Genomic DNA, 142,454 nt, shown 5'->3' with positions numbered 1-142,454 from the left:
GGTCCATCAGAACTCAGTAACTTTAATTTAGGGTTCTCAGCTGAACAATTCAATCCGTTAAGTACAGAATTCAATGCATCAAACAGAAAGACTGTGTCAAGTGAAGAAATCAGTTTGCCAAAGGCCACTCTTAACAAGACAAATATGGACGAATGTGTGTCCAACCCATCCGAAGCTTTCGTGCAACCCTCATGACAGCAACGTTGCAAAACCTTCGTCTGTACTTGTCCTCGTGGAAAAAAGCCTTCATGGACGACTTAAGTGCTTCTTTTAAACACTTTCAGTGCATCGAGTAGAGAACATTGTATTAATTGAAGAAATAACGATGTCAGAAGATAAATCTGCTTTTCCACTGCTGTCCATTTTGCTGTGCAACAAAGCAGCCTTGCAGCGCGGATGTGCTGCGTCTTGTGACACAGCACCTTTATGCAAAAATGTGGGAGTCCTTTTTCCAGAGCAGGACGTGAAATAATTGGGCAACATAACGAATTAACACATCACACTTTTTAAGTATAAAATAGCAACAGCCTTTTCTTTGGTTTTGTTGTTATTTTTATTTGTTTTGTTTTGCATTTTGTTTTCATTGTTGTTATGTTTATTTCTTTTTATATGTTTGCTTTGCTCTGATTTTTATGTGATTGTTTTTCTTTGCTTTTATTATTTTTGGATTTTTTTAACATCTTCATTGTTCTTGTAGCAGTCTGGAGCATTCATTGAGGATATTCTTTTCACCTTGGAGTTGCCGTTTATGGTGAGGACTACGGTAGAGAGCACGTGCGGCGCGCAGGTAACCCTGTCCAGTGAAATGAAAGACGTAGTTGCGATAAAGCTGGCCTCTGGCTGCTTTGTTCGCTGAAATACAAGACACTGTTGGCAATTGTGGCTGGGTTTTTTTACGAGTCCTTTCGCCCTTTAACTTACTTCTAGATCTTCGTCAAGTTTTTTTTAATTATAAACGAAGGACGGGTACAAATGACGTCAAGGTGGAAAGATGGCTTCTGATAAGAAAGTTTGAGTTTAACGGCAACGCGTCAAAGGCTTATTGGAGGTCGTTTTGGGTGATATCAAAAGTTCAGTGAAGTTCTGTCTCAAAAAGCCATCTGCGCATGTCGGAGATAACTGCCTCCAGTGGCTGAGAAGGACTCGATGTCCATTAGCGATGTAGAAACCACGTTGTCTGAAACAGAAAAGGGCGTAGAGAAGTCTTTTCCTCTCAGAATGCCACTCGAAACAGGATTTAATCCGCCTTTAGGCAACATTGGTTATCTCCGTTTTGCGATCCCCTTCTCTCTTCCCTCCTTCCTTCCTTTTCCATTCTTTCTTTCTCTCAGAGCAAGGGGACCCTATTTTAACTTCAGGACCAAAAATCGCTGCCTTTGTTAATCTGATGATTCCACGAATTATTATTAGTATTATTAGCTGTGTACACTTTTTCCCCATTTCTTCTCTTTGTGCTTTATACTTTTTTATTATTGTCTAGCAATCTAATAGCTAAAAATATTTCTGCCTCTTTGGAGCAAGAGGAAGCGCACTATTTTCTTTGTCGTATTACCTGTCTGTTGGTGTCCGTCCATCTGCTCGTCATCTCTTTCATTCTCTTTGTCCCTCATCTCTCATAAAACAAGAAACAAGTACGAACAGACAAGTCACTTTCTTTCCTCAAATCGCTTACAGTTCGTCAATGTTCATTGCAAAAAAATAATAGGAAAAGTTGTTTCTGCTCAAACTATCAGAGGCCAGAACATTATTTTAAAAAATTGTTTTCTTAATTTATTGTGATTGTGAGTCATTATTTAAATACTATTTATGTTTATTTATTTACATTTTTATTGACATATTGAACCTTTTTTTCAATATATTTAATATTCTCCAACCAGTAAAAATCAGTGACTTGCTTAAGCTATTGAACCACTGACGAATCTTGTCAACAGCTACCTACTTACTTATAACCTGTACACAGCTTGGTTACGACAGTCATCACTCAGTGTGAGTGGTCTTTGATGTCAGCCATGTTTTCCTGATACTGTTTTTCCAGAGTTCCAGAAAATTCTCCGCGTTCGTCATGGTAAGCGAGCGACTGGACCCCAGGTGAGGTGGAGAAACGCGTTTAGAGAAACCTACTTAGAATAGACATGTTATTTCTTGTTGGAGGAGGTGTGGGGAAGTTTCTAATCTACAGTTTGTTTCAGCTGTGTTTTTGCATTACAGATTAAGACATCTGAGAACTCTGGACCGCTTTTTTTTTTCTTCTTGCTTGAACTTTACAAGGCAGCTGTTTCTTTCATCAAAATTTATCGCGTTTTGTCGGTATTTGTAAAGCTGCAAAATGGATGCAAAGCACCGTTGCATCTTGCCAAAGCTTAATTACCTCCTGCACGTGCACAACTACAGTAATTAAACTCTGTACCGACTAAGCAGGTGTGTCTTCTTGCCTGAGTGGAATAGGCATGAAGATGGCCATTTTTAGGGAGATTGGGTGGGGTGGTGGGGGGCCGCCACGTCTTGTGCTCAGACGAGGCCACCAGTCGGGAGTTTGATTGTGATCTGGACACAGGCCACCAGGTGGTTTGCCTGCAGGTGGCACGAGCAGCAGACATCCACATCTGACGTCACACCTTCGGGCATTCTGACCATTTCCAAGAACAAAACCGTCAAGAAGAGGCTCACTGAAAAATCGCTGACATGTCCGTGACACAGAGGTGTTATTGGAATCACGGTCAGGCTCAGTTTTTCCATCTAAAGACAATATCTTTTAGCCCTTTATGGAAAGGACATAAGAATCCTGCGCTTAGATATGAGGAGGATACCGACCTGGTCATGACCAAGACCCTCAGCCTGACTCCTGGAAGCGCAGCCCGAGCCGTGAACCAGGTCGGAACTTGAGTCTCCTACTGAGGTAGAATAAAAAAGAAAGATCAGCACAGACCTGCCAATCTGAAGTAATTCTAGACTGGAGGCAGATAAACCAGACACTCCCGCATCCTTACAAAGCCCAGATAAACCAAACGATTGGACAAAGTGCAGGACTACAAAAACCACATCCATAAGGAGGCGAACCAGAGAAATCAGACGACAGAAGTAAGTATAGAGTTAAAAAAAAAACAACAGCAGCAAAGCCGATAACACCATGGAAAGTAGTGGTACAGTAGGATTTACTTCATCCATATGTAGGGAAAGCGTGGCCATTTCATTTCATCTATTTATTAGCATAGAGAAAAGATAATTATAGCAAAAAACGTTGGCGTAATATTTCGACAGATGGGAAAATGTCAGGAGGAAAGTTCTAGCATTATTGGCCTCATGATCCTACATATATGAAAACCTCTGACAGTATTAAACACATCGAAAGCTCGGATATATTTAATAGAGACGTATATACTACTCTCTGCAAGATATTCAAACCAAGGAAGCCCGGGACATGATACGAAACAAAGGAAAGTCTGTGACATGAGTTCGAACACGTAGGAGACAGTTCTTACATGATGCTAACATATGTAAATCCCTGAAAAGATATTTAACGAAGATAAAGCGCCGACACGATATTTAGCATAAGCCCTTGGTGGAGGGAGGGTGAAAGGTCAGATGTGACACTGAATGCAGGCGTTGTTTTGGAGAACTGTGACAGGACACTTAGCATAGGGAGGGCACTGTGGAGAAAAACTGTGGAGTTCTTAGCACATGAAACACTCGGAACAAGAAGCAGGCTACGATCTTCTGGCGGCTAGTCTGGAAGATTGCTGACCACTTCCTGTCCGACGAATGAACTGTGGTGAGAAGATGACAGGCCACCAGGTGAGATCGACGCAAGGTGACCAAAACGAGGCCCAGGTGAGGAGGAACCGGGAAAGCCGTTAAGTGCATGTACACCCGCTGTCCCCGGGGATCACAGAGCAGAGCTGAACTTAATATCAGCCTTTGGAAGCAATAAAATAAAGACCTCTACTTGAGAATGAACTCTAATCTCTTAATTTCATTAAAACCTCGGTAGTTTAAGTTGACACAGGCGAACCTTTGATCAATGGACAATATCTATTTCCTTCAAACCTACGCATGCGATCAGCTTCAGAAAAAAAAAATCTCTAGTCATTTTAGTTGACAGCCTTTAAACAGAGATTTTCCCCAACACATTAAACACAAAATACAAATAACAATTAATATTATGGAGAGTTATCTGCCTCGGCGAGTAATTTGTCGCGTTTACTGCTTTCTCCTTAAGTCTGGAGCTCAAAAGTGATTTAAGCAGGGACAGCAGCAGAGCATGAGCCGTTACTCAGACCGGATTTCTCATCTTTTTGTGCTGTTTCCAGCAGTTGAAAAGTCTTAACACATCAGGCAGGTAAAAGCGATTATTTGGTAGCTTGTCTAAGCCAACAGCCGCTTTCCTAGGTGTTATCGTCGCTGGTACCTCTTTGACAACGCGTCGTAAAACTGTGAGCGGTAGTCAGGCACAGCGGATTGCAATTTGATAGGGCCTCTTTAATTTTCTTAAATGAGCATAAAGGTCTCTGGAAAACTGTGTAAAAGTATTACACGCCCGTTCGGAAAAAAGTTAGTTTGGAAAATTGCAAGTAGCAGGGACAGGCAGCGGTGAAAAGGCGCAACCGGTGTCAAATTTTGTAATCAGCAAGCAGGTTCCAGCTTGGAATGAAAGACCCTGCCCTTCAGTTTTGCATAACGATTTTGCAGTCTCAGTTTTTAACTGCGCAATGAAACCTTTTCACAAAGGTAATTAAAGTGCGAACAAGTGTGTGTTGTTGCTTCTGCCGGTGAGCTGTACTTTATTTATTTATTTATTTTTCTGTTGTTTTGTTTTGTTTTGTGTCTGTCGCGCGATTCAAACTTATCAGCGTTGCATATCACGAGTATTAATCCTCCGAGCGAGCTGCTTTCCCTCTTGCACTGTGTAGCAGGGGGACGTCAGCAAACTAGAAAGTTTTGTTTGTGTTGATCTTTTGTCTTCGTCGATATTTCCTCTCAAAATGGCGTGGAGAGAGACCGTTTACCCTCATCACAAAAGCGCTCCCATCGGGGTTCTTTTTAATATTAAAATACAACATGTTACACGACATGTATTTTTGCGCACGCGATCCCCCTAGAACCTTCTCTAAAATGAAATGATCCCCTGGAAAAATTAAAATTCTGAATATGAATGAGCTTTCTTTTGTCTAAAAAATTGAGGTTTTTTTTCCCCTTGTCGACTTTCTTTTAAAATTTCGTTTTGAAGGGAGGTTTAAATGAAACGGCGGCAGTTAAGACGACCATTATTCATGCTTTTATGGTTTTGAAAATAGATGCATGAAGGCATAATATGGCAGCTTGTTTGTGACACCTGTGGGTCAGAGGACACTCCAGCCTCCAGCCGCTGAGGACAGAAGGTCACTGTAGTGAGGAGCAGCTGTCCTCCAGCATCAGTAGGTGCCAGTCGCTGATTGACTTCCCAGCTCCCCTCGTACTCATATTCTAGGATGCCATGAAGCGAATCATTTGTTCATAGCGAGGCTAATATTCAAAGGAGGGATATTTTGTAACTGCCTTTCTTTTTTTTTCTTTCCTTTCTTTATTTGTTTCCTCCATTCTCTTTGTCTTTCACAAGAAGCATCTGCTTGTATGTCTGTCTGTCCGTCTCATGGACCCTAAGTTTTCTTTCTGTACATGAGTATATTAAGGAAGAAATAAAGTAACAGGTTTGATAAACAAAACCTAACTGTACTTTGAGTGCCTGTGTGCTTACTATACGTAAAACAAGTGAAGAATTAATGATATATTTCTATGTAATGACTTCTAATTTCTCCCGTCGTTGACTCGTTGCATAGCTTTATTTAATCTCAAGCTGTACAGGTAAACAATTAGTGGTGAAAATAAAGTAACACCTTGCGACTGTTAACTTCAAAGGAGCAATGCAAGTCAAAATACACAAATACAAGTCTAGAGAAATAATGAAAGCTTGTGGGGGTAGGAGGGGACTCCTCGAAGTACTCGCATGACAACAGGCATTCTAATAAAGGACAAAATGTCCACTCGACCAACATTTCAATCATACATGTCTTTGTCGGCTGTTTGCAGGTAAAAAAAAAAAAAAAATGCCTGCTATAGTCACTCCTGAGGCCAATGGCGCGCAAGGTTGCATGAATCAGCAAGGGAAATAATGTGAAAAAATCTTATGAAGTCACCTGATAAAAAGTTGTAAGGACCTTGATCCTTACACATAAAGATAATTCAGGAAAAACAAGAAGGATTAATATAGTAATTCTATAATGCTAATAATTATAGTAGCTCTAATATGAACAGTGTTATCTCCCCTTTGCTTTTTTTTCAGACTTGACTATATGACATAACCATAAAAGATGTAGCACAAACTCAAATGTTGTTGTCAGACAAACTAAAAGAGTAGGTGAAAACATGTCAAACAAGTTTAAATAAAAATACATTTCTAGTCTGTTGATTTCCTCAATGTTAATATTTTCTACTTGTGTTTGCTTTGCCCGCTGACGAATTCTCTGAGTTTGGCAACATCTGAAAGTATTTACTGAAGTTATCGCTGCATTTATAATTTCTTTCTTGTCTGTTAAAGCGCTACTGCGACTTGTATAACTGGCGTCAGATTGTTGTTCGCCACCCCTTCCCCTCACCCATTCGAAGAATTAGAGGCCCCATCAGGGTGGAGAAACATGTTGCTGGCTTTTGACCCGGATCAGCTGTCGCCGATATTTTACCCCTTCACCTGACCTAGCCATGGTAACAGCTTTCCAAATGCCGAGCATCTCCAACTGTAGATAAAACAAGCATCCATAGGCACAAAGACCCATAATTTGCGATTTTCTTCAGCTTGAACCAGCGCAGGTCGCGGGCGTCGATGGTGGTTACATCAGGACAATCGTGTGCGGAGATCGTTGCATGTGCAAACTAGTCTCGACTGAAACGCTTGAGACTATGTTTCGAACAAAAAAACAACAAAGAGGGGAGATAAGTTGAAGAAAAATATATTATTGTCTGAAAATGGAAATTTCTCAGACCCAGAGACGAGCTCGGGAGGCCAAGAGATTTCTGAAAGTCGCGTGATGAAGTGGACGAAGTCGTGGAAGGAATTGCAGGAGAGCTGCAATCCGGGGAGAAATTCCAATAAAGTGGACACACGCCGGCAGTTCCCAGACAGTCAGAAAGCAAAGGGCTTTATGAAGAAGGGAGTTCTCAGCGCTGAAGCTCGGGCGAGAATTAATTTTCCATCAGAAAACCTTCAGCATCGATTCTCGGGAGCAACACGAGGGAAAGAATCGGTCAACGCCTCACCCCGCGCTGCCAAAACGTCCTTAATTTGAAGAAACAGTGCCAGAGGAAATGAGAAAATCTGCATCTGTAACGCACCGAGTGCTGCAGAGGGCTCGACATTCGGTGACGGGCCTGTCTTGTCTTTAGTCGAGCAAAGGTTCGTCTTTCGCACTCTTTTCCCACGGACTTGGCTGAATGAGAGACGACCTTCTGAGCGGCTGTGCTTCTTTGCTGTCAGACTGCCCTTTCAATGTAAGGATAGCTTCGTATTGTTTTATCCGATTAACCACTGGGATGGTTGGCACTGTGACTAGATTGAAAATGGAAATAGAGCGGTATTGTTGATGTCTAGTTTTGTATTCGACTGCTGGATTGCAAGGCTTGTATTCGAAGGAGCAGTGTTTCTTCTTTTCTTCTCGAATCGTTAGCACGTTTTATTGGAATGAGAGGAAAGACTAGTCAAAATTCAGGAAAGTGAAAATTTTAAAAAGATAGGATTTTTATGACCTCGTAGTAAGTCATAGTTACTGATCCATCTTATTATTAATCGTGAGGTTTGACAAAGACAATGAAGGCGGAATAGTACCTTGACGCGTGTGTTCCTCTCCCCCTATACGACTGTTTCGTGCTATGGACTCATATAATACTCAGCCACCCACTAGTTGTTTTAAATCTCTGCTCATGCCTTCGCTTTCCGAGTTGTCGGCTTCTTCCGAGTCGTCGGACTACCCCTACTTCTACCCAAATGTGTACCCCAGTGTTGGAACCTACCCCTCCGCGGCAGTTCCTGCTATGGCGGATGTGGCAGGTGGGCCCCTCGTCAGGGGGTGCTCGAGTGTATGGCGAAAGAGGGGCTCTGTACGCCCCTCTCCAGCCTTCGTGTGTGTGGCTGGATGCACCTAACGCCTATCACCAGCAGCAGTACCATCCACAGCTACCCGGTCAGCTCCAACAGCAGCAACATCCACATCATGGACACTACGAAGGCTTGGGAGGTCCCGTCTTCGCCAGCGGCGGTCGCAGCTGCGATGATGTAGACCATGTGGACCGCCCTTATGTCGTGGAATCCTTGGACAGGTCCTCCCGGTTGGAGTCAAAGTCGAGGAAGCGTCGAGCCCCGACGGTGGCCCAGCGCCGAGCGGCCAACATCCGTGAACGCCGCCGCATGTTCAGCCTCAACGAAGCCTTCGACCTGCTACGTCGTCGGATTCCGACCTTCGCCTACGAGAAACGTCTTTCTCGCATCGAGACTCTTCGTCTGGCCATCTCCTACATCGGCTTCATGTCGGACATCGTGAACGGAGTGGATCCTTCCAAGGTCCGCTTCAGCGCCTGCCGCCCGGCCTCCAACCGAACAGGAAGTGTCAATCCGGCGTCCTTCGAGTTCCTTGCACGGTCCTCGACAGCTCGGGCGAGTTCGAGCAGATGGGCCCCAGCTCGACGACGACGTTCACGTTGTGGGCCTCTTCCGCGAGCCTGATGACGTCCTCGACCGCGAGCACAGGGGCGACGCAGATGAAGAGTTGCTGAAAGAAAATGAGGAAGAGGAGGACGACGAAGACAATAAAAATAGAGCTGAGGACAGTAGTGAGGAAGAGGAGGATGAGGAGGACTCGATGGCTGGGGCCGCGGACGCAAGATGCACGGAAAGTTCTGAGATCTAGTAACAGTGCTTGGTGGGACGGGACTAGTGTGCTGTCAATACATTTTATTGTTCGATTGCTGTGCGTACTATATGCAGCACGAAACAGCCAATAATGAGAACCCTAGACCCTCGGCTGGTCAGTATTGTCAGGTATTGAACAGAAGGAATAATCGTGACAGAATTTATGGCGATGATTTGCGAGATTCTTTTTTCTGGTTATCATCGCCAGAAAGGTTGTCTTGCACTTTCTCGGTTTGCGGAACATGGAATTATCTTCACTTCATCGCCGATTCCAACCATCGACTCCGACAGAGATTTGATGCTTCTCGTCTGTAGAGGACAGGTCTATGGATGTGGACGTTAAGTTGCAGTTCCACTTTCTCTCCTAAAGGAACTGATGAGCTGGCTACACTTTCTTCGTGTAACACTCGTATCATACTCTTTGTATCACCACAATTAGTAAGTGTATTTCGTGGGGTATTGAGGTAAGGGTGTCGTCACACACAAAGGAGACAATTCGTCGGTTTACCTGGTTTTTTATTTTGTGGTTTGATGCGGTTTTTTTTCTCTCTTGGATACCTACAAAGATTCGTGGCAAAGGGGTAAATATTCTCCATATCTATTCCTTCTTTTTCTCTTTGCTTTATCTTTGGATAAAAAAAATCATAATTTTTTTTTCTTTTGCTAACGAGAAATTCGCTCAAAGTTGTGTTTACATAAAAGCGCGTAATCACTCGTTACCAGAGAGGATAATTTTGTTTATGTGTGTACAGTTGTTAATGATTAGGGAATTTCATTTAAAAATAATTATGATTTTTTTTTGAAAGCTCAGAACCTTCTGATGCACACGGCATGTCATAAAAAAGCTATTTTGTGAAAAAAAAAGTGTATGGCGATTAAATCCAGGAGAGGGCTTTAGTGTACAGAATTATTGTATTTACACCTTGTACTAATGCTTTGTATAACTGTCCTCCATTACCGTGGAGAGTGTAATACCTCATCCTGACACTGTGATACGTGTAGTCAAAAGCGATAAACACAAGCACAGTTCAGTCAAATCAAATTTGTGGGGATCAGTCAAGAAAGCCCCCAGCAATCTAAACAGTGATGGCATTTGTTTGCTCTGTTGTAAATATGCTTCACCGGATCCGAAACAAAATTTAAGCGAGTGTCAAGTGAATGATTCTTCGTCTTTTGCTCCATCACTTCCACGTCATCACTTACATGTGCATGAGTGCGTGCGTGCGCTTGAAGACACATTTTCAAATGTGCTGCTGACATTGTACTAGCGATATTAGTAACAATGTTTGCTATAAATGTTATTCAACATCTTCTCGGTCTTGTTGTTTTTTGGTTTTTTTTTTTTTGTTTTGTGTGTTTTTTGTTTTTTTTTTTTTGTTTTTTAATTTTTTTGTTTGGTTGGTTTTTGTTTTGTTTTTTGTTTGGCTTTTTTTTTTAATTTTTTTTTTGGTAGGCACCCATCCCGAAACTTCCACGGAAGATTGAACTTATGACTGATTAACTCAACAGGAACAAAAGCAAAAAAAAACAACAATAAATTGGACAGATATAGTGGTATAGAACTAATAAGTGTTCTTTTTGTATGAATTCACAATCCGAGAGTAGCATTAAAAAACGAAGCTGAATGTTGCAATGGGACACAGTGAGCTTATTTCTTTTGTTCTACTCGTCATCTTCTTCTCAAAAAATAAAATAAAAATCGCGTACAATGGGCACTGGCTTTTCGTCAGTCAGTTCAGTAATTTTATTTACTCGGCGGCTCACCAAACAACGGTTAGTAACCAGGTCGGGTTAACTTAATCACCTCGTCTCTACACTATCCAAGTTAAGGCAATTTCCCTCATTAGTATTTTGCCGATGTACATCAGTGGGGCTCAGGACAACAGGACATGAGATGGAAGGCGAAGTCCCCTATCTAGTGATGCTTTGATGTATTTATGGCGATGTTGTGCTTACATCAAGTGCTTTTCACGTTTCGTGCTTTACGGACAATGTGATAGGTAATATATTCTTGATTAATCAATCTCCACACACACACAGCCCTATGAGCCTGAGTACACGTGGCATCCCATGACCTCATGTGTGTAGCTTTTATTTCGATGGTGGAAAGCAAACCCAACAGACACTGAGCTTGCTAGATATTAATTCAAACAGAAAACCCTTGTTTCTCTCAGTTTCCCATAATAACATGGAGCGGTGAAATCGTGTTCGGTTCGGTTAATATGATTTCGTTTTTAATGATTGACACTGAGATGTATTGAAAAACACACACACACAAACACGTGCGCATGAGATATGATGCTCTGTTATTCAAGCGCTTAGAGCTCACTGCCAGACGAAGAAACGAACTTTTTCAGACTTTAATTTTTATTTCAACACACGCGCGCACGCACACAAACACACCACGCAGAAAGAGTTCTTCTATGACTAAAACATTTTGTTTGTCCTCTCCTGTCTCGTTCACCTCATGATTTGTGTTCTCTAACTGCAACTGCGACTACACAGCCTCCCTCCAGCCTGTTATTGTGCTTACGTGGACACACCTAGACCGCGGCCTGGCTAGCCTTAATGACCGGCCCAGCTGTGCATGATTAATCCACCAAATTAAACATCTATTCACTCCAGTCTTTCAGGGCGCACACACCGATTATTGATTGTTGGAAACATGTTGAGATGATGTATATAGGCCTGAATCATTCCCTCCTCCTCCTCTCCGACCCCAGCCTTCTCCCCCACCACCGTGTGTCACATCTGGACAGTTAGAAGACAACACTAAACTTGGCGCTTGCCTTCGACATTTGGTTCTGTGTGCTTTTTTTTTTTTTTAATAATCGACATTTTCATCGTGGATGAAGCAGCTTTTTGCGGCAAGCTGTTGTTTGTACCGGTGGTGACCAATCATAATCTTTCTTTCTTTCTAGATTTCGCGAATCTTGTTTTTTCACCTTTGATTTTTCTTCTCATCTTTCCTTTGCCTCTGCTTCTGTCGTGTCTTCCGTACCCCGGTGTCTGACCAAGCGTTTAACTAGACGCATGTTGCACTTGGTTAAACCTTCTTTCCACTTCGGGCTTCCTCTTCTTTGTTTAAGGCAGTGGTTATTTTCCTGTGGGAGGAATGGTTAATTAGTGAATATTTGCATTCATTGAGTTCACGGCGCATGTTGTGAATGCCGCTTGTGCTTCGCACTCGTGAAAATCTGTTGCCCGAGTGCAAATCAACGGATCAGTGTATGATCACAGATACAATTCACCCATGAAGACTAGTAGAACCTAAACTATGAGCGATTTAAGTTCTTGTACGAGATGATTGAAGTAATGTCTGATAATAATTCACTTAATTTATTGAAAATGGACAATGGATTTTTTGTTGTTGTGATGTCAGGTTTTAACAAAAACTGTTAACCTGCCGACACCGAACCATTTTCTTTTGGTGTAGTCATCTTTTGTTTTGGCCTTTTCCTATCTCTTTCTGTCTTTCACACACACACACACACACATTTTCTTAATGTCATGTTTTTAATTATTGGTTGTTTTGTCTCTTTCTCGCTTTTGTTATTTTTGTTCCGTGTCCACAGCCTGCTTGTCTCCTCTCGTCTCGTTCTGTTCTCCACTAACAACCTCACCAGGTCCTTGATAAGATTATGATCTACATTAATCAATTCATGTTTTCTGTCGATCTGAATTGTAACCTCAGTTGCAAGACATAACAAAAAAAATATCACGGAATAAAATGTTTGCTTTTTCGCCCACAGCTTTATTTGTTTGGTTTTTACTTTGTCTGCTCGTAAAATGCATTCTCTTTGTGTGTGACAGAGGGGCTGGGGTTCAGGGCGCTAGTTTATCTGCGTGGGTGCACGTTAACTGTGTGTGGGTGTGCGTGCTTGCATGTGTGCCAGGAGAGAGATTGAGAGGGTCATGTGATGAGAAAGGACTGCAGAATTGAGCAAACAAAAGGACTAGAAAATGTACTCTTGACACTAGCTTAATTGCCTGTTGTTTTTTTTTTTTTTTTTTTTTTTTTTTTTTTTTTTTTTTGTTTGTTTGTTTTCTATGATTACTTGTTTTTTATTATTATTTTAAAAATTCGTTATTAGTATTTCATGTGGATTTTTTCGTTTGATTTTGTTCTACCAAGAAAATATATTTTCATTGAAACAGAATAAAGGTGAAATAATGTGCTGGTCATAAAGCCCAGGACTCTTGCATTTTGGGGGACAATTTTTTTTAAGTGACAGAAATTAGAGAATGTGTAGCTGTCAAAAACGTGTAAATAAATGGTGTGCTATCTTGACAAAGGCAATGTTTTCTCTGAAGTAGGAAGAGGTGACTGCAGAACATCAGACTTCATACAGGACATTAGAGATGCAGCTCTGCCCACCCAGTAGACGATGCAAATCTCTCTCTTTCTTCATCTCTCTTCTCTTGCTCGCTCGCTCACGCGCTCCCGGTCACCTTGTTTCACCTTTTCCGTTCCTCGTCAGACCTGTCTATTTTTCCCTCCGGCCCTTTTTCTCAACCTGTGATTTTGCTAGACAAGGCGTGCTGCGGACAGGCGGCCGCCATTATGACAGCACGTGGCCAGTTGCGCGTGCGCCCTAGCGTGCGGTTGCAGCGCCCCCTGGCTTCCGTTGTTATGTAGATAGGAAGTCGCGGGCCGCATCGCGCATCCAGCCACCAGTCACTTCCTTTCAACTCAACAGTTGTCACGTGACAGCCGTTAGCTTTCAAGCGGCACAACTCGTGTTCCAATAAAGTATTCGTTCGTTTCGCTCTTCGCGAATTTCCTTTTCAAATACGTATGTCGGGTGGTTGTCACCTGGCCCTTGTCGTCAGTTTATTTATTTATTTCTCTCTTTCTCTCACTTTCTCTCACTCTCTCTCTCTTCTTAGTCTATCTCTGTCTCTCTTGATCACTCGGTGGTAATCAGGTCTTAAAGGAAGAATCCTTGAAACTTTGAAAATAAATCAACAAGAATGCGAAAGTTTTGCGAAGTTCCACTTTAACAAGTTACATTACTTAGAAATTGTTCTAAAAATGTTGTGTTAAAATTTTCTAAAAAGTTGTTGTGTCCGGACTAACGAATGTTTTGTAAGCAAGCTTAGACAGCTGAATGCCTGTAGACAAGAGTTACAACTGTTTTAAATGCAAAACTGATTTACTCATGTGAGCACAAGCGAATGATTGAAAATAAATTTTAAAAAGTATACATCTATCTTGCAGTCTATCTTTCTATTTACTTATCATCTACTTGCAAGCCGATCATTATACATTTATCATTTATCTATCTGGCTGAATGGTTATTTGTCTGCCTGTATGTGTGAATGTATTGTTTCCTTTTTCTTTCTTTTGTCTGTCCTATCAAAGTAAGCGGTCGTGTACTCGCCCGTGTGTGTGTGCATGTTCTGTCTTAAAGTACACGAGCATATAACAAAATAATGGCAACTGAATCGAATTAGATTTTGTGTCCATGGGAGACAATTCATCTTTCCTTGCCCTTTTGTCTTTTGTTTTCTCTTTTTCTTCAAGGTGGAGAGGTCAGGGGTTGACGTGCTAACCCTACAGTTCTTCTTCCACCGGCACCTTCCCCTCCTAGCCCCCCAGAAGTCTCCTGTCTGGCGGCTCTTTGTTCCAGCCACTCATTCTCTTTTTAAAAATGGTCAAACTCATTTAAAGTTCTGCATTTAATCTGTCAGCCTCCGCAGAGACGAAGGAAATTTAGTAGTGGTTATGTTTGATTAAAGTATTTTGGTCTCTCTCTGCACTCGAGCATTATTTTCCTGCACATGGGTGGCAGCAAGGTCGTTTGGAAGCGTTAACGAGTGGAAACGGGGTACAGGAGCAAGTCCCACTGCCTGCTGCCAGTGCACCCCGACCTTGCGGAGCGCGACAGTCAAGGCTAGCTGCTGCAAGTGCGCCAGACGATAAGGCTACAGCACCCAGACTCTCCCTCCGTGCCTGCTCCAAGAACACACTACAAAGTTGGAGCTGGGGGAGAGAGATTATTACTTTGTAAAGATTTTAAATATTTCTTTTTTTCCCCCACTCCATTTAACATAATTTTTCTGCTCCACCTGTCCTGCTGCCTCTGTTCGCATCCTTCACCTAGAGGAAATATATCTCCCCCCGTCTCTCTCTATCACAAACACACACATTCACACCCACCCACACACACACACACATACACACGCACACACACATCTTCACACCTTCACACGCACGTCCGCACAAACTTACGTAAGCACACGACTGCACGTGCACGTGCGCGCACTCCTCCACACATTTCCTTTGTCTTTCTGCTGACCCTGTGTTGGGCAAATGCAGGGTGCGTGCATGTTGCGTGTGTTTGTGCACTCTCGTGGGTATGAGAGTAAACAAGAACATGTTGTGCGAGGATTGCGTGTTGGGACAGGGAGGGAGGGGGAGGTTTACGAGGAGAGGCTCGTGCAGGAAGGGAACACAGGGGAAAGAATTGATGATTCTGATTTGAGCAACTGCTCTGCAGTTCTCTCCCTTCTGTCGTACACGTCCATCCCATGTCGCACAGTTTTACATTCATACATTTACATTTTTTATTCTGACCCTATGAACATCTACAGTTTTTGAATTAAATGTTTTTGATGTCAATTAAATACCTGGTGGCAAAATGATTATTTTGAGTCTAGTTAAGCTTTATTCAAAGGACAAGTAAGGTGCCAGTGACAAATTACTTTTAGTCTGTGGAATGTCATTAAGCCATGGCGCCGTCTTTACGATGACTTTACAAAAGTCGATGATTTTCAAAGTTTGTTAACCTGTCAAGTCATGTAAGAACTCGACGGTCTTAGAGTGATGGCTGTGGAGAGCAGTGTATAGACAGAGAGAAAGAGCTGAGGATGGACAACGCCAAAGAAATATCACGACACATCAGTCGAAGGTCGGATTATCAACAACCACACAGATTCCAACGTTCTTCAAAGAAAGTATTTTAGGATCAGAAAATTTTTAAACGTCCCAGTACTATGTGATGAGGTGGAAAAAAAACAATTGTGTTTACCACAAAAATTTACAGACACCCTGTTGCGTACGACTGTTAGTAATCATTCGGGGCTTATTCTTTGGTGTCAGTGCAATATAGTCTCGCAATATGCGTTATCAACAGACATCATCATCATTATCTACTACTTCTACTTATTGATAATGCAGGTGTTATTTAATAAGCCAATACCGTTAGTTTTGTTAGTTTACCTCAATGGTATGTTTTGCAAAGAACAATAAACAATTTTTTTTAAATCACCCAGTTTTGTTCTGAAGCAGACGTATAACTTTATTCCACGTGTTGTCTCAACTTGTAAGCATTCATGTACCGTTGGCGTCCAAACGACACGCACGTGAACGCTTTCATTTACACATTTGACTAAATTATACAGCAAGCACTCGACAAAGAAGTGTAGGTTAACATGCCTTCCCGGTTTCCAAAAGCTAATTTCCAGATTTGCCGACTATTAATTAAAAGGCCTGGCGCCCTGGCCCTTAGAGACTTAAAAGAAAAGACGACCTGTCTAGTTGCAGCCACGTTTTTCTGTGTTTTGTTGCTCGTCGCACCCCTGCAAGAGAAATTATCGCGAACTTGTGAGTTGTCCGCACTGGCCCACCAGGCTATCAGGCTACAGTAGGTGCTTCCCTCCTCTGCCAGGCGGGGAAGGAGAGAGAGAGGGTGAACAAAAGGACCTAACTGTTCCTCCCCAAGTTTGCACTAGACGTATAATTAGTTGTTGAGAGAGAGAGAGGACGGCCACACTGTTGCCTAATACTTGCAACATCTTTTCTCTCTCGTCTGCCTTTTGTAGCAGGGCTAAACAAATTGCTTCTCCACCCCTCCAACGTTCATGGCAACGAAAAAGACAAAAGATAACATGAAATGAAAGGAGAACCTTGCTGGGAATAATGAGGTGATAATTAAACAATCAGTTTGGGAGGCGGGCTGGTTTATAATTTTCTTCGATGTTTTCTTTTCTGTTCACCTCGGTGCAGCAAATTTTCATGTTCTGTTGACACATTAACAGGTTGGACGCTTTCAAGGCTATCTTTTTTTATTCTGATGAATAAGCCACTTCTGCTCATGAGTTACAAGTTGACAAACATACCAACAGACAAACGATCCTCACTATGCATACGAAGGTCAGGAGACTAAACAATATTTACTTTTTAAGCACTTTGGAAGACCTTCTTCTGTCTCTCCTTATTTATTATACTTCTCTGTCGGTCTGCCTAATTGCTATCTACTTATCTATCCATACCTGTCTAGCTATCTACTTGTCTATCCCTATCTGTTTGTCTATTCACGTGTGTCTATCTCTCGCTGCCACTGCCAGTCGTTGTCGTCGTTCCGTTATCGCTGTGTAAAAGCTGTTTGCTCTCTCTCTGCCTGGTGGCCGGCCGGCCGCGCGGCTGGCCTTATCTCGACCTCATCGTTTGCACGTGGGTCAGCGACAATTCCCGCGGCGGCAGGCCCATCCCCTGCCCGTTGAAAGTGTCGCGTGCGTTGGCTACAGCAAGATCAAAGTGCCGCCAAACACCTGGAGACCGAGACACACGGGCAGACAAGAGGTCCCTGCTACACCGTCATCGCCAGTATTATCGTCACAACCGGCAGTTGATTATCAACTGAAGATAAGGTTTTTGTGGATCCAGTTCTGTTCTTCCTCACCTTTCGGTTTCCCTCCTCTACTTTCTTCTTCCTGTTTGTTGTCATGGATTCTATCATCGTTGTCATTATCGTCTGCCTTCGTCGTGGTTTTCTTGTTGGCATCGCTGACCTGCAACAATAGATCCAACAGTAATTTTTGTATGGAAACACCTGTAGCGCTTGTAATGGCTTGTGTCCTGTACTTTTCACGAGCTTATGACACCGTCACGTGACTTTGCATAATCTTGATTTTTCATTTTCTTTATTTTTTCAGAGAGTTTGTAGAATAGTCCATTCTGAGCATTAATTGGGATTTAGAATAAAGAAAATAATCGGGTTTGTGAGAAATTAAAACCTACGTTGATTCTCCAACAATGGGAGGAGAATTTCTTGCAGGGATAAAGAATCTCGTTCTCTTTCTTTCCTTCATCGATTATTTCTCTTTTTTTTTCTTTACTCCTTTTTTTCTTTCTTCTTCATTCCTTCCTCTCTCTCTCTCCCTTTCTTTTGTCAGACCGTACGCGAGTCTGCTAGCTCCCTTCTGCGATTATTGAAAATTAAATGGCAGGTACTCGTGTGCCTGCAATCCACCCGCGCCCTGGTCTTGCTCGTCAGCTCCGGCACCCGTCATCCCCTCCTGCAGGCCCTTGCACAGCCACCAGTCCCCGTCCCCTCCCTACCACCTCAGGATCCAACCTCCACTCCTAACATCCTCCCTCTCCTCCTCCTCCTCCTCCTCCAGCTCGCCTTGCACTGTGCGCATGCGTGGGCTTCTAATCTGGCAGCACTCATGCGCAGCACGTGCAGGGCGGGACCGGGTGGGGGAAGCGGGTGTCACAATATTTGTGACTGCCGTGAAGCAGCAATCAGCCATCAATTTAACTTCGCTAGTGAGGCTGGGTCAGTGGTGGTAGGGGCCTTCCTTCCTCTCTCTCTCTGCATCTGTAATATGTGATGGAAGGGACCAAGGGGATAAGCCGGCTTGACATCAGCCATCGCCAGTGCTGTGTCCTGGGGACAATGCTTTATTTCCATAAGTATCCTAATCTGCTCTTTGTTGTCAGATTACCCACGCAGGCCCTTCTTTCTGGGGCGGTGTGTCCTCCTGGCCAAGTCTTTGGTGAGTGCGAGTGTGGATGCACGTGTGTGTGAGTGTGTGGATGCACGTGTGTGTGTGATGCATGTGTGTGTGTGTGTGTGTGCTTGTGTTTGTCAGTGCGTGTGGCATTGAGACTGGGCGTTTGCGAGTTCGCGAGTTGTACTTATTAAAGATTAACCGGAGCGCTCAGCGAAAATTGCTGGAAATAGAACTTAAAGTATCACAAAACATTTTCCATCAGTATTCTATAATGAAGAAGCTCGGCATATATTATATTCATGTTTATCTCTTAAACACACCTGAATTTGTCAAGAAAATAGGAAGTGATGAAATGGCAGCATTTGTATCGTATCATCTGCATGAGCTGAATTAGAAAAGGAAAGATACAAAAAAAAAAAAAGCAAAAATCAGACCAGGACACAATGTTGTTGTTCTCCTCGACACGCAGGTGGCCTTAGTTTGTTACTTTTTGTCATTTCCTAATGATACTGGCTTCAAACGCCAGTGGATTAATAATTAATCTGTTCATATAGATATATGCACTGTAATTTTCAGCACTCAGTCATAACTATAAAATAAAATGGAAGTTAACCATCTATCAAAAACAAATTACAGCAGTTTATCTTACACAAACGCACATTTGAAATGTTTATATTTTATTAATAATAATACACAGGCATGCAAGCAACAAATCCCAAAGTCGGAACCACCAGGGTAGGATTTGCATCATTCATAAAATGCCATAAATATCCCAGGGTGGGCACTTTTGTGTCAGTGAAAATAGACCAGTTGAGGCTTGAAGAACTTCGAGACAGACTCTGGTATTAACTCCGGCAGCAATGTCTTCGTGGGTTTTTTTTACCAAACAAGAAAATAGAAGTGAGAAAAATACTTGTTTACAAGGTCTTACCAGCAATAGCTTTACCTAGGAATGAACCCGGAGATAACTGTAGTCTATGACCCCTCACGGAAGGTTAGGAAAAATAAAAGCAGTGAAGCAGAGGGGCTGAGCAACTCCTCAAAGACCAAACAGACCTTTTTAATTGCGCGGATTCATTCAAAATTTAAAATTAAATTCGGTTGAAGGATTTGCATTTATTTTCTTCTTCAATGCAGATGTTGCAGGTTGCGTTTATTTATTCATACACTTCTATGAAACAAACCCTCCGATGAACCTTGGGGCGGAGCCAGCAAAGACAGCCTACAACATATGAAAGGGAAGGATTGTGAGCGCTTCCCCTGATTACATGTATTTCTGTCGAATAATACTTGCTTTAAACACTCATACAACCAGTGAGCATTGAGCCGAGAGGCATCCCGGGAAATCAAACCTTCCAAGCAGGCAGCCAGTTGGTCGAATGGAAGAACGCAGGTGGTGAAAACTACTCAGCCACGAAACTGTTGCATCCTTCTGACCGCCATCACGGACTGGACGCTGGGAGAGAAAATCTTTCTATATTATTAAACTCGCATCCATGCTGGCAATTTTATTATTATTATTTTTATTTGTATTTTTTTTTCAGTAAAATTACTCCTTCCATCGAATCCCCTTCTACTTACCCTTCTCCCTTTCGATCCTTAGGCATTTCATTTTCCGATGGTTATTTTATTTTCTGAGATGCGTGCCGCGCACATACGCACGCAAACAAACAAATAATACAATCACACATAACGGAATGATATACATTTTTCTTACTTCTTTTCTCTCTCTCTCTCACTTACACACACGTGCGCCTCCCCGTCACCTGTTGCACGGTACCAGCGCGGAGCGATACGCCAGCACGCAGCGGTGAGGCGGCCTACAGCGGACGTCGCCCGACTCATCATGCAGCACGTGCGCTGCCGCAAGCAGCGGTGGAGAGGCTGCAGTCTGCGTGCGGCGGTGCCTGCAGCCACACTGCGCGCCCATTGCTGCACTCACTTATGGAAGCTGTCGTCGCCACGTGTGGACATAAATCATCGGAACTAATCGTCTCTTGTGTCGCTGACGTCGGCACAAAGACAACTAAATAAGCAAACGCTCGCCTTGTTTTTGTTTAATTATTTTTTCTCTCCTTCTTCTTTCCCAACACCATCCGTCTCTTACCTCACCTGCTACACGCACACACATGCGCGCGCACGCACACACATTCTGGTATTCTCTGAACAAAATTGTTAAAATACGTGCAAACTACGTGCAGAGGAAGACATTGTTTGCCTTTTTTTTTCCTTCTCTCCCCTAACCCCCCCTTGCCTTAAACACAACTTTAAAAAATGGCGGAGAGCGAGAGAGGAGGAGGGGGGGAGTGTTACGGAAGTCACGTGACCTCCTCAGTGCCAAGCCTTCTTCAGATGTTCTCGTCTTTTTTTTACGTCTGGACCAGCCGCCGCACGCCCGATTGAAGCTGGTGGTTGTCTCGCATGTTAACATCTCTCATGCAAATGGCGACGGCGACTGCGCATAGCAGGTCACGTGCTCTGCATCAGCCGGGCACTTTAGGTAGCCCGAGTGGCGCAGCGGGTGGAGAGGAGCGTGTGACGTCGAAGAATTTTTTTTTTTTTTTGTGGTGTGTGTGTGGTGGTGGTGGTGGTGGTGGTGGTGGTGGGGTGGGGTGGTGGCTTTCTTAAGTCTGCGATCGGTCTTTTGCAGCGCTCGAGTGGTTTCCCGTCTGCAGTGCAGACCGTGTGCGGTTAGAGCCGTTCAAATTACCTTCAACCACTCATTGTGGCGCAGTGAGCGTCTGTGCACATTATGTGAGGTCCGCAAAAGACAGAGGTTACACGCAAGAGCTGGAAACATTGTTCCTCGCCTCTTCCCAACCTCTTCCCTCGCCCTCACCCTTTCCCTCTCCCCCACAAAAAAAAAGTTACAGACTTTACACTTAACAAAAGACACGATTGACATCTCCTAGGCTTAACTAATAGGCATCCCGCAGGCAACCCAATGAGCCGGCAAAATCAAAGACTTCTGTCTATTAGACCTTTTGTACGACTGGACTTCTGGTGTGGACAGGAACATTTCACGTTGGGTCACAGTTTTTCAAATGATTTGCGCAACGTGTAGCAGCTTCTTAGTATGTGTTCATCTAAAGTGGCTTATATAGATAACAATTTTATGTTGAGTCAGTGTATGTCTGTCTATGTGTGTCTTCTTTATGATTATTGATATATAAAATCAAACGATACAATCACATAATTTTTTTTCTTTTTTCTTTCTTTTTTTTTTTTTTTTTTTTGTCAGAAGAGAAATGTGTTGCCGTTGTCATAGGGTAGAAAAAAAACATAAAGCACATCGACACAACAATGAGAGATGAACCTACTTTAAAATCCGCGCACACACACCTACTGTATTGTGTTCAGTATTCGCTGATCTCAGCAGAAGCGCTCACGTGCTGGCCACGTAAGCACGTGTACACGAACACTTGGATACGCCGACAATCAGCAGTTATTAACTCCCACCCAGGACGAACGATTCCACCCGTTGCCCACCCGACCTCCGTGAAGCTGCGTGGTTAGGGCGCTGGTGTAGAGACGACGGCACGGTGACGTAAGTCTGACAACCGCCGCCGGCCATTGCTGGATGGTGCAGATGACCCCGCCGTGGGGCATCCTCCTCCTCCTCCTCCTCCGCTGCTTCATCGCGTGCGCGCCTCGATGACCGATACGTCTTGCAGCAAGCAACCGCACGACACGTGTACATTTACACCACAGCGCACGCGCCGTAGGTCGAGTTCGATGGCAAACGTTGAGTTGGAAAACTGAGTTGAAAAAAAAAATAGATCGGGGTGAGGATGGGGTGTCGAGTGGTTGGCATTTACACGCCGTCTAACGGACCAAAACCTCAACAAGATATGCACCACTGATTGCTTGATTGGGCTTCCAAAAACTTGACACAGACTAAGAAAAAAAAAAACCAGAAACTAAACTGTCTTAAAGAAAGAAAGTTTTTAAAAATAAAAATGGCCACGCTCAACGGTACGGCACGTGATGCAAACAGACTAGGTTTTGTCCTACCCCCTCACCCCCCCGACTTACGCACCTCCTTCCCCCTCCCCTTGCCCCTCCCTCTCCCCCCGGCGGCCGCAGCAAGCTCTGCGCGCGCACATCTGATTAACTGCGTGCGCATCCGACCAGCGCTGCGGCATGCGTGTGCGGTGGAGGGTGTCCTTTGTAGCGGGGCGCGCGCCTTACGAGTTCGCTTTACATGTCAGCAACAATGACAGCCCCAGCTCGGGTTTCCCCTCTATCGCCACATCGCGCACCCTGGGCCGCACGCGGGTAGCCAGCGGAGAGTGGTCGCCGCGACTCCGCCGTTTGTCGGAGGAAAGGAGGATGGGAGGGAAGTGGACGGGGTGGGGGTGGGGGGGTTGGATGGATGGCGGGGAGGAGGGTAGCGGCTTTCAAGGCGGCGACAAAGGAAGGTGTGACTTCTGCAGGGCTCCCCGCCTTCTTGAACTCATTAGACATGGAGTAGTTTATGGTAAGGAAAGCGATCTCTGTCTACTCCCCACCCTCTTTATTCTAGTTCCTCCGTTTCTCCTCCTTGTACCGCGAAAACCCCTACTCCCTGCCTCTGTCTCTCTCACAATCACATTGACCACTTTTAAATCCTCACTGCTGGCCATCAGGACTAAAGCTTGCCCCGCTTACTCCATCATCAGACTTTACCTGCCACACTTCCACTCGACAATGCCCTCTGACTGTTGACCACGATGTACGAAACCTCGTGAATTCTCGTGGTGACGTAAGCTCTCTCCGCCCCCGCCGCCCCCACACACATTACCCAAGATTTATGGCTCTTGTGATTCAGGATAAGGTTCTCTAGGGAAAGAGAATACAAAAAAATCTGGCTGCAATCTGTTAAACCTAAATATCTGCCGAGGGTTTTTTTTTTTTTAATTATTATTATTTCTTTTAATGATAAGGGTAAACCTCGGAGCACTAGACTATTTCCCAGAAAGAAGTCGAAATCGTCATTTAACGTTTGAACACAGAAAAGACTAATTAACATTTGTTCTCAGCTAAGAGTTTGATAACTTGAACCAATCCATGAACTGACCTCATGCTTGAGTTATTGACCTTGACCTATGTATCTCGAGAACAAAAAGGGGAAGGAGGTATTCATTTAAATTTTGGGAAATAGCATTTAGCGCTGAACTTTATCTCTTCATTAGATAACATTATCACCCCACTAGAGCTTTCATCATCAGGCAGACCACTGATTTCACTCTCTCCATTCTTCCCTTTCTCCCTCACTTCTTCCATCTCCCATACTCACTACCTAATCTACAAACCCTTCAGGACTTTTCGTGAAGCGAGCTGCTTTTTCGATAATAAGGGAAAAGTTGTTTGGTTAACAAGAAGCAAGGGATGGTTGCAAAGTACGGTAGCTTGCGAACATCTGTCTGATGCCAGCTCTCCTTCCTCTGGGGACTGAGATATAACTAGGCGCTGAGAAATGCTGATCTGCGAACTGCATTTTTAATTTTAATATAAAGGGGATATATATATATTATAAATGCAACTAATATAATTGACGTCGACAGAAAAAGACACATTCATTGAAAATATATGACATGTTTAACAGACAAAGTGCAGTAACTAATACAGGTTTCGGAAGCTTTACAAAGCTTGAAATGAAGGATTGGTGGGTAGGGGCATGGGACTGTCGACTTCATGGTTTGTTTACTGGTCTGTTTGTTTCTTTGAGAAACCTCAAGTTAAAAGCTGCATGACCCCACGGCGTGAAGTGTCTTTATTCCTACGAGAACGAAGCAAAGTTTTGATTCACCTGAACTTCGAAAACCACACAAAAATAGAGGAAGGAAATGTTGCATGGTCTTCAATGGTCTTCACAGAAATGCCAAAAAAAAACAAAAAAAACAAAAAACCACACACAAAAAAAAAAACTCATGCCCCTTCTTCCTCCCTTTGAACCCTCCACTCCTAATATTTTGAACTCACAATTTCGTTTGCTTTGTTGTGGAGACGTTTGTTGAATTTTTAAAAATATACTACATAATGGAACTCATTAACAGCCACAAAAGAGCACACACACACACTCACACGTGTCTTTCTGCGTTAAAATGTAGTTAGCATGTGAGAATCTCAGCATGAAAAATGGGGAAAAAACTACAAAGTACCGCCAACCAAGATTGTAAAAAATTTAATAGATGAAAGCGTCTTTCGTTCAAATATTCGCAAAATAGAATTCGTTTCACAAATCACGTTGTGTGCTTACAAACTTTCCAGCCAATTCTTAATAAAACCAAAAAAAATAATATTTTTCTGTGTCCATTAAATTTTTTTTTAGAAATAACATTAGCACCTAACTGGCTTATATCGTTTCTTAGTGACTTTGTGGTCGCTCATTCACTGGACACACTGTAGTAGACCTTCTTTCAAAAATTTGTCCTACCACCCATCCACTACCCCACTTCTTCCCATTTCCATACTCTTTTTCTTTTTTTTAATTTATTTATTTCTCTTCTTTCTCTCTTTCTTCTCGTCTCTCTTTGCCCTTTTTAAAAATTACACTTTATTCTTTACTCATCACACTGTTACACATTACGCATTAATCTTTTAAATATTGTATCAGGAAAGGGCTTTGCCTAAGTGCAAAGTTTCCTAGATGCTAAAAGTATTTAATCCCTTTCTTGCTAACCTAGCCTAAGGTCCTTGAACTACAGCCTTGGTAGTAACACAAAGCACAGCGACCTTATGTTTTGCGCCAATGTCTGTTTATGGTTCTCCCCTCCCTCCTACCCCTAGACCCTGTAGAAAAAAACTTGGTCATAGGTTTCAGCCTAGATAAAGGAACCCACGGAGCTTGGTCACAATAATCTCTGGCAGTGGATCTCAACAGGACACGGTAAGGCGGATTTTGCTTCTCTTTTTTTCTGTTTAGCTGTTTATAAACGGCTTACATATTGTTATGTGTATGTAGAGGCGACAAGACATAATGGATGTTGCGCAAATATGTAGAAAATTTAATGCAGGGTAAAAGCATTCATGTTGTTATTCCATCATTGGCGAAGTTGACGGTTGCTCAGCCATCGTCTTGAGCGATCTTGAAACGCTCGCTTTGCCTGCTAGGTGAGTCCTGCTATGCGGTCTTCAAACGGCAACCTTCTGTGTTAGGTAACTCTTTCTGCGATTGTCATAATGGTCCGGCGTTTCTAGTCAAATGCGAACCACTGGGCTCAGCGTTTGCAGGTGACAGTTGTGATGTAACTCTTTCTGTCGATCTCGAAGAAAAGTTCCTTAGCGTTCAAGAAGCTGAAGACGTGGTGACTGTTGACCAAGTTCTTCGTTTGCCGAGAACTGCCCGAGAAAGTTTTGCTCATTTACTTAACACAGTTCCGCCGGTCAGGTGAGATGTTTTCTGTCTGTCCAGACACAACAGTCGCACCAGAACCCTGCCCTGGACGACGTCCTTACCACGTGACAGTGATCTGTACGTGCGAACTTTGCGTATTAGATAACTCTCAGCATTCTATCTTTGCCCTCCAATCCTGGCTATTATATAACTCTCACTCAGTAATGTTTTACGATGGTGAATACCTTTTATAACAACACATTTGTCCCTGTGCTGGCTAAGATTTATCTCCTGAATATCACAAGCAACCAGATATGTATATGTTCGCATTTTGTTTCAACTGTTAGCAATACCTCCTTTAGTTGTTTACATTCAGTATCTGACCCTTTGTCCCTTATTTTTGCCTTTCTGCTCGCCGATGTCACGACCTGAGTTTGTACTCGAGACGGCTTGAAAATTCCCACAATGAGCAGGCGCAGGGGTCAACAGGTCATGTGTATTTGCGTGTGCAAACAACAAATTTCTGCCATGGACTTGCACCTTATACAGACAATGAAGTAATAACAAATGTACATTGGTGCAGTGTGTTACCCACAACACTAGGGTCAGGATCACTAAGTCCCACATAATAGCAAGATGACCTGATGACCCCTGTGCACTGTGAGAATGTTTTCTCGAGGACAAACTCAGATCGTGACATCGTTACTTCATCTCCTGATGACTCGGCAATACACAGAAACTTTATTATGTGGCATATGGCAACATGCTCGCTAGACTAGAAACATCTGTTTAACAACTCTTGACACGGTGACAGTCAGGTCTTTTGTATGCTTTGTATGCTCCCCTCCCACACACACATCCGTATGTTTTGTCTAGCCAGATCTTTCAAATAAAATAAATTAGTTTGAAATTGGCATAAAAATTGAAGGTAGTGATATCTTATCCCTATGACACATTTGCCAGAAATGTTGAAGAAAATCACAAGAAACATATTTGCTGTTGTTGTTGGCAGAGTCATTTTCATGACAAATTCGAGACATAATTTGCAAGACTTCTTAGTTATACAGGAGTGACTGATTGTACAGGAGTAACACTTCTTTAGGTGTGCTGTAACATCACTGAGTCACTTCATATGAAAAGCATGTGAAAGTGAAGAGACTAACCGTCTCCCAAAATTGTCTGTAACCTCGCCAGCAAATCGATGATCTAAGGACTTCTGCACGTGATGTTTGTCTCAGTGTCGATGGAGTCGGAGAAACCAGAAGGCAAACGACTCGGAATGAAGGGTCAAGGACACAGAGACACAGAGTCTGACCCCTCAGACGACCTTCACTTTAAAGTGAACGAGACGCCGCCTCCACTTCTGTGCCTGCTTCTGGCCCTGCAGGTCAGTGAGAACTTAATGTCAGTAGATGGCCAACAAATAAATTTCCATTTATAAGTCGCAGGTCAATTAAACCATCGTTTGAAAGAAAGATTATTAGCTGAGGAGATCGGTCTCAATCTTTCTTTTCATCATAAGACAGAAAAACTCTGGCATTTTTTTTATTGGAGAAAGCCCTAGATCCTTCAAAATTCGCTTTTTTAACCCTTGCAAGTATTATCATTGTCGTCGTCGTCGCCGTCGTCGTCATCATCATCATCACTTGAGTCTTTAAGTAGTATCAATTCCGTTCAACCTGTGTTTCCGAAAGAGACTCTTACCTCTTTGATGATGTGTAAACCCGTTTCAGCAAGTGATCATGACTATACCGGGCTCGCTGTCCATTCCCATGCTTCTGGCGGAGCTGCTGTGTGCAGACGACAAGGCTCTGGTGAGAGCTCACCTGATGGGCATCACCTTCTTTATGTGTGGACTGGCCACCCTCATGCAGACTGTCCTGGGCATCAGGTGAGGGAATGCTCTTTAGATGATACTTTCCCTTTCTTCCTGCTCCTCCTCTCCGTCTAACTGTCGTGCACTCATCGTGCCAGGACTCACCTGTCTGAACCCTGTAACCTCGCTGTTACAGCACGTGTGTACTTCAAAAATACTGAATGATTGCTTTTGTTTGTCGAGTCAGTGTGTGTGCGTGTGTGGTTCTTCTATACAGTGTTAACTCCTGTATCCAGATTACCCATCATTCAAGGCGGCTCCCACACTTTCATTCCGCCAGTGATCGCCATGATGGCTCTTGAGAGATGGCAGTGTCCTACAGGTAATGTTTGTGTGTGCTTGTGTGTGTGCCTGTGTGTACACGTGTATGTGTGTGTGTGTGTGTGTGTGTGTGTGTGTGTGTTGTGTGCACGTGTATGCGTATGTGTGTCTGTTCATAAAGTTTTCAATAGGCTTCGTTCTTTTCTCAAATCTTTATCTTCTGGAAAAGAAGATTCAAGTAATTTGAGACCATCCGTTAGCAAAAGACTAATACATGACTAGGTGTCCCTGGATCTCACTCATCAATCGAACTCTGATTATCTTCAATGAACACTCAAAGGAAAGAAATGGAGAATGGGGGAAAAGAAAGGAAAAAATAAATAAATAATAATTTACAAATTGCAATATAAGTCCCTGTCATATCTCTCCACTTAATCACTGAAATAATATGGTGTTGTTACAGATCCTGCGGAATATTCAGAGCATCTGTGGAAAACCCGCATGAGAGAGGTATGACCGCCAGATGCCAGATAATGGCGGTGTTTACGTTTCTAGAACACTCTAAACAACGTGGGCAGAGATGATAAATAGTTGGGGAGGAGGGGTCCGAATAACACAACGAAGGCTGAATATTTTCAGTGTTTAAATTGCGTTTAAAGGACTAGTGGGATGCCAACTCTCTAGGCCCAGTTCAAGATGCCAGAGGTCAACAGCACAAATGTCAAGACATGTCATCGATACATTTAATCACGTTAATCTCTTTATTACTGTATCAATAGCATCATTACTAAAATTTCACTAATGACACCTCGGAAGGAAACCTTAAAAATTAATTTAAAAGAAGAATTTTATAAATCGTTTTGGTTTGCCTTGGAAGTAAATATCTTTCCATCTTGCATATATAACTTCAGTAAATAGCTTTCTATTAATTGTGATTCAATTCTTCAAAAATATTCCTGGTAGTTGTCATCATTGCTGCTGTCTGTTGATCTATGGTTTATTCTTCATTCGTGTGATTATTACATCTGCTGTGTCTCTGCATCCTGCCGACAGATCCAAGGCAACCTGATGCTGGCCTCGCTGGTTCAGGTCTTGCTGGGGTGCACGGGGCTCATGGGGCTACTGCTGCGCTTCATCGGCCCCCTCACCATCGCCCCTACCATCGCTCTCATCGGCCTCTCCCTCACTAACGTCTTCGTCTTCTTTGCCAAAGTGCAGTGGGGCATCGCCTCCTTGTAAGTCGGACACGCCTGACTGGCCACAAATATGGGGCATTGTTGTTGTTGTTGTTGTTGTTGTTGTTGTTGTTGTTGTTGTTGATGACGATGACGAGGATGATGATGATGATGTGGAACTAGAATGCATAAATCTAGGGTATTTTTAAATAAGAGAATATCAAGTGTTACAAATATAACGACATAATTATTAGCCTAACTGTTAATGTAAGGAGCGGGTACATTCACACCACAGACACCTGAAACATAATCTTTGACTCATTTCTCTATCAGGACCGTGGTTCTGGTGCTGGTCTTCTCCCTACTGCTGGGGCGGTATCATCAACCATGCCTGTCCTGGTCACGTGACCGAGGATTCCACGTCGGTCGGTTCCCAGTCGTGCAGCTTCTCTCGGTTGGTATCTGCTGATGTCTGTTGACAAACGTGCCATAGATGTCCATGTATGTGAACCCCACAATTCTCAAGTAGGGTCATCATTCGTGTTCACCATCATAGCTCAAAATTCGATCATTTTAATTTTGGATTCCTTTTTAGTATCTTGTACTTTGCTACGTATCATTGTATATGTTAAATGAACGTATTAAATAATGATTTCTATTCAATGTGTATGTGGGCGGGGAGAGGGGAGGGGAATGGGTGTTTTACGCCGAGTCAGCAACTAAGACTACATGGCGGCAAGACAGCCAGCCCTGTAAACAAATGCCACATGCAGTCGACTGGAGGTAGCTGTAAGATATACAAGATGAAGCATTGCCCTGTGTAATTATAAACAATTACGGAGGCTGACAAACCCACTGTATTCTAGGCCAGGACCTTGTTGCAAGTTCATTTGCCGACCTCCCGTTGCGCTGCAAGCACTTGTTGCAGGACACAGTGGAAGCAGGGTGCACGTGCAGTTTAACGCCCTGCTGCACCCTGGCCCACCCTGGCCCACTGCCCTTTGTTCGTGGCAGTCCATGGACGGAGCTTGTCTTACCACCGACACGGCACTCAGCTTTGTCGGGTGGCAGCTGGTTGCAGGGTGCGTGATGGGCCTACTATTATGTCCGATGTCGCCAGCCAGACACAGCGATAAACAGATAAACAGCTGCCCAAACATAACCATACATACATATGAATGATAGATACCCCAATAAGATTATAGATGAGGAGCAGAGTTACAAACACAACTACAAACAGATAAAAGAGCTAAATGATTGATTACTAAATTCTTCGATTCATTAGACAGAAATGAAAGATGTCCAAAAATAGAGACATAGATTCTTAAAAACAAAACAGTAAAATGATAAACGACAGGAGCCCTAACACACACGAAATAAATTCTTGTAGAGGTGGTAATGTCATTCTATTCATAAGTATGAGTATGTAGGACATGAATGAAAATAAAGAAAACCTTGTTCTGTCTTTATAATCTTAAAAAAAAAAAGCAAAGGATTTTTCTGGAAGCTGGGAAGTGAAGTGCCAGACCTCGCTTTTCTCGGGTGCAGCTTTTATGTGAAGGTGGTGCCCATCTCTCCCTCTATGGAGTTCAGAACTCACTGCAGACAGCTGGATCCAATCTAAGAAGATAACATAAAGTTCCTGCGTTACACGGTTATCGAAGCAGCGCGCTTCTCATTTTGTTTTAACACAAGCCTGATAACCTAAGGCCAAAGCGATCACAAGTATGCCTCATTCTCATTCTCATTCTCATCGTCCTTTTCATTGGCGACTCACTGTGATCTCTCATCAGCCTCTGCTGGCGATGGTCGTTTCGTGGCTGACGTCACACATACTGACGGTGACGGAGGTTTTCCCGAACAACGTCAACAGCTCCTACTACATGGCGCGCACTGACGTCAGACTGCACGTGCTGCGGGAGGCCCCCTGGATAAGCTTTCCTTACCCGTGTAGGTAACTGACTTCGTGAACAGAGTCACCTAGGATTTAAATAAAAATTAAACAACTTAATTAATGTACGCTTCTCAATGTGTCGTGTCACAGTGCTGTGACAAAGCTCCTGGAAAATATATTTTGAATGTTGGTAACAAATCATCTGTAACAAATTTAAAAAAAAAAACACTAAAATAATGGGGAACAAAAGTGAAACTGAGATGACAGTACATTGTATTACTTCAGTTACCTACCCCTATGACCACAACGATGTGCTAGCTAGTTTTCAGCTTCAAACAGTGAACTAGAAGTAGGCATGAAAATGGATACATTTGTTTACGGGCAAATGCATTATTAGACTCAAAGAACGAATACTACCTCATGGCCTTAATAACATCATCCTTCGTTTTCCAGTGTCTGGCGTCACAATTCACAAAAAATTCTAAGGAAATAGGGGTTTAATACAAAAAAAGGAGAAAATCCAAATGAATTCAGCTTTAAAATAATACAGTGTATGATGGTATCCGTTGTCTTTCCTGTTGACAGTTCAGTTTGGACTCCCCACGGTCAGTGCTGCAGGATTTTGGGGGATGCTGGTGGCCACTATGTCATCAGTGGTGGAATCCATTGGTGACTACTATGCCTCGGCCAGAATTTGCCGGGTCCCGTTCCCCCCGCCCAGTGCCATGAACCGCGCCGTGGCCATGGAGGGTCTGGCCAGCGTCTTCAGCGGCATGTTAGGTGCGGGCCATGCGACAACATCCTACAGCAACAACACAGGAGCCGTTGGCATCACCAAAGTGAGTTGCAGATATCGTCTGAACTTGTACAATTCACTCGCAATTCAGCTTCATCTGGCCTCTGTCCATGTTCTACACCTTCATCTGTAATGTCCAGTTCCCTTCAATCGTCTTCTTTCTTTATGTATTTTACTTTGGAGAGTATTTTTTATCGTTAGTATTTTTTATCTGTATATTTCATTCACTTTCTAACTCAAAGGAGGGTGTTAGGGAGAGAAGCTTGGCTGATATTTGTTTTCAAAAGCACTTCTAAGCCAACAATTACTTATCTTCGTATAATTTTAATTACATAAACTGGATAGCTGACTTTCGGCTCTTTCCGTTAAATTCGAAGTCACAGATGAACCAACCGTTCGGGAGAAGGAAAATGCCCGTTGCTTGACGTTTACGCATGCGCGGCGGCACATATGCCATATGTCGATGGCACTGTATAGTTACATCAGCAAAATGAACTTTACTAACGCGCGGATCTCGCGACTTTCCAAAACAAAACTTCGTGGGCCTCATGGTTACGAGGAAGAATGCCCGACAGATCCCCCCACAACCCTCAGTTGGGTCCAGGTGGTTCCGTAGTCCTTTGCCTCGCTTTCTGCTGTTCTTTTCCAATTCTGCTTGGGTCTCCCACATTTTTTTTTTTTACGTGAGTGGGTTGTTAGCCCAAAGCAAAACCCCCAACCTGGAGGGTCAGGAAAAAACATTTTCGTCTGGCCTCTCCCCTGACAGACCTGTTGGGCTTGGTTAGACCTGCCAGGAGCACAAGGCTCCTGCCGACATCGCTCTGTAGATCGACAAGGCGCTCAAGTCACAACACCACTACAAGGTAAGTGGCGCCAACTGGTGGTAGGTAAATGTGGGAACGTGGATTGAATTTTAAATACAAAATGACGGAGGTTTTATTAGATAGATCATTCCTCGTATATTTTGGTAGCCGCTACACCGGTCCATGAGGCCTCGTTCTGGTTTCTAGATAGTGGTTGCGTGAATAAGGTCCATACACTCCCGTTTCAACAATTACACTTTATCTCAGAATTCAATCGATCTTCAGCAGAGTGCGCATGCATAAACGGATATAACCTTTCAGTCGCCACGTGCACGGGCTATTTGCGTCCTTCTATCAATGCGCATCGGATACATCCGTAATTTTTATTGGTCCCGTTAATGTTTTCGATTGTAAAACAACGGCAGTAGTTTGTCAGGACTGCGGCCTCGCAGAACACAGAACACAGGTCACAGGTCATCCATCGTCTGATAGGATTGTATTTCTGACCTTGTCCTTGTCGTGCAGGTGGCCAGTCTGCGCGTGTTCCAGCTGGCCGGAGTCCTCCTCATCGTGTGCGGCATGTCCGGCAAAGTAGGCGCCGTGCTGACGCTGGTGCCAGACCCGGTGGTTGGAGGCGTTCTTGGCGTTATCCTCGGTCTCGTCGCCTCCGTCGGCTTGTCCATCGCCTTCTACGCCGACATGAAAAGTTTGCGCAATATGACTGTGCTCGGCGTCTCCCTGTTTTTTGGGCTGGCTCTGCCGCAGTGGGTCTCCGACTATCCGGACGCCATAGAAACAGGTTTTATTCATCATCGTCGTCGTCGTCATAGTCGTCACCATTATCATCTGCAGCTGTCTTGTTATTGTTGTTGTTGTTGTTGTTGTTGTTGTTTTCTACAGCCCCTGATTTGCTCATCAGTTTGTAACTATTCATCCTTGCTTTAATGATATACTAGCCTTGTTGAAGAATAGGATAACCGAGAGTTAGAGCATTGGGGTCCAGAAGTGCGGTTCGATACCCGTGTGGGGCAACAAAATTTCCCCTGTCGAGGCAGCTGTCGGGAATGGGTAGCTGACAAAATAGAGTACATAAAGAAGTAGGAATACATTTCCATATTTTCTAACTAGTAATGTGAAGAGAACCTCTAGAATGTGAAGAAAAATATGAAGGCATTATGTGTAATGAGTCAGGACTTCAAGGCATTCGTTTGATTTGCAGGTTCCAGCGACTTGAACCAAATTCTTAAGGTCGTGCTGGGTACGCCCATGTCCATTGGCGGCATCATTGGTTGCATCCTTGACAACATCCTCCCAGGTTAGATGTCCCTAGAAATATTAGATTGATGGCACGGATATCGTTCGGTCATTCTATTTTTAGTGGTGTAAGTAATAAAGATAAGTCCAGTGCAGATTAAGCAGAGAAAGATCGGTTGAAACACGGTTCAGGCTGAAATGTTAACACAGTATTTAACTGATACATAAGTATTTATTTTCGTTGGTGCTCTTTTGTTTGTCAACAGGCACTCTGGAAGAACGTGGACTTGTCAAATGGCTTCAAATGCAATCAGGTCCCAAAGATTCCTGCTCAACCCGGATCTACGACATCCCATACATCACAGGCTTCCTCAGAAAAATAAAAGTCTGCTCCTACCTGCCTGTGTCACCCACCTATTCTGGTTTTGGCTGCACGCGCAGCCGCTTGAGATCACGTGACGAAAACGGCGCTGACTCAAACGCAGTGATCAAGAACGGAAATGCCGCGTCTGCGACGAAGACGTTTGACAACCATGATGTATGACGTCAGATAAAGCAGTTATGCTCTGCACATTGGAACAACCTTTCTTCTGAAGAGCTCATCACGGCATGAGATGCACCCTGAAACAGAAAAACTCCCTAATCCTAACCCTCGTTCAAACTCTAACCCACATTCTAAGCTTGTACTTATAATCTCTAACCATAGAGGTTTGTTAATCGTCATGGTGTCAAGAGTTATCCTAAAGTAATCCTTATTCTAACTCAAGCCCTAGATTAACTTTGAACTTTGAACCTTAACTTTGAACCTAATCCTAATTCTAGCCCATTTTCTAGATTATTGTAGGTGTTGTGAGCTGTCCTAAAGTAATTCTAGCCTTTACCGAGCTCCAGCCCTAAATTAAACCCCAACCCTAACCTAACAGAGTCAAACCCCAGTCCCAGGCTATTTTTACAGCTTATTATAAAAGTGTCATGGCGTAGTGATCCCTCCCAAAGTCAAGCTAAGCCAGCGCCCTTATGTTGAAAACAATTTACGACAATTTACATTTGTATGATTTTTTTTTTTTTGATTTTTTTTTTTTTTTTTGTCGTTTCTCTTGTTAATATCGATATACACACTTATATCTTTATATAGAAGTCCTATCTTCACATCGATTTTTGTATGTATAAACTTCTCTCTTACACGCGCTCGTGAACATACACACACAGAGAGAGAGCTTTATCTATGATCCCAGAATCTGGCAAGTGGAAATGTCAACACATGATGTCAAGTATAGTGACTGTGGACGGCCATTTTATCCAGGGGAGGCTACTGTAATCACAGTCTGGGAGGGACGCGGCAGGTACCTCCCTTGGAATTAAACACCTCAGTAATTTTTAAACCCCTTTCAATGACACTACATTTTATTATATTTTTGAGACTGAAAGCATTTTACTGGTTTCTCTATGTAATCACCACGAAATTATTGTTTAAAAAGGCAATAAATTTTTAATGATCTTTCTCGTTGTTTTGCTTGAGTACATCCATATGTTTATATCGACACCAGAAAATTCACTTTTATCGCGTAAGAACCCCTCAAAACTGCCGCATTTTTTGCGGGAGACACTAAAATGAGAAATAAAATAAACAACAAAATAACGAAAAAACTTGAGCAATATTTTCTACATTTTTATCAATCGTGTTTGTACCAACAGTGAGCAATTCCTTAAAAATCGTTTTGTGAATTTGTTGTGTGGGCGAACAGTCAATATAAGTTTGATGACAATCCAGTTTGGTCTTGTGAGCGTTCACTACAGCAGCCAAGCAATGTAGGTAACTGAACCCACAAAAAATGGTGCAATTGGCTCAGTTAAATTTGAAGATATTACAGGACTAATTCCAGCAATTATGATTCCTACTATAAATAAAAGATTGATACATGGGGCAATGAGAATTATTTAGAGTTGAATGTCCTGACAACAAAATAAAAATCGACGTTAGGCTTGCAGGATTGTTTTTGATTAAATAGTTATTAAGGGAGTAGTTGTAGGAAAAGTGAATAGTTACAGATATTTAGGTATTATTAGCGATGATAAACTTACTCTGAAAGTCCATGTACATAATGTAACATTAAGAAGTACTGTCTGAGAAAACTGAATTAGCTTGCACTTAGGGGAGTTTGTAACCGTCATCAGCATCTGCGTTCAAATCGCTGCAGGGTCATGGGGTCAAACTCTATCTCTCCTTCCTCTTTGCGAAGCCTGAATGCAATTGATGACAAAACTCAGTTACTGATTGAAGGATTCATCTCTCTGCCTTACCCTAACTTCTCAGTCTCCTTACAAAATGTCCGGATGGTTCAGATACACATGCTTTCCATTTATTTCTCACGTCCTAGTTTTTCACCGAGGCCACACAACTGCTGAACTACTTTTTTCTCTCATTAATATTGAAAGTGGTACAATGTTACGTAAATAAATTACACAGAAGTCGTTGTGCCTTAGTGTAAACAGATGGATTTTTATCTTGCCCTCTCCTGAACTCTGAGCAGGTTTGTAGCCGTATGTTGTATCCAGTAAACTGTATTCCCCATCCTGAGGTCACATGTCACCCACTCGCTCAGTTGTTGCCAATCACAGCACTTTATAATATTTCCCGTCTTAAAATCCTGGTCTGATTCAGGATAGGTAAGTGCAGTTTCTTGTATCCATTAAATAGATGTAATTTAGGGGCTCATTTAAAACTAACAGTGTAGGCCATAAAACTGGTTAATTACAGTGATCCCTTGTGTGACAATTAGAACTTATTAACATTGAGTAACTTCATCACTAAGTAACTGAACATAGAGGTTCATCATGTAGTACAGGAATTTTTAAAATTAGAGAAAGAAACAGGGGCTCATCATGCAATGAATTCTGTGATAGACTACTGGATAAAATGATGATCTCTCCTTGTCTATAGTATAAGAAAAATATTCTATTTACACGACGAGTCTACAGCGATTTGACGAGTATTTGCATCCTCATCATTTTACAAAGCTGCTCATAATTTACTGTAGTTCTGTAGCCGTGCGGACTGCACGTACATGTGCTGAGCTCCAAGAAACCGTCGCAAGCACTGATGGACGATCTCAGCACGCATGATCACAATGAGAAGGTTGTTCACGGTCAACATCAAGATCCCCTCTCCACCTCCTCCCAAAGCATCTTCCTACACCACTGACTTCGTCGATGAGCTAGAATTAAAAATCCGTCAGCTTGGAAGTTATTAAAAGTCCTGTTTGTGTCAGCGAAGCAGGTGGCAAAGGAGCAGGACTGCAGACGACACAAAATGCATGGTCAACGCCAGAGACACAGCTCAGGTGAGTCTGACCTCTCGGTCTCTGACGATCTTCACTACAAGGTGGACAAGACGCCGCCGCCATTTCTGTGCCTGCTTCTGGCCCTGCAGGTGAGTGAGAACTTGTAGTCACCAAAACATCAGATGGCTTCCTACAGGCCAGTCTGACATTAACAGAATAGGTGACAGGGGGCAGTCTTTGAAATTAAAATAGTGGCTGGAAATGAAATGTAGATATACCATAACCCAATGGGTAAACAGGAACTAAAACCTGAATTGTCGGTATGAAAGCTTTTTTTATGACTGATAGTAAAGCAACAACCGTTCTGTAAACCTTTTTCGAAAAGTGATTGGGATGTACATGTGCTCTGTAAATCTGTTTCCGCAAAGGGATTCCTTAAACCTGTGTTTCCGCAAGTGACCTGACATATATGTTGTGTAAACCTGTTTCAGCAAGTGATCATGACCATCCCGGGCTCGCTGTCCATTCCCATGCTTCTGGCGGAGCTGCTGTGTGCAGACGACAAGGCTCTGGTGAGAGCTCACCTGATAGGCATCACCTTCTTTATGTGTGGACTGGCCACCCTCATCCAGACTGTCCTGGGCATCAGGTGATAGCGAACTCTCTTATTTTCACTCTCGATTGCTTTTTCCTCAATTTACTCTTTCGTATGAGATTCTGCTAAGACTTGTGTGTCTATATAGCATAGTATTCAAATGTTTTGATTGCCTTTCTTTATTCAGATTGCCCATCATTCAAGGTGGCTCTTTCACCATTATTCCTCCAGTGATCGCCCTAATGTCACTTGACAAGTGGAAATGTCCTGCTGGTAATTTCACTTTAATCATTTCTTAATCGAGTTGTGGCTTCTTATTTATAGCATAAATGTAGAAGTGGGTACGTGTGTTCTTTGCATGCCCGTGTGTGTGTGTGTGTGTGTCGTTCGCGCTTGCTATCGAAAGACCTAAGGACGAACTCTCACAAACCGCGCGCACACATTATTTGTGAAATTGCTGAAATGTTACCACAGATCCTGCTAATTATTCTCAGCACCTGTGGAAGGACCGCATGAAAGAGGTAGGTCACAAATTAATGCTGATTTTACTTGTAAATTGCATCGCTGACCCTTACAAAGTCTAACAAAATGCAAATGTAATCCATAAGCAGGAGCAGCTTAGAAGGAAGAAAATATACTTTTGTTAATCAAACCCATACAAAGATACAATTAAGTAGCGAAATCTAACAGTCTTTAATTTTCTATATTTTCTTGTTTTATTTTCTATTATCTGTTATTTTGAAAAAATAGCAATCCTTGTATTCTGCTGACAGATCCAAGGCAACCTGATGCTGGCCTCGCTGGTTCAGGTCTTTCTGGGGTGCACTGGGCTCATGGGGCTACTGCTGCGCTACATCGGCCCCCTTTCTGTCGCCCCCACCATCGCTCTCATCGGCCTCTCCCTCACTCACGTCGTCGTCTTCTTTGCCAAAGTGCAGTGGGGCATCGCCTCCTTGTACGTCGGACATGCCTGACTGGCCACAAACTCGATATAGACATCAAAGAAAAGATTTTGTCAATGTCACACCTTTTTATCAAAGACAACAAATACAACTTTTAATGTCGTGCTTCTACATCGCAGGCAACAAATAATGTCATACCTCTACTATGTAGAAACCTGACCCTCTGTCACTACTGTGGTGATTTCAGGACTGTGGTTCTGGTGTTGGTCTTCTCTCTACTGTTGGGGCGACATCGCCAACCTTGCCTGTCCTGGTCACGTGACCGAGGATTCCACGTTACTCGCCTTCCTCTCGTCCAGCTTCTGTCGGTTGGTGTCTGTTGATGTCAAGTGAGAGACCGACCCTGTACATTACATTTTGTATAAAATTATTTAGATGAATTCCTATTGGAAGTAAAATATCGCTGTAACTAATCGTTGCCAGTTGCACCTACCCCAACCGCCCAAACTTCTTTTTTCTTACGTTCTGATCCAAGAAAACAAAGAAAGATATGAGAATTAAGTTTTGATAGGTTTGTTTTCCGCATGTTACCAAAACAATAGACTAGGGTTTATCTGTTTATCTGTATTACAATTCATATTATACCAATTTGTATAATTTCCATGTGTATATATATAATGTTTTATATGTTATCAGCATCTTTATTCTCTTTATACACTTTATCTAAATCTCAAAATGAAGAGTAAGGGACATAAAGAAGAACTAGAGAACAGTTATCTTCCCCATGGATGTTCTGTACCCCACTTTGTATGAGCATCGCCACGACCAAGATGCTTTGACAATCAGTCATCATTCTCCTGTCATCAATCGTGTCATCAGTGACTATATATGTGTCTCTGCCTTCATTTTTCAGGTTCTCATGGCGATGGTCGTTTCATGGCTGACGTCACACATACTGACGGTGACGGAGGTTTTCCCAAACAACGTCAACAGCTCCTACTACATGGCGCGCACTGACGTCAGACTGCACGTGTTGCGGGAGGCCCCCTGGATTACCTTTCCTTACCCGTGTAAGCAGTCGACCTCTTATGCACACACCTCGTTGACTACAACATTAAAATCTTAAAGAGAGGGGAAACGACATCACTAACAGCAAAGCAACATCAAAATTAAACATATTCATGTTCCGTTATATATTAGTTTTAAAAAATTATGTAAGACCATTTATTGATGGTATGGGAAGAACTTTTGTTTTAAGACCAACAACGCGAACAATGAACATTTAGTCTCTGTAAAAATTGGGCAAAGGATGAGGGGGATGGGGTGTGTACATCAATTTTTCAGGAATGCCTGTCTTGTACGCAAATGAGGTAAATGGAAAAGTTTAATAATTCCATGTTTTTAAAAAACAAAAACAGTTGAGTTCGGGCTGCCGACAGTGAGTGCTGCAGGATTCCTGGGTATGTTGGCAGCCACCCTGTCATCAGTGGTGGAGTCCATCGGCGACTACTACGCAGCGGCGAGAATTTGCCACGCCCCTATCCCCCCGCCCAGTGCCATGAATCGCGCCATAGCCATAGAGGGCGTGGCTAGCGTCTTCAGCGGCATGATGGGAGCTGGACATGCTACTACGTCCTACACACACAACACCGGAGCCATTGGCATCACCAAAGTGAGTGGCTGCTCTACCTCGCGATACCACACAGCTCCAAACATCACACGTACAGCGTTGCAACATTTGAGGATGTGCGGGTCTTCTGTGCTTTTCTCTCATTCCATGCCTAAACTGACCAAAGATGCTTTTAATGAAATTGTGTAATTCCTAACTGGATCACTTCTCTCAGTTTAGTATAAAAGTGACGGTACACAATCGTCTGAAGCATGTTTTTTGTTTGTTTGTTTGTTTGTTTGTTTGTTTGTTTGTTTGTTTGTGTTTTGTTTTTAAGAGACGAGCTGATCTTGTTCTTGGCTGTCGTGCAGGTGGCCAGTCTGCGCGTGTTCCAGCTGGCCGGAGTCCTCCTCATCGTGTGCAGCATGTCCAGCAAAGTAGGCGCAGTGCTGACGCTGGTGCCGGACCCGGTGGTTGGAGGCGTTCTTGGCGTTATCCTCGGTCTCGTCGCCTCCGTCGGCTTGTCCATCGCCTTCTACGCCGACATGAAAAGCTCGCGCAATATGACTGTGCTCGGCGTCTCCCTGTTTTTTGGGCTGACTCTGCCGCAATGGGTCTCCGAACTATCCCGACGCCATAGCCACAGGTTTAGTTTCATATACTTTGTTAAAAGATAACCTGAACACTTTAGAGAAGTAATAAAACGAAAGGATGGTTTCTTTCACAGAGAATTTGCATGATATTCTTTCAGCTAATTTCTCCCGCCTGGCTTCCAAGCTTTTCTGATTGATAAGGCACTGAAAGTACGTCAAATGGCGCAGTCGGGAAGGAATAAACAGTCTTGAAACCAATGTTTATTTGTTAATACTATGTAAAACAATCTCACTGTTTTCGTTAAGGCTATACTATGATTGATTTAAACACGCCACAAAATGGCGATCGTTGTCTGCAGGATCCAGCGACTTGGACCAGATCCTGAAGGTCGTGCTGGGCACGCCCATGACTGTGGGCGGCATTATGGGTTGTATCCTTGACAACGTCATTCCAGGTTAGTAGCTCAGTGCTTCGTGGACTCTCTTCTGCACATTGTCACAACATGCACATTGTATTCCTTCTGTTAGCTCTTCTTCTGGCTCTCGTTTTGTTCATCCTTCAGAAGGCTGAATAGTAGGACGGTAGGGAGCGTAGATGGATGGTTTGTTGTGCTGGCTGGCCATTCGGGTGTCTGGCTGGTAAATACATAGATGAACAGTTTGGTGGATGGATAGGCAGATGTAATCAATCATTTGGTCAGTCGTGTATCACTGAAAGTAAGCATACCATCCTCTAGGCACTCCAGAAGAGCGTGGACTTGTCAAATGGCGTCAAATGCAGTCAGCTCCCAACGATTCCTGTTCCTCGCAGATCTACGACATCCCATACATCACCGACTTCCTCAGAAAAATAAAAGTCTGCTCCTACCTGCCCGTGTCACCTACCTATGCCGGTCATGGCTGCACGTGCTGGCCCTGCAGAAGGTCACGTGACGAAAACGGCGCTGACTCGAACGCAGTGACCAAGAACGGAAATGTTGTGTGTGAACTGAAGACAATTGACAACCACGTTGTTTGACGTTAAGAAAAAGAATTGTGGTGCATGTTATATTGGAACATTATGAATCCCTGCATCCAATTCATATTTTTTAATTCATTTGCTTCTTGCGCTTATATATATATATATGTTTTATATAAATGCCTTATATTTGTAGACTATTTTATATGCATAAAAATTACTTGTATATTTACGTGGACATCTTATAGATTAGGTAGACCATTACAAGAGAAGGCATGTCTAAATTATACAAATATGCATATATATCATAAAAAATCTCAGAAGTTGAACTGTAATCACCGAGTGTGTATATTGTGTACTCTGACCTTTCTTAAGCACATTTCATACTGTCATAAGCATATGGTAACATAAGCATTTGGTTACAATAGTAACATATTTAGCTGACCAATTTCAAGAGGTAAAATTGCAATCTGTCAATTTGGAAGATAATAAACACACTAAGTAGTTTAGTTGCGCAAATTACGGAATCGGAGACACTGGACAACAGACGATACGAAATGAAAGATCAAGTATACAGACGAGCCTACGCCGTCCCACCCCTCTGTCCACCAGCACTTCAAAGTGGATCAGACACCACCGCCATTTTCTTTCACTGCAGGTCGGTGAGACATGTTTCCACCGCAGAGGCTCAACAGAATTCAGCAGTCAAAGGGTCAACACACACTGTGGGTGGCACCAACGGCTGTATCCTTGACAACGTCCTCTCAGTTTAGGTGCCTATTGCACTTTATGTGCTCTTTACTTCCCGTCATAGCGTTTCCTGTAGTTTTAGTTGACTGATGCTAAACAATTATCTGGCTAGTTGGATAGATTGATAAACAGAAAGTTTGATGCATGAACCATCAGTATGGTGCCGAGTAAAATGTCAGCACAGTGTTTAGTCGGTTACAATAAAAAGTAACCAGTTTCGTTGGTGACTTTGTATAAACCATGGTACCCACCCTGGAACAGTGTGGGCTTGTCAAATGGCGTCAGATACAATCTTCACGGAATCCTCTTCCTCGGGGATGTCATCCTATGCATCATCAGCTTTCTCGTAAAAATAAAAATCTACTCATGCCTGTCCGTATCGACCACCTAGAGTGGTCCTAGCTGCACGCGCTGTCCTTTGAAAAGGTTAGACGATGAAGATGACGCAGAATCGAAAGCAAATAACGGCAATAGTGCATCCGATCTAACACCATTGCCTGTCATGTATTATGTCGTCTAGTAAAACAGTTGTTATACGGAGAAAATAGACATTGTGTTCCATGTCTGAAAAAAATTTAGCTATTTTTCTCTGAAGGATTTATCGATCATTGGTTATCACATACCATATTTATTTCTTTCTCTGAAGAATTGATTGGTCATTTATTATTAAGTAGAAACCTGAAAATTCTTCCATTCTCTGAAGGATTATGTATTATCAAGTAGACCCCTAATCTCTGTGTCCTAAGTGATTTAGCAATCATTAATTGTACTATCGATTAAAATCGTCTAGCTCCATTTCTAAAAGTTTTACGAGTCAATTGTTTGTTGTTAAGTGGACACCTTTAATTATAATTTCTTAGATTACTCATTTTCTTCCCCCACATATCGGTTCAGCTTGATAAATGTTGTGCAGCTTTCGATAACAGGGCCGTTCTTTCACGAAAATACCGAATGCCAACAACTTTTTTAATATTACGAAGAAGAAACAGCTAATAGAGTTCGGGAAAATAGAGCTATAAGCTGCTTGGAACAAAACATTAGAAAAAGAGCCAAAACAAACCAAACCAAACAGAGCATAAAATAAAAGTAACACACACAAAAAAACCCTCTTAAAGGGAGGCTATTGCTGGAAAGTCGTAACGTCTAATGGTGGTTAGTTCCCATTGTATAAAAATACACTTGCTGCTTTTTATGATAGGACGTTTTAATTTCTGTGTTAATCTTCGAACATGGGCATGTGTTGTTTCCACGAGTTTCTTTGTAAGCTCATTTTGTTCTTGTAAAAAGAAAGCAATATTCACAGGGAAGAGGTTGAAGGGAACAAAATGTTTCCACCAGAAAAGACTTAATAATAATAACGGTTAATTTTAAAATACTCTTATAGATCAAATACAAGGTTAAAGAGAAAACAGGAAGCCTGAAAGTAATTTAATATTAAAGAAGTTTGTATTCCAAGTGTTTTAATAAGCCTTTTATTTACACGAAAATGTTTTAAAAGACAACACTGCGGCCTTCTCCTGCCCCCAAACGCTTTCGCAAAGATTCGTTGCACGTTCAGGTGTGTTAAAAAAAAAAAATAGGATAACAAATGGCACATCTAGAAAGAAAGATAAGTAAATGTTGTTGTTGCGATTTATGCAAAGTGGCGAAATGGTTTATACCTGGCAGTACACGCGGGCTGTAACATCGCAGAGCATAATCTGTAGCGATTGTTATTTACAATAGAAATTTTATGGAAAAGATCGAAAGATCTGCACCTACATGCTTCGCTGGCGTGTAGAAACACTAAATTCCAACTAGAAAATACAATTAAGTCTTGCTCAGTTCACACAGGTTTCGTTTGTTTGTTTTTTCTTAATTCCATGCGTGCATCAGAACTTAATTGCTGTACTAGCCATATAGTCATCGGGTTCTCCACACTTAAAATATAAACAGGATCTCTTGTATTGGTAAAAATTGTTTAGCAAATTATCTTAATTATTAAGTGATGATGGAGGCATCATATCATTATTTCGTTTACCGAATAGCTCTACTTTCTCCAACAATTTTTGCTTCGCAACCCAAGCTACCCCACAAGGAAGAAAAGAACTCGACCTACACACAATTGCAAAATACATAAAATTCAGCTTCACAAATATTATGACATAAAGGCACACATAACTGTATAGATAATACACTTTAAAGTTGCTATTATAGGCATATATTATTTACTTTAAACTCCATTTTTGCTTACAGGTATATTATTAATTGCAGATTATATACGTATATCTATATATATATAGGCAAGTCACACAGAAAGATACACTGTTAAGATTATTATTGGATTCAGATGCCAGTTGTACATTCAATGCGTTCAATCCAAAGAGTCCCACAACAATTAACTTCTTATCACGTGGTCACAAAGTTTCAGCCACAAAACTAAAAAATGGTGGAGAAAATGAGATGAGGCCGTTGACAAACATGCGACTACACTTCATATTCCATTGAGTTACAGCATTTATACGGTTTTACGCATCGACGCGTCCAGCACACCTGTGTCATACCTACTGCGCTATACCTAAGCGAAAGCAAGCACAGCGCAGTGCGATATGACCCTTGACACACCTGCCCGGAATCGAAAACGAGGCAGGTAAAACTGAATGAACGAGGTCACTTCGAAACGAGGGGATCTCCACCTCAGCTGGAAAACATCTGCTCCCAGTGCCTAAAATTCTGATGGATTACTGTTATATGCGGATATATTTGAGTCCTGTCACAAGAAATTGTTTGTATATTGTTTATCTGGAGTAAAAGCAAGTGACTTGTACACACGGTTACTGCCGGGTCCCGAGGAGTTCTCCGTCTCGATAGTACATCCGACTGACAGAGCGATAACTTCCAGACTTGTATGAGGAAGTGGAAGTAGACTGTCGAAGTGGACAGTCTAAGATGGAAAAAACGCATCCGCAGTAATGGTCTTCGATCGAACTGTTGAGGATGCTTTGAGTGCTCAGCTAGCGGCTGCGCGCCTGCACTGGTCAGGGACGCTCCCCGCTGGAATGGCCAGGCAGCGGGTAGGAACAGCGCGTCTTCGCCCGTCATTATTTTGATTTTGTTGGCACGAATTATGATATTTTTTGCAACGAAGAAAGTCTCAACACCTCTGGGTTTATTGTTTGATGTCCCTAAAGAGCTTAGTGCCTATCTGTGTGCCAGTTTTTTGTCCAGTTCAGAGGAAATTCATTGCCAATGAAGGTTATAGTGTGTTTTGATAGTGTTCGGGTCATCGTTCCATGTGGGAATGGAGATATACTGGTGCGAGAGCTGATCAACAAGGCCGTCCATCGCTACAAAAAGGCAACAGGAAAGGTAAGCTGCTTAAGAAGTCGCATTCTTTAGGTGCTATAATAGGTGTATTGGGGCAACAGGTCTGTAGATACCAGCCGTAAACGTGGGGTAAATATAGTGTGTGAAATGTGCCGCCATGATACTTGCCTCGTCCTGAGGAATTTCACGACACTTGACAGGTGGGTTGCGGAAAGGCATCTTAGTTCTTATGCTCGTGATTCTTTTTCACTTCACCATGTCCAGTAACCATATTTTTTCACTAGATAGGACAGTTAAACTGCGTTTTTTTGGTGAATCCTGCTCGATTTCTCCCCTACCCCCGCGATCGGCAATAAGTTTAGTCACAGTGTACTCCTCTCAGTCGCCTGTGACTCACTCAAAACATTCATGGAAGAGCAGAGGGGTGGGATTTGAGAGAAAAAAAAGCAAGAGTGCCTGTCTGGATTATTTTTAGGTGTAACACGTGCAACACCTTTTCACAAGCATTGGTATGCGCTGAGCTCCTGTGCACAGCGACACAAATGAGAAAACAGAACGTTGGCCAACTCATCTGGCACTAGGAAGAGAAAGCTAGGGTGCAGCAGCAGCAGCAGCAACCTAACCAGTCGATATTACCCTCACTTCACGGTCAGCATAAGTCAAGCAGCAACATTTATGCCTACTGCAGTACTGAACACAGCTATGTGGTTTTTCACAGATTGCTTGGAACTTGTTGCATACATCATGCTTTAGAAAAAAAATTGCATGGTGTGTCATTTGCACAAAGCAAAGAAATTATGCACTTTTACTTCTAATTTCTGAACCAGACCCTTTATTTACAAGTCAAATATTGTGGTTGCAGAACATTGTGATTCCAATCTAGCTACCTATGCACTTATGAATTAGCTAATGATTTTTAAATTAATTAAGTACTGGAGTGTTACATAAATCTTGCATCACTACTGTAGATATTTTTTCTTTAAGTACTCTTTCAACTTTTTTTGTTTGGTATGTGTTCAGGGTGATTTTTTAAGCTACAGGTTCTGCAGCTTGTGAAGTTGTCCATTATTTTCATTGTTTCAGTAATTTAATTTGCAGTCACACATGAAACAAAATTTTAACTTTTAAATTTAATGAGATTTTCAAACATTTTTTCTTGATTTCATTATTAGTACTAGAAGTTAACAAACCAGAATGTTCTTCTATGGATTGATGAACGTAATACTATGTTCAGGAAAAAATACAAGAGCAAAACTTTTTACATATCAGCATACTTGGGTATGTAGGTCACAAGAAAACACTCATCCTGTAAACATTCCTTCTCAAAAGCCCAGTCAGACAACTATTTTTGTGGGCTTAGTTACTGTCATATGATAGTGGTGTTTACTTCAGTGATGGGAGAACAAGGTAAGTTATCACTAGAAAGTTTGTAATAGAACACTGAAATCCTGATCAAAATTGCAGTCATGACACTGCTTATTGAATTGTATGTCTGTAGCGTAGTAAAAAGCATTTAAGTTGAATTTTTTAAAAGGAAATACAATAAAGTGTTGTTTTAACTGCAGTGCAGTCACAAGTTACCCTACTAATAAGAGGGTTGTAGCAGTGGAAAAGTCCCCTCCCTAACTCTGTAGTGTGGTACAATTTCACAGCAATGTTGTCATGGTGACAAATGCTTTTATACAGCTTTTATTGGTAAATTTTAGTGGTTAGAGTTTATATATATATATGTGTGAGAGAGAAAAGAGTACATTCCAACATTTATAACTTTTATTCATAAGAATACTTTGGCTATGTCACAGACCTGTGGTTGCAAATTCTGTTATGTGGATGATTTCATCTGTTGTACAAGGGCATCTTCCTTTTCTTAATAATTTCTTCTGTCATATAAGAAACTAAGTAAATAATTTTATAGTGTTGTATTGACAATTTCTTCTTGTACTGCAAAAAAAATAGCACAAACTCATAAATCTGAGTCATTGGTAGTTTTAACTTACAAAAGTTGACTGGAAAAGTTATCACTTTTTGATTTCTTAGTCATTTGTATTCAGTACCTTGAATTCAATTATCATTAACATTAATAGTGTTAAAGTGTTAATAACACACTTGAGATGCTTGCTATGTTTTGTTGAAGCTTGTTTTTTCTTTGGATCTTAAAAGATTTATTAATTTCATGTTATATTTTGATAGATTTTTTGTAATTTTTTTTAACAAAACAAATAGACAAAACCCGCTGGTTTGTCCCAGAAATTAATTACACCTGCCATGTATGCTTCCTCTTCCAACAAAATGCATAGTCAACAGTTTACCATTCAGCCCAAAACAGCTAAATTAGAACGAATGTAGCTTGTATATCCAACAATTGCAACTTGTATTATTAAACAAGTTTCACCAACAACAACTATGAAGAGCCATAGGGAAAGAGAAGGTATATAACAGTTTGATGACTACTTATCGCCTTTGACCTAGATTAACAAATGAGTACACACAGCAGCACACTTGAATGTGAATTCTCATTGATAATAATTATAGCTAAATTAATTACTGAAAGTAACAGTGATATATATGGAACAAAAAAAGTTTGTGTACAAACTGAGCCTCTGGCAAAACTTCAAAATTCAGACATCCATCTGAGACTATAAGTGGGAGCAAGAAAAATTCTGTCACAACCTAAAGACCAATGTTTAAAGTGGGCTAAGAGAAAGGGTAGAGAACACAGTGAGAGCTGGACTGAAATCCAGTTAGCCAGTTGTTACCTGATTATTTCTGACAGTATGACTGTTTAGTCTTGTACGATCCCTATATCAGGGACTCATCCTCAAAATACTGTCGGATAATCTCCAGCAAGCCAAACACCATAGTGGACAGGCTGCCTGGCCTGATTATGTTTGTTGTCTTAAGTTAACAAGACACTTCACTGGAACAAAGCAAGAGGTCTTGCCTTGGGAAAGTTTGCTGACCTCAAGGCTTTGTTCCCAGTTTTCCAGTCTGTTTGATTTGTAGTCTTCCTTATCTGTTTGACCACTCACCATAGCCCATTAATAGAAGGCACAGTTTTGTCACTGTGGTCATCTTGTACAGAAGATTGTATACTGCAGATGTTTTAAACTCGAAGTTGATATTGGCATAACAGAGTGAAACAATATGTATCACAGCTTTATGACATGAGCATTGTTAAAGTTGCACTAATAATCATCCAGTGCATACATTGATGCTAGTGTATGAGAAAGAGGAATTTCATAATTATAGTTATTGTTTGAACACTTCCCCCATACTTGGGCTCAGCGCGTTTACCAAATTATGCCTTTTTGTTTTAAAGTAAAAAGAATGAAATGGCAGTGGACTGTATGTGTTGAAAAGTTTCTCAGAAGACAGCCTCCCTGGATGCTCTTCCCTGTTGTGCCTTCTTATCTTAGAGGCCAATAAGATGGTCTGTCTGGGCACTCCAGATGGCAATTTGGTTGGAAACCATGACAACAGCACTTGTGCACTCAGAAGGCTGATAAAGGTGGCCCTAATTTAGGTGATAAATGCAGCAATCATCCTCTCAGACAGCTTTCACCCTGGTCATAGTTCAGTGCCTTCCCTGGGAAAGATGTCTGAATAGATATTCATAATTTAGAGACATGATAACAGAGCAAAGGAGTGTCTTAAGAGATAGACATAATGATTAATAATTCTACATAAATTACATTTAACGCCTTTATGTTTAAATAGCGCTCACCTGTTCTTGACACAAAGAAATAATTTTTGTCTTACGGAACAGTTTCCATATGCTTTTTTTCTAATCCACCATGCTGATCATAATCTGAGATACTTCTAACAGAAAATGATTCCATGTAATATGCTATTTTGGAATGTTGTCAGTCTCATAAAAGTCAGAAACCAAATCTGCCTCATGCTTTGGTTTTGGACTAAGTGGATAGAGATATTTGACTTTATATGCTCACTTGAAAAGGGTGAGATAAGAAGAGAAAATGGTTTAGAAGACAAGTTTATAAAGGTTGCATTCATGATGCATGCTCTTCAATTGTGTGTATAGGCATCTGCATTCCCAAAGCGTTACCGTCGCCACAACCCAAGGCCGCGCTGTGTTTATCGAAGCAGTAAACTGAGAATGCAAATGGCTCTTGTCTTGGGGCTGGGGAGTTGATAAGGTCGCCACCACAAGCTTTTTTCCTCAGTGCGCTGTCAAGAGTTGTACCCTTCCCCTCAGCCCCTTCCCCTAAAAAATAGGCTTGTGCGGTCAGAAATACATACAGTCACAACATAATTTGCAATTATCAGAGTAGCATGTGGAATTGTAAGCTGGTCGACATTTTGAGGAAGTACACCTCGCTGTTATCCAGAGGGTGACACTGACTGTGGGTGGGCCAGTATCTTGGTGATAGTCATAAGAAGAGATATGTTGTATGCTGTTTCAAGAACAGATATGAGCTCTGACTTGTTACGTAGCTGGACGTTTTATTCATCGTTGACGGGCGTGAAGTTAACAGTGGGGTCGGTGCTGGGAGCACCTCACTTAAAGGGCCATCTCGTTGCCATCGAGTATACTTCCGTTGTACGTCAACTTTATTCACTCCTCCACCTTTTCGTCGTATTCTTCCACGTTCCTTATCTTCCCCAACCGTGTCTGCTTCCGAGATGAATAAGGTTGGGGTCTTGGCGAGGTCGATAGGGAGAGCGGTGGGGGAGGGGAGGGGGTCAAGGAACACCTTGAGGGGTGCGGCGAAGAAGGGTAGGGTTTTACCGTCCACTCCAGATACACTGATACACTCCATCACCCAGCAAAGGGGAGGGGGTGTGCCGGACGGGACTGAAACAAATAAAACTAATGACTAGGTCATGGTCAGGGTCTAACAGTACGTCTGACCAAAGATTTATAGTCTCTGGTCTGACTTCTTAGTCCATTGTGATGGGTGTTGGGGAGTAGGTGCCGCGACGGTCCTACCAGCGTCTGACTTGCTGGCATCGTTATGTCTGACAACGCTTAGTACGCATTCGAGGGCTTCAACATTCGCTTTTTCATCGCCGTTGTTCTCTTCACTTTCTCTCTGTCCTGTGCACTGCACTAACTGCAGCCTATTTTCGGCTAATCTGTCTGCCCCGCCGGCACACCTATCAGCTGCGCTTTTGTGATGCCGTGCGCAACAGTGACATCGTCAGCTGACATTTCGTTACATGCGGAAAGGGGGAGGCGGATAGCCCAGCTGGGTTAGAGTGGTTAGGACACCGCTCTCCCAAGATGAAGGCACACTGAGTGCGCAGTGTACTTCCCATTTTACCCAATTGATCCGGCGTTTTGTTCCGCTATCACAATGGTTTGGGAAAGGAAGGGCACCGAGAAGAGATGGGCACTGCCCTCACATGCACGCGCGCACACACACATAACAAGAGGTAGTCTTAGAATAAGCGCTATGTCCACTTATTTAAACGCAATAACCAAAAAGTCATGAAATTATTTGTATTCCTGCTTTCTTTTACAATGGACTGATAAATTTAAAAGAATGGCCAATGAAGGACAATTTTTTTTCTAGTGATTGGGCAGTTTGGGTTACATCATCTGTAATAACATAATACACAGACCCCCACTGTGGATACTGGGCTCAAATAATGTAATTGAACAGAAAGGGAAAGCATGTACATTTAGCATATCACTTCAATGTTTCTGGTTAATGATCAGAAATGAATTTGTTGGATCATACCATGTTGCAAAAGATGTGATGAAATGATTTGGCAGTTCCAGATTGTTTTCAATTTTTTTATAGTTTATTTTTGTCTTTATAAGTCGCCTAGAAATTATAATTCACATCATTATTATTTTAAATATTCAGTTATTTTGCTTTAGCAGACTGCAATTTTTTCAGCAGTTCTTATCATTTACGCCTTAATGCAGTAGCTACACAAGTAGTGTAGGGCCAGTTTATTTTTATAGGCTTGTCATTAAATCTGCAGATATTGTGTGTTGCATCAGCTTGAAGTATAATTGTCTACATTTCACACTTAGAATATGAAACATTTGTAAGACTTGCTGCATGCATTCAAATTAAAGTATTATTTAGACTCGCTTTTTCAAAGGCAAACAGCCCTTTATGGAGTCACTTGAAAAGCCACATTCACTTTATAGGATCAAGAGCATGGGATGTTAAAACAAGGATTTTATTAAGTGCATGCCACATGCTTCACTTTTTGAACATTACTCATTCTGGTGTGATTAGAACAGCATTAATGCAAAAAGATAACCATTTTATAAGACAGTCTTGGTGGTTGTTTTCTTTGACCTCTAACTACAGCTCATTAAACGATATTTGCTCAAATTGCTTCTGTGTAATTTATGAATTAAGAGATTTAGTGTCATTTTATTCAGTGTTTATTCAACATGTTAAAGTTTCTGAGATGCCTTGTGTGGGTTTTAAAAAAAAGCTTTTTGAAGTGTGGCACTGCCCACAGCCTGAAAACATAATCTTCTAAAAGTAGTAATGTATGGGGTGTGGTTGGAAACAAAATAAAGCTTGCAGTTTAAGATTTTGTGTTCATAACTAAAGGCATCTTCTCCCCCCCCCTTTTTCGAATTCAGAAAACACAGAATCTAAAATACTAAAGCAGTCCTAACATAGGATCACTTTTCTCTAAAAGCATATCACATTCCTGATATTTTGCAGCTGGAGAAAAAAAAAAAAAGAATAAAGTTTAATGTTCCCTTCAACCATAATACTACAGAGTACAGTTAACAAATGATAATAAAATGTGACTCTTCAGTCTTCATCCACTCTCTCCATACTTTAGAAAAACTCCATATACACCTGTTTCCAGCTGGTCTAAACCTATTTTGACTTCAATGAAAGCTGACAGGAAAGTGCCTAACAATAAAGTGAGATGTTTTAATTTGAAACGATGCAAGTACATGTAGAGATAAAAGTAGCATTAATTTCTACGGGTCAGTTTTTATGGTGTTTGGGCATAGTATTTTCATCTTAACTAAAGCTGAACATTGTTGCCTTTTCCTTTGAAATGCAAATGTAAAAATGCGTGCACGCTTTCATATCACTGTCGTAACTCGGGAATTTCATGTAAGTGAAAAAGAGATCAAGCGTTTAGATTTGCGTTTCAAAGGTACTCAACGATTTTCAACAGTTTTATGTGACCACATTAAAAAATATTAAAATCACGGAGAATGTATTTTCAGCCAACCACACATTTTTGTTGGCAGTCGGGTGTCACACAGTCTCGCTATGCATTAAATTGCTGTCTTTTCGTCTGCTTGCTATTTTCACTGTGTGGCGGCCATCACTGAGTCACGTGACGTAGAATGAGACTTCACCAAAGTAGGCAGAGTTTCAAGAAAGAGTGCCATTTATTTTTTCCCCATTAAAAACAAAATCTTCAATGAACTTTGAGGTTTCCTATATCGCAATAAACACTTGTAAACTCTGAAATGATTTAACTGTCTGCAAAATACCGAACAACTTGAATTTGAAGTTACAGCCCCTTTAACAGATGGTTATCCCCCCTTGACGGAGACCTTCGCAGTAAATGTATCCTGACATCTGTGGTGTTGAATGTTTTTGTATGCATAACAATCAATATGCACGTCACTAAGTCATGTAACTGATATGTAAAATATGCAGCCATGTTTTACACGACAGTCTAAACATTTAAACAACTTGCCAAACAAGGGCAATTATCCGGTTTTAAGAAGGGCCTTTAGGGATTGACAGAACACGTCAAGTTGTCAGACACCATGATGTCTGTCTGGGCTAAGAACTCTCAGTCAGCAGCTTTTAATTCGGTAATCAGAAAGCAACCACCCTCTCCCTCTGTCACACTTTAGGAATTGATGCATACTTGTAATCAGGCGTACGCGATTCTATACATGCTGTAGGAATTCTTTGCTAGGTCCACGCACTTCACCTTCTCTCGTTTGTAGGATACGCATCGAATTCCTTGAGAACCCCACCCACATACCCACACACACGTACACGTTAGAGTACATTGTAGCCATGCTATCCCATTACCCACCTATATCTACTTACATCTCATTTGGAAGGAACATGCTATTGATTGCGTGGAGTGAGGAGTGGATCGTGTTTTCGTTTGCGTGCGAGCGGCTCAGAGGATCAGCTGACAATGAAGGGAGCGCTGGGTTATTAGAGCAATTTCATTCCAAGGTGCCGGTATTTTTCATCTATGCTTTCTCTGAAGAACGGTCATCGCCCCGGACATTCTCTCGGTGTCAGCAGTCCGAAACTTTCAAAATGCAGAGTAACCCCTGATGTAAAACCAAAATCTTTGGTAAAGGTTCTGAGCAAGAAACTAGTTTGCAGCCCCTCTGTGGCCTACCTTTTTTTTTTTCAGGAACTGATGAGAGAATGGGCGGTTGTTGGATGATGGTTTACCGCCTGTTGGGTGCTTGATGTCTGGCTTCGATCGGTTGGAGTGCTGGTGACGAGTCATTACCACCTGTTGTTTTAGGCGGCTTTCGAGTGGTGTGTGTGTGTTGCCTTTTGTCCCCAGCCCATCCTAACTGCCATCAAGCTCAACTGAAGAAAGAAACCGCGAGAGAATTTTTTTGGTCGGTGGTTGCGGGGAGGAGGATGGTTGATATGTAGAGTGTTTAAGTAAAGTAAAAGAATTGAAAATAACTGCTAAAAGACTTGTTATGTAGATTGGTGACTGCAGATTGATGTGTCCAAGACGAGCACAGAACAGATGGAGTAACGGTTTTGCTTGATCTTTAAATGTGTTCGTTCATTTGCTCGTACAACGTACGAGGCGAGTGAGAAATGTTATGAACCGTTTTGTTATCTGCTCGAGTGGTGCACCCGGACATAAAATCTGTGAACTCGAAGTTTACACTGTAAATTTCGTTGAAATATGATCTTTTTAAACTCTACAGCAGTGCTGAATATGGTTAAGCGGTGATGAAGGAACAGGAGCAAAAGGTTGTGGGGATGGGGAGGAATTCTTCTGTAGGAGCATATTTCTTGTGGTGCTGTAGACGTGGATGAGTTGTAGGGTAAATTTCTGGCGATCGAAGCTAGTCAGTATCTGTGTTGAACCTTGAGGCCACGGTGCTGCCACAAGAGGCTTGTTCTCTGTTCCACTGGTCTAGCTCTCAGCGCCGCTGGCAGACCTCGGCAAGGTCGTATTTTTTACCGCGGACGCCACGTGAGCTAGCCGGCAGACGATTCGATAAATCAATAAGCCTCCAAAAAAGGGGGAAAAAAGGGAAAGTGGCGAAAAGCGTGCGCGCGTGTGTGTGTGTGTGTGCGTGCGCGCGTGCTGGTGTGCGGCGGGTATAGACAGACTGCACACTTCGTCTCGCATCCGTCTCCGACCTTGAACTGTTCATGCGACATTTCCTCTTATGGAGTTCCGCAGACGCGGAAAAGGAATAATCAATACAGTCCAGAGTTAAGGAGGAAGCACAGGTTCTAAATAACACTAGTACGATCCAGCACACAACACAGCACCAAGTATTTGCAGGAAAACGCCAAGACAATGCTTGGTCTTGAGCCCCCAGGGAACCCGCCATTTCACACGAGGCATGGGGTGGAGGGGACTGCAGGGAGGAGCGAGCCTGGCGACGTCGTGGAATTAAGCTGGACAGCGCTGGGAGGGCTGGTTGTACTGTACAAAGTTTCTGTGAAGCAATGAGGATAATTTATTTCCCAAGTTTGTTCAAAGATGTTTCTTGTTGTGATAAACATGTACACACACGCGGCTACACAAATACATCTTACACGCGCGTGCGCGCGCACACACACATTGGATCGTTTAGTGCCAAGTCCCATTCCTCAGTTGAAGGAAAGAAGCTGGAAAAGGAAGAAACTGGAGCAGAACCTTTTGGTCTCCTCGTCAGTGGCCTGTAGCATTTACTTGAGGACAGAAATTCAATGGGTGGATTTTCTGGGTCAGAAGAGGTCTGAGCCTTCGGTTTGATGTGTACAGAGAACAGGAAATGGACTGAAAATCGCAGTCAGCAATCCTGGTGGTTATAAACCACCGTGTTGGGGCTGGTTTCTCGTAAGCAATTAAACCTTGATTAAAAAAAAAAAAAAAACTTCCAATCGGTGTTTGACAGAAGCATACCATTTAATTCACGGTGTTAGCTCATTACCAGCACGCCAACCACCCAGGCAATGAACTTCCAGATTTTCTATCAGGAAAAAAAAATCCCGTTGAGATAGCTTAGAGCTTTTAATGCTATGTACGTAAACTGTTTGAATAGTAAGGATTTTCATAAATACAGGCGTGATGAAGTGATGAAGTGGTTGCTGAGAACTATTAACTCGGATTTTGTGAAAAATACTGTCTTTTACAAAACAAGGCTAATGGAGGAAAAGTATACATGTACTTTTATTCATGTGAACATTTATATCGAATTAAAGTGGTGGTGGAGTACAAGTTTTTGATCACCTACAACAGAAAGTTCACGAAAATTCCATTGAGAGATTTCTCTCGCAGCTTAGATATGTGAGTTGGAGCGAAATCGTGCGTCTGCGTAAAAGCGTGAAGTTCAGTCACATGATCAACACGTTGCAGCGCCGGCGCGAGAGGTCACGCATGTCTGGTTTAATCGTGGGCTGTCCGTCTGCCAAATGTTGATCAAATTCTATGTGTAAATACATTTTTTCAACTTATCTGTATTGATTTCTAGTGCAATGCAAACATTCGCTATCTACTAGACAGATTTACTACTGCGCATGGACACATCTATTGATGGCATCACGCCATTGACCTTAGGACCTGAATATAACGGGAATAGGAGGCAGCCAGCCAGCCAGCCATGAGCGTCCCTGCGCAGATTCCATTAAAATTGAAATGAGCTGACCTGTTTTTGGTTTGACGGCTAGACTTGTTCTTTTCTGGACGTTTCGATCGATTTAGTCAAGCCGTCTGAGAAGGCTTAATCAAATTTGCCTCCAGCAGTCAAGGATGAGGTAAAAAAATAATCTTGAGGATCATTTTTCCCTTAAGGGGCGTGTTTGCCGAAAATAGCTTCTCTAATTTTTCGGCGACAAATTAGAACTAATACGGTCCCGTTAGTTCAGCCTAGCTGTCAAACATAACTTTGTCATTAGTCCGTCAGTCCAAAGTCTACACATTTTCTCCAAGACATGTTAAAAACGAACATTCCAAAGCATAGTCCAAAGGCTGTCCAAACTGTTGCGTAGGTCATGAGCCACCGAAGCTGGAAAGGAAAAGAGATTCGGGATTCTTTACATATGCAGGCTTTTGGTCATTTATTTGGTGGGAGAGGGGGGGGGGCAAAGATATAAAAGATAACAAGGTTAAACATGAATGGATATACAATTTAAATATCTTTATTTCTTGTCCAACTACAACAATTCATCTATAATCATTTGTCATAACCACGAAGCTGTATTACTGGACTGCTGACAGACGATTTTTTTTTCCAGTTAACTACTAAAACGAGGCAGGTGTGTACAAAGCTTCCGGTTTAGTCACATTGATTGTTTAGGTTCGCCGAGACTAGCAGCAGAGAACTTCGCAAGAGGCTAAGCGTTAGTCTCGGCAGACCGACAGCAGTTCACCCATTTAACCCTATACACTCCGTGGTTAAAAGGACGATGAGGAAAAAAAATCGATCCCCGGCCGTGGCCATGGTGTGTAGTTCACACGTTCTGCTCATGTCTTCATGGGTTTTTCTCAGGGTACTCGGGTTTCTTTCCGTGTGCGTTGAGTCTTTCTTTAGAAGTATTGTGACTTTTGTGTGTATGTGTGTGGCCAGAAATATACCGTGGGAACTTAACTCTTCTTTCTATGTATATCAATAAGCATATTCTGAAATAGATTTTATTATCTATCGTTTCACTTAAAGTCAGAGTTTCCAAGAATTCATCGACGACATCACTATTCAAGTCCACTAGGAGATGGAGGAGTGATTTTATACAGGTCCTGCCTATCCCGATGCGTCGTGGCAAGATGATGATGATGAGGGCAGTGTAGCTTATTATATATTGTCTAAATGGAAGGGACGATTTAATATCACCTGTTGTGAGTAAGACTTTTAAATATTCACAAAATACGAATATGTTCCAAGAAGTTTAAAATCTTGGAAATGCAAGTTTAGTAAAGAGGTTTTGGGGAAAAGAGGAATCTTATGGGGGGTTTATTGTAAGATTGATGAAAGGTCATGTATTTATGTTAGAGCAACTTGGGGGCAATATTAAATTTCCGCTATTTAAAGGACAGAAAGAGGATATAAAAATGGAGTTTGAGGCGCAGAAATATGTGAACGTGGATCAACCATTAGCAAGATGGTTTTGAAAATGATGCCAAAAATAGCGACAGCATGTGAATTCCTTAATAGTGAGTGATGATCTGTACGAAAGAAGTCAAGTTTTCCCAGGAGAATCTTCGGGATGTTATCTTCTGATATTAACGTCTAGGGTTGGAGTTACCGAGGAGTTGGTGAGGGGAGATAACCTTATTGGCATTTTAGGCTATTTCTCCTACCCACCCACCCTCCTACCTTTAAAAAATGGATAAATTGGTTGCCGAGGGGAGTATAGAAAAGCATGGGTTCTGTCTATTTGGTATTTCAGTATGCATTTTAATGCGACTTACAAAACTCGAGTTTTCGAGCAAGTATTACATGAAATTTTCATTTTCTGTTATTCGTATTTTGAAATCAGCGAGCATGGTATTTAATGAACAGTTCTGTACCGTTATATATTTCTCCAGCTTCTTTTGTGAAGACCGCCCTCCAAAAAAACAAAAACAAAAACAACAACAACAGCGAAATGTTCACTTTGGCTAAGCTAAATCGTGATCACCGCTATATTTATCCCAGCAAGGAGAGAGTTATCGGAAAGGGCACCTCCGATAAAATGTCAACTGGTTAACGACTTGAGTCCATAAATGCGGAGTTTGAGCCGCCGTCTGGTTAACCGATCTACCAGCTAGAGTAGAGCAATAAGCATGGTAAACATGCTTCATTAATATGAGTGTTAAGTGGATTACCTACTTTGCGCTCTACGTGAAGTTCAGAAACGAGGCAGACTGATCTCCTTCACTCTCCTTTTTTCTTTTCTCTCTCTCTCTCTTTTTATATATATATTTTTTTAATAGCAGCTCTAGTTCGTCAGTAGTTTAGTGTGTGTGTGTGTGGTCAATCGAGAGATCCGTGCCCGGTGTTTCCGTGTCAGCTTGAATGACAACAGTGGCTGCAGCACGTACACGATGACCACACGTATCAGTGTCGTCGTCGGGATTTGCTTTTGATTGCGAGGTCTTTAAAGGACTTGAACACCTGCTGCGATGTACATGACCATCAGCAAGCATTTGAAGACAGGTTGTGAGGTGCTTGGCGGTCTCCAGGCTTCGCACTAAGCATGGGCTTGGTAAGGTGTGAGGGATAAAACTTGTTCTTCTACTGCAGTGTTACTTGCTTGGCCCGTTCTGAGTGAGGGACAGTTTTTCCCGACCCGTTGATCAAATGTCGCATTGTGTGGTTATTGAACTGTGGAAGACGGTATGTAGTGAGCCGTGTGATTTGTTATTGTTTAAATATTATTGTTTAAGGGCTTCTTTGCGTAGAAAATGTTGCATGACAGCTTAATTGCTGAACTAGACTGTGGCAATTGCCAGTTTCGCCCTTTTAGGAGGTTTTCGGTGTCCCTTTTGGATTGTGTATTTGTCGGCTCGCGATAGCCGTGGTTTGTCTGTTTTCTAGGTTATAATAGGACACTGTACTATGCATGGACAGTTAAAACTTTTAAGATTGGTCTCAGAACTTTAAGTGTTCGCTGATACTATCAGATAATATTTTAACTGCAAAAGGCCAGGCGACGCATGACGTAGTTTACAGAGAGATTTTGTGTTGTTGATTTTGTGTTTGTTGTTGATTGTGTGTAGGCCGAACAGCGGCAGCTGACAAGGCTAGAGAGAACCTGATCGAGATCGAGTGTGTATGTAGCTGTATGCTAGTTCTATTTACCTATCACCACAATTTTAGCATTCAGACGTTCCATTTTAATGTGGACATTGATCCAACCTGCAGTTAGAGAACCAAAAAAAACCAGTAACCCCTGATCAAGTTAAATTGGATGACCCTTGATACGCGATGCTTCTGCCCTAGACGGTCTAAATAATTGAAACAGCGTCTGTTCCTGGGACGCACCAGTTCAACTCTCAGGTGGAGGCAGGCGGTCGTCGGAAGCCGCTGCATAGTTTTTGCGGCCCAGTGGACATCCTGTAACGCTGTTGCTGCTTTAATGATGTTATTTTTTTTTGTGGAGGCTGTAGACGTGGTCGTTCGCTGTATGAAGTGAACCTTTGCAGGCACAGGGTTGCATCCGTGCCTGTTGATGTAAGGAGTAGGGGGTCGGTATCAATGTCTTTTTCTCCTGTTCATTTCTGTGGATATGCGTGAACATTGATGTAGATGGTTTGGATACTAGGGGCGAATGTCTGGTTTCAAACCGTACAAATCATTATTCTTCATTCTCCCTGTCCCTAAGAACATGCTTGAAGGGCACAGTTGCCATTTTAGAAAATGAAGATAGATTGCAAACTTTGGAGAGAGAAAATTCAGCTCCCATCTTTTAAACTTTTTTTTTTCCTTTTTTTTTTTTAGTCGGTCTTTCGCTTTGGTAAAAACACATGCAAGCATACGCACGCATGCACGCAGACAGAAAGGCAGAGCTGTAGACACTGCAAAACGTGGGGTCAGGTGGGCGGCTCAGAACTGATTTATTAGGAACTTCTCAAACATTATTTGTGAAGTTACCGCCTCAAAAGCATGGCTGTTATTCTAGCGTTTTGTAGTCCTCTAGGACATAAATCAGACCTTAAGACCGCTGTATAAAAGCTGTCTTCCCCTAAGCGGATGGGAGCCATTTCCTTTAAAATGCATCTACCACCAGTCTATGTGGTCTTAAGTATAGTTGGCATGCACACCAGTCTATGTGTTTTAAAGTATAGTGAGCATGTACTCCAGTGTGTGTTCTACATTGAGCAAGCACACCAGTCTGTGTTCTAAAGTACAGTGGGCATGTACACCAGTCTGTACGTTCTAAAGCAAAGTGAACTTCCATCAGCTCCACCCGCGCCCTCTCCTCCCAGCCTTACCCCCCCCCCCCCTCTCCAACACCTTCCCCCCTATTTCAGTGGCAGCCTTGTACTTTTGATAAAAAGTTGGGGGTGGGGACGCCTCTTGTCAAAAGCTTCCCTCCTGTTCAGAGAGGATCTGCAGCCAGGTTCATCAGCCACCTGATGAGCAGCTCCTCCACTTTCTCCCACAGAATTAAAACCTAATGTGAGGAAATAGGACATGGCATGGCTGTGGCGCAACCTGTTTTCATTCTCTCTCCCACTACATAAACTTTTTTATTATTATTTGCTTCAATGGCCACTTCTGATTTTAGATGGAGACTTTACATTAGTAAACAGCCTTCTGTAAACATATGTCATAATCCTCCTAAGATGTTATGTCTTGTGGGGATGCTGGAAAACAATAACTAGATTGTTCAGAGTGTATTTTTCACATGTCATCATTGCAATTGTTAGTTTATAGCTAATAATAACCATGGGAGAAATATTGCTTTCATGAAACACTGAGTGCTTTTTATTTGTCACAAGCCAAAACCCTAACCCTCTCTTCCAGGCAGGAAATCATTGGGTGGACGTGCACAACCTAAAAACAATCAGTGGTGGTGGAATCTTGGACCCAGATGACCAGCTTCAGGATGTTGTTGATGATAGAGAACAGGTCAGTTATAGTGTTCATGACTAGCAAAAGTAATAAGGTAGCTAGATAAAAGTAACAGAGACCTATGCTGATTGTATGTTAAAAATAATAAATTTACTCCAGGACTTGCCTGCCATCACCAACTGTCTGATGTACATGGTTGCTTGAAATTATTTATAAGAAATAGACTGTGGTATTCAGTATACATAGTTACAGTTGACTATTGACAATTGTGCATATCAAAGTACTCTCAGTATTTTATTGAAAATGCAAGATTTTACCATACAGAACTTTTTATTACGTGCACAAAACAAAATTCTCAGACTTAAACCTCTGTTTCACATTAGTTTCTTTTTTATTAAAGTAGATAACCAAATGTATTTTTGCGAGCATTGTTGTTCATTTTTAAACACTAATGTTGAATTGGGTGTTAAAGAAACATAAAGAGGACAACAAATATTTCTAAAAAAAAAAAAAAAGAAAGGCTTCCAGGTAGTGTGTGGATGGAAAGATTTCAAGAGCTATAAGGGAGGATAATTTGACTAAACATCAGTAATGAACATCTTTCTCTCTTTTGTAGCTGATAGCAGACTTTGATGAAGAAGGTAGAATAGCTTTACTCCACAATGGCGGAGACGGGGCCAGCGCTAGTTCCACCGGCACCACCAGCCCAGACATCTTCCAGCTGGAGGAGGGAGGAAGTGGCAGTGCCAATGGGGCCATGCAGGAGAGCAGCGAGAGTGGGGCAGGGGGTTCTGAAGGGCAGGAAGGACCTGGACCCCCCTCCCCTAACCCTGCAGGTGTCACCACATCCCCAACCTTCCCTATGCTGTCCCCTCGAAAAGAAAAGGGAGCCACAGATGTCATTGTGACCAACAGGGACCTGTCAATAGGTGAGAGTTGCATACCCAGAGTGTTCTGTGCCGGAAATAGCACTTTTATGATAGTAACCTGGGTAGGAGCTATATAAAATCCAGTTTCACTTGGGTGCCAGTGTAATTTAATCTTGGTAGTGGGTTGAGGGTTCAACTCAAACATTCCAAGGTTATAGCATGGTAAGCAGATAGTGCACTTTTGATTCTCCCACTGGGTGCTCCATCATGGATAGACACATGAATTGTGTAGTGCATACTCCTACTATTAAGGAGCATGCTCTTAGCACTTAAGAACAAGACACGGACAAAATATAAGGGGCAGAAAAACAAACAACCAACATATAAATGATGAAAAGATAAATAACACAATAATTATCACAATGATGAATAAAAGACTTACAGAAAATGCAAAGTGGAATCAAGCAACAAGGACTGAGACTAACCTGATTTTGCAAAGGAAGATGAGTAGGGAAGTAGCAATAGGCAGAAAAGGGGGAAAAGGGTGTGAAACAGGACTAGCATTGTGTGGACTGTTGTTAGGATTAATGTTTACCAAAGAAGTGTGTTTTCAGTGCACATTTAAAGAACTCACTTGTGGGTAGGTGGCAGATATGGGAAAGTGTCCATCCGATATTAATTTGTTCTGTTTTGTCTGATTTTGCCAGCACCCACACTGAGGGTAAGGCGAGGGAGTGAGCCAACACTCAGCACATTGGGCGAAGATGCAATCCAGAAGCCACTCATCCCCATCAACAATGGAATTATCTCAATTCACAGACGGGAATCTGTCAGGGTGAGCAGTTTATTTGTTGCCAGGCTAAAGCAGGACACAGCATTATCATAGTGATAATTATACTAGGGAACAATTTTCTGTTGTTACAAGATAAGTGTTTGGATACTGACATGATTATCTGCATGAAAATGAAAATTTTGCAGAATGCAACAAAATATATCACAATTGATTTTAAGCAGACGTCAATCAATTTCTTATGAGTGTTACTAAAATTATTCACCTGTAGTACGATGATCCTTTAAAATGTTCACTGCACACCTGATTTTGAGCCAGCAGAAAATAAGTGTTATTGTTTTATCAGTCAAAAAGTTTATTACTGTGAGATATTTTAACAATTATCATTGTGAGCTATTTTAGCAATAAAGATATTTTTGGGATGAATGACAATTTTTTTCTGCTGTGACTAATAAGGCCAAAATTATATGTTATCGTGTAGGAAAGCGATGAACCTCGCTCCGAGTCATCAGAAGAGGAGGAGGGCTTGAGCACTTTGGAGAAAAAGAAAAGATCGTTTCTGAAAAGATTTTCACGTGATACCTTTCGCACGTCGCTCAGTAATCGCCCAGAAATGTTTGCATGGGTGGAGGCGCAAGAGAAGCAAGAAGAAAAATTCAAACAGGTGTGTGACTAGTCCTGGCTAGTTGTCACATTTGACAAAGAAAATCATAGAAACACATCAGGAACATTTCCACGGTAGTTCTTTGTCATCACTATTATCACTGTGCTTCTCTGTTCATTTTTTAATCCCATCACTTTTTTTATGCTTTTCAGATCCAAGAAAGGAAGGGTCCTGTTGGTGCTAGTATTCCAGAAAATGGGGGCAAACAGGAGAGCAAAAGGTATGTGGTGGACTACGTTTATTTTATGCACATACCCCATTAACTAAAACAAAAACTGATGTATTTGGGTAGGTTTTTTTTTTGTTTGTTTGTTTACATCTGATTAATTTAGTGTGCTGTAAATATTTTATATAAAATTAGGTGCACATTGAGTAAGACATCCTATAGGACATAACATTGGTAGTAAAGCAATTCAGCTTGCGTAAAAAATGAGAAAACAGTAGCTTTTCTTTTTTGGCTGAAGTAATGCACTGCAGAAGAAGATGCAAGGAAAGCATTTCACAGAGGACTTCTTTAAGACTTAACATGGAAGAGAAATTCATGTTGGGTTTATGTTTCAGTTCTGACTGTTTGGTCATTACCTTGAAGAATGATGGTGGTCCACTTGGAATCCATGTTGTGCCTGCATCTGACAGCAATGGAAAGTGAGTGCTTGATGTGATAATTTAAAGACAGAAGTGTTCTTTGTTTCACCTGCGTCTTTAGCAGAGACCTAAATTAAAAAATTGAGAATTTACAGTTAATGCATAATTCTCTTATTCTAAAAATTCCTGATGGAGAAGTGAATCAATTTAGGCATTTGATTTGTTCAGCCTTTTTAATCTTCCTTTTCTTCCCCCACTCTCTCTCTCTCCACCTCTGTCTTTACTTTTCATCTCTGTTTCTCCCCTTCATCGCTCTGCTCTTTCACTAATCTTTGTCTCTTTCTTTCTGTTCTTATTTATATTTCTCACCTTCTGTCTACTAGTTTGTGTGTGTGTGCACATGTGTGCCTGTCTCTGTGTGTATATGTGCACACAAACACTGACCATCTTTCTTCATAATGATCTTTGTCTTTTCTTTTCTGTTCTCTTATATCTCTCACATTCTGTCTACTCTACTCTTCTCTCTATCCTTTATGCTGTATATATGTGTGTAGTTGGGAAGATTTAGAGACTAGGGGTTAGTCTCAGGATGTCAAATGCATCAGTGAGGACAAACAACTTGTCACAGTCTGTACATTGCATACTAGTTTTGCAGTGCCTTTTCTTAAATCTGTGTAGTCTCCCTCATTGTTGGTGTAGATGTAATTTTATTTACCTGTTTCATAAATTATTTATAGAGAAAATAAGTCGATAGGATGATAAAAAAGTTTTCACTTTGCCATCCTTTTTGTTGCGTTTGACTGCAGGGACATGGGACTTAAGATTCAGAGTGTTGAGGCAGGGGGCCGTATTCACCAGGATGGACGTCTGAGTGCAGAGGACAGAATCGTGGAGATAAATGGCGCTGACTTGGCTAATGTGACGTTTACTAAGTTAGTTGCCATTCCTTGTGCACGTAGCATATCATTTTGCAATTGACTTGATGAGTAATTTCAGGAAGATGTCCGATATATACATGCATGTTCATGAACACCTTCACAGTTCTCTCCATGATTTTGATTTTTAAACAATGAAGGCACCTTGAAATACAACTTTCAATAAGTGGCTTGATGGGAAAAACATGAATTGTACATTTTTATGCAGATTTATTTTCTTTGGTGGCCAATATCATGTCTGAGTGGATCATCTTCATTGTTGTAAGATCATTCATCAGAGCATATGATGTTGTTTTGTTTGTTCTTCCTGGAAGGATGTGTATTGTATTCCTGACAACATAATTGGTTTATTTTCTGTTTTTGCAGGGCCCAAGAAATTTTTCGAAGTGCAATGAAAACAGATGAAATCTGTCTAAAAGTAGTTAAGCGGAAGGCTCCTAAACCTGCAGCACGTCAGCCACCAACAATCATGCCAAAACCTCGGCATGCACCTGCCAAACCTTCCCCTTTGACATTACCACAGAAAACTCCAGATGGTTCCACCACCCCACCTACCAGCCCAGACAAGACTAGCACACCATCTGAAAAAGATCTCTCTTCTTCAACCTCCACAAGCAATGGAGAGTCCACCCTGAAGGCATTTTACATCAGTAGCACACCAAAGAGTGGAGCAGGTACCAACGGGCATCTTTCCACGGCCAACACTTCACCCATCAGCAAAAAATCTGTGCCTCCTGTCAAACCTGGCCCTCCCCTCAGTGCATCATCACCAACCAAAAAGACTCCACCTGCTGTTCCAGTTCGTCACCCAACCACCTCGCTAACATCACAAAGTAAAGAACGACCACTGAACACTTTGACCAACACACGTAAGATTGGGAAAAAGATTAAAATTGACTTGAAAAAGGGTCCGTTAGGGCTTGGCTTCAGTGTAACGTCACGTGACAATACCACAGGTGGAGATGTCCCTATTTACATAAAGAACATTCTTCCGAAAGGAGCAGCTATTCAAGATGGTCGACTAAAGCCTGGTGATCGGCTTCTTGAGGTAAGTGATATAGGCACCAACAGTCTTTTAGCCAGAGATGTGCAAGAACTGATGCTTAGGTCCTGTTCCCAGAGAGGAAAACATGGAAAAAGTGTTTTGCTAGTTTGTTACATCCATTTTCAGAAGACTTCTCTTTCCTCCACAAAGTAATTTGAAAGCCGCCTTGAGTGAAAGATTTAGAAATAACAGTTTTCAAATTCTGTTTTTCTGAATAATTAAGCATGGATTGACATATTCTGCAGGTAAACAGTTTGTCCATGCAAGGAAAGACACAGGCAGAGGTGGTGGGAATGCTTCGAAACACACCTCAGGGAAGTTTGGTTAGTTTGCTGGTGTCTCGTCAGGAGGAAGTGGATGAGAGATTTCAAGTACCACGTGAGCTTGTGAGTATATGATGTACATTCCAGATATGCTAGAGGATTATTGTTTGTATTCTTTCAATGCCGCATTCATCCACAATCATCTGAAAGTTAAGGCCAGTATTTCAGTTTGGCACATTGTTCAATGACACTTAAGAGCTTATTACAGGCTTTTGTCTTATGTCTCCTACGTTTGTCACCTAAAAGTTGCTGATGAACTTAAAACATTTTTAAGCAATGGGAGCAGCTGCGAGTTTTGTTGGGGTAAGATAACAGTTACAACTCAGGAGATAAAAATGAACCAATGTGCTTGAAGTGCTTTGAGTTGGTTGTTGTGTGAAGTGAAAGTGTTTTATGGCAGTAAAGATAAAAACATTTCTCTTCAGTCATCATTATACTTCAAATGATGGTAAAAGAAACAATTTGCATTTAAGTACTGTTTTGTTCATTTGTTATTCATTTGTTTTTTGTTTTTTTTAAATTCAAAGGTAACACAGATTAATTTTTATCAGTTTCAGCTAGCATGTCTTTTCAAAATCGATTTATATATTTAAAAATCTCATTTTCATAAAATATTGGGTTTAGGCCAAGATTATTAATGGTTCACTTATTATTCAGAAGATGATGAATAAGGTTAAAAAAAATATTAGATGTTACATTCTTGTGGAGAATTCTCACTTCCCAGTTTTTTAATTATTATTTGAAGGGTATAGTAATAAAATCAAGTTGTTAATCAAACTGCATGACATTGCTAGGAAGAGGCAAACATGCTGTAGACTTGTTAAATATTGAAATTTTTTAATTGTTATTTTGGTTTTGTTTCTGTTAGTCTAAAATATTCTTTTGTATTAATAAATTTTCTGTTCTAAGAAAGAATTTATGTGCTTAAGTTTTAAAAATATTTAGCATAGTTTTGCTGATATTAATTTGCCATAATACCTGTGCTTATTTTAACCCACTTGGTGCAGCACAATTTTTGCAATGACAGTTTAGTTTTGTTTTTGTTTGGTTTTGGCCCCATCACTAGAAAGCTGTAAATAGAAAATATAGTTAACTAGAAAGCATTGAGCTTGGAGTCCAGATGCTGTGTTTACAGGTGTGTTTACTAGGTGCACAATGTGTTGATTGCAATGGCTAAATGGTTAATGCACAGCAGTCCTCAAAACTGCTGAATGCTTCATTCAAAGAATTCAGCTGCCATCATGTAACATGTTGTGCCCCTAGTACCTGCCTGGTTTCTTCTGAAGTGTTTCTGTCTTCCTTAGAACGAGTGGTTTCAGCATGCTGAAGTGTGCAGACTGATTTTTTAAAATACTTTTTTCCTGACTTTAATACCTCAGTATAAAGGACTTTGGAAAACATGGGGAAAAAATATCAGAGGAATGAGAGATTTATAACCAAGTGATTGATTTTAACATGATTGTTTAGCTTAAATAAAAGTAGACATTGTTTGCCATATTTTTATGGGTATAAGTAACATTTCTCATGTGTCTTGAAAACATCAGCTGGGTGAGTGATGAATAGAGACTGGTGTAAAAAAAATTAACAACTAATGGAACAACTTTTTAAATTGGAAAAGCATGCAAAGACAAACATTCAGTAAAAGTCACTTATATAATGAACCACCTGGACACTTGGACAGAATTAATATTGGCAGTGCATGTAAAGAAGAATATTTCTTTATTATGTCAGGCTGGACTTTTTATTCCTTCTTTGTTTGAGGGATACTTATTTTTTCTGCTTTTAGTTTGTGTGCACTTGATTTTTATTTTCAATCCTGCAGCTGCTGTTTTGCTTGCTAGTGGCAAATATTGAGACTGGTTTATGAGTCTGTGTCTGCCAGCTCTAATCCAATAGTTCTGTTTTACGGAAACTTCTTATTGTGTTGTTTATGCATAGCTATGTAGAGACTTGATTAAGGGAATGGTGGACATAGACTACCTGTGCTCATGTGGACATTTTTTTTATAACTTTGATATAATTTTAAAAGATAAAGCCTGTAATGCAGTGAAATATCTGTGCTAACATATGAGAGCCTTAATTAACTAAACCGGCATGGGTAACTATTAAAAGAAAACATGTTATAAATGTTGTGCCTAATTTGCTTGTGTGGTAGTTGTGTGTCTGCATGCTTTCTGGACTCCATACTCTTCGCTTTCAGAGTGAGGACACCACTGATAGCAAAAGTGACAGCAAACAGAGCAAGGAAAACGAGGGGGAGAATGATAAGAAAGCTAAGAGAGATGAAGACAGTATGCCTTTACAGCCTGCAGAGCGAGCTGGTGAGGATGGAACTTCAACTGTTGAGAAAGTCCCAGTTGAAATAGTGAGCCTGCAGATCCCTGTGAACGACTCTGGATCTGCAGGCCTTGGTGTTAGTGTGAAAGGCAAGACCATTTCTACAGAAAATGGCCCTAAGGATCTTGGAATTTTTGTCAAGGCAGTTATGCATGGAGGAGCTGCTTCTAAGGTAAAATTCCAGAAAAGAAAGTATGTGATTCTTATATACAGATATACCATCAATAAGAAAAATGAATCTTTATTATTATGAACATTTCATTAGTTTATTTTCATTAGCAGCAAAAACCTTTGCTTGACCAACCTTACATGTCTGCGTTTATAAAGTTGAATAAAAAACCTGCTACTATAGAAATTAAGTGGATGCTTTCTTTAAGGTTTCTTAACAGTATAACTTCTTATGAGAAATTTAATGGTGTAAAGTTGCCTTGATTATCATAATCACAATTTGATTAGAGTGCCTTGAGATGTCAAAGAATAAGCTAGCTTATTTGTGGTACCTAGAAGCCTTAAACTAATAAGAGTTGATTGCTGAATGATTTCACAAAGTTTGGCTTAAATATCTTTCAATCATTTGCTTAGGATGGCCGACTGATGCTGAATGATCAACTTCTTGAAGTTAATGGAATTAATCTTCAGAGACTTCCCAATGTGGCAGCTATGGAAGCATTGCGTAAAGCAATGACAGCCGAAGGCCAGTCTGGGGGCCACATTCAACTGACAGTTGCTCGAAGAATAGGCGGTCCCTTCCATTTTGTCTCTAGTGACACGTCAGCAGAACCAAGCCAGGGGGAAAAAGCCATGCGTCATTTTCGAACTTGCAGTGACCTCAGTCAGCAGTCAGAGGATTTTGACATACCGTCACATTCAAGACAGAGTAGTTCTTCAAAAACATCTGATCCGGAACTAGAAGGATTAGAAAGGACTAAACGGGTAAAACCTTTAATAGAAAGGTTCAGCAATGATAAGAAGATCATCTCTTTGCGCAATGAGTCCTATGTGAGGGCCACCAATGACAGTCTGAATGACACGTCTGCTTTCTCTGAAGCTAAGCCATCGCCTGGTTCAAGTAAAAGTTACAATGCAGGGTACAGCAATATGCCTACTGCTCCCTCATTGAACTCTAGTCCAGAGGATGAAGTCATTGTTGAGGAGGATACATATGCTCAGCCTATTGTAAGTTGATGAGTAGTGATTATATCTTGTGCATAATAAAATACACTAATCGTGAGATTTGTTTTCAAGAATGTTAAGAAATCAGAATTTTTTTTTCTTTTTTGGGAACAGCTCATTTGCCCCTGTGATTTTTGAATGAGTAAAAAGTGTTTGCACTTATATAAGTCCAGATTTAAGGAACCTACATTGGAGACCAGCACAGTGTCTTCTAGCCTTTATTATGCATTAAACTGATCGAATAATGAGTTCAATTTGTTTAACCATTACCATTTTGAAATTTTGTTTATGCATTTTCATTCAGTGGTCACTACATTGTGAAACCTGTTAAAGATACATGTTTGAAGGGGTCTCAGTGTTATTTTTCACTTTCATTGTTTACTTAATGTGCTGATTTTTAAAAACTATAATTTCACCTGATAATCTTTCTTTGCATCCTCTAAAAATTAAAAGTAAAATTGATAGAAACTTAATCACTTACAACTAGAAGAATTAGAGATGACAAAACTTCAGTCGTTTGATTGCACACAATTCAAAAGAAAATGTGTAGGAAAGAAATTTTTGTTTTCAGAACTTCTTCAAAGTGGAAACTATAAGGTAAACATGAATTAAAGAGATGTTTCATGAAACAACTGGACCACCAAGATGGCTTATGTGACGTAGCTGCTTTAGTACTTCAAACCACATTGAAAACATGCCCTTTTTTCTCGAACAACCTATAACACACCTTAGTGATACACTATTTAGTGTAGAGTAAGGCCAGATGATGAAATGCACTTTATTTATTATCATCCCAGAGTCAAGGCAGTTCTTGAGATACTGTAGTAATCTGCATACTTTAATAATGTTCTGTTGTGCACAATGTTTTCTGTTTTTGTAGAAATCACACCTGAGGCAAAGACCACACTCCACAATAGGCTTTGCTCATCTTGGAGGTAGTGGAGAAGAAGAAGGAGATGATGCAGAGGGTCTGGAACATATTCCAGCTGCTGAGGAGAGTGATTTGTGAGTTTAAACCTTCACTTGAGAAATATAATGGTAGTTTGTTCTTAACTCCAAAGGCAGCACTATTTTTAATTTCTGTGATGGTTTGAGTCGAGTGTCAAGTAGATCATTGCTTTTTTTGTTTTTTTGCCTGGTGAGGAGAAAACAAAAACTATGAAAATATTAAAAAATCGTAATCTGGGATGTAGAGCTGATGAAAGTCACATGGGCTTGGGATGAAGCAACCTTGACTCCATTCACAAAGTCAAATAGCTTATTAGGTTTAATAATGTTGAATGGGGGGAAGGGCAGCGATAATTACACCATAAATTAGTTAGCCTAAAGGTAATACTTCTCTCTGCTGGCATCAGATTGGCATCGCTGTTCCCCAACCCCTAAGAAAAACATAATAGATGTCATATTGTTAAAAATTAGGCTTCAGAAATGGCTTGGATCATTTCATTGGAAGTTCATATGTCTGTATTGCTCATGATGCAAAAGTGTCATTGATCCAGCAAGCTAAATGCTGATGTATAATGTGTATTCATTTTGCATTACAAAGATGATACAGATCTAGTAGTTAGGTCACTTCTGCTTGATTGCATTCCATTGCAGATGCCACTGTTGGCTATTTGCTTAGGTTCTCAGTGATTGAATCATTAGTGGTGGAGGTAGAAAAGGAATAGCGGGATAAGATGATGTTGCCACCTTTCATAACCACTGCTGCACTGCAGAGAATTTCACTTATTTTCATTGGTTTCAGGAGTCCCACAGACCCCACTCTTACATTCCAGCGTGAAGGATTTGGACGACAAAGCATGTCTGAAAAACGGAAAGGTCATTTGGATCCTCGAGCATCGGAAGTGTATCAAAGAGCTAAAGCATCAAAGGACCACAAAGAGAAGGGTATGTCTGTTTGTTTGACAGTACAATCTTCCAAGTAAAGATATCTTAGAGACAGCCACTCATATACTTCTTGCAGATTCTGTAAATTACATGTAAATAAGATGTTATCTAGGGCTGTAGTAATATAAATTACGTTTGTGCTGTAGTTTATTCTTTTCATTGTGCACTCTTATTAATATGCAATAAGCTCAGAAAAATTGATGAATATTTCTAGTTGTTTATGAGAATAAAAGCATACATATTAACAAATCTGAAGCTTTAGCAGATTGTTTGCTCAAATGTTAAAGGAAATGGTATTTCAGGTTAGACCCACCGGAGCTGTTTGACAGGGGGAAAAAATCAGTGAAAAAGTTCTCACTATACCTTTTTTAAAAAATCAATAACTGTATCTAGTATGTAAGTCCCATTATAAGATTGTGTGACCCCAAAGGTTGTGTTGTTTTCAGCTCCTTTCCCATGCCGGCGTGTTAGATCCTTTCATGTGACAGGTATAGTGTTGCATCATTGCTCGCCACAACACATCTCCAGTTCTCTGTTTATGTTCATGTCACACAGCTCTAGCCCTTTTTGATGTTGTTTGACAAGCAGTTTAGGCTCGAATTCTTTGCAGTTCTTTAGATTCAGACAGAAGTGGTTTCTAATTGTCACGTAAACAAATTTCATTTGAGATAATTTTTGTGGCACCCTTTCATTTCAGTTTTCATTTAATTGTTTTTGTGACTAATACAGCACTTTTATTTTAATTTGTCTAACATACTGTCTATAATGACATTTTTGGCATGCAGCTGTGTTTTTACACAATTTGTTTTTACTTATACTCTGACAGCTCCTAATAAGTTTTTGTTTTGTTAGCTTTCTTAAAACCACTTTAGTTTCTTGGTATAAACCTAGCTGAAATTTAAGTAAGATCCCGACAAAGCAATAATTGACATTCTCATCAAATAAATCAGAGAAAATAAATGTCTCGGCTAAAAGATGAGGCAACACATGAAAATTGTAGAATGTGAAATAGACAAATTCATGTTTCCTTGGAATTACTAGGCATAAAATTCATTTGGATCCTTTCAGCCTTCAAACTTAATATCACTACATCAAATTCTATACTTTGTTGGTTACTGGTGTGTATTCATCTACCCACGGATTTGGTATTGTTAATAAGTCTGTTGTGATTTTAGAGTGAGGGGCTATCCTATACCTCACTGAAAGCATAGCCAATATAATCACTAAATATTCTGTTTACAGTAGCACTTCATTCCTTTACCCATATCCCTTTAGATTATTCTTTGTATACCAGGCTATGGTGTATTTGTATAATTTGCATAAAAATATGATCAGAGGGAAATGTATTCTGGATGTTTTATACCATCACTGTATCCTTATATCACTTGCCTATCCAAGCTTGAAATAAATGGTCCTGTCATAGAAGTTTCTGCCATGAGTGCATTTACCCAGCCAACCTCGCTTTCTCTCTCTTTCTCTTTTTCTCTTTCTTGTTCTCTTTCTCTCACACACTGTCAGTAATTTTAGCAACAAATTTTGGCTTGTGGAAAAGTATCTGCCAGCAATTTCATTGATAGTTTCACATGAAGATCAATATGTGAGGTTATTGCAAAAATCATATCTTTTTTGCAAGCAGCATAACAAATAAGCATGAAAATAATACTGTATGACCAATAGCTTTCATTAGACATTGAAAATGTATTACAATGTATTATGACATTGGAGTGGACCATTCAGTGTATTAGGGTCTGTTCCTGTCCTGTCAGTGTGAATACAAAACTGTCAGTATGGTTGACCAAACTGCACAGATATGAAATGCCTGCGTTGCTTGTGATAAAGGCCAAGTTTTTACAGACTTGCAGAATTGAATCATTTTTGAATGCTGGTCTGTAACTATAGCTTCAGATTTATGTTACTTATCGATTTCATCAAATATATAGTGTGAACTCAACTATATGGTTTTTGCACATGTGTGTCTGCAAGTATTTTATTCATGCATTTATGAGCATGGGTAATCTTGCATATTTAAGTACAAATATACACGTTCATGCATGAATGCACACATGCTAGATTTTTTTGGTTTGTTTTGCTAACTCAATAACTCACCTGCTGACCAGAATATCTAGTCATATTTTCAACCATTAAAGTCATTATTACTCTCAAACTAAAAGATCTGTTCTGTACTGCCAGGCATGTAGACTAGTTTAATTCTCTTTTTTAATGTGCCAGTATTGTGTGTATGTGAGCGTGTGTGTTTTGTGCATGTATGCCTGTGCATATGTTCATGTATGTGAGAATATTTTAATGCTATTTGATTTTATACTTTAAAAATATCTTCAGCTATGTACCTTCACCTCTCATTCACAAAAGAAGGCAGTGCACTGTAGACTGAATGTATTTCATTCAAGTAACATGGTAGCTATTCTTCATGCTAGTCTTTGACACCTCCTATGGTGACCTGCAAATTGTTCACAGGCATGGAGAGCACCTCTCATGATGAGACTGATGGTAATACAGGACCAGTGACTCGAAGTGGATCTATGGAGGCTCTTCCAACCAGCTCTGTGCAATCCTCCTCTACTAACCCAAGCATGCTGCATGACTCTAAAATTAGTAGGTTACATAGCAATTTCATTGCCTTGCATGTAGCACGTTTTAATCTTGTGAAGTTCTTATTGTACTTACTGTATTTACTGTGGTACTTTATTGAGTGAAGTGGGAGGGAGGTGTCAATTATTCTTGAGTTGCCTTCTTGTTTGCATGATTAATATTGTGCTGTATTGTAAAATACTGTGTGCAAGAAATGTTATCATCAACATGGTGTTTTAATATATAAATAAATTAGCATTTTGTTCCAACTTTAATCATTATCATCGTTATTGTGTTTTAATATATGTCAACATTTTGTCCCAACATTGATCTTTATCATCAACATTGTGTTATAAGATATATATATCTCAGCATTTTGTTCCAGCATTGATCTCTGTATTAGTCCTTGTCCTAGGTTTTTTATACAAATGTCATGACTGGAAAATCATTTTGCATGCATTATATCTTTAAAAATAAAAGCAAGGAAATCCTTTCTCCCTATATGGAAGACATGTAGTAAATGCTGTCTTGCCATATTTAAGCCTTGCATCAACATGAAAATGTGACATCTCTTTTTCTGTACGTACCCTAGGCATGTACAGGCCTCCAGATGCCATAATGCATGAAAGACCACACACCAATTTGAAAAGGTCATCATCACTGGAAGATCTCACAACAGAATCTGACCAGTTTACTGATGTCATTTCTGAAGAGCCAGAAGAAATGCCTGCTTGGCGGCTGGGAAGGATGGGTCGTGTCCGCACCTGCAATGAGAGTTTTCGAGCAGCCGTGGATCGATCCTATGACCCTATTGAGCCAGTAGTGATGGATACGTGTAAGATGCTGTAAATTCAAAGCAGTTACATCATTTTCCAATGACTATCCATCATGGATACTGCCTGCAAATACTTTAAACACCCAGTGGAGTGATAGTTGCTAGGCAAACATTTTCTAGCTTCAGTTGCATGAGACCTAACCCTGGTCTGTTCTCATTCCATGCACTATCAATCAACTGTTCGAGATTTTCCTGCCTAAAAACACCTTGATGAAGGTTTTTGGGCTCGTCTCTAAATTTGGCCCTGTAGACATGAAAGTATTTTCCCAGGAGCTTCAAATTTGGGCAGTTTGCTGTGCCCGCTTTGAGAAGACATGGGTTTTTACCAGTTTTAAAGCATCCTGGAAGGAAACAAGGAATTGAGGGGGGAAAAGGGACAAATGCATCTATTCTCACTTCCAATCCTTGTCATCTTTCATCAGTTTTTATTATGTATATTTTGTTGGATATAAATAGACTCTGCTTATGTGCATGAACTGTTATTTTTGCGTGACATGTTGTTATATTGCTGTGGCTTACCTCAGTTTATTATTGCGTTACGTCAATATTGTCCATTATGAATGAGGCTGAGATATAACTTCTACACATATTTTTCCAGGGATAATCACAATCTTTTCACATTATTATGGCCTAAATTTTCAAAATTCATCATTTTCCTGATATTTTTAGTCATATTTGAATTCTTCTTTCACAATGATCCCAGATACTTAAGTTTATTGGTCTTGCTGCATTCTCTCATGCCATCTTGATCAACATTTAAAAAAAATAGCATAAATCTGTCGGGGCACAATTAAAAAGTTTAACAACTTGTTATGCATCTATTATGTTTTCATTATTTTGACTTACTTTCAGTGGAGGAGGAGAGCGTGGAGAGCGGCTCATTTAGCGTAGGTCACAGGTCATCTGGTCGATCATCGCTGAGTAGTGACAACACTGGTGAAGATTATAACAGCCTGAAACACAAGAAGAAAGGAAAGGAAAAAAAGAGTGGAGGAGGACTTCTTAAAGGGTTTCTAAGGTAATGCTCTCATCCTTTCTCTTTCTATGTCCCTTAACTGCAATGTCATTGAGGGAACATGCAGCAATGGTGAAGGCATACCACTGGGATGCTTTTATCCCCTGACACCCATGCAGATTTGATTTAATAACTGTGAACACTATAAAATCTTGATGAGAATGAAAAATGAAGTGAGGTTCTAAAATATCAATCAGTTTTTGTGCCTTAGAAATATTTGTTTTCGTTGTCCTCAGAAGTGTATGTGTGTGTGAGAGAGATGCAGTGACAGAGAAGGGGATTGGGTGGGGGTCTGGGGTTGATGCATTAGTAGAAAAAGTCCAAGGAGATCATAGTTCTAGCATTTTTTGGCTGCTTTCTGTAAGAGACTAGCTGCAAGTCTTCCTCATAATTGTATCCCTAATTACAGAATACCAACTGTGTATTCTGAAAAGGGAACAATTTGAATGCTTACAGAAAATGGGATTTAAATGAATTATAGGCTATATAACTATGTCAATAACCATGTCAAAACACTCAAACCAAGAGTCTCCACAGCAAGTAATGTTTAAGTAAGCTTTTTATTTATATGATATATTGGTCCAAAAACCATTTGTGCCTAACCAAAAACAAAGAAAAAAGATTATGTTTGAATCTCAGGCTTGGCAAGGGTCGCAAATCAGCTGAAGACATGGCCCTCAACCAAGAACGGTCACGTTCACGATCGGAAGAAAGACCATCTCATCTGACTGTGATCAGAGATTCGGAGGGGGCGGACTTGCAAAAGTTAAATCAGGACCTAGAGGAGAGGTAGGCTGATCTGTATGCAAAACTGCAAACAAATAGTAGCTTTCAACCAGGTCAGTTTTTTTTTTTTAAATGGTAACGATTCTGTGATGTCCAATAAGACAATGGTTCTCAAAATGTGGTCACAACTTGTGGGCTGCACGCATAAGTCAGGTTGTCCGTGGCTGACAGTCATCGTATGTCAGAAAAGTGATGTTTAAATCGCTAGATATGCTAATTAGTCCAGTATTGATTTCACATGAGTTTTAATTTTATCAATGTCCAACTGCTTGCTTGCATAAAATGCTCGCTTACCAACAAAGTCTTTATGTCGCAGCACGAGCATTGTGTCATTTAACTGCGTCATCCATTACCCTTAGTGCATTTCCTTATTTTTAATTTTTATGTGTACTTTGCGAAGTATGTAATTTTATGTAAGCTGATTACTATACTACTGTCACAAAAGTACATTTAGTTTTGAATTTTAATGAAACAAATGCAGCAATTTAAATTTTAAATTCATGGTAAAGAGTGATTTTAGGCTATGGTGGTATGCCATATTTTTTACTTCAGTAAAGTGGTCCGTGGTCCAAAATACTTTGAAAACTACTGCAAAATGAGACAGGATTTTTGTTAAAAGGAAAATTGTTGGAAATAGATTATAAAGCATCACAGAAATATATTCCGGTGGTCTTTTATGACAGGGATGAGAGATATATGTTAATGCATTTTTTCTTTAATCACACCTGGATTTGTCAAGAAAACAGGAAGTGACAAAAGGGCAGTATTTCTGAAAATAGCATCGCCTGCACGAGATGAATTTGAAAAGTGTTCTCTTCTACACTCAGATGAAGTTAGTTCCTAAAGATAATGGCTGAAAACTGCAGTGGGTTAACTTTGTTCAGAGATTTGTGAATGGTTTCTTGACAGAACTTGGTCATTTGGTGTCAATTGCATTGCAGCCGAATTCAGGAGCAGTATCGTCGCATACAGGAGCAACAGAAAAGGCAGCTTCAGCAACAAAAACAAATCCAACAGCAACTGCAGCAGCAACAACAACAATTGCAACAACAGCAACAACAGCTTCAGCAACAACAACAACTTCAGCAGCAGCAAATGCAACAGCAGCACCAACAACAACGAATAGCCTCCTCTTCCTCCTCTCTTCCCTCAGACACATCATCTCTTGTGTTCTTAAGTGACGGAGGACGATCTGAGAGTCCTTTCAGACCATACCACCAGCAAAACATTAGGGGCCAGTATCCCGTAGTTGTGGGACGCACAGATTCTGGAGGCAAAGTGAGTCAGAGAGGGGGAGGTAATAGCATAGGGGAGGGATCCTTGATGAATCAGGCACTGACAAGAGCAGAACGTATTCAACAGTTGCGTATGGCTCACCAGAAGCAGCATCGCTCTCGACATGGCCTGTACCCAATGGATCAGCAAGAAGAGCTGTATGAACAGCAAATCATGGAGGAAGAGAGGCGGGTATGTCATGAGCAATAATTAAAATGTTCTTGAATGCTTTAGATTGTGTGCGTTTGTGGTAAGTAGCTTCTAGCAAGGTTCTAGTACAATGTTAGAATTATTAGCAGTAATACATATTTTGAGCATTTGAATATTTTGTAGTTTACCTTGTAAATTTTCCAGTATAATAGCAACATTTAACATCAGTAATGTACTCTTCACAACACTTTGTTTCCCTTGTCTGACTCATTAAGATTAATTGCTTTGCAGCGCATCATGTCAGCAGAGGGTGGAAGGGAACCACGAACTTTGTGGCAAGTTCAAGCAGAAATCAGCCATTACCCACAACAATTCAGCAGGTACAAGTATTGTTGAAAGGATTTGTTATCTAGATATATATACAAAACTTACAAGTTGTTTTCATAACTGTTGACAGCTGTGGTGCTTCCAAAATTACATTGTTATGAAATGCTTTTGAGTATCAAAGTCTGGGTTACAGAAAAAGAGAACACATATTTGTGTGTGTGTACATCTGCAAGTGCATTCTTGGTAAGAGTGACCAAAATGGATTCACTGGATATTATTTAGCAAAATTTTGTCTGTGTTATTTCTTAAATCTCCCTGTCTCAATATTGGATTTCAGTATCAGAAGTGTAGCATATTGCTCAAACGCTGTTACAGACCGACAAGCCGTCAAAGTGAAGGCTACAGAAACACCCCACACTCAGTTATATCAAGCCTGGGAAGTGACAGTGGTTTTTCCCATCATGGTAGTCATTCTCACAGTCACAGTTTTGCACCAGTTCATCATGCCCATGTTCATCATCCATTTGATTACCGCCACGAACCTTTTGATTCAAGACTGGACCCTCACTATCAGCAGAGTAGCAGCAGCAGTGCTAGTGATCGTTATGGTGACCGGCAGAGGCTGTTTTTCGAGGAAACTGTTCGAGGACTTAGGGATTCGTCTCATCGTGCAGGGTATGGTTCGAGTCAGAGACCACTGCAGGCATACTCGGACCCTAGCTTCAGCTAAAGTGTGAAAAGATGACAGGCACAAGCTACAGGAGAGCTGCAGACTTGGGCACCCTTGAAATGTGATATGTCAGGATATCACTTCTTTGGAAGTGTGTGTGTATGACTGCATGAATGGTTGGCAGGGTGTGCATATAAGAGAGAGTTACAAAGCTTACTGTTAAACTAATGTAGGCAATGATTTCTGCACAAGAGTGGGTGAAACATATCTTCAACATTCCAAGCAGGTTATTTCTGCATGATGTCTCAATGAACAACGCACGTACATCAGCAGTAAAGCAGACCAGCAAAATGCAGTGTTAAAACATAAAATTCTTTATGATACTGATGATACAGTTCACAGTCAACATGTGTGATAACTGCTGTATGAACCTGAAAGGTGTAACCTGCTTCTAATGCTCAAAGATAATCTGTGCTTCACCAGCTACATAGCAGACTCATGCCGGTCAACATGCTGCTGTGCATCAAACATGGTGATAAATTCACTCTTTTTATGTATTGTAATAAAAAAAAGGATTTTTTTATATGTAAAATTTATAACATAATTTATTGTTGGATTGAAGATGATTTCTTTGGGCACTAAGGTCCCAGAGACTAAGTTCGCCATTTTTGTGTCAGTTGATCTTAACAAATGAGTCAGTACTTCCCCTGCACTTAAGAAGTAATGTTAATCAGACTTTAACGGCCAGTGTAAACATGAAGTTACTGTGACTTTAAATTAGCAAGCCCTGAAAATTTAGTCACAACTTTAAGCGTTGCATTTCATCTTAAGTATCTGAGCAGGAGAGACATGAATTGATAACCTCCTTCAGATGTCGATAAAATTTTATTTCAAGATTTTTTTAAGAAGAAAACTTTGATATATTCTTTTTGAGACAAACTGTATTGTAGCTTCATTGTAGAATAGGCATTTCGATCAACTCCTTACAGAATGACAGGGGCGTTGGTGCTAAATGCAGAAATACAGTGAAATGTACCTCTCTTTATCCTATCATTAGTTTATAAATTTTAGGTTTAAACATCGAGAGCAACATAAAGGGAGTTAATTGCATATTGGACCAGAAATGAGCTGAACGGAGTGCTGTCTTAACATTTTCATTCATTGACTGGCTTTTTCACATTTGTGTTCTTGTATTGGATACTTTACCAGACCAGACCTTGTTGAGTCATTACTGTTACTGACATGTTCAAGCTGACATGTTCAAGCTCACATGTTCAAGGCGGGCAGAAGCTTCAGAGCATGTCCACATTAAATCTAAGCCAGATATAATGCACATACATATGCATGCATCCTCATTCACTTAATGTGTGCATGTGTCAATTAATTCTGATCAAAATTTTAAAATGCAAATGTGTTCAGATATTTCTGAAAGTAAACAATATTTTCTAAATTTCCTTTTCTTTTAGGAAAACGAAAGATCTTGTAATACTCCATCATAAAAACAATTTAAAAGTTGACATGACTGCAGACTGTAACTGCACTAAAAACACTGCAAAATGCATTTGAATGCTTTTGCTTTCTTTAAGTGTTTTGATTTCTGAATTCTGTATATAAGGACATTGTGTATGACTGGCTGAGTGATTTTATGGTGTACTTGAACTTCAGTACTAAAAGATCAGATGAAGCATCATAGCTTAAATGAGTTTCGAACAAAATGTGCTTGTTATGTATTGACTTTTTTCACAAGGATGATGGCAGTCAACAGCACATCATGAACCACCATATGGCTTGAAACAGCTTTACAAATGCTTTGTGCTTTTATAAATACAGAAGTTTTTTTGGAATAGTTTACAAAATGACTGGTAGAAAAGATATTTATATTTTAGTTTTGTGCATCAAAATTGTTTTCCCCTCAGAATATCTTATAAATGCAAAAGGAATGATGGCTGCCTTGAGGCTAGTGCACTGCACTTCAGAGCAGTCTCTAGGATCACTTAGAGGGAGAACTTTCTCTGCACATCCACAGAACTGGTCTATGTATTAAAAGACAGTAGACGGAGAAAGCTGGGCTTTGCCTTCTGTTTACCATGCCCTAGACGCTGTAAGCCACATAACAGTTCCCAGTCCCTACAGTCAGCAAGCTCTGGTTCTTTACCTTTGCCTAAGAGTGCAAAATAAAATTATGAAAAAGGATATTCATTTCACTAACTCAGTATCACATTTCTGCTACAAGGTGTAGACCAGAATGATGTGGAGTTGTGGCATGTAAACATAATCAAAATACTTTATGCTTGTCTGAACCACCTAGTGGTACATCAAACACAATGCAATATACCTTATGAGCCATCTATGTTTTGTAAGTTTTTTAGTGCGTTTTTTTTTAAATGCATGGCTTGGGTTTTATGGATTTTGCTTGTCAAATGTCAAGCTGCTTCTGTTCCTGTTGTGAACAAAACAACAGAAGAATGCACATTATAAATAATGTCTATGCTGTGCTGCTTTGCCAGCTATCTTGCTTCCCATTACATGGTTCCATTTAAAGTACTTCATGTTTTCTAGCATCAGTATGTCAAACCTTTGTTACATTGATGAAATTGCTAGCACTGCAGGCAGGCACAAGAAACCTGTGCAGTTCAGAACCATGTCAAATTGTCAGTCATCTTTATTAAAAGTGGTTCCTGATTGGGCTCATGGAACTTAAATGACTTGGTCCTGTATTAATCTGTTGTCTATTTATACAGCATCAACTTTGTAATTTGCTAATGTCCTTGGCTGTCTGGGCTTTGCCACATTTTTGTTCTCTTCTTTAAATGATAGGGTTTAAGACAAGTTTTAATTTTGCAGGTTTGTGAATGCTGCCGGCCTTGAATATCCCTTTTCTCCTCATTGTGTTAATTGTGGATAGAATGTGATGTCATCTGTTCTGGAGACAGCATATAAGTAAATGTCTTTCATGTACATCGATATTCAGTATATGTATAAACTCTCCCTGTCAATAAAAGTCTTGCATTAACAGACCATAGAGAAATATAATGAAAGTGAAAAAAGTAGAATCGCTGAACGGTCAGCTGACACTGTCTCTGCAATGTACTTCCATAGGAAGCACATGAGAAGGAGAATTTTCACAGGCAGCACAATGATATCATGGGAGGAAGTCTGTTTTTATTATTTGATACTGTTTACAGTGACAAACATGCTCATACTTTTTTAAGACAAGCTGTTTCATCTTTATTTTTGGTGTGTGGTTATTTTTGTAGTTATTCATTTACCACGTAAAATTCTGTGGCCCATCAGTACAACCTTTAAAATCTTTCTGCAACCCCTTGGGATGATTGTTCTTTTAAATACATCATGAACAGACCAATGGGAAGAAGAAATTGTTTATGCTGAACATCACAAGAAATATTTGGCAGCTCCTATTTATCGGAACACAAGAGAAAAAAAATATTTTCTTGCCTTCAGCTTTGCCTTGCAAATTATTTCGTTTGAAATGGTTTGTATTTTTTATTTTATTTTTCTCACTTGCCAAGGCTTGCTGGAGTTTCACTATTTTACAACAGCAGGCATAATATGTTTATGCATCATTAAAGAAGTCCATTTTCCAATGTCACTCAGAAACTGCTTTCCAAATTCTAAGTGTTTCATAAAACAAGCTTCATACAAGTGTAAAAATAAATACTGTTTGACAGTAATGCCATATCATTAATGTAGCCTTTTCCTCCATCATCACCAAAAACACTGGTTTGGAGTTGACATAATTCTGTTCACCTGCCTTTGGTCTTATTTCCTTTTTAACTCAAAATCGTCCCACTCCCACATAGTCCAGGAACAGGGAACAGTTCTCTTTGCTTGCATTATAAGTGTTTTTTTTTTTTTGTTTTTTTTGCAAAGTAGAATCACAAATTTTATATTATCTTGAAACCTGTGGAAGGCAGCCTCCTAAGTACAATGAAAGACAGTAAGTTTTCCATCTTATCTTTTTTAATCTTGTCTTGTTTTTAATCAGTAAATGTGTAAACAGATTTCTCCCTCTGAATACTTTGCAGTGAAGCATTCTGAAATAGGCAGCACTGTGTGGCCCATTATTAATAAATATACTAGTATGCAGAAAGTTAAATTTTTGGGACTTGTTAATTTCTAACTGGAACTAATCAAAATTGCTCTGTTGCATCTCTTATCCTTTATTGTATTTTTTGTGTATGTGGTCTTCAACTTTATACCATTAAAATGATGACATTGTCACTCAGGCATACCAGTTCACTGTCTCTCTTGACTTGATAATATACCAGGCTAGAAATTTTGTAGTTCTTAATAGTTTGTTTTCTCAGCTTTTCATTTTCTATTGGCTGAAATTTTTAAGTAATAAAAGATCCAATTGGCATGGAGCTGCCAAAACTATTCTAAGAATATTATAAAGCATATCAAAGTCTACAAACCATAAAGAGAAACCAGAAAAACTATCTTTCATAAACAACAGTAGGATTTGGTGCTTTTCTGTGGTGCTCACCACATATTTCATGCAGTTAATCTTGCTTTTGGGTTTGGTGGTATACAGCATGTTGCATTTTTAATAGTTACTATGGACACTTAAGCTGTCCAGACAAAGCGTGCTATTATTTGCTGTGAGCATGTCTATTACACAAGGGATATTTTGTATGTATGCATGCAAAGAGAACATTCTTTGAATAACAAAAAAGTATTCTGTGTTTTTTCAATTTTGCATAAACAGAAATATTGACGTTTTATGTGAGTTAAGTTTTGGTGGCTTATACTTGCTGTAATACAGCTGTTCTGCACTTTGGAGCTGGACAACAAATTGATACATTCTTTCATTTAAATATTATTAGTGAGAAAATTATCTTGAGGTTTGAGAAGACCTCAAGAAATATTTGTATTTTCACTAGCACAACTAAAAGGATGCAAGCAACAATAATAAGGCATGAGTCATGCTATTCCTGCAATCTAGTCAAATGCAGGAAGTATGCTATAAAAATATTGTAAATAGCAAGCTTAACATTCCTTTTTTCCAGTATTCTGAACATTCTATAAGATTTTTAGCTCACTTGGAAGAGGAAATTTTGCTGTCAGCAAATGTATTGACTGTTGCACATTAAAGTATACAAACTGCATGTGTGCATATATACATACACTTATATGCTTGTTGAAGTGAGTGAATTTCAGGTATAAGAATGCCACTTTTAAGAATTTGTTGTTAATTTTTTACCAAAATACCAAAAGGTTCCCCCTCCGCAATTTGGCTATGGTATAAAACTGAGGTTAGTGGCACCCAGTGACTGCTTTCTCGTATATATTAAAAGACTTCTAGTTAGAAGTGTGTAAATGACACCACCTCTTCATCCTAGCCCATTTGTACAAATGTTATCTCGAGGTCATCATTATCCCAGTTTCAGATACATGTAACGGCTAAAATGTATTTGAACGTTTGTGTGGACAAACTATGCAGGATTAGTTACCAAAAAAATTATACCTTTGCAAAGTTGTCTCCAGCCTCTCATTATGTAGTAGGCAAGCAGCTGGAACACTGTCCACAGAGCATGCTTGGAATCGTGTGTCCGTTTCTTAGTTGTTATTGTGAAGCCCTTGCTATAAAAGTCATGTAATCCTTGGGCTTGTTGCATATTAAAATACGTACCTGCTTATGTAAAATCAGATAAGATTTTTCAAGGTACTTTTCTAACTGATGTCAACAACTGCTAGTTTAACAGATTTATGTCGTATTCCCCCTCCTTTTTTTTAAACTTTTCCCCTGCATTATGAAAGGTATGAGTGTGTTGTGGAAAGGGCAATGAATTTAACAAGGTTTGTCGAATTTGCATAGTCTGACCTATTACATATTTGGGCAGAAATTGATGTAACCTAGTCAAGCAGATAACCTCTGTTATGTACTACAGTGCTCCAACATAGACACTTCATGCCACATGGGTCTGAGGCCACGTACACTAGTATTAGGCAGGCATATTGCAGGGCAGGTTATCAGCTTCACTAGCCTGTAGGTAGTTACAACCTAGACATGAATTGCAGCCAAGCTTATGAGCCAAATGAGAAAATGTGTGCAGGTATGTTGTCAAGAGAATGAGTGCTTTAAGGCAGGAGGCTGCTACTAGCTCTATGAGCAAATTCATCATCAGCTGGTTTAAGTTTTCGTCTCCTCCAAAATTTGTGATTCATGTTTTTATGTTCTAGAACATGTGATCAAGAAATGAGTGTTTAATGCTCACTGGACTTTGTTTTTGTTTTTGGTTTTTTTTTTTAAACATTTATGCTGTCCCACAACATAACTCTTATGTCCCTTCGCATTTTACTCCCAGTTTTGTAAGCTTTGTGTCTGAAGCTTGGTTGCCGAATTTTGAGTCATGCAGTTGTACAGAAGTGAGTAGGTTTTCTTTACTGTACAAAGGTCACTCACACCCTTGTAACTTAACAGCTCATTTTCATCTGGTTTTTGCACTTTTCCTGTGTGAATAGGTTGGAGTAAAGTTTTGGTGTAGATTTAATTATTTTCACTTCAAACCTTTCCATGTATTTATATTAACTGTGTACAGTTCTTTTTTTGTACGAGGCCCAAACAATAAATGATATTTAACTCAAAAGCATTCTTCAAAATAATGGGTTTCAGATTTTTCATTTGTCCTACATATTCAGGGTTTAGTGTTTAATATTGAAATATTTTGATTGTGGATACACATACCTGTTTGACAGCTTTTATATTAATCTCTACATTTACATATATGGTCAAGCAGTTATTTTCAAAATGTGAAAGCTACAGGTAAAAAAAAGCAACAACAAAAACAATACTGTGTACCAAGACTGGTATGTCAAGAGCTGATTATTTCATTAACATCCTTCTGCAAAAATCATACTCGTGCCAAAAAACTGACATTACAAAGAGCATGTTTTACAATTATGATCTATGCCCCTGAGTAAAAATGGAGATTTCTAGGATAGCTAGTAACCTCATTGGGCTGCACTTGAACTGACATGTACACCATTTTAACTGACAGAGGCATGTGTATGGTGAATCAAAGTTGTGGATGGGTGTTGGCTCAGATTTTTTCTTTAAGGTCAGATTTGAACTGGGGTTTGGTTAGTGGGCATATCAATTTTTTTTATTTATTTTTTTTTTGGGGGGGGCTAAAAAATGGAAATTCAACTGTTTTTACTTAAAATAGCTGATCTCTTTTGACAATGCATCTTTTATATGTTTAATAATCATGTTAGCTGTCAAACAACAGGAAAAAGTAGTAAGGAACACCTTGCAGCCTAATCATATAACCTTATGTACCAGACCACCAAGAGTGATAATATATTTTCAAGAAAAATATTGGGGGATAAAACAGAAAAATTGTGCAAGCTAAATTTTGAATAAAATTTAACTGGCCATAAGCATGATTTTCATATTGTAACACAAAATTCCAGTTGAAAAGGCAAAGAATGAATGATAACATGAGCCCAAGATTTAGTTAATTGTATAAGGCACTGAAAAATTAAAACACAATTTCTCATTCATTCATAGACCATTTACTGAAAAATGGCAGCCAAGGATAAAAGTAGTAACCTTTTAAGTTTTTTGCCAAGATAGTAAAGTGATTTTAACCCACCATAAACAGCAGAAGCAGTTGTTCTATGTCACAGAAGGAAGTCAAGTCTCCTGGAAATGTTCTGTGCATTATCAGTGAAGTAAGAAAAACACTAACCACAGACCCATGGTTTGCATGCGAATTTTCAAAAAGCCTTTTTTCAACCTTGTCCCAGGATAAAAACTGAGCTCACAGAAGGCATCAAACACAAATATGAAATTTTGTTTAGGTCATCTTGTACGTCCTAAACCTTCTTTTGTAGCATTATCTTTGATTTAGGGAAAAATTTTGGCACAATCATAAGTATACCAGATATCTGGGCGTAAATAATTAGTAAGACACTAAAAAACATTCACAAATCTTTGGCATGCACCCTTTCTTGGGATCACTGATTCAGGTGATCAAACAAGTTTCAATGTAACATGCACTTGATTTCATTTTTACACTGGCTGATCATGTTCTATATTTAAAATATATTTTCTTAACAAAAGTTTTTTAAGTAACCAACACTATTGTATACCAGAGATGAGCTATCCAAAACAATTTGAAAAATATATCCTGTGAAAACATAATTTTTGAGGGAACAGTTTCAAAAATTATTTGGTATTTTTTTCCCATCCTTTGAACTCATTTGTACTTTTCTAGTTATTCTTAGTTATAAGGAACAGGAAGAACTGAAAAAACTTATTTAAAAAAAAAAAACAAACCTGTACAATCACAATTCATCTTTATCTTTCCTAAGGACACTGTTGCCTTTTCTTTCAAAAATGAAATAAAGTCTTTGAGTTCACGTCCTCCTTCATATTTTAGTGGCTTGTCCTTGTTGTTTGTAGGAGCGAAATAAATTGTAGGGAACCCTTCAGCTGGGTAGTTGTAGGGCACATCATTTGCTGTGGCATCCATCTTGGCTATGACAAGATTTTTGACAGACTTTAACTTCTTTGCTAAATCTTTGTAGACAGGTTCTAATTTTTTACAATGACCACACCAAGGAGCATACAGCTCAATAAGGACATCCTTTGATGTGTCTTTGACTATCTTGTCAAAGCTTTTACCTACTACTATGGTTACTGGACCCTCCTGTTTCTTTGGTACTGGCTGAGACTTGATATGAGGCTCAACTTTACCTGAGAAAAAGGAAACATCTTTTATATGACTACTAGAGTACACAGATTTACAACCGATGTTTTACTTTTACGGTAAGTCATACAATTATAAATCACCTATACATTTTAAGGTCCTTTGCAACTTATACACCAAGTTTATGGTCAATATCTTATACCAAATATAGAAACCACATATTAAAAAGCATATTGAAAAAAAAAATACATTCAAAATCAAAAATAACCTTTTAAAAATTGATTCAGAAACTCTCTGACTTCATCAGGATCAAACTCTTCCATGGGTTCCATGGGGTACTTTTTGCCATTAGCCAGAATACCAATGTTGATTTCCTCTGATGAATCTTCCAGCCCTAGCTCTTTCAGCATCTGCATGTTTTTCTCCTCGTCAGCAACAGCAAAAGTTATATTTCTGAAGTCCTTTGCAATGCTTGCAATTTTCTTTCTCCACATTTGGGTTGCTGCAAAAAACAGTGAATTCGTAAAAAAACGATTCCTTCAATACAGTTTTTATTTGAAAACCCATCCACTGTTGTGAAATTGGCAAAATTGAAAATTATTTTGGTTACATTTTATATTTAACAAATACAACCTGCAGTACTTTTCATCCATAGTAAACAAAACAATTCTGTTTAATTTTTATCCTTACAATGCTTACTAGGTTAAGGAACTGACAGGAACTCCACTCCACTTAAAAATTCACTTCTTCTACTCTTCACTTTTTTTCTGAGAATTTTACAAGTTTGTGTAAATAATGTACCTTCTCTATGGTCAAAGCCCCAGTCTACATCATAAAAGAACAGACACAGAGGGCTGCGCTTGGCATAGCGGGCCTGATTGTTACTATCCATGCTGCCTACTAGTGGGAACTCATTGTCAACAATGAACTTTGTGATTTCATCTGGTTTGGTGTCTTCCTATAAACAAAAGGCAAGAGGAAAATACTTAAGAAACTTGATATTTACACGTTTCAAATCAATCCTGATTTGACTAGCAGGGTGCAATTTTTTTTAAATGAAAGTTCAGTTTAAAGTTCCATACATCATGATCACCATATAACTAATCAACATATATTCCCTGGAGACAGACTGCACAGACAGCATCATCTCCACTTGCAATATCTCAAAATGAAACTTCCCTCCCTACTCCACCCATTAAATCTTGCACAGCAAACAAAATCTTGGATATTTTCCCAATGAAAGACACCATTAAAAGGCCACAGGCTATTCCTGAACCTAAGGTGTTTCCCATAATGCCTTGAATAATTAAGGTCTCACTTATCATACCTTGATCTCGAACACCTTCCATTTAGGTTCATAACTGGTGTAGTATCGCTCTGGAATAATCACAAGCACAGAACCAGAGTTGGCTTTATAATGATTCTTTATAGTTTCATCTGTGGTAAAACCAGATCTGTACTCTTCCCTGATGTCTTGCACTGTAAGAGGAGGGAAAACAAAGACACCAACATAAATGGTTAAGTAGCAGATTGCCTATTTCCACCTCAGGTCTGAAGACCACCAAATGTTGCTAACACTGAAGACTTGGTAAAGCAAAACATTTGCTTTTGTTTCCTCTCAGAATATTTGATAAGTTGCCATTACTCATACATTTAATATAACCTACTGATTCATGGTATAATATATGAACATGTTTATTGTCCAATAATATTAACAAAATTCCAAACAAATTTAAACCCAGACAACCTGTTTGGGAAAGGCTGGTCGGTTGTTTGAGTTTATGCCATATCACAAAGAAAGAAGGTTACATTACAAAAGAGTGATTTGTTTAGGTAAAAGCTGCTGTATATAGTAAAAATATTTTATTGTAACAGTATAGATATTATCTGCAACTTTCCACTTGATTTAATCACGAATTTTTTTGAGGTAAAAACCCCACAAGAACTGCTTACAAGTATGCTCATAAAATGCACAAATGTTTACTTAACAGGAATCCTGAAAGGTCTGCAGGCGTGGATCCGTCTCACTGTCAAAGATACCTAACACGTTAATGTCATCTTCTTTCAAGAAAGCCTTTAGTGCTTTCAAGCCTACAACTGGCTTGGCTGGATCACCCCTCTGAGATTCCATGTAAGATATTATATCTGAAAATAAAAAAAATATATATATACTAAGGCTAAAAATACAGCAATAATTTTACATGCTGATAATGGATAAAAGAATAAGATAACAGTTCTGCAGTGTCAGTTATATATTTCAATTTAACAAACTCTGTTCTTACAATGTGAGGGAAAAAAGCAATCATTTTAAACTTTTATAAGACATAGCTGTCTCTGAAGAATCTCTGTATACTTTAGATCAGGGGTGCCCAACCTATGGCCTGCTCATTTTAACTAGACACAACATAATTTTATTTTTGATGTTGTCATGATTCTAGAAACGCTGCCATGTTCTGGCCCATGAGATTTTATATCAAGTCCAGTGCAGCCCACAGGTAAAAAAAGGTTGGGCACCACTGCTTTAGATCTTATAAAGAGGAAAGTATTTGCTTGACAAAAACATGTAACAACATACCATAAGTTTCACGCTGACCCTTGTAATCAAACTGCCTTCCTTTACGAAAAACTTTTAGTGTTGGGTAGCCATTCACACCATACTGAGCTGCCAGGTCTGTCTCAACTGTGGCATCAACTTTAGCCAGTATGATTGGGTATTCAGACTGCCTTAACTGCTTTGCTGCCTTTTCATATTTAGGAGCCAACTGTTTGCAGTGACCACACCTAAAAGGAAAATTAACAACTCTTCATGAAGTTCATGTCATAACTTATGAAGAGGAAAAACAACTAAATAGCAGCATGAAATGTCATACCTCAAGCAACTTTTTAAAGGCATTTCCCCGAAACTTTCCTTTCAATCTTTTACTTTTTTTTTTTTGGAAGATAAAAGTAAAGCTGCAAACAGAAGATTCTTTCATGAAGCTTTTTTTGCAGACTGAAACAATTCTTTTTTTCTCAAACCAGCTAATTTTGGTTTTATCAATGACATGCTCTGAGGTGGATGCAAGAATCTTAATCAACTATTTATAGGACTAAATATTCAAATAGTAGTACCAGTGTAAATAATAAATATGACTACTTTGGACCTGCTTACCAGGGAGCATAGAACTCAACCAACATGAGCTCTTCTCGGCTGACTACCTCAGTAAAATTTTCCTGCGTAAGTACCACTACTGCTTCTGGTTCTGGTTTCCAATCAGGACTGGCAATAACTTTCATAAAATTCACAATTCCTGTCAAAAGAAAATTATTGTAAGCATTTGCACTAAAATGCCTTGCCCAACACTTCTTCCCTACCTTTTTTTTCGAAAATTGCAGATGCCATATGGTGTGTGGACTAGGTGGGTGCAATAGGATGGTGGTCAGTGAGCTTAACTCTACAGCAAAATTAAAGTCCAAGACTCACATGGGTCTGTGACTAGAATAAGCCACCACTATCATTGTGATCACCATCACTACCCCCAGTAGATGAGAACCTGATTTATTAGAGAAGGAAAAAGGAAGAGGAAAAAAAGGGTTCAGCTCTGTCTTCTGCAAGCCATCCTTGACAAGGTCAGTATTTTATGCTTCATCACCCCATATGACCACTAGTCTCTAGGACCCTTTAACCTTTTAAATTTGCATTCTTTATCTCAGTTGTGAACAGTATAAGTTTAAGCTGATCACATATCAAGTATCTATTTTTAATTATTTTCAGAACATTTGTTTATATCTTTTGTTGATAATATTTGTTATGTGCTTCACACTAATTATGATTAGAGCAAGATTGTAATCAAGTATCAAACTGAAATAAGTGCACAATCTGGTGTTAAAATAAAACCCTTACCTGTTTTATCTCGACCTCCATCATAATCATAGGAAGAGCCACGTTTAAAAAATTTTAGAGTTGGATAGCCAGTAACATCATATCTGTAAAAAGATATCTTAAGTTAGAATCAACAAATTATTTAGCACAAAATTCCAGAGATCTTAAACAAAAAATCTAGTATAATCTAAAATTACAAATCCATAATCGTAAATTACAAAATTGTAAAATAACCCTATCAATAAAAAAGTTTCTATGCTTTAAAGTATTTGCATATATTCAAACTCACTTCTAAAATTCTTTGATCTATTAACCCATTCAATATGGGTGCATCAATACAATTCAGCTATTGCTATAAAGTTGTTTGCATTTGCATGTGTGAACTGTATTGGAAGAGTAGCATGAAATGGTAGCATGAAAACTGTTACCACTTCATTTTGTGCATAAGGCTTAAAATGTATTTGTAAATTTTCTTGTGCTATCCTGCCCTATCTGAAATGCTATCTTTAATGTATACACCATATATCTACGTATAAAGAAAATACACTAATGAACATATGGGACGTGGCATCCCACACACACACACACATATGTGCAGAATGGTAAAAAAACAGTAAACTCACTGCTGTGCCAAATCAGTTTCTACAGTTGCATCCACTTTTGCCAGTATAACAGGAGGGTCACTCACTTTCAGTTCTTTAGCAGCTGCTGCATATACTGGGGCTAAACTTTTGCAATGGCCACACCTTATAGTTGTAAGTAAACAATATTTCAATAATCAGTGCATACAAACAGCTATTACATCCACTGAAGTAATAATAATGATTGTACATGATTTGTACAATACAAACATTAACTCACTCATTTTCATTGCCAAGCATGACATTGCTGCCACAGAGCAGGTCAAATGCATCCAACGATGCAGCCCCCTCTTCCTTTAAATCAAATTTTTAGTATAGATTTTTCAACCAAAGTTGAAGTCACAGAAAAAGAACTCACCATGGTGCATAAAATTCAACAAGTGCTGTATCAGTGTCTTTGATAAAGTCTGAAAAGTTATCTTTAGTCAAGACCAAAACACCATCGTCATCTCCATCCTCATCTGCATCATTATCATCTGCTGAAAAGAAAGGGGCAACTTTAGGAAGGCTTGCAACTTAACTGTTGACATAGGTTGTTATGGACGCCATGACATACATCATTAAACCATGAATCTGTATCTATACACGTCCGTGATGAAAAGCACTAAACATGACTCTTAAAACCTAGCCCAAAGCAGAATCCTAACCTACGCATTCACCCTAATCACTAATCCTGACCCTAATTCTAGTCCTTGTTTGTAAAAAGTGTCATGAAGTCATGGGACCTCCTAAAGTTGTACCTAGGAAACGTAGAAGCATATAGTAGCACCATGAACGTTCATGGTAGCACGATCTGCACTGCTGAAGTACGCTGAGCAAGTTAAAATGCAATCTCAGAATTTTCCCCCAGTTTACCCGCTGAGATAAATAATAATAAAAGCCGCATCATTATTCAATGTGGCTTCAAACATTTCTTTAAAAAAAACTGCTTGACTAAATCTGAAAAGAATGTTAACTGCTTATTACTTAGTGAGGTGATCCTAGTCCATCGAGTCCTAATTTATTGTTAGTTTTATTTGCATGACATGTTCTTGTACTGTAATCCCATAAATATAATTTTTATTAAAATATTATTTCACCACCAACCTTCAGTATCCTCATCGTCATCTTCATTATCACAGGACACAAAGGCAACCAACAGCAAGCCTGCAAGGAACAATGAAACTAGAAACTTGGACACTTTCATGTTTGCATTGAGCCGTCTGCAACGGTAGGAAGCTTTTCCATGTGCTTTTGGGTGATTCGTCTCGCCGGAAGTATTCTCGCCGCAAATAATTCTGCACATGATGTTGTTACTTTCAGTAACCAAGGCGAGTTATTCAATAAATAGATAACATCTGCCCAAACGTGATACTAAATATATTACTTACTATATACTTCTGGTCTGATTGATAAAATAACAAAATGTAATATACGCGGATTTATAAATTTTACCAAAATAGCAACGAATCAAACTTTGCCAAGTTCGTGCGACGCGGCGAAAAGAAAGGGGATGAATGTAACTAGAAAAGAATTTGACTGTCTTGTTACCGTCAGGGTTACTGAGGTGTGCAACGTGTACATTATGTGTACATTTACTATAAATCTGACATCTGAAAGTCTGTAGACAAGCATTTTCTTTCTTCTATTCCTTTTACTTAAGGAACGTGCAAGAGAAATCCCATTTGCTGTGCAGTACTTGCTTACACCTGTCACTCATTCCTTGACTGTATGGATACACGCAGCGGCTGATGACACGGCTCGCCACTTAGGCCGGTCTTGAGCAGTGGTTTGTAGACCATGCATGTGACCAGTCCAGTCTTTCACGTTTGCAAGACAAACCATGCAGTTCTTTCTCAGTTCACTTTGGTGTCGACTTTCCTCAACTCCACAACGTAACATGAAGAACGGTCAGTGTCCGTCCAGATCACATGCCCGAACCAGACCAACCTGGGCGGTTTTACTGCGGCGAGAAATGGTTTCTGGTGTTCCACAAAAGTGGAAACCATAGCACAAAATTAAGTCATCAGCTTTATATGTTCCGTGTATGACAACTTTTTATACCATAAACCCGCGGTTCTCAAACGGTGGGGCGCGCCTCCATGGGGGGGGGGGGGGGCGAAGTTGGTCATTTGTTAAAGTTTCTTATACCGGTATTAGTGAAATTAGCTTACATTGCTGGCTAAGGGGGCGCACGGACGTACCTTTGTTCGTCAGGGGGGCGTCACAAGTAAAAGGTTGAGAACCGCATTAGCATTTTAAAAAAGCGTTTTTATGCTCTCCCTTCCATGAATTGCGTTTTGTCGACCCTAAAAACTTTTGTGGACATTGAAAGGGCCTTTGACAGTGTAGACAGGGACATCATCTGGAGGCTGATGATCCACTACGCACTACGGTATTCCGCCTAAGCTCATAAACGTTATTCAGGGGTTGTACGAAGACTCATCCTGCCAAGTTATCCATAACAACAAACTCTCTAAACCTTTCATAATGAAAACTGGCATAAGACAGGGTTGCATGTTATCACTAAAATCTTCCTGATGGTCATAGACTGGATTATGCGCATGATGACCCAAGACAACACCACCGGTATCCAGCAGACCTTCACCAAACAGCAGCAGCATGCACAAACCAAACTGAGCAAGCTAACAGAAGCAGAGAAGACTGGCTTAAAGGTCAACAGAAAGAAGACTGAAGTGATGAGAATCAACAAGCAGGAACTCGCAATCCAACTTTAAGGAGAGAACATCCTGGAAACATATCTGTGAATCTGGGGAGCATTGTCAACAAGGATGGTGGAGCGGACTATCACATCAAAAGCCGCACGAACAAGGCCAGGCATGCTTTCAACAGCTTACACCCCATCTGGAACTCCCGAGCATTATTCTTCTGCAGTAAGACCTGCATCTTCAACACCAACGTGATATACCTACTGTATAGTTCTGAAACCTGAAGAGTGACCATCAACAAGCTCCAGACCTTTAACAACCAATGTTAGCGCCATATTCTGGGAATAAGATGGCCTGAAAAGATCTCCAACAGCAGCCTGTGGAAAAGAACCAACCAGAATGCCACTAGCCAAGACATCACAAACTGCAAAAGGGGCTGGATGGGACACACCCTGCGCTAACCAGCTGACACCATTCCCAGGCAGGCACTTGACTGGAACCCTCAGGGGAAGAGGAGAGTTGTGAGACCAAAGCAGATTTGGAAAAGAACAGTAGAGAGCAAAGCAAAGGATGTTGGAACCACATGAGCCAAACTGAGGGGGTCTGCCGAAAACCGGGTCCACTGCTGAGGTGTTGTTGTGGCCCTATGCTCCTTGAGGAGTAACAAGGAATAAAACTAAAAAAAAACAAAACCCTATAAACTATTAAATAATACAGATAGTATGAGGACCTGATCATTTTTACACATTTTTGTGTTCATGTAAAAGCATGACCAGTATGTTTAGATGTAAATGTAGTTAAGTCCAAGTGAAAACATACTGAAAAAATAATCCTTCGAACAAAATTTGACTCACTGGTATCAGCAGCGAAGGGCCTATTCAACCTAAATTTTGGAGTTAGGAAATTACATCATATAGTTTGCTAATCAATACTGTAATAATACAGCCTGCATCATTTTTATATGCCACCCAGTAATTTACACAAAGTTTTAAAGTCTTTCTTCATAGTGGCTAAATGACCTAAATCGCTGCTGTTCTCAGTAAGTAAAATTCAATCTTAAATCTTGGCATGCAGCAAACATGCATGTATGTGAATTTGCACAGCCCCATTCCCAACGCATACACACTGAATTTTGAAGTAAAACACGGCTGTCATTTTCAGTTTCCCATTTTTTTACAAAGTTCATTGAAAATTGAGGTTTGATATACGATTACATCTAGGAACTTAAAAAGTTTTTTCAACTGTATTCATCTTTGCACTCATCAATAAATGAAACCCTAATAATGAATGATTTATGACATGATCATAGCAACAAATGATTACAGTTGATTGAATACACTGTTCCAGTTGATCATCACATTTCCAAGTTCATGGTAGAGATATTATTTATGGCACATCAAACAGATGCTAGTCAATCTACTTAACTGAAAACTTTAGTGAAGGTAAAAAGACTGTTGTATGTAGACATAATTATTTCCCTTGTGTTCATTTTTAACATCATTTAACACAATTCTAAAAGCATGATTTTCACAGGCTCTTCAAGCACTTTAGTAGTTGTTTTTTTTTCCAAGTACAAGGACAACACTGTTTCCATAAATTTATTGATGTAATATTCCAGATGCATCCACTACTGTATATTACAAGAATGACATATACAGTGATTTGTCAGATACTTTATCAATGTGAACAAGCACACTGAGAAAAAGAAAATCATCAAGGATGCAACAAGACGGAATGAACTAGGGTAGAGGAACCAACAGTTTAGGATGGTTTTCTTTTGCAATTTGAAGAGCATTTGTTGTTATAATGATCACAACTGTTGATGTTACAGAAGACATGAATTATCTTTATGTCTAATGCCTAAACAAAGCTAAGACAAAACAATTTTATAAGGTTAACAGTACAATGAATAATCTGAAAACACACATGAAACATTACTGCATTTTGTACGACCAAAAAAACAAAAAGAGCTACCAGTTAATGTCCTTTTTAAGAAAGCTAGCTTCTTCACCAGGAATCCCATCCTGCATTATAAAATTGGTGATTAAGAAAAATGAATAACAAAAACTAAAAGTGACTTTGATGTTCCAAAAATGTGTCGCAGAATTTATTGGACATAATGGGAAACCTGAGGTTAAAGTTATTACCCCCCCCCCCTCCTCTCTCCCAGAAAAGAACCCAGGAAAATTGTAAAAACAGAAAAATGTGAAGCTGTGAAAAATGGGTGGGCAATGGGACTTCAGTTGCAAATTCTAAGTTCCAGAAAAAATCAATGCAGACCTTCACGTTCCCAAAATGCTTCATGATTTGTACCCCTGTGCATGCTTACCTAAAATCTTTTTTCAGACCTCTGCATCACAAACTAGTAAATACTGCAGCGGGGAGCTGACGTGCTAATTATAATAACAATTTTAAATGGCCAAAGAGTTTTAAAGAATTTTCCAGCATATCTTAAAAATAGATTTAACCATGATTTACGTTATTTCACCACAAAGCAGAGAGCCAAGTGGTTAGAGTGTTCGCGTCTGAACTAAGAGGTGTACTGGTTCAATACTTGTGTAGCAAAGCAAACTTCCCTCCAATTGACCCAGCTGGCAGGAGTGGGTACCTGACGCCTTAGAGGGGTGGGGGTGGTAAGCAACAAGGGAGAGAAGATGGGCACCACTCTCACAAAAATCTGCATCAGAGAAAAGTGAATTCTCCTACACCTCACTCCCCTACAGCCTGAAAAGGTCAGGGGAGAACCTTTACCTATGACCTACCTCTAAATGTGAAGAAAAGAACGGTACTGAATCAATCTGTGTTCCTGTTTAGTGGCAGTTTTGGAATCAGAAACTAGAAAATTTAAGGCCGGCAAAAAAATCCTATTTCATTATACTTTCATTTTAACAAGAATGTTCAACAGCTGTCTTAAATTTCAATATGATATTGTGCTGTAGTTTAGCTTAAACTTGAATAACACATGGGCCCAAAAAAGATTGCTACTATAGTTACCATGCAACCTCTGGTTGCTCCATATTAATGCAACAGTGGTGAGGACTACATAGTTAACAATCCAGGTCTGGCTTGATGAGTTAACGATATTGCTACTACTAAAGATTTACAGTCAAATACAATGAGGTCTGAACTATTCCCAGTTACCAACAACTTTCAACCATATTTATTTATATAAATGGCTAGAAATTCTAGAAATCTTTTTTTTCCCCATAAGGCCTGTTCACCTGCCTGAAACTGATAGTTGCTTTGAAAGATGAACTTATTTTGCAACCTATTTACAGTTCTTTACAGTCTTATTCACATCTCTCCCTCTCTCTTACGCGCACACACACAAAAATCATGCTTTACTGATGAGTTTATATTTTGCGATCTGCTAAAGACTAATTCATATGTTCTGAAAAACCAGGTTGTCAAATCATCTCACATCCTAAATGCATCCTTTTTACAAGGAAAAAACTGAGACAATACAGTGGAGACTGAAAACAGAAAAATAAGCTTGCCAACTTATAATATAAAACAAAAGTAAAAACAAAAAACTCCTGCACAGATTTCAAAACATCTACATCAGGGGGTGGGGGTGGGGGTTAGGAGGAATTGGTGTTTTAAGTCGAGCCAGCAGCTAAGGCCATATCACGGCAAGGCAGCCAGCCCTGTAAACAGATGCCACATGCAGAAAGATCAGCATGTCCGAGATGACAGCCAACCTTCACTGTATTGGTGACAGGCGCTAACCGCCCAATCATCTACAAAAGAACAGCTTGAAATATCTTTCAGCATGCCTTAGAATAGCATATGACCCCACTTAAGCTTCCACAAACTTGAAAACTGCCAACAAGCAAATAATCCCTACCACCATAATAGTAATCATTAAAAATATATGTGCTTTCTCAAAATAAGCATTACAAACGGAATCAAAAGGCAAGCATAAAAAAAACCAGAAAAAAACAAGGCTATCCTTGAAAACATTGGATGTTGCATGATAGAACTAATACTTACCCTTAAAATGTCTGAAAATAAGGATAACTAACGCATTTATGTCACTGAATTATTGAAAGTAACATAGCAATTAAGTAAATTTTACACCTGCCTTGCTGTGAATGGAAAAATTACACAAATAAAAGTGGTGTACTCTTACAAATGAATCATGAACATAAAAAGAAGAGCCAACACCCTTAATCTTCACTGAATTAATGGCTGAAAATGTAAGAAGTGTCCTACTACTATCCCTACCCACCCTTCCAACAAACTGCCATGTCCTTTACTAAGCGACTTCTGATGAAGACTTGATCACATCAAATTTTTGTCGGTAGATATTCTTTGTGTGATGCTCCAATCCACTGTTGCTCATTGGAAATACTAGCTCCTTAAAAGTACATCTTTTTTAAGACAACTGTGAATGGCTTCAAGAAAATTTGTAGTCCACTAAATACTAGTATTTGTTGATCCCAAAAATACGGACTCCATGCAGCTGTGGCAGTTTAGGAATAATATTTAGAGCTAATACACTAGCATTCAAAATGAAGTGGTACTTGTCATATCTGGAATAAAAACTTGCCAAGAAGAACCTGGAAAAAATATCAAGGCAAAACACTTTAGTTAGTTGACTGATAGTAATATGGTCATCGAAATATTGTGTATGAATAAATATTCATAAGCCATACATGCAGTAATAGTGCAAGTGGACTGGCAATATTGGATGCAAAGTGACATGTAAAAAAATAGAATTATCATCAGATTCAGAATCTTCTTCAAAACTTGTTTAGGTTGTCATATAATTTTCTCATGGCTTTTAGAAGCATGCTTATTGCAAATACATGATACTGTACCCAGAATTAGACTCCATATTAGAAAACAAATTCTTGCATCAATGCAGCTGAGCTCTAAATTAAATGGGCAACAAGGAGATTCCAGAATGTTGAACATAAGATGAACGATAAACTAAGCATATTTTAAATTCTTTTTTTTATTCATTTCTTTTTCTTAGTAAAATTCTTTTTGATGTGTTTCTGTATAATACATATTTTTAAAATTATTATTATTATTATTTATACTGTTTGGTGCAAACCACACAAGCAAACTTACAAAACTATGGGCACTGTAGTGAGAAATTTCTTAGTAGCTGTAAACTGCTTTCCATAGTCAATTTGTTCCCATTGAGTTTCTGTGCGAGAATCTCCTTGATCAGGTGTTTCCCATGGTGTGCCTTTTGTTACATGTAGCATTATGAACATCAGCTATACAGAGGGGGAAAAAAGTATTATACACACACTACTGCAACTATCACATGGTAAAATAGGCAAACAGTTAAGTTTTCAAATAAGTTTTTATATGAGTAAAATTTTAAAGAGTGAATCTCAAGTACAAGTTGTCATGACTGTTCCAGCAAATTATAGTCTCCCATAAATTTGTTCCTATGGACATTTCTTTGTCAAGAATGATTACAGTATCTGCATTATGCAAATGAGCATGCAAGCATGTTAAATTCTGTTAACATTTCCAGCAGTGACATTTTTATCTTCAAGACGAAAACTTTTTTAAAAAAAATTATAGCACAAACAGCTTTTATTACATAGTGGTCACAGAGGCACTCCATGTTTAAGGTCAAGCCCAACCCTTATCTTCTGTAGTATTTTACTTTCCCCGATAAATCAGATACTCAAAACTGCTGGAGATTTTTGTAGTCATATGCCCAAGCAAGCTTTAAACCAACAGCAATGTACTCATTAACCACCAGGTTAAGTATTTAACAGTTATACACTTACAAGACTATTTTATTCTTTTTCATATATCATCTACTGGAGACATGCAGAATTTCAAAACCAGACAAAAGTTTAATAAGTTTAAGAACTAATAACGGCATGTAACAATAAAAATGGGAAAACTCTAAATAATAATGATTGATGTTCAACAAATGCATAACAAAATAGCGAAAAAATGTCAGGAAGGAAGGAGAAACTATATGAATCAAATGAGTGAAAAAGATTGGTGGACAGCTACATAGAGACTCAAGTTGTTTTTGACAACTAAGAAAAGGGTGGGTAGATGGGTGCAATGAAGGAAGGACAAGATAGTCTAGAGCATTTCAACAGGCCTTTCTTTAAACTTAAATTTTCCCGCCTAGGGTTAGCTTCATGAACACTGATTACACAGTTCCTTGGCCATAGCTAACAATTTTAGAAACTCGATACAAACCACATCATGGAGAACATTTGTAAGCGTCCATGCTACAGCAACACTGAAAAAAGGCACAGACAGGATGAGGAGGTGGAAGATGAAGATAAGAAGAAGGTAGGTTATCCAGATTCCCTTGCTGTTGAAGTAGGAGTGTGTTGGATTGGAATCACTATGTGCTACGCCAACATTCATGCTGCTTTTTCTTTTTTGTCACCTTCTCATGCTACAAAAAAAACCTGCAGAAAAACAAACATTTTGATTATCTTGATTTTCACAGTACTCTCTTAATTACACCTTTTGCCATAAATCAGATTGTTTTCATAGGCTGCTTTCACTCAATCATGATGCTATTGCCAGTGTTACCACACAGAGGGTGGACAATAGAGTCCAATCCTCTTCTTCACCTTCCCTGATGAATATAGGAATAAATGTTTGCTAAGCAGCTGCTAGGTGGATAGGCTGGTTTTCCAGCCACAGGCCCAAGCAAACTTCAAACCAGTGATCTTTTGCTCCACAGTCAAGAGCACTTACATCAGGCTACAAAATCTACATTATATACTGTGTTGTGTGATGCTATGTAAGCTGATATTTCATATGTATCTTCTTTTTACCCACCACAACCCCACCCATATCCTTAATACTTAAATTAACATATAATTAATTAGTGTTTATAATCTGGTAACTTTGGTAACAAACACAGTCAACTAACACATAGAACCACAACCAGCCTTCCACCTCTTGAGTTCATATTTTCTTCAAACAAAACACATGTATAATATTTAAATATAATGCACACACATTTCTGCAGTTACATATCTTGCATGAAATATATATTATTGAATCTTAATTATTGTATTCGCATTATTGGTATGCTAAAGTAAAATATTAGCAAAGCTGCAGCATTTGCAGAACCAAACTTCATGAATATCTGCACAAAGGGATTATGAGAAATATTATCCTCTAAATTATATTAGTTTAGCAATCCATGCCACGGTCTCCTCCCCCCAACCTTTATGCTGCCGTCTTACATCAAGGCGGACCTCACACTCACAATGTAACATCATGACATGACATTACTGTCATGGCAATAAACAGGAGCCATTATCACAAACGCTACTACTATTTTCATTGTCGAAAAAAACATCCAAATTTGGAAACTTTCAATTTTTCGTACCTGAAAAATGAGTTACACTGGTACGATTATTTCTTTTAAATAAGTGTATGTGAATATTGCGTTACTGCTGTTCAAAAGAATCTTTTTGCATTCAACGGTACCATCTTCACAGGAAAATACTATTCAATGGCAGTCTATAAGACCTTTTAATCGTCACGTTACATTATCTTAATTTCGGGAATATATGCGCAATCTGGTTCTTTGACGCTAATGTAGTGCTGACTGCCAGTCGGCTGACTGACGTGACAAGACGCCTGACACGCAGAGACTTGATTTTTTGGTACGCCCTTGAAATACGTTTTTTCTTTAGATTGCATAATATTAAATAACAAGCTGAGCCCATGCTGCTAACCTGGTTTTCGACGCTATCGTCCAAAGTTGACGACAGACTGAATCAGGACTGTTGAGTCACTCGTTCCCTTTGAATGCTATCTCTTGAACGACCGGATGTTGATAAAGAGAAAGAGCCTCGTTTGCGTTTCCCTCTCCGGAATGAAATAATGTTTCAGTTACACACGAATAAAAGTGATCTCGCAAACTATAATGTTTTACAGGAAAAGAAAAAAATATTTCATAATATAAACATCAGCATGACCAAAGTATAAGAGACTTTTGCTTTAAAAAAATCACAGTTTACGGCTTTCCGGATAACGGGACAAGGACTACAGAATGAAACCGAAAGAAGTGAAAACGTTTTAATTCACGATGACGTGTTTACCACGGAGTTACTAACAGTGCTTATTTATAGAGCTGCTTATTTTCTTGTCATTCCTGTTATGGTTGAAGAAATTTCCGACTATCAGGCTCAGAGAATGCAACAACTTCCTGACGCAACAGTGCGCCTTATCGGCAGCAGTCAAGTGATTACGTCTGTCTTCAGCGTCGTGAAAGAACTGTTTGAAAACGCCGTAGATGCGAATGCAACTTCAGTAGAAATAAAACTTGTAAGTCGATATTAAGTAGGAGTATTTAGGCAAGCATAGTGAGATGACAGCTGAATCATGAGCGGTTTTTTTTTCCATTGGACAGTTAATTGGTGATTATAGTACAAACATCAATATCGTTCTGTTATCGAATTGAAGAGGAAAACTATAAATTCTGAAGAGTATTTAGTACTAGAATAATAAAATTTAATAATAAAAGTTAATACTGTTTACAATAGAATTTCAGATCCCTACTTGTATAACAAATACCACAAAATAAAAGGTGGCAAAACTGCTTAAAACTCAGACCCAGACAGTATTCAATAGGCGGCCGTGAGGCCTAGGCAAATGATAGCCAGTCCCAACTACTACTTTGTCAAGCATCTTTGGTATTGGTTTTTATTTTTTCATTTTGCCAGCATATATTTCCTGCAAATAAAAGATGATAAAGACTAAGCTGATTTTTATTGAGAATATTTGTTGGTGGATTGTCTGTATATGCAGATGTTACTTTTTCTTCATAACCAAAGTAAAAAAAAGTCATACTACTACAAATCATGACTGATAGTATTCTATAGTATAATTCTTCATGGTTTTCCACCAAGGATGTTTATTCAATTCGTGATGATGGATAAATTTGGATTTTTTTTTTTGTAACAGGATAATTATGGATTGGACAGAATTGAAGTAAGAGACAATGGCTGTGGAGTCAAAGCAGTGGACATTACAGTTTTGGCAAAGAGACACTATACATCCAAAATAAGATCCCATAATGATCTTGAAGCTCTGATGACATATGGTTTCCGCGGTGAGGCTCTGGGTAAGTAAGCCTTTAATCTCTCCGACAACCCAGTTCAGAATTTTAGGTAAAAATGTCTAACCTCAAACAGTACTTGAGCTCAGTATTGCAAATGGAGTCAGATCACACAACCCTAAGATTTAAGGGTTGGTTGCAATGTTTTCAAGGTTTGCAACAACATCATTCTCCTCTCAAGCAGCACGCCGCTCATAAGTGACTTACAAGTCCTCATCAATAAGAGGAGTATGGGTAGTTAGCAGTATAGCAGACAAGATTGATGAAAAGATACTTTTATTAACTGCTGCGGGTACCTTAGTTATATTATTTGAGGAAGCAGAGATATAGAGAAGAAACAGATGTGGGCTAGAAAGTGAGGGCTTGGTTAAGTATATGCATTTGAGTGGTGGGATTATGGTGTCAGCAAACTTTCTCTCGCACATTCAAACAGAAGCAGTAAATAGCCAGCATGTTATGACCTTTAATGAATAGGTTTGAACAATTGCCACAGCTACATCCCTTTGCAGTGAGTTAAGCATCACGTCCGCGGTAAAGTGTCGAGACTATCTTTTCTCAACTTTGTGTGTCGCTCTTCTGTGCACATCTTGTTCTGTCTTAGCTCCGGCCATATATACCCCTCACAGGACCAAATTTTCCATGATGGTCCTGTACAACCGCAGCAATTTGAAGCATAAGCCTTAGCTAATCACCACCAAACACCCTTTTCCGCATTGTCGAGCAGGTCCGCGCCGATGTGTTTCAAGCAGCAAAACTTAGACTAACAGGAAGTGCCGGCATACTGGGTATGTTATTCACCCACAGTAATTTTAACGTGAAACATTTCTCCTCAGACCTCTGTTTTTTTTTGGGTTTTTTTTTAATAACTTCAGGGAGCAAACAGGGAGCATACTATGTTCGAGCGTTCCTATTGGCAACAGCCATTCAGTGTAGGTCATGCCTTGCAAAAAATAGAACCACATCCTATCCATGCAAACTTTGCTGCAAGGTCTCTTGCCAGCCATGCACACAGCTTGTAAGGCCTTGCACAAGGCTTTCATACCCTGCAAAATGCGGTGCATTTCAACATGAGAATATCCATTTAAAGTTAATGCATTCCGCATTCTCTCTATTTCTGACCATGTGTTGGCATGTGAGTTTTCACTCTTTCAGTCTGGCTGTACAATACAGTATAATACAATACAACTTTATTGATCCCCAGGGGCAAGTGCTGTTACTAGCAATAGTATATACATATACATGATATAAAAAGATAATATAAATGCTGATATTGAAATAGTGTCTCTTTCACACAGACATTCTCTCTCCCACACACACACAGACATTCCTAACAGCAGATACAGGCCACCTCAGTTTAGTTTGAGATGATGGCCAGTAGAGTTTATCAAGTTAACGCCAAGGAAAGTTATATGAGAATATTTTTGTTTACTAACTTTGAGTTAGTGTCAACACTTACATCTGTCAAATCTTTTGTTGAGGATTTTTATCTGCTCTCTTTGACAGACCTATTGTCCATTTTAGATATATGTGCTGCTTTGTACAATATGGAATATCATAGGTTATTTATTACTGAATTTTAGTCAACAGGATATATATATATTAGTCTTTTTTAATTTGCAGCATCTTTGTGTGCTGTTGCTGATGTTGTGGTGACAACAAAGGCAGTGGAAGATGATGTCAGCTTTGCATATACAATCAACAGCGAGGGTGACATCACATCTAAATCACCATCTTATTTAGGTCAAGGTAGGGTCACAGACAGAGTTGTGAAAGTCAGATTTTATCACATCACTTCACATAATCTTGTGCTTACAATGTATTAAGTGTTCAATAAAAATCTCTATACATGTATATTTAATAGACTTGTCTTGCTTATTTTCTCTTTCAATTGAAATTCCTTTGGAATTCTACTATGCAGTGTCCAGATGTTCAACATCTGCATTTACAGAGTATATTATGAGAAAAAAACCAAAAACGGCTGTAATGAGGACAGTTGACAGAAATAGGAATTGAAAGATAGCTCTAAATTGTTTGCATTATGTATACATAATGTAAATGTATATTATATATCAAATATAAAGACTGTTGGGATGGCTTCTTTTTATTAATACTCTTCAAGTGAGAGTCATATGTATTCTTTTCTTTTAATCAGTTAATGTAATATTTTAAGTAATTTACTTTATTTGCAGGCACAACTGTGTGTGCAAAAAATTTGTTCAAGAATCTACCTGTGAGAAAACAGTATCACAACATTGCAAAAAAGAAAAAAGATGAGTTGAAGCGTGTTGAGGATCTTCTGATCGCCTATGGGCTTGTTCGACCTGATGTACGAATTTCTTTACGGCATAACAAGGAATTATTGTGGCAGAAGGTGATTCTTCCAGATACTGCATCAACTCTGCAAAGCGTCTTGGGCAAATCTGCCATGGGGCAAATGGAGTGGAAAATTGACAAACAGGAAGATCCTCAAGTAAGAAAAAATTGGATGTCTTTTATATTGCAGAGTACATGTCAGTGATAAGTCATCTGAGACCATGAGCACAAAGATTTGTAATTCACATACACGTGTGCATTATATATATATGTATATAGATATATGTGTATATATCACTTGGATTGAGGAGAGGTGCACCAAGATTGAGGAAGAGATGGCTGGGGCGACAACAGTAAGGCCTGCTCAACAGCCTCGCAAGTGAGGATCAGCAGCAAAAGTCATCTGTCATCGAAGACAGCGCTGGCAATCTACAGGAGAAATGGCTGTACTAGACCGATGGACAAAATATTGCTTCTTGCTCTGATCTATACAGTGTCAAGCTGGTGACCGACCCAAACACTCTCAAAGACCATCTGCCATGGAAAAGGAACTAAAGAGCATGCACGTCTTATGGGAAGAGGTTAAAGAGGCCATTCACAGCATGAAGAGTCGGAGCTCTCCAGGGATCGATACCATCCCAGCTTTATAGGGGAAGAATAAACTAAGTAATTAACTAAGTACTAAAAGAATAAGTAGTAATAAACATAAGGTATGATATCAAAAGAGAGTGTGTGTGTGTGTACATCACATCATATTTGAAATTAAGTAGGGAGTTATGTATGGCTCACATCACTCAGTAACTTCCAGTTGTGTGACATGCATGCATATGTGAATGTTGCTTACAGATGGAAATTAAAATATGCTTGCCTAAACCTGGCTCAGATGTTTCTTTGGTAAGCCGATCTTCTCCAGACAGATCTTTCCTGTTTGTGAATGGCCGACCAGTACAAGTGAAAGAAATAGATAAGGTGAGCAATGAACATCAAACAAAATGAAATTATTACCTGTCCTATTACCAGTTTATTATTTCTGTTACAGCTCAAGCCTTAGTATCTGAAAATAGAATGCAGATCTTGTAAACCTCCGAGAATGTTCATGATAAGCTCTGAAAACACTTGCTTGATGCAGCAAAGTATGATAGCTGGGTCTGTTCACGCTGACAGCCCTTAATAAAGTCCATTATGTTTTCACTTTTTTCTGTAAAAATGAATATGGGCCATGACTCATGCAACTAGCTAATTAAAGATAACTGTGGATTTCAGATTCTTCTTGTTACCCTTGTTTGTATCCTAGCTTATCCGCCAGTACTACAGCAACTGCCATGCCTGTGACATCACTCGACATCCTGTGTATTATGTCAGCATCACTCTCCCACCCAGTGCTGTGGACGTCAACTTGGAGCCCAACAAAACTACTGTCATGACAACCAACATGGTAAGTCATACTTGCATTTTAAACTCATGCCCGGGGAAAGCTGTTCATTGTAATTGAAGTATCATTAAGATCAATGGAGCTATCATTTAAGATCAATTAAGCTATCATCGATGATAAAGACACATATGATAGACCATGTGGTTTTCTTCTTGTAAAGTGAGGGCAAATGAAAATCACTCATGCTTTGAGTTTGAGTCATCAAAAACAACAGGTAGAAATGTTTTTCACAGTTCTGGGCCTTATTGCACTTTGTAATTTCTACATTGTGTTTAGAAGCGCTTTCAGCCTGATTTCAGGGATTTAGTGCTATGTAAATATTCAGTTACTGTCCATAGTTTTCCTTTGTTTTTTATTTAGTGTAGTTTAGTCTATTCATGTATACTTTTCACTTCAATGTTTTTAATATTTTTTTATTTTGTAGCAGAAAATGATTATCATTTTTTTCTTTATCATTATCAGACTTTGTTACATGATCGTCTTGAGGGAATATTACTCTATATCTATGGGCCACTTGATCAAGCCCCTTCTTGGCGATATAGAAATGCTGATGATAAAGAGAACAAGACAGGTGCTCTGCAGAGTGATGGTGAATCCCACAAATTAGTCGTCCAGTATGAGAAGCACTCTATGAATGGTTCTGAGCAACCAGGAATGCATTCTGACTCAAAGGCAGATAGGGACAAAACCTGCAGTGGAGTGTCTGCCCCACATACACCATTTCTTCAAGACTCCACACATCTTGGAAGTGAATCATCAGTTATTGACAAACTTGTAAATGATTTAGTTGTCCACATTTGTACTGAGAAGTCTGTACATGATATAGAACATTTGCCAGAGAACAAGAACCAAAGAAATCATGATCTCACTGCCAAGCCTGAATTTGAAAAATGCAGTAGGAAAACATTACTGCAACTAGACCACAGAATAAATCAGGGAGCTCAAGAAAATGATGTGAATGATAGTGTTGATCTTGCAAAAGATGTTGTTGACAACCTCATGCGTACCTGCACAAGCAATGTGTCATCTAATAGGGAGGACTCTGATCTGACTGCAGCAATAGGCAGCAGATCAGATGTGCAGAAACATGAGTCCAAAGATGGATCAGGCTGCCAGCCAGACAGCAGCAGAAATATTGAAGATTCAGCTATTGACGTAGGTAATGTACATCAAAGGAGGATTGAAGCATCAGCAACCAAAAGAGAAGACAGGCAGGAAAGTATAAAAGCCATGCCAGATGGAGACTGTTCTTATCATTCAAGTTCTTCTGCTTGGAGTTGTGGAACCAGCTTAATCTCAAAAGATGGCAGTTTGATTCAGGCAGGTGTTTGTTATTCTTTCATTGTTTATTTTTTTTTCTCTGCATGTGGCCTCTGTTTACAGGGATGGCTGGCTTGCGAGGATATGGCCTTAGTTGCAGGCTTGGCATAAAACACAAATTCCATCCCCCTCTCTCCTCCTATATGTGTGTACATGAGAGAGAGGGAGGAAAGAGACTGTGTGTGTATGTTTGTGTGTTTTGTGCAAACACCTGTGTAAATGCTTAAATTTATAAGTATTAGGATCATGGGACAAAATGAAAGTATTTTTATGTAGTAGCTTGTCAACAATCACATATTTAAAGATTATATGTGTATTTATATGTATTAATATTTATCATATCTATGTATAATATAAAGTATCTGAAAATGTATTCATCTACAAAATAGTTGAGGGCTATACTTTGAGCTACATTGAGAAATGAAGAAATATGTCATTCTTCTTATCCTTTGCAGAATTACACAGGGGCTAGTTACTCTGATTTACATTATCATTGTTGGTTTTATTGCAGCCAGTAAAGTTGCTAGCTCCTTCACCATCTCACTTCCCAGGTAAACGATCCTTATCTCCTGCCCATGACTTGCATATACAGAAAACTTCAGCACCACCTGAGAAACGTCAGGCAGCAGCTTCTTCTGGCAGGGTAGGTTTTATCGTGGCCTGGTAGGTTTAATAAAATTCTTCTTCATAATCTTCACATCCTGTTTAGAACAAATGCTTAAGTGGAATATTGCCTATTCAGGATTGAAATTTAAATAGTATTTTTGTTTGGGAGAAGTACCTAGTCATCATAGATTTCCAAAAGATGAGCATTACAACATTTTTCTTTAGCAAAATAACCCCATAAGCATATCTTTCATTATACAGAGTGTGAGGACAAACAAATTCACATGCACACAGTGGCAAGAAGATGGTGATTATTAGAATCATAATAATTTGGGGTTTTCTTTTTTTTTTTTTTTTTTTTTTTAAATCAAGAGGCTGTATCCTGCTCAGTCCACTTTATATGACATGATTAACAATGTGGCAGTAAAGAGGCCTTTATTAGCCAGGGATTACTTCTTCAAAGAAAAGCGTTCTGAAGGTATGTTTCATCACTTGATACATTGCCACTTAATTCATGAGGCAGTTTACTTGCTTTCTTTTCATCACATCATGCTGGGTCCATAACTTGCTGTAATAGGTTTATTGCAACTTTTAGGAGAACAATGTCTGAAGGACAGCAGGAAATAAATACTGTGCTTTGTTTTGCAATATTTTTTATTGCTTAGTACAATGTAGATCAGCTTAATGTAAACTAATTTCTTCACTGTAAAGAAGTACCAATTTTGAAGGTAAAATTCCTTTTTTTCAAGTACTTACCAGATAACTTGACCTTCTAGTTCCTTCCTACCTCCCTGCTGTGGGTTTTTTTAGCCAGACAAAAAAACTGGAGGAGAGCGTACTGGCTGGCAAGGGCAGGATGAGTGGGGATGAGTTGGTTGATTTTGTGTTCTCCCTGTTCATACCTGACCAGTTACGAGTGGACAGCTGAAGGTAGCTAGTCAAGATAACTCCATATAATGATATCATCTGGTATGTACTCGAAGAAAGGAGTTTTACCATCAAAACTGGTATTTTAATTTGGTCACTTTAGAGACATAATTTTTCCTTAGTTACATAGGATCAGTAAAACTTTGTCACAGACTAGTTTAAGTACATGATAAACTAGCTGAAAGCAGTCAAATACTGTGGCCTTCAACTGCCACATATTTGATTTGCAGTGTCTTTGTATGTCACCAGCATTTGACATGCAAAGATTTAATGACTATTGACTGAAATACTTTTATAGTTTTATGATCACTCCATTTCATGACAAACACAAGGAAACAAAAATTAGCGGTAATTGAATGTGCTATTTGATGTGGGTGCCATTATTCTCCTTCAGTTGTGCAAAGTAATCCAGAGCTAGGATTCGAGGAGGTGACAAAGATGCTGTTTGAAATGTGGGAAAACCTGGCTGAGGATGAGCGTAAAAGTTTTAATGACAAATGTCACCAGGATGCTGAGAGGTGAGAAATATGAGAGAGGAAGTTCAGAGTAAGAAGGGGAAGGAGATTTGTTATTTGATAGCTATACCCAGAGTCCAAGAGAATTACTTCTTGTATATGTTGCAATCTGTTGTTTGATATAAATGGTAATGTATACTTTAAATCTTGACATGCTTAAGACGTGCCAAATCATCGCCATATTCTTCCTAGTCTGTAGAAAGCTCTCTCTCTAAAATCGTGACTAGAAGAAATCCTTTATATTTTTTTTATTTTTTAGACAGATATATAAGAAATGAGTGAATGAAATGTTTATTGTTCATTGTTACTGTCATTTTTTGCTGCTAAGGTACAAGCAAGAAGTGGAAGCTGCAAAAACTGTAGAGACAAATATTAAAAGCAGCAGCAAATCTAAGCCCATGAGTGTGCGCGATATGGTGGCTGCATCCAGCACTCAGCCTTCTTCAGAGTCTAAGCTAAAGACAAGAGACACCCAGCATGTCTTGCCTTTTAGCATGGCCAGTCTGAAGTTGTGCATAGCTGCACCTGTTCCCAGGTTAGGTGGATTTCTTTATTGCAGTTAGGAATGTCAATAACTTTAATATTATAATTAGCCATGTAGGTAAACAAAAGCATAAAATATGCTTGAGGCAACATACAAATCCAGTTAATGACACCCTTTTGAAGCAAATGATGCATGGCACATTTTCATGCTTTTCCATGATGTTGTTTTGTGCAAAGTATTGCCTTTGTATCAGGAGAAAACTTCCTGCATGCCAAGTACTGGCTCAGCTGCCATCCTGCAAAGCATGGCTTTGCTGCCGGGGAAAGGAACTATGCATCTTAAACTGCTATCGACTGTCAGAAAGTGTTCTTTTTCACAAATTGATTAATGAACATCACCTACCTAAACATCACTGCCAGACACTTTGTCTCCAGCCTAGGTAAATATTTTTCAGTAAATGGGTGTAGATAATTCTTATAAGAGAGTTGTTCTAACTACAAATCATAGGACCACATCTTATGCTTAACCTTTGTGCTCTTGATGGACTCAGAAGTTGACTTTAAGATCTACATATGACCTGCATCAGAATCATGCTTCTTCAATGTTAAGGTATTAGTTTTTAATTTTCAAACTTTGAAAATAAACATAATAAACTAGTAACATATTAAAGCAAGACTACTCATTTATCCATAACTTAAGATTTGCATCAACTTTTAACGTGCAAATTGTAGTGGTCACAACTTTGTTTTATGTGGTCTTTTTCCTTCAGCAATTTTGGGAAACTGTGGCCAGTCCTGGAAAGAATAGCAGATAATATCTCAACAAATACTTCCTATTTTCAATTGTCAGACACAAGGATTGTGGCCAATGGTTTTGACATCAAGTGCTGGAAAGGTGAGATTGGGAGATGAAGTATTGAACAGCAAGCATTGAAATCCTTTGATCTTCTTCTCTCCTTCTGTCCCATTATGCATGATGTGTTTTTTGTTTGTTTGTGTTTGATTACTTTCATCTAGACATCATACCAATAATCTCAGAAAGAAGAAAAAAGTTAAGCTGAATTCTTTTTATTTCATTTATTGGCTTGCTTTGAATGGGAGCTGTCCAGTAGCATGATATTTGTCTTTTTATCTTGTCCAAACCTTGAAAGAGCTGTTTGCAAAACTTTTCAGAGACTTGTGAATGGATATTAGTTGTAATGAAGTTTGTACTTTGCGTTCATGATTATTTGGAGGATATAATTGTAAAGTTCCTACTTATACCGTTACTTGCAGATGGTAACAGTAAGCTGTGTGGAGAACTGGTTGGCCTGTGTGGTGACATACCCACATATGGGTTGCCAGACCTCTTGGAAGTTTTAGAGCTGATAAATCGAAACACCAAGTGCTCTCTTGCTGAGGCACGACCCCTGAAAGTCATAAACCATCTTAAGGTATTATAAAACTTTGTCATGGTTTTACTGATCAGCTAATACAATGAGAGTTTGGAGAAGTGCAGACTGAATATATTTATCTGTATATGTGCTTTGAGGACAATAATTTCGTAAGCTGAGTAAAATCCATCCATACTATTTTATACTGGCACCTGTTACTGTGCTAGCCTTTTGACATCTGAAGTAATTTTATTTAAAGAATTTGCAATAGGTGGGTTTTTTATTATTACTCCATCCCAACGATGTGAGATGCTCTCATTCACATTAGCATGGGCTGTAATCTTTAGGGTGAAGCAGTACGCATGGCCAGAAATCAGATGCAGGAGAAAAGTCTGCAAGATGTTCAGGAGCTGTTGGACCAGGCAAGTCATCTGCCTCTTGATCAGGATGCCTGCCTGCACAATCGCCCGTTTTACCATCGCCTTCTCTTGGACTACAAGTTTGCTGTGCACAGTCACGAGACTCTCCCAATTGACAGCAGTAACCATTCCAATACTTCTCAGCCAGCCAGTGACTACAGCAGTTCTCTTCCATCTTCTGAGATTGCAGACACGGTGATTTGTATCAGTGATTTGATGGATTTTGAGTGAAAATAGTGTTCATATGTTGAGTTTGTGTTTAAAATCAATTTTGGTTACCTGTGCATGTTTATAAATATGTTTTTTTCTAGGTAATCTATCGTGCAATGCAGAACTCATTAATCATATTTAAAAGCATCTTGATGTGAAAGATTTAACCAGGTGCAGGTCAGGATGCTCAACATTTATTTTCTAAAAATAATAATAATTGAACACTCTTATCACAGAGCCTTACAACCTAAGCTGGTCACACTCTTTACACTGACCAGCAATAAAAAATTAACATTAAAAACACTGGCTAACACTAACGTTCTATGATACACAAAATACACTCAGCCACTGACACAGATTAAAGAATACATGGGTAGGAAATTTGAAGAAATTAAGCATAAACGAAGAGATCAAAACTAATTATATGAAAATGAATTGCATTGATGTAGAATGGTTAAAAAAAAAAAAATGACCAAAAAGATCAAGGATATTACTTTTCAAACAAATGAGTTTTCATGAGAAAAATCCTGCCTTTGAATCTGTATAGCAAATGTGGTGCGGAAGAGAGTTCCACTGTCTAGAAGCACAGAACAAATAGTCATAGCTGACCATAAAGAGCCCCAGCTGAGCAACAAGTCCTGGACCTTTTTTTGCAAAGCATAACATGCAATAATTCACTCATCTCTACATCCTCCTCCAAGACAGATGAGGTGAGAAGCTTTTTTTTTTAATAATCGTTTGATTCCCCCAAAGGGCATTGATATAATAAATAATAATAAAGCTGTGTAGCAAATTGCTGCTTAAATCAGTTGTCCTTAGTTTCATCTGCAACCTCCTTTAGTCACTTATCAGAAGCTGCAGCTGTGCAATAGCTGAAGTTAGCTCACTATCTGACCAGGGTTGATGAAAAAAAACAAAGAAAGAGAGGAGATGAGCACTACTTACATGATATGAAGTGTCTCTAATGCCTTCCTCCCTAGACCCTAAACGGTCCTGAGACACCCCGTTTATATATATATAATTTATTTTAAGCTACATTGCTAGATAAAGTGTTAAATGATAAATGTGTAACACTACCTTGTTTTTGACCCGTAATTTTGTAATGTCTGTTGTAGGATGTGCAAGTATACACAAACAATCAAAAAAGGAAAATGTAGCTGGCAAATTTAAAATGGGAAAATTCCAGTAGCTGTTGCAGTCATCCTTGTATCATATCTCTAAACTTGGTTGCAACCAAAGCAAGATCATATGGAAGAGAAGATAGGAAGGTAGAATGCTTAAAGGTTTTTTTTTATAGATAAGTACCACAGTGAAATATCTTTGTCTCCATGTGTATGCATAGATAAAATCAGACTTTCTCCTGCAAATCTGCAAGTAATCAAAGGCAGCAAAGTATCTGAGATTATGGATATTAACACAAACACAAGTCAAACTCAGACTCTTCTGGGTGATTTTATTCACTTATTTACAGTTGACATCAAAAACTGTAATTGCACATTCACATAGCATAAAAAAAATCTTTGTGTAGTTTCCTTAACAGTTTTTTATACCCAGGTTACTTATCTCACAGGTAGCATCAGATTAAGAGTGCATGAGCAAATATAGTGTTCAAGCATTTCTGTTTTTGAAAGCTATCTGGGAATAAAAATCATACTGTTAATGACAATGATCATGACCACTTTTTGTTTGTAAGTAGATAGCCTCCTTCATCAGTGAAGCAAAAGATGAATGAAAAACAGACTGAGGTCTTTAACTTGTCAAAGTCACCCACCTAACTTAACTCCTCATACCTTCCTGTACTCCCAAAGGTCACATGCAACAAATGAATTGGCAAAAAAAAAAAAAAAGGCAAGCATCCTATCTTTCTTAGTTTTACCTCCTGAGGTAACCATGGCTATCACAGCATTATGCTCTGTCTTATCCCATCCCATCGATAATACTTACTTCCTTTTTTCCCGTTGTCAGCTAATCCAACCTATTGCTAGATGGGGATTACCCTTAAGACAAAAGTTTATAGATCTCTTTTTTGCTGAATGGCAGAGTATGCCACAGTCACATAAGTCTCCAGGTTAGGACTCTTGTCAGCCTCCAACATTTACAATCACTTGATGTTCCCATGAAGAGAAAATTTAAAAAACTATTTTTGTCACTGGACTTATTTGATTCTGAACATAAATTATGACCACTACTATTTCTGGCCTGGTTCTGCCACTCATAATTCAGATGCAAAGCATAAAGGAAAATCAAGGCATGGTATATATATGTATATGCGGCCCTATGCTCCTCAAGGAGTAACAAGGACTAAACAAACTAAACTACTATATGTATATATACTTTTTTGTTAATTAGGATGAGTTAATGCTGTAATTTAGTATGGGAATCAAACTGGTTGTAGTATGGACCCCTGATTTGATATAAAGACATGATTAAAATGTGATTTTTTTATTTGCTGTAGACCATGCAAAGCTGCAGTGATCTTGTTTAGCCTTAACATTCTTTGAGCTTAGGGTATTTACTGCATAATTCTAACCACTTTTGGATAAAAAAAAAACAAACCGCAGTGAATACATGACCACTGGTACCAGTGTGTTAATACATTGTTAACAGATAGGAGATGCAGTTTTGACCTCTAAAGAATTTCAGGCAAGGTGACTAGACTTTAAATTTTATAAAAAGCTCAAATATTACAAAATGAAGAGATAGGGCATAGCTGCACGTGACAATAGAAAGAGCTACTCAGAACTATAGGGAGATGTATGCAGATTTGAGTCAAACGTTTATTTCCATCCTTAAACCAAGCTTGTCAGAATTTCTAACAGCATGTTGCATACATCAGGTGTGACAAGCTGATATATATTTTGTTATAATTGTGGCCAGAACTAATTTTTTTAAATCACGATAATGAATAATGTTTTTTTCTGAAGACAAAAATAATATAGCCTGCAATATGCTGTGAACACAAAAATTTGAATGAAAACACTGACAATCAGCAATGGGTTTTCTCCCCTGGTTTAATGTATGGCTTTGCCCAGCAGATGCAGCAAGTATTTCACAGCAGTTTTTAAATTGAAAGAGAAAGTTACTTCACAATAAACAGACTCCTAACATTCTTCCTGTTGTCTAAGTATAGCAGAATGCTACAGCTTTTTTTGCAACCAATTTTTAAGTGAAGCATTAGCTATGAATCAATGACTTTAGATTATTTTCAAGATGCAGAGGAATCAGGACAAGAATAGTCCACTGTTGTCTTTTGTGAATGAAGATAATACCCTTCTTACTCCCTCCCTTGTATACATGCACACAGTTTACACCCTCAATAATGTACTACACTTTTAAGAGCAATAAGTTATTGGTCTGTAAAGTAATTTGGATGAAAGGCCAAAATATTCAACACTTCCCAGTTCACCTTTGAACTGTTTAATAGTTACCATAATTATTGCAAGCTTTTTAGTTTTAGGAAAAAACATGCATTGCTTACTCATAAAAACAAAAAAATTACAAAAGTGTGAAATAGTTGTTTAGGATGATATAACAGACTGAAATGGTTGAAATACCAAACAAATACTAAGCATTTGTGCCACAATCTCCAATAGTGAATGAAGCAATTTATCACTTTTTGACTACACAAAGTAAATGCATCATTTCTTTCCTCAAATATCAAAGGTATTCTTTGGATCATGCACAAAATTCTGATTACGTTCGCTCTTCATATTTCATGGCATTAGAAAGCCATCTTTTCTAGTCGCTAGTTTTCTAAAGTGACACAGACAACAGTACAGGAAGCAACATGGACATGGCCTGTAATGCAAGCTGAAATTCACAACCTCACTGACTAGGAACCAAAAAAATGCAGTGCTTCAAATGGTACATAAAGGGAAATGAGCATTCAAATGTTAAATGTGCAAGTCTCCACACACGCACACACATGCATATAATTAACAGCTGTGAACAGACATTCATGAGTTGCTCAACTGAGTCACTCAAAAGATTCTTGTGGTGCAATATTAAAAGTCAATGGATGTCTCGTCAACAATGGTTGGTGGAGGGGGGGTATTTTCACGCAACCAATGGAAATTGGAGTTGCTATATACATCTCATTAAAAAAGGGAAGTGGTAAAAATAAAACTGCTGGATGACTAAATACTCCTACTTCCATCCAAAAAAAAATATAAAGCAAAATAAAGTGGTCTTTTCTTGCCACTTGGTTTTTAAATATGGCACAAAGCTTGAACTATAATAAAATCCAGCACAAAGTATGCACTACTCTTAATTCCACCATGCTTGTTATTCTTGTTGATGTTACTTAATCTCCTTTAGAAAGTTTTATGTTGACTTTAAGACAGTAGATTAAATGATAAAACTCTGTTGATGTTTAGGTAATGCACATGACATTTTGTACCACAATGACATGCAGAGTCAGCATTAAATGGATATAACTGGATTACTCACTTGCCCTTGCTTTCCAACCTTCATCCAGCATGTAAAATTCAGAGCTTTTTAGCAGGCTAAATGATGTTTGTGGTGGACGTGATCAGGCCAAAACAGGCATAATACACTGCATTCACATTCAGTGTGGAAACATGCTCACCATCAGGGGCGGACTGGAGCTTTAAAGCGGCCCGGGCATTATTTACAGAGCGGCCCTTCTCACTAAAATAGGCCTATAATATTATTCTATAGAACAAAATAGGCCCACCGGGCATTGCCCAAATAAATGCCCGACTGGCCAGTCCGCCACTGCTCACCATGATAATCCAGGTCTTGGTTGATGCTGCTCAGGACTAACGAGAAATTGTACACAGCAGGTGTTGCCCATCTGTCCCAGTCCTTTGGCAGCCAGCAAAATCTTGAACTTGAGCACGTCTTTTGTGCAAGCATAAATCAATGGACTAACCCAAAAAATGTATTTCCATGCTGACGAGACTTTTTTATCTCAAACTGCCCTTGCCACAAGAAGAACTGAAGTGCTTCACAATGGGGGAAAAAAAGGTCAAACCCCATTACAATCTTACTTTCAGTGCATGGAACAGTATCACACACAAGTTGTCATTCTAGCAGATATGCATTTCTCTCAGATCACTTAAATTGCTGATACCTCCATTCACAAGTAAATTGACAGTATTTTTAATCTGTACAGATACACATTTTGTCAGTGATTTTTAAGACAATCTAGTCTCAGCAATCATGTACAATTAAAGCACCCTTGAAGGCTGATGAACATATATCTCTCACACTAAGCATACTTTCATTTGCCTTATCCTACCCCTCATCCCCCACCACTCCACTCACCACAACAAATTCTTCGGAAAATACAAAAATATTCTATAAATATGAGCATTAAATTACTGTCAGTGCACACACTCACAAATGCATGCATATGCTCACACACATCCATTTTGTCATTCTGTTAAGTATGCAGTAATAATGTGAAATTAGGAAAAATACATCCAAAAAGTGGAACAACTTTTAACAGCCTGATAATGCAACATCTGATAACGTGCAGACAGTACATGCTGGCTAAGATAAATTTCACTCCTTGGCATAAAAGATAAAGGAGATAAAACACTCCAATCATTAAGAAGACTATATACAAACTATAATACTTTAATATAGTTATTTGTCTCAGGAATGATTTTAAGTTCATCACAGAAATTGTGTCCTTTTCTCATGAAGCTAAAGGACTTCACTCCCACATGCATATACTTGCTTAGCACTGGCTGTTTCAAACACAAAAGACCACCAATCAGACAACAATAAGAAACACAAAACATGGAAAAGAAGTCGTCCTTTTCACTACAGTTAACTATGCTTAAAATATTCTGGGAAATTAACACTTCTAAGTATCTTCAGAAGCCAGTTCTGTGGTTGCGATAGGTGATTTTTTTTTTCTTTTTGCTTGTTTCTTGTATTCATGTGTTCCTTGGATGGTCACAAATAACTAATGTTAAAAATTTGAGTCAATCTAGAAAATAAACGGGGAAAAAGTGGGCTATGCATTTTAACTTTAGATCTTAATTTACCTACAACACTGTCAATTTTTTTCAAGGCACCAGATCAACATGGAGTGTGCAAGTATTTCTCTAGCTATTTGGGAAGTCTGGATTAATGGTTGTGCACACCATTTCCAGAATGTTTCAACTGTATCCTGCTAAAAATGACAAAAACTCTCAAGCAGGTCAATTACTTAAGAAGCTTTCTCCTGTTAGTACAAAATGTTCACAAAGTTGTTAAGAGGCATTACATATTGATTTTACTTAACTAAAATAATATTTGAAAAAAATAAAGGCACAGTGAAATGCAAAATGTGTGCTAGGTTTAATATATTAAAAAACATTTAACATAAAACTAAGCATGTTGCAAAAGAACAAAATTAATCCCCAAAATGCAACAAAATGGTAACAAGAATTTTATTTTTGTCTATAATGAAAATATTTTCCATATCTTTTAAAAAATAACTCCCAGTAAAAAATTTATAGCAGCTCAGGTAACCACAAGCTCTACTTACTTTCAAGACCTATCAATATGAGATCAAAGAGTGGACTAGTCTGTAATATGATGGCGAATGCAATAATAGCAAATGAATGTTTTTCAGAACACACAAGCAGACCTTTATGCCAGTTTAATATTAATATCTGATTGTCTATTGTAATCCCTTTCCAGCAAGCATGCTGATAAAAAATTTGTTGAGTAAGGCTTATCAGAACTTATGTACAGATAATCACAGTTATTATGTACTTCCAGCCTACTGAGTGGGGCATTGAAACAGCTTGCTATAACTTCCAGCTAGGGTATCCTGCAGTCTGGTCCAATTAATGAAAACTGAACAGTATCAGTTTTCGGAAACTTCACAACTCACCCAAATCAGGCTGAAAAGGTTTCAGTATTCTGCCTTATTTCCACATTTCAAAAAAAAAAAAAACTCCCTTCAAGCAGAACTTAAAAAAAAAAAAAAAGGAAGCAAGGCCAAATGACAAAGCTGAAAAAACCTTATAGTTGCTACCAATGTTGTTTACTGCTGCAAGAAATGCTCCCAATGGTCCAAATAAAGATTATGCAAATATACAAACAGAATCTCAGCATGGACAAATATCACATGTAATGGCACCTCCGCTCAGTGCAAAGCATGCTCACATCAGTCACACTTAATAGCTTACATTCTCTCTCTCTCATACTCTTCTTTCTCCTAAAGACATGCATAGCCCTATATTCAAACACCCTCTTAACTTTATAGTAGCCTCAGCCCTTCGATAAGATAATTTTTCGTTCCCAGGTAATGCAGGACATCACCGCCGGACTTGTCTTCTGTGTACCCTCATGCCAGGACCTGTAGGGTCTTGCCGACTCAAGGCCAGCTTGACACGTTCAGAGCGTGAGTGCTCCTTGTGAAAGAGTTCATCAAATTTGTTGTCTGGGAAGAGAGTCTCAAGAACTCCCTCAAGGAAGACGTAGAGAAAGCGTTTGTTGAGCGTCTTGTGTTGGAACATATTAAACACAAGGAAACAGCCCATCCGAATTGCATCTGTGCCCATCACTGTCCGCATTTCATCTGTGGCAACAAGTCATGCTCTCTATGATTTAAAAAGACTGGAATAATGCTTACTTTAAGAAATTAACTCAGCCACAGTATGTCCAAGCCAAAGATTTACTGCCACTTTTATTATCCAAGGCTCCTCACATATGCATTAAACTTATAGTGTCTTCTTTTAAAAGATGTCAACATGTTTTTTATATTAACTTATTTGGGCTTATATTCATGGGATCATAAGCATGTTTACCCAGGCTGTTACATCAGGTAAACTGGATAACCAGAAACAGTGGCTCAGACACCCCATGTTCATGGACTCCAGGTATGCCTGCCCAAATCATTTTACCACCCTGTATTTTATTGGAGGTATCCCTTCTCCCACTCAGGGTAAATATGGAAGAGCTCACAATTTAGTTTAACCAAAGCAAGCATTGAATTTATTCCTCTAATACTTGCTCAAGGCACATCATCTCAGTGTATATCTTGTACCTGCTTATAAACTTATGTTCAAAAGGGTGTGTTGCATAGTACATTCCACCAAGTGCTGGACTTCAGATCGTGTTGTAAGCTTACAAGGTATTTTGAGTGTACCACCTAGCAGGTCATTTTAGATGCAAGCCCTAATCTCATTGACTTGGTGAACACCATCTCCTTATATGTCTCCTTATGTAGGGATAGTACTAATCCATCAGAGCAGTTTCTGCTTACAGCAAACCTTGGGTGACCACAAGCTTAAAAGATGTCCATGTTCTTCCCACGTTCCGCCCATGACAAGAAGCTGGTAACGGAGAAGTTCACAATGCTCTTTATCAGGCCAAAGTGCACTATAAGGATTAAGTAGAGTCCCAGTTTTGGTACGGGCAACATTCATGCAGTTTAGCAGTGCTTCAAGAAGATGCCACTGCTGAAAATCATCTCAAGGGCACAGAAGCAAAGATCTCCATCTCAGGAATACATAGTACGTCCCTGCCAAACACTTTCTTTACAAGGTTTTAGACATGACTTCCGCAGATATTGAGGAAGTGTTCAATTCTATCTATCCCTCAATCTCGTTCAGAGCATTGTAATATAATGATAAGAAGAACTTATAACATGCAGCATCATGACCAAAATAGATTGCACTCTCTGTGCAGACCATTATGATAAATGAAAGATATCAGACAGTGAACAGTGAGGTACATACAGGCACATGGGGGGGGGGGGATTGGTGTCAGCAACCTAAACAGATGCCACGTGCTGAGAAAGAACAGCGTGCCCGAGACGAGAAATGAACTCGGGGCAGCCAACCTTCACTGTATTGGTGACAGGCGCTAACCGTTGCGTCACCGGACCGCTTATACAGGCACACGGAAAAACATAAAAATGAGATACAAGAGTAGAATGTAAAGCAATGGATGAAGGCATGAAGTGGTTCAGATACAATAAACAGTGTAATATGACTGACAGTATTGCCTGGGAGTTAAGAATAATAATTCTGGGACAGTACTTTGTGAACAGAGATGTTTTCAGAGAGCGTTTGAATATAGCCTTGGAGTCAGAGTGATGAATGTGATGTGTCCTGAGCATATAGAGACTGGTGGAAACACGCAGCCATCCAGTATAACTGACTGAGTCCTGTCTGAGAGAGGTAGTTAGCCTATTGAAATAACTTAACCAGCTGTTCCCCTACCCAAGTTTGGACAATTTAGTTCGTGGGTATATTGCCAATCTCCATGAATACAAGCCCTGCTATCAAACCATACATGTTTTAAAATAAAAATGATGATTCCTTAGAACTTTTAGCCATCCATAAACAAACCCTTTAAACTACTGACAACAGCCAGAGAAAAACTCTAAACTCACTTCACTGCATAAGAGTAGCAATGACACCGCTATCTAGCCAATAGAATTACTCACCAGGAACACTGCCAAACATTTTTGCTTTGCAGAAAACCTGGGTCCTCAGCTTTGTAGCCTCTTCTCTAGGTGGTCTTGGCTCTGCCAACACTCCCCCAGGCCAGAAGGAGTTTCTGTTCAAAAAGACAAGTATCTGCACATAACAACAGCACAGACAATAGCTCAAAACCATTCTGCTGTCTTACATGAACACTTTATCTTGGGTCAAAGGTCACCAATTTTCTCACCCTTTCATTTTATACAAACATTTTATGCTTCATCTTCTCTAAAAACTCCTACTTATTACACCAAACATGGATTTTTTAAACACCATATTTGTTAATCAGAAAGGAGATCAAACTCAGGACAAATAAACATGCATATTTGCACCTGTGCAAGTGCTGCTGAAGGAAAGAGGTTGTTAACTAACACAATCTTCATTGATAACATTAATGAACAAGATCGTACCTGAAAGCCCGAACATATTCTGCCATTTGCTCTGCTGATGTCATGTAATCAACATGATCTACAATCTTCCTGTTAAAAACAAAGACAGCATTAATTTTACAGTCATAATACAGCATTCAAAGCAAGATATACTTTTCTCTTTGCTTAATAGTGCATCTAAACTTTGGCAACAACTTCTGTTCCACAAAGATTTAAATGCAAGACAACTGGTGCGTCTGCTGAGTAGCCAGGATAATAAGTTCTAAATTTTGGACTTGACAAAGGTTGATATCGATGAAAAGAAATGTTGTCTTTCATTTATTCAAATTTGTAAACAAAATCAATGAGAAAATTTTCCCAAAATGAAAAATCCAAAACTTAAAATCAGAAATACTCTAATAATTATTTTTAATATTTACTTTTAAATCCTTAGTTAAAAGTAATTTTACCCAGTCATACCTATTGATCATGTCACCAAATGTTGATTTGATGAGCTGGCGAAGTATAGAGACCATGCGACGGCGTAACCACTGATTCTTCAGGCGACGGTCAAACACTTCATCTAACATGAGCAACACGATCCGCAACGGAATGTTGTCAGCTGCCTGAGATTGCATACAAAGAAAGATTACTTTCATCACATCCTTACATTCACTCCCTTATACATAAAACCTCCCTATTAAGACTTGCTAAAATCCATCATAATCAGGTCATAACTTAGATAGAACTTAATAGGGAAATAAAACAGTCTGCTTTAATTCCTGAAGAACGTTTCTTCATTCCAGGAACCAAGACTCAAAACACCTATAAATTCAAGTTCATTTATTTAAATATTTAAAATAAAGCTTTTAAAGCCATATCATAGTGCTTTTTTGTTGTTTTGGTCATGGTCTTGCTTACTTAATCTACAAATGTTACAGTTGATGAAAAAAAGTAATAAGGGAAGTAACTCTCGAGGGAGCTGTAGTTATACAGCCTAAGTTGTTTCCCCGAATGCAAAAGGAGGAACTCAGAAAGAAGCGTTTTGTTTCTGCAGTTAGAAAGCAGTGTCCAGACCTCGTGGACACTACTTCATGGTTGTTGTTTTTTTTAATCTAGGACTCCTTTGGCATCTCTTTTTAACTACAGTTCCAGGGGTAAAACAATATCTGCTGGGCCTGGACACTGACTTATGATCATGGGTTGTATCTAAGAAGGGGTTGCAATAGGTGAAGTTTCAATGAAGAGGTTTTATTGTTTTGGGGGAAATGGGGGAGGCGGCAGATAGCCGAGTGGTCAGAGTGCTGGCCTCTGAACTGAGAGGCGCACCTGTTCAATACCTGTTTAGCACAGTTAACTTCCCCCAGTTGACCCAGCTGGAGGGAATGGGTATGCGACTCCTAAAAAGCTGACCCTAAGAAAAGTGAGGTCTCTAACACTTCACTCCCTTTACCTATGCTGCATTATAGTTCTAAAAAAAATGCCTGAGTGAATGCTGACAAAGCTGATAAAGATTTCAGGTACTTATCTTGTACATGTCATTCCTCACCTCTGTGTCAAGTCCAGCCCCAACTTTACTGGCCGGGATGCTGCTATCTCCTTCTTCCCCACACTGTAAACACAGACACACTGCATGGTGCAGATTAGCATACACACACTGCATGACGTAGATTAGTACAGACACACTGCATAGTACATAGCGTAACAGCGTTACTGAACAGTGTTCTCTTATGACAGAATGACAAAAACTTAAGGTCTGTCACCTAAGCACCAAATAATTATATAATTATTGACGATGATTTAACTTGGTAGAACAACTCAGGTACAAGTATAATGCTGAACAATGAGAAAAATATTGTATAACTAAATATATAGACATTGTCTTCATCATTCATCATACTGTCACATAAATACATGCATGCACATGAACAGACTTTGAGTAAAGATAAGCTTATGTAGATATATAATCCTCTTAAATAACAATGAAACAGTTTAATTCATGGAAGTAGACATTTAAGTTTTCCACTCACCCCTTTACTATTGCTGGACATTTTGTTGGGCCAGTCAGGTGCATTCTTCACTGCATTACCTGCATTCCTTGAGGCAGTACGAATGGGATTGACTAATGTGTCCATCTATAAAAAGAAAAAAATATACATTTACAAGATTTCTGATATTACTAACATTTAAAATCAGGTATCTAAAGACATAAAGAGAGCTTCAATGCTTGTCTTTGAAAGATATAGATCTACAATTTTACTGACGTTCAACCTGAAGGGCGCTGCAAAGAATTAAAATGATATGCATCTTCAATGACTATAGCTCCACGATTTTGGAAACCATCGATCCTTACTGAAGTTGGTTCTTACAAGTGTACAAAAAATAAAATACTTCAAAAAACTGACAACGAACCTTTCTTGAGAATTCAGACTTGTGTTTTTCCCAAAGTCCAGGTGCCAAGAACTGCATTATTAATTCCTCCAAACCTGCAACTCTTTGCCACACCTCTTGTTTCAGAAGTGCCTGTTTAACAGTACAATATCCGTCTTCAAATTCATCTGTGCAGACCTAATATCATTTGTGATGAAACAAGTTTTGAGAAATGGATATGGAGAGACATTTGTTGAAGTGGACAACATTAAGAAAAGAGTTAAATATTGAAAAGAGACCCTTTAGCTCACTGCCAGAAAAACATTTCTGACAGATGTCTGTTAAATACAGCAAAAGTAATTAGCTCCTGCCTAGCACCAGATATTGGAATACTAAATATCTGAAGATAATTTTATTTCACCAGAGCTAAGCCAGTTACAAACCCACAGACAGAGGTGGAGATATATAGCATTAACAACTTCCTCAAAACCTGTAGCTATTTTGTTATAGTTCTGTCAAAGAAAACATATAAATATGTTTTTTAAATACCTAGATATAAAGACAGCATAATTTCTACCTTTGAAAGAGGAAATTTCACTCACTCTGAGGTAATTGTCAAGAGCTTTCCGACGCTTCTCCAGGAATTCCTTGCTCATGTTCTTTAAAACAGTCTTTCCTGGAAGTGTAGGACCCTGCAGATCTGGAAACTGGTGACACAAAGTTTTGTTATTAATTATTAGTAATCATCAGCTCTAATTTAGCCTAAACTGATGAAAACAGAATTGAAAAGCTAACAGTGTGGACCTAAAAACTTGATTGCATATTTTTCTTGCTGAAATATTTGCAACTGTGTCAACTTGTATGTATCAAGCTTTTTAAGAATGAGAGATTTTTTTTTTTGGTCAGTTACGACTACTTGGTATGCTATGAAACATACTGTTAGTAACAGGATATAAATATCTCTAATACATCTAAAGCACCCATTACATATGGCTACATTCAATCCATTCTCACTTTTTCAATAAGAATCATGTTCAGATCATGGAAGTCACTGTAGCGTCGATATACATCCCAGATTTCTTCTTCTTCTGCATAAGGCACCTTTCTCCTGACCGTGACAGCAAACACTGCGTATGATTTTCCAGACTTATCTGGCTCTTTCACAATTCCTACAAACAAGCAGTTATTCAAGAATAAATAACCATACTCCATTTCAAATGTTTTGTTTTTAATATTTTGAAAAATAAACTTGAGTACTCAGTTTTAAGGGAATTCTAATATATGGCTATTTCTCATTTAAAAGGAAATCCTTACAAAACAAGTCTGCATAAGCGTATTACAAATTAATCCAACCAATCACCTACCATAAAAACAAACAAATTATTTTAATTTATCTTGTCCTATATAAAAGTTTGTTTGAGTTCTCTTACCATATACTTTCTTAGCACTAACAATCTCTTAGCTTAGAGGGCGTATAATGAAAAAAATCTTTTGAACTGGGATTTGACTGAGTAGTAAAAAGTATGGACAAACCTGTCTGGGATATTTGTGCGGTTACATACGCTTCTCCTGCAGAAGAGGACCCAGCTGATGTGATGGATGACAGTGAATCTAGGGATTCAGAATCTCCCTCATCCACAGCATCACCACCATCTTCAGGCTGCAGTCATCATTACATAAAGGTAAGGTTTGTCATAAATCTCTATATCTTGACAGTAGACAGTCATGCACTAGGAAACACAGCTTTCTTGTTTAATAGACTTATTCACAAAAAGTGAACAATTGTTTTAAGAATTACCACCATTATGTGTAAATATATAAGGATGGAAATACATCTAAACATACTCTGTATTTATATACTGAAATGATCTTATAAATGATTGGCAATCTATCAAGTGTAATAGGATTCTAGAGAAATATATATATATACTGAATCCATCAAAATTTAAAGTAGCTAATGCATAATGTCTACATTTATAGTCTGTCCAAAAAAAATCATAAATCACCAATAAGACAAAAAAGTTAACAGACTACTACTAATTCATATGTTCACTTCCTGCACCAATTAGCTGTGATAAGCCACAACACATGCATATCAAAATAGCTGTATATCAAATAACTCACTACAGATATTCTTTTTCTGCATGAAAAAACTAATAGGTATGAAACTAAGAGATTCATTACCACAAAACCTGAAGACATACACTGATAAACACAATGGCAGAAAAAGTGCATCTGATAAAAATGACACTTGGAGTCATACAGTCATTACCAGTCAGTATTTTGATCCTCATTTCACCAAAGTGGTGTCCTCTATCTACTGCTTACTTAACCACAATTCACACAGCACTACAGCAAAATGTATTGCATTTTTTCCTGGAACTAAGAAGTAAATCTTGTGCAAATATAAACAATAATGACACAACATGTAATAACTGAGGAAGAATTATAGCAAACTTAAAATGAAGTGCTCAGTTGTTGTTTTCTATTCTACCCAACTACTTACTATTAGACTGAAACTTAAACAATCACCATCAAGTTACAGATCAGGATATAATGGCAAAAAAATCTAATATCAGGTTAAGGAAAAAAAACTACCAGGCAAAAAAAAAACAAACAAACACACAATGTAAACATACAGGCACATAGAACACAAGTACTGAAAAAACAACTACAAGTGTAGTTTTAAACATGCACAGGCACATACACAAAGACTGTCTTAGTGACTTACGCTGCCCACAGATGCCCCCGAACCCCTGGCGGACAGGTCTATGCCAAAAAGAAAGGAAACAAAGCAAACTGTGACACATAACATGAACCAGCCACACACCTGATAGAATCAAAGTGTTTTCAGCAGCATGCATACATAGGGGTATATCTTACAAACACGTCACATGCAGTGCGGTAGCTTTTCTCTTTAACAAAAAATCCACACACAGCTACTATGTGACATCATTTCCCCAAATGACATCTTGCATCCTATCCCAGTCATGAGAGTGTTTTGGAATGACTTAATCATTATGGAGATCACATCAAATACAAGGCTACTTTGGGTATACTGCAGAGTCTTCCACAAACAAAGACAGTACACAACCTGATTTGACCCTACAGACTATTTTATTATCTACGGCTGTGTTAACAGTATTTTATATTACAGGATTGCTTTTTTAGAAGCTATGAAGGGTGTCAACTGCAGTGATCTCAGGAGCAATGCTAATGTCTGTCACAATTAAAACTTCATGTATTTCAAGATCTATAAAGCAAGGTCGAGAGAGTTGTCATGATAGTTATAAAACAAATTAGTCATATGCAAGTACTGAAGGAACTTATCATAACAGGAATAAAACCAATCTAAGAATTTGTTATCTGTGCTGCATTATGGAAATATTGCTTCAACACAGAACTGTAATTTTATGTTCAAGATACCAGTATTATACTGTTGATTTTACTGTCATGCTCCTGAAATAACACAAGATTAAAAATTGTTAATCTTATCATCATGCCAATACAATAATACTGAAGGTAGAGCTGTTAATTTTATTATCACACTACTGGAATAATGGTTTAAGCTATTGAATTTGATGCCACACTGCTAGAATAATGCTGAGCTGCAAGCTGCTAATTTTGTTCAAAGGGTAATTAGCACCAACTTTTTCAGAGACAGCGCATTCTAGCCAAACAATACAGATAGACAATGCACTCCAATTGCACTGTTCAGCAGACAGCTATCAAGAATGTCTAGCCATTTTGCTTCTGTGATCATACAACAAGTCACAATAATGTCATGTCTCTTGCAACCTTTCATAACTGCATTGTCAACAGAATGACTATGCAGGGTTGTATTGCAACTGACTTGTCATGTAATTCCAGGAGGAAACTGTCCCCTCAAAACAGAGTGCACCAGCGTGCATTACCTGTTGAACCATTTCTTTGCTGTGATAAAGCAGTGGATGGTCCTTTCAGCATTAATTTAACTGTTCTATTACAAGTATAGTCGTGCACGTTCACAATCTACATACAGCCACAATTTCAATCTACTTTAGGTCTTTATGAAGCATTAATTTTTGTTTTCTTCTGTATTATATTTCATTTTGCAGCTAGACACTGCATTATTTTTGTTTTCTCGTAGATTATAAATAGTTCATGTGACTGCTAAACATTGCCTTATAAAGCATCAGAAGAGTAAAATGCATGCAGCATAATAAGGGACTGACCAACATATAGAACCAAATAAAGGAAGCCAGTCTCCAAAATTTAAAACTTAACATTTCCACAACTCAACTGCCAAGTATAGTGCAAAGCTCTACATTGATTAATGCTCTGTGAACAGAAAATATCTGCAAACTTTCAGCCAGTACCCAAAAAAAAAAAAAAAACAAACAAAAAAAAGAAACATACTCTGAACCAAATTATCCTGGGCACTGAAAACAGTAGTTTAGAATTGAGACATTAATTGGTTTAAAAATCTATACTTTTTACAAAATATTTTTAAAGCAACTGATCTACACTGCAAAAACATTTTATATCTAGTTTATATTTGGATTAGGACTTTCCTAATAAAACATAGCCTGCAATGCTCAAATGTGAAACAGCTCACAAAAACTCCAACTTCTGGGTTGGTGGGTGAACTGGTGCATGCATGAAAAAGAGTGAGTGTAGCAGCTGCAGACACACTGCAGCGCTTTTGTATGCATGCACGTTGACTTCTGACACATTCCTCAGCAGTGTATGACCATACCTGATTATGTTCCCCTTACAAACAAAACTATAAGTGGCAAGTAACTTTTTCTGCCTACAATTCCCTATTCAGTTTGAAGCATTGTAAGAATAAGACGTTTTTTAACATAAATTTCTGCATCAAACACTAACAAGATTTCACAACAGATAAACAGACTGAGATGAAATTTTACACAGACTCTTTCTTTGTTCCGAAACGTTCCAAAAACAGCATGCATGCTATGAAAAACAGATGGAAACTCCAGTAGTATGCAACGAATTTAAACCTTTGCTTCTGCTTATGATTAGCAACTTCTCTGCATTTTAAAGATTAGTGTCATAAAACAATTTGTTTCTTACATTTCATCCCAGATTTTAGGTGAGGTTAGAAAATATAAACTACATGAATAATATGCTTAAAATATCTAAACTTTGAAGTACCTTAAATAAAATTTTACTGATTTTAATTTACCTGTTCTCACCCTATTCTTCAATTTTAAATATTAAAATGTTTTGACGATTTAAAGCAACCTAAGCCTAATTTAAAGTCAAGAGAATGTGAGAAGATGTGATATTTAGTTATGTAAAAGCTAAATTTATTTATTTAATGCAAACCATCTTTGGCAAACATCTTTGTACAACACATGAAAAAAGACTACAAAAGCAAATAACATTTTTACCAGTCAAAGAACCTTTTACTATTTTAACAAACCAGAAGTAAGAAAACACTACGTACCATCATCTAGACTGATGGTATCAGGATCCTGCTGTTTGTGATCATTATTTAGAAGCCCAAGTTCTGTAAGCAGTCGCACATACACTGCACTCTGTAAGAACTCTTCATAGTACTGAACATGCAGGACCTGGTACACCTGTCAGGCAGACAACATATTCCATAAGATGTGTGCACACACACAAACACAGAGCTCATCATATCTCGCACTTCTCTCTCCCTCTTAAATCAGACACAGAATCACAGATGAACTTTCAGCATTAGAATAAAAATGTAAGGCAGTAAAGGCGAACAACAGAACAACAAACTGCATGTAAATTTCACCATGGCTGACTCCTCTGACCAGCCACGCACATGCATGTATGCTCAAAAAGTTTACTACTGACAACTACGTAACATCTCTAAGCTGCCTACCCTTGCCTGGACCACATCAAAAACATCCTCAGAAAAGGTCTTGCTCTTGATCTTCTGCAATACGCCCTTGGTGTATTCGGGCTCAATGCGTATCCGAGAGATACCCTGAAGAAATACACACTCCATCCAGAATATTCAGTTGCACATCATCTTTTTCTGAAGGCTAACTTACAGAACAAAAGATTCTAGGTATACATCCAAGGAAAAATGGTGGGGAAACAAACCACAACTAAGCTGTATTTAAATTTTATCTCAAAGTCTCATTTTTCAGTGATCTGAACTGACCTTATCAGCAATGTACTGGTCATAGATAATGGTGGCAGCTTGTCTCAGTTTTGTAAGATCTGCATCTGCTTCTTTTGGCAATTCTTTAAGTTGCTGGGCGGCTGCTGCCCTGAAGCCCTGTGAAGAAATGATACAACCCTGCTCTTGGCATGTAAAAATAACTATACACATACACTGAAAATATAATTAAAAAGAAAGGGAATAAGGTTTGACTAAAGATACCCTATAGCACCATAAGAGATTGACAAGGTCTTACCTCCACATTTAGATAGAAGAACAAATACTGCTGACCACCTTTTTCGGAAATGAATTCTAGATAGAAGAAAAACCAAGAAAACTGCTGGTAAAGGAAACTTAGGGAAAAGTACTAACACTCAATCATAACAAAAGATGATTTCTAGCATAGACAAATTTTTAGAGAGGCATTCCTCAATTAAATGATCTTGCAAAATGTTGAAATTAAAGAAATAATTAAAGGTAAATATTACTAATTCTCTAATCCGCTGCAAATCATTCTGACATTTTAAGTTAAATGCAAGAAGGCTACATACAACTGAAACATATAACAAAAATCTTAATTTACCCAAAAAGGCCTGAAGGGCAGTATTGTTGTTGAGGATGTCATCTAAAGCCATAACATACAAAGACTGGTAACGAAGATAGTCTGGTTCCTGAAAAATGCAAGACCATATCAGCAAATGGACTTCCCAATACATGTAGACAAGTATTACTCATGCTTATCATATTATCGAATGCATCAACATATCAGCTTACCTCTAGCGTTTCAGTGTCGATGCTGCCTTCTCTCAAGCGCTTAAGGCGCATTTGACAAGTATCCCGAAGAAAGATGAGACTGTTAAGGTTCTGCTTAATCACAGTATCTGCTCACAGAGGTATATATTTAGAACAATGTGGCACAGGCATGAACGCAAAAAAACGAACATGTACTTATCTTCCAATAACATTTTCCTGTTATTCATTCACTTAAACTGTGGATGGTGATATAAGGAAGTGCTGATGGGAGTACTTTTTTAATATTCATCATTTTAATAAATGATAAACAAAAATGCAAGTGTAGCACTCTAGTAGTGTGTGCTAAGTTATGTCTTTGTTTGTAGAAGGTAGGGATTGAACAGCTCCCAAGACTGTCCCTTTCTCACACCAGTTGTGTGCGTAATAATAGCTGGCCTTGTACTGCCCACCCGTGGCTACTGGCAACTGGACCTATTGTTACACCAGAAGTTACGAAGTTGCCTGAGCCACTTGGGGAAACCATGACCAGACATGGCGGGGTGAAGTGACCACGGGAGCTGAGAAAGGTCGTGACGAGACCTTGGGAAAAGGGAGTGGATGGTTCTGGAATGTTTGATGAAAGATAGATTAAGTAGTGTAGCTTTACAGTTGAGAGAGGCCTTTTGATTTTGGAAGTGAGAGTGGAGAGACGGCGGATCAGCCACCGAGTGAGACTGAATAAAATCTATGGTTATGTGGCAATTTCAATCTAAGTTGTGTTCTTGCATGACTAGCCCATCCCTACGTAGCCATCAGGGACTGACGTGTTGGTTACACAAGCATATCCAGGTCATAATGATGACAATAACTAAGGTAGTTGATTTTAAAATGTGGCTGTCCCTTGCAATGGAAGCTTTAGCCCTATGACAAGAACACCATGGTATGGAAACAGCAGTGCAAAAAATGAACAAATAAATGAAATTTTGAAACCAAGCAGAAAAGAGAGAGACACAGAGACAAAATGATGAGTCTATTCTAAAAGAAATGTTTCATCAGACCTTACTTGAATGACTGCCACTTACACATATGACCAGGTGCAAAGCATTCAACTACTGGGACCACCACCCCCACTACTGATGTCCAAACATTTCAACTATGATAAAATGCTCATAAAGGTGACATGCATCAATCAGGACAATAAAAGAAAACCTTGGATGCTAGGACATCAATAGTACAGAGTAGACCAAATGGAAAAAATGTTTTTTTAAATTCAATGCATTGTCTTCAGATTTCCTCTGATAGATGTTAGCATAAGATTAGTAAGACTATGTCTTCTCTCTAAATTCCCTAGCTGCATGAGTTACCTTCACTTCCTCCTGTATCTCTTGATCTCCATCGAGCAATATTTTCCTCAACCTTTTCTCTCACTGCTATCAACTCCTCTGCTGTTTCGCTACTCCGAATCACCGTCAGAAAGGATTCTCGTGTGAAGGAAGAATCATAACACTGCACACATGTACAGTAAGATGCACAAAGAAAGGGCGAAGACTTCTTTTCAAGGAACATCATAAAAATTTTTAATGATTGTGTGTGTGTGTGCGCACACCTATATATATTAAATGTGTCTGTGCCTGAGAGAGAAAGAGGCAGAATGGATATACACAACCAAAGGTTCAAGATTCAATCAAATTAATATTTTCTAAACCTTTAAGTATGCACTATCTTCTTCAGTCACATTATATTATTGCTTATCCGAAAGTTGCATGAGAACAGATGTTCAGTTGCCAGTATAAAGAGACATAGAAATGAAGTGTAAAATAAAAATGTTTGTGTCAGAACACTCACCAGCCATGCTATGTACTGATTTAAGTAATCTGGATCTGACAGCAGGTCTATTGTAGGTAATAAGATACCATTCACTAAGACTTCCTGCAAAAGCCAAAATTAAGATGTAAACCAGCATATAATGATACCAGAGTATAAGACTCATACTGGTAACCATGATTAATCATAACATTATAGCTTCTGAACAAAAAATTTGTTTTCAGCAATTGAAAGCCCTTTTATCTGGGCAAATGTCATCCAACCAAGTTTGGCAAAGTTGTGCATGAAGGTCACAGGAAACCAACAGTTCTGAGGTGAACAGGACATTAGAACTTTTGGTCTACATGCTAAGTCCAATTAATTTGCCAGTATGATGGGACTTAAGCGAATTTCGGAGGGCTTGGCAATTCAGCTTCAGCACTCTGCTTGGAGAAGAATAGCTTTGACTGACTCATCCACTTTTTGTTATAGCTTTTCTAACTTGCAACCTCTGAATGATTTTGAATAATAGCTATAAGTTGTGCAGAAGCTGGAGTGTTTTGTGGACCAGTTAATGCAGTTTATCAATACACTGTAAATAATTCAGAAATCATACACAGTAAAACATAGGTAACAAAATTGTTCTAATAAATAAACACAATCAGCATTACAGTCTACAAATACTAGATGGAAACACTTCCTTACTCTAATAATGTATCTAAATGGCTTGCTCTGAAAATCATCCTTTGGCAGTAAAAGATACAGTAAAACTTCACTGAGATCCTGTAGGTACTCTGAAACATGAAATACAAATCTCATCTTTTTTTTTATAACTGCTCAATAAAGAGAATGCAATGCATTTTCAAATAAAATCCTTATATTTTGACTTAAGCATAAAATTAAAAGATTTCTGGTTATTTCCTGAGCACTCTTATTGAGTTGTCTGTTGTATTTTTTTGAAATACTTTGGAGGGTTTTCTAATTACATAAATTCTGAACAAGTAAAAAAAGACAAAACCAAAACAAAGCTACAACAAATATGTTTTTGAACTTTTCTTAGGAGGTAAATTAACATCTTTTTCAGTTCCCATTTTACAAGTATATAGCAAGAAAGTGCTCATCAAAAATAGTCCTAAAATTCTAACATTTTCTGAACAGATAAGGAAACAAATGATTTTAAAATCTTACGGTGTTCATGCTCAGAACTGGTGCACACAAGGTCTCGACACTTGTTGCGCTCCATTTCTACCTCTAAATCAAAAAATGCTGCTTCTAACAGCTGGCAATATTGTTCTGTAAAATGTAAAACAAATATTTACATATAATAATAAATTAGTAATGACAGGATATCTCACTCTCTCTTATACCCACACATGGACAAATGCAAACATAGGGTTTATTACCTCTCAGTTAATAGCTGTCACCTAATAGCTGTCCACAGGCAACCACTACTACAAAATCCAACTGACTCTCATGTTTGATCTAATCTACTCCAAATATAGTGTCCCACATTAATAACTAAATAATGAATCTTACCATCATTTCGACTGCTTTTCGCCTTCTCTGATGCACGCCTGTACAATCGTATATGTGAGGCAAAATCATCTACAAGACGCTGAGTGAAGTAAGGCATCCAGTCGACTTCTTTTGATCTGTTTGCAAAGTTGAATTGGGCTCCAGTATTAATAGGACCTTTTTTTAATTTGTTTGTACTGATACAAAAACTTAAGCTGAGCAAAACAGAATAAAAGCACTAAACAGCCACATTCAATTTTATCACTAGTAATGTACCCAAATTTGTTTGTTAAATCATGAAAAACATTAAGCTGATTTCTATGACATAGCTGAATACCTGGGTTCATATATTCTTTTCTACTCTGGGGCACTTTTTCTTTTCTAATTAATCACTCCTCCCTATTCTTTCTTTAGTTTTTAGCTATGCACACATTTCTCACAATCTCTCTCTCCCTGTTACAGCTTTTAGGTAAACAACAGAACATACCACATAATTGTTGTTCACCTGGTTAAGAACGGTCATTTTTTTCTAGTCTATTAAATTAACGAATGGCTGTAGTTTGCAATTGTATTGTCATAGTGTCATAGTAGACCTATGGTGTATATCTCATTTTTTTTTTTTTAAATATGTGCTTTGAAGAGAGCTAAACTGCTTCTGGCCAGAGATAAACTAATATTTGGTCAGTCTCGAAAGTGAAACAGAAACTTTGTGATGAAATTTCTTGAAGGTAATAATGAAAAAGTAACTTATCAAAACACAAACCTGCTGGCAAAAGTGATCACAACCTTTTGAACACACTGCCATACGTCAACTAGGAAGTCATCATGATCACTGATCTGCCGATACCAAGGCTTGATGTAGTCCCTCACTGTATACTCAAGCACCTGTGTGATACAAGAAAGTGTTATTCTACAGTCAAAAAAACACTCTCAATAGATGCCCACTCTCTGTTTTTTAAAACCAACAGTCTGAACGTTTCTATCAAAAGTAAAGGTTTTGCTGTAGTTGTACCACTAAAAAGTAATGAATTTTTAAATTATACAACAATCTTAAATCGATTTAACAGATGAAACTCTGTATATTGTTATATATGAAACATTAACATGCACACACACACACACTCTCTCTCTCTCATAGTCTATTATCACAAAACCTTACACACATACTTCTTTTAGGGCATCATCAATGACACTTGCACCAGTCATACGCTTGTCAAAATTTTTTATTTTAGTTGTAGGCTCCATTTTCATGCGAATCCTCTTGATTCCACTTGCATTCCTGCGGTACTGCCTGCAGCTTTTTTTAAGTATTGTTTGGGACACTGCTCTTCCATGATAGAAGGCAATGACAAGACAGCTGTAGACAGATTACCAGCATCCTGTTTCATATTGTTGCAATTCAAAACACCACAGTAGTTTATTCTATTACAGCTATAAGAATTTTTTTAAATACATGAGATAACACATACACACAAAACAGATATCTACAGTCAAAAACAAGTATGGAATTAAACACTATAAAAATATGAAAATGTGTACATATCACACCAAGAACTACAGAATCATCATCTAGTTAATTAAAGAATTTACTAATACCATACAACTCCACACCCTACTCCCCTCTGTTTCATCTGTTCAGCCCCATTCCTTTTTGTTCAACGAGACCATACCATTTATCTGTTCAAGAACTTTAATATGGCTCATGCATCATGCAAAAAAAAAAAAAATATTTGTATAAAAAAATTGTCTAGCATGGTCTATTAAGTGTTCTAAGAATAAAAACTTTTATCAGCAAAGCATAAGTTTGGATGAGTGAACAAAAGATGACTATAAATTGAAAAATGTTGTCAGCTTTTATTTTAAAACAGTAATATTTAATTACCATCTACATATTAAGGACTAATAGTCATTTACAACAATAATATACTTTGCAGGCTTGTAACATATAGGACACCACAAACCCAGTCAGGAAGAAGAAGGCATAGATGGAGAGAAGCAGCCCTAGTTGTCCAAAAGAGAAGAAGAACAGGAATATGGCCAGCAGCAGCCACCATTTCCAACCTCCCTCTCCCTGTAGCTCCATCACCCTGTGAAAATCAAACAAAGCCACTTAAGATGCAGGTAAAGAATGCATGTTCAAAGTCTGCCTTTTAGACATTTTTCTTATCCAACTGTTTGATGTTTTTAACTGTTTTATGCCATGTCAAAGGTGTGTAATGTGGTTTTATATGCTGATGATGTACCTAAACCAAATAACATTAATAGTTATAAATCACACAAAAAATGGTGAACTAAGGTCACCGACTGTATCTATTGTTGTTTGGAATGTTTGTGCGAGATTTATTTCAACATGTATATATGTATTATGTAGCACAAGCACTATACTGAATTGCCCTTGTGGATGAATAAACTTGTATTGTATTGTGTATTGTACATAATAATAACCCCTTTGTTCATTTTTGTCTTGTTAGAAAACATGCATGTGCACATAAGAAAAATATGCCTGCATACATGCTGGAAAGAAAGAAATCCTACCATTTCCAACTGAGTCAACGTGAGTCACCCCATAAATTTTAATATTCATTTAGCCAGAAAAAGTCAAGAGGGGCATGCAAAAACAATGCTTACGCTGAAATGTAACGTGTTTAAAAGTCTGAAACGTGAAATATGCAAAATGAGATACTAGGACATAAATAGCACTACAAACTTCGGTCGCCACATTTTCACTTGATGCCACAGTCGAGAGCCACTGAAAAAAAGGGGAGGGGGCAAGGTAGAAGTTTTTACGGGTAACGAAGTATTGATCCATTTGAAAAATAACAGAATTCCATTTCTGTTAGCACAGAGACAATGCAAATTATAGAAGCGACACTAAATTAATGGGTGTCTTGGAACAGATGTCAGACAAAGTAAGAAACACAAATCACTAAATGCAACCACTGGCGGTGGAGCTTCTCACTGCAGTTTCCTAGTTAAAACGTGCGTATAAAAGCACTCCAACTGTGAGGTCCAATGCTCTGTCAACACTTTGAAGGTTCCACATGCAATAGTTACTCACTTCCACTATGCATTAATGACCTACCTCTCACTTGCCAAAAGAAACAAACCTCCAGATCACAGACGACCGTAAACATATGACAGGTTTGTTGACAGACATCTACCACCGACAGCCATGTTGATTGAACCCTGTCACCGATACCTGAGCCAATGAGTAGACTCATAACAAGTGTCCAAATTTACTTCGCAATTTTCTATTGGCCCGCTCTCCACTCAAGTCGTGAACAAGGGAAGTAATTGATGCTATCTCATCTCCCTAAGAAGTTGGAAGGTGTGACTATATGTTTTAACGGTACGAAAATATATGACACATGCGAAAAATATGTAAATATATTGAACAGTCCCGTGTTTACGAACATTGAAAATAAATGTACAAAGGTAGTATCAGATGAATGGGAAGTTGTTATGGTTCTTTAAATCTACGCGACAAGCTACAGCGGTAGCTTCCCTTTAGCTGCGGTTTGTGAGCGAAGTTCCTTCGACGAGAGGAGGGTGTGAGAGAGAAGACTGGTCTAACACATGTAATGTCATGGGCATTGTCAATTTGTTATAGTGTTATGTGGGTGTTTCAAGCATAGTGTTAAAAAAGTAAAGCAACAGATAAGAATTGGAATTTTCATTATCTTTGAATCCTAAAAACTACATCGATCCATCCTCTATCTGGAGACCACTACAGGACTCACTTCCCTGGAGCAAGTTCAGTTGTCTTTATGGCTGACTGCAGATCCGTGACCCACACATTGCAGTCCTCCAGTGGATAGTTGGAAGGAGACAAAAGCACCTCATGAGCTCTCTCAGCTCATGAGGGTCACTGTCTAGTGGATCCCTTCACACTGCAACTTGTCAGAAAACAAGGAGGAAGACAAATTCCTCGGGTCTAGCAGCCGTATGGAGAAGCCAAAGCAGGCCATCTCCTACAATGTAGGAGGGACGCCAGTGGTTCAGTCTGTTAGTAACGTGTGTGCATTGTCATGTCGTTCCACATGGTTGGAATATTTGGAGGGAAAGATCGTTAATGTAAATAGAAAATAAAAAGGCCCTAAGGTGGAGTTTTGTGGAAAACTAAATGTTACTTCAAGAGGATGAGACATTTGGTTGTTTACGGTGTCTCTCTGAATTAGATTGACGAGAAAGGAGTAGGGCGTTTAGTGAAGCAGGATCTTTGTTGTCTAATCCTAGTCTTCTGATGAACCGATTATGATCTATAACGTCGAAGGCTTCGAAGTCTTCAAACAAGGCAGCAGAAAATTGATCGACATTAATGTTGTTTAGCCATCGTTGATTTGTGGCAAGAGTGATTTGACCTAGGGACTGGTTAATGTGGAGAAGCTAATGCTTTTATTGGGTATTCTTCTAGGTTTTTATGGGTGTATTTTTTAATCACACACACAGAGAGAATTTTCCCCTCCAGCTTCATACAATGGTCTGCCAAAGTCCAAGCTATCAAAATCAAAATCAAATCAAAATCAAAATCAAAACAGACTTTATTGTCTGCCCAGGAGACCCAGGGCAGAAATTTGTCTTTGCTCACTACCCATACAGACATTTAACACACAGTTAGAAGTAAAAGTGAGGAGTAAAATAGTGTTGATTGCACCAGTCCATCAAAGCAGTGTATGTTTTCCTAACAACAAACCTTGGGTGACCAAGGGCCTAAAAGCACTGCTGAACAAAAAGAAAACATTTGTTCATCACGGGCAGAAGCCCACGACAGAAGATTAGTACATAGAGAGGACCATGATGCTATCCGTTGGGTGGGCAGAGGCTCTACGAGCATACTAGTTAGTCCGCTTTCAGTAGTTTTGCCGGTGGACCAACGAGTGTCGACGAGATTGAAACAGAGGTCGAGTTAGCTCTCGCCATAAACCGATGTGTCAGAATGCGGCTCGTGGTTACATCTTGAGCTCGCTGGAGGGACCTGCAGACGTCGAGTGTTGATGCTTCCGCATGACGCAAGAGATACGCCGAGAAAGATCTTGGTGTCCTAAGTGGAGGCGTACGGCGAACGGGAAGAATCAGTGCCACAGCAACGTGATGAGGTGGTCGACGAATACGCCGCGAAGCTCCAGAATTTAAGCAGGCGAGGTAGAAGGCGGCGCAGAGCGTCGAAGTGGCGGCGATTGACACCATCTCGGAGGACTGCAGCCCGACCGGTCAGGGAAAGTGACTGCCCCCGTTTTCCGTAACAGGATGACAGGGAAATAAAGTGTAGCTGGCCTGACTGGAAAGTGTCGACGGCGGAGGTTGTCATTTATGGCAGTTGAGTGATGGCGTTGCTCGACACCGGCAGTGAGGTAACGACGGTCACTGACGAGTGGCACGAGGGCACATACAGGACTTACAGCTAAAACAAAACTCAGGAGTGGCGGTGGTGGACATGTTTACGGCCAGCGTCTGAGGACGTTCCTATCCTGGTGGTCAAGGACCTGGTCGATGTGGTCACAAGTGAGCGCAGGAGACGCGTGTCGCTTCTACTAGGGAAGAACGTCCTTGATCAGATAATGGAC

General features: G+C 39.3%; 9 protein-coding genes across 20 annotated transcripts; 6 read left to right on the top strand and 3 right to left on the bottom strand.

Moving 5' to 3' along the window:
- The first annotated feature begins 6,747 nt into the window (after nucleotides 1–6,747).
- Nucleotides 6,748–12,684, top strand: LOC112564912 (protein Fer3-like). The gene has a single exon (XM_025240022.1). It carries the CDS (start codon nucleotides 8,012–8,014, stop codon nucleotides 8,744–8,746), a length of 735 nt encoding a protein of 244 aa, XP_025095807.1. The 5' UTR covers nucleotides 6,748–8,011; the 3' UTR covers nucleotides 8,747–12,684.
- Nucleotides 12,685–25,472: 12,788 nt separating this feature from the next.
- Nucleotides 25,473–35,620, top strand: LOC112565248 (solute carrier family 23 member 2-like). 3 transcript variants are annotated; one of them, XM_025240610.1, is made up of 13 exons: nucleotides 25,473–25,547; nucleotides 26,073–26,132; nucleotides 27,233–27,381; nucleotides 27,728–27,885; nucleotides 28,107–28,192; nucleotides 28,595–28,641; nucleotides 29,185–29,366; nucleotides 29,640–29,760; nucleotides 31,100–31,256; nucleotides 31,786–32,039; nucleotides 33,325–33,598; nucleotides 34,019–34,114; nucleotides 34,320–35,620. In XM_025240610.1, exons 3-13 carry the CDS (start codon nucleotides 27,238–27,240, stop codon nucleotides 34,595–34,597), a joined length of 1,797 nt encoding a protein of 598 aa, XP_025096395.1. In that variant the 5' UTR covers nucleotides 25,473–25,547; nucleotides 26,073–26,132; nucleotides 27,233–27,237; the 3' UTR covers nucleotides 34,598–35,620. The 3 variants fall into 3 exon arrangements, with proteins under 3 accessions (XP_025096395.1, XP_025096396.1, XP_025096397.1); XM_025240611.1 differs by lacking the exon at nucleotides 26,073–26,132 and having other exon boundaries at nucleotides 25,485–25,547; XM_025240612.1 differs by lacking the exons at nucleotides 25,473–25,547; nucleotides 26,073–26,132 and adding an exon at nucleotides 25,931–26,048.
- A 1,727-nt stretch (nucleotides 35,621–37,347) lies between these two features.
- On the top strand, nucleotides 37,348–38,228 carry LOC112563999 (solute carrier family 23 member 2-like). The gene is made up of 3 exons (XM_025238507.1): nucleotides 37,348–37,483; nucleotides 37,826–37,983; nucleotides 38,117–38,228. Exons 1-3 carry the CDS (start codon nucleotides 37,364–37,366, stop codon nucleotides 38,226–38,228), a joined length of 390 nt encoding a protein of 129 aa, XP_025094292.1. The 5' UTR covers nucleotides 37,348–37,363.
- A 417-nt stretch (nucleotides 38,229–38,645) lies between these two features.
- LOC112565250 (solute carrier family 23 member 2-like) lies at nucleotides 38,646–42,124 on the top strand. The gene is given in 8 exon segments (XM_025240613.1): nucleotides 38,646–38,884; nucleotides 39,079–39,199; nucleotides 39,745–39,901; nucleotides 40,250–40,503; nucleotides 40,812–41,075; nucleotides 41,077–41,086; nucleotides 41,393–41,488; nucleotides 41,771–42,124. Coding segments are annotated over 8 exon segments (1,305 nt in total). The 5' UTR covers nucleotides 38,646–38,762; the 3' UTR covers nucleotides 42,052–42,124.
- A 2,922-nt stretch (nucleotides 42,125–45,046) lies between these two features.
- LOC112563683 (partitioning defective 3 homolog) lies at nucleotides 45,047–86,598 on the top strand. Of its 6 annotated transcripts, none has more exons than XM_025237921.1 (22): nucleotides 45,047–46,089; nucleotides 61,682–61,786; nucleotides 62,346–62,658; nucleotides 63,306–63,433; nucleotides 63,870–64,052; nucleotides 64,205–64,272; nucleotides 64,614–64,697; nucleotides 65,444–65,569; nucleotides 65,939–66,620; nucleotides 66,863–67,003; nucleotides 69,246–69,449; nucleotides 69,860–70,453; nucleotides 71,331–71,455; nucleotides 72,198–72,340; nucleotides 72,787–72,828; nucleotides 74,816–74,953; nucleotides 75,522–75,764; nucleotides 76,617–76,782; nucleotides 77,419–77,568; nucleotides 78,507–79,032; nucleotides 79,282–79,370; nucleotides 79,693–86,598. In XM_025237921.1, exons 1-22 carry the CDS (start codon nucleotides 45,970–45,972, stop codon nucleotides 80,045–80,047), a joined length of 4,725 nt encoding a protein of 1,574 aa, XP_025093706.1. In that variant the 5' UTR covers nucleotides 45,047–45,969; the 3' UTR covers nucleotides 80,048–86,598. The 6 variants fall into 6 exon arrangements, with proteins under 6 accessions (XP_025093706.1, XP_025093709.1, XP_025093704.1 ...); XM_025237919.1 differs by having other exon boundaries at nucleotides 45,048–46,089; nucleotides 69,141–69,449; XM_025237924.1 differs by lacking the exon at nucleotides 75,522–75,764 and having other exon boundaries at nucleotides 69,141–69,449.
- LOC112563684 (protein disulfide-isomerase A4-like) lies at nucleotides 82,371–94,424 on the bottom strand. 2 transcript variants are annotated; one of them, XM_025237926.1, is made up of 11 exons: nucleotides 94,255–94,424; nucleotides 93,527–93,647; nucleotides 93,151–93,273; nucleotides 92,549–92,631; nucleotides 91,817–91,955; nucleotides 91,241–91,446; nucleotides 90,655–90,810; nucleotides 89,993–90,144; nucleotides 89,467–89,623; nucleotides 88,934–89,167; nucleotides 82,371–88,712 (listed from the first exon to the last, which is right to left on the bottom strand). In XM_025237926.1, exons 1-11 carry the CDS (start codon nucleotides 94,352–94,354, stop codon nucleotides 88,270–88,272), a joined length of 1,914 nt encoding a protein of 637 aa, XP_025093711.1. In that variant the 5' UTR covers nucleotides 94,355–94,424; the 3' UTR covers nucleotides 82,371–88,269. The 2 variants fall into 2 exon arrangements, with proteins under 2 accessions (XP_025093711.1, XP_025093712.1); XM_025237927.1 differs by having other exon boundaries at nucleotides 93,527–93,644.
- A 2,546-nt stretch (nucleotides 94,425–96,970) lies between these two features.
- Nucleotides 96,971–103,644, bottom strand: LOC112563550 (ORM1-like protein 1). Its single transcript, XM_025237594.1, has 4 exons — nucleotides 103,514–103,644; nucleotides 102,006–102,223; nucleotides 100,896–101,047; nucleotides 96,971–100,378 (listed from the first exon to the last, which is right to left on the bottom strand). Exons 2-4 carry the CDS (start codon nucleotides 102,177–102,179, stop codon nucleotides 100,243–100,245), a joined length of 462 nt encoding a protein of 153 aa, XP_025093379.1. The 5' UTR covers nucleotides 102,180–102,223; nucleotides 103,514–103,644; the 3' UTR covers nucleotides 96,971–100,242.
- A 264-nt stretch (nucleotides 103,645–103,908) lies between these two features.
- LOC112563547 (PMS1 protein homolog 1-like) lies at nucleotides 103,909–116,928 on the top strand. Of its 2 annotated transcripts, none has more exons than XM_025237589.1 (15): nucleotides 103,909–104,105; nucleotides 104,745–104,904; nucleotides 106,519–106,644; nucleotides 107,088–107,368; nucleotides 108,058–108,180; nucleotides 108,506–108,646; nucleotides 109,106–109,963; nucleotides 110,475–110,606; nucleotides 110,942–111,047; nucleotides 111,891–112,014; nucleotides 112,340–112,546; nucleotides 112,749–112,934; nucleotides 113,265–113,389; nucleotides 113,770–113,927; nucleotides 114,215–116,928. In XM_025237589.1, the coding sequence occupies exons 1-15, from the start codon at nucleotides 103,938–103,940 to the stop codon at nucleotides 114,515–114,517; spliced, it is 3,198 nt and encodes a 1,065-aa protein (XP_025093374.1). In that variant the 5' UTR covers nucleotides 103,909–103,937; the 3' UTR covers nucleotides 114,518–116,928. The 2 variants fall into 2 exon arrangements, with proteins under 2 accessions (XP_025093374.1, XP_025093375.1); XM_025237590.1 differs by lacking the exon at nucleotides 103,909–104,105 and adding an exon at nucleotides 105,623–105,683 and having other exon boundaries at nucleotides 104,746–104,904.
- LOC112563548 (sorting nexin-13-like) lies at nucleotides 115,933–140,085 on the bottom strand. Of its 3 annotated transcripts, none has more exons than XM_025237593.1 (26): nucleotides 139,973–140,085; nucleotides 138,852–138,977; nucleotides 138,058–138,247; nucleotides 137,654–137,775; nucleotides 136,912–137,027; nucleotides 136,564–136,668; nucleotides 136,081–136,169; nucleotides 135,418–135,501; nucleotides 134,937–135,078; nucleotides 133,615–133,721; nucleotides 133,424–133,511; nucleotides 133,097–133,152; nucleotides 132,841–132,957; nucleotides 132,556–132,660; nucleotides 132,145–132,280; nucleotides 129,424–129,461; nucleotides 128,226–128,352; nucleotides 127,707–127,861; nucleotides 127,295–127,399; nucleotides 126,735–126,845; nucleotides 126,353–126,457; nucleotides 125,872–125,934; nucleotides 124,803–124,948; nucleotides 124,365–124,433; nucleotides 123,918–124,030; nucleotides 115,933–122,042 (listed from the first exon to the last, which is right to left on the bottom strand). In XM_025237593.1, the coding sequence occupies exons 2-26, from the start codon at nucleotides 138,971–138,973 to the stop codon at nucleotides 121,780–121,782; spliced, it is 2,874 nt and encodes a 957-aa protein (XP_025093378.1). In that variant the 5' UTR covers nucleotides 138,974–138,977; nucleotides 139,973–140,085; the 3' UTR covers nucleotides 115,933–121,779. The 3 variants fall into 3 exon arrangements, with proteins under 3 accessions (XP_025093378.1, XP_025093377.1, XP_025093376.1); XM_025237592.1 differs by lacking the exon at nucleotides 129,424–129,461 and adding an exon at nucleotides 131,091–131,113 and having other exon boundaries at nucleotides 139,998–140,075; XM_025237591.1 differs by having other exon boundaries at nucleotides 139,998–140,075.
- Nucleotides 140,086–142,454: the final 2,369 nt, after the last annotated feature.

Source organism: Pomacea canaliculata, linkage group LG5 (assembly GCF_003073045.1).
Source record: "Pomacea canaliculata isolate SZHN2017 linkage group LG5, ASM307304v1, whole genome shotgun sequence".
In the NCBI taxonomy this organism is placed as follows: Eukaryota; Metazoa; Mollusca; class Gastropoda; order Architaenioglossa; family Ampullariidae; genus Pomacea; species Pomacea canaliculata.
Note: the sequence above shows the minus strand (reverse complement) of the source record. Positions and strands in the feature narration are given on the sequence as shown.

What these genes read in the sequence shown, in the direction of transcription:
- LOC112564912 (XM_025240022.1), top strand. Translation starts at nt 8,012, where the DNA reads ATGTGTACCCCAGTGTTGGAACCTACCCCTCCGCGGCAGTTCCTGCTA.
- LOC112565248 (XM_025240610.1), top strand. Translation starts at nt 27,238, where the DNA reads ATGGAGTCGGAGAAACCAGAAGGCAAACGACTCGGAATGAAGGGTCAA. An exon ending in GATAAGCTTTCCTTACCCGT is followed by an intron (nt 31,257 to 31,785) that starts GTAGGTAACTGA and finishes TCCTGTTGACAG; the next exon opens with TTCAGTTTGGACTCCCCACG. An exon ending in CCTTGACAACATCCTCCCAG is followed by an intron (nt 34,115 to 34,319) that starts GTTAGATGTCCC and finishes GTTTGTCAACAG; the next exon opens with GCACTCTGGAAGAACGTGGA.
- LOC112563999 (XM_025238507.1), top strand. Translation starts at nt 37,364, where the DNA reads ATGCATGGTCAACGCCAGAGACACAGCTCAGGTGAGTCTGACCTCTCG. An exon ending in GCCTGCTTCTGGCCCTGCAG is followed by an intron (nt 37,484 to 37,825) that starts GTGAGTGAGAAC and finishes AACCTGTTTCAG; the next exon opens with CAAGTGATCATGACCATCCC. An exon ending in CAGACTGTCCTGGGCATCAG is followed by an intron (nt 37,984 to 38,116) that starts GTGATAGCGAAC and finishes TTCTTTATTCAG; the next exon opens with ATTGCCCATCATTCAAGGTG.
- LOC112563683 (XM_025237919.1), top strand. Translation starts at nt 45,970, where the DNA reads ATGAAGGTTATAGTGTGTTTTGATAGTGTTCGGGTCATCGTTCCATGT. An exon ending in GCTGCATGACTCTAAAATTA is followed by an intron (nt 74,954 to 75,521) that starts GTAGGTTACATA and finishes TACGTACCCTAG; the next exon opens with GCATGTACAGGCCTCCAGAT. An exon ending in GCCAGTAGTGATGGATACGT is followed by an intron (nt 75,765 to 76,616) that starts GTAAGATGCTGT and finishes ACTTACTTTCAG; the next exon opens with TGGAGGAGGAGAGCGTGGAG.
- LOC112563684 (XM_025237926.1), bottom strand. Translation starts at nt 94,354, where the DNA reads ATGAAAGTGTCCAAGTTTCTAGTTTCATTGTTCCTTGCAGGCTTGCTG. An exon ending in GGAAGGTGTTCGAGATCAAG is followed by an intron (nt 89,624 to 89,992) that starts GTATGATAAGTG and finishes TTTTGTTTATAG; the next exon opens with GAAGACACCAAACCAGATGA. An exon ending in TCTGAATCAATTTTTAAAAG is followed by an intron (nt 88,713 to 88,933) that starts GTTATTTTTGAT and finishes CCTTTTTCTCAG; the next exon opens with GTAAAGTTGAGCCTCATATC.
- LOC112563550 (XM_025237594.1), bottom strand. Translation starts at nt 102,179, where the DNA reads ATGAATGTTGGCGTAGCACATAGTGATTCCAATCCAACACACTCCTAC. An exon ending in CAAATGTTCTCCATGATGTG is followed by an intron (nt 101,048 to 102,005) that starts GTTTGTATCGAG and finishes CCCTCTGTATAG; the next exon opens with CTGATGTTCATAATGCTACA. An exon ending in ACTACAGTGCCCATAGTTTT is followed by an intron (nt 100,379 to 100,895) that starts GTAAGTTTGCTT and finishes TATTTTTTCCAG; the next exon opens with GTTCTTCTTGGCAAGTTTTT.
- LOC112563547 (XM_025237589.1), top strand. Translation starts at nt 103,938, where the DNA reads ATGGTTGAAGAAATTTCCGACTATCAGGCTCAGAGAATGCAACAACTT. An exon ending in CTGTCATGACAACCAACATG is followed by an intron (nt 108,647 to 109,105) that starts GTAAGTCATACT and finishes TATCATTATCAG; the next exon opens with ACTTTGTTACATGATCGTCT. An exon ending in ATAGCTGCACCTGTTCCCAG is followed by an intron (nt 112,547 to 112,748) that starts GTTAGGTGGATT and finishes CCTTTGTATCAG; the next exon opens with GAGAAAACTTCCTGCATGCC.
- LOC112563548 (XM_025237591.1), bottom strand. Translation starts at nt 140,047, where the DNA reads ATGTCTGTCAACAAACCTGTCATATGTTTACGGTCGTCTGTGATCTGG. An exon ending in ATCAGTACATAGCATGGCTG is followed by an intron (nt 135,079 to 135,417) that starts GTGAGTGTTCTG and finishes ACATGTGTGCAG; the next exon opens with TGTTATGATTCTTCCTTCAC. An exon ending in TACCATCAGTCTAGATGATG is followed by an intron (nt 129,462 to 132,144) that starts GTACGTAGTGTT and finishes TTTTTGGCATAG; the next exon opens with ACCTGTCCGCCAGGGGTTCG.